Genomic DNA, 144,179 nt, shown 5'->3' on the forward strand with positions numbered 1-144,179 from the left:
CCCGCAAAACGCGCTTGCAGTTCGACGTAATTCTCGTTTGCGGTCAAGAACGAGCGCGGCCAATCAGAAACCATATTAGTTCATCACATACTACATATATATTACATGATCAAACACTACAAACACTAGTTCATACTACATACTACATCAGTACTAATACTAGAGGTGGTGGGGATCTCACGGCGGCGAGCTCGCGGCCATGGACGACGCCGTGGAGGAGCTCAATCCTCCTCGTCGGAGCTGCCAAGGTAGATGTACTTCTCCCTCTGCTCCTCGCGGATGCGCCGTCACTCGTCGTCCTTCTCCTTGGCGGCGAGGTTGGTTGCGACCGTCTGCTTGAACACAAGGTCTACGAGCTCCTCATGGTGGCGCCGGTGCTTCGCCTCCTCGCGCAAGCTCCGCTCGGCAATGGCGGCCGCGACCGCGTCAACATCGGCGACGAAGTCCTCCGGCCCGATGACTCCGCGGCTACCGAGCTCCTGGGGCTCCTGCTTGACGGGGACCTCCTCCGGCTCCTCCGACCACTCCCTTTTCACGGGGAGAAGCCCCGCGCCGAAAGAGGAGGAGCTCCACATGCGACCCCACATGGCGGCTGGAGGCGAAAGGGGCTCGCCGGCGGCGAGAAATGTGCGGAGGGGAGTGGGAAATTGCGGAGCTCGGCGGTGGCAGGGGGATAGGGTTTCGACCCACAAACGCGTCGCGAACCCGTAGATATACTGGTCGGGGCGGGCGGTTTGCGGGCCGCGGTAAATATTTTTACGGACCGGGCGAGTGTACATGCTCTGTTCTGGCCAGAAAATCGGACCGAGCCCGTATACTCGCCGGAATTTTACGGGTCGGGGCCTTTTGCGGGTCTGCTAGAGATGCTCTAAAGTACTCGACCCAAGTTTACATTGAAAAAATTGTTGAAAATCATCTCAGTCTTCTTACGTACAACACCACACTTCGCTCGGTGTTGTTGGGAGTCCGACGTGGCAGACGTCCGCTCATTTCGAACGTCTGGAAAAGTCCGGATAAATTTGGTGATGGTCACCAAAAGTGTGTCCGGTTCAGGCATTTGCGGATGGTGATCCCGTTGAAGTTGTCTTTAGTTTCCCTGTGGTGAAACCTACCCAAACCAACCCACTCGAATTTATTTCAACATCTTCGACGCTTTCAGTAGTATGCCGGGTCCGTCGACTACGAGCAATGACCGCGCCATGAATGGCTCATGTCCCAGCCACCTTGGTTGATACAGTTGTGAATCTCACCAGTAAAACTATAGCTACACTCAAGCAATGATTATTTTGTTAAGCCTCATGCCAAGGCCCCCTAGTTGCCTAGGGCCTACTGCCGCCATTGATTATGAGGTGTTTATATCAAAACTACATCAATCTTAAAATTTCTCGGCTCAGTCTTTCAAAAATGCTCACGTCATTAGAGCATCTCCAATTGATAATGTAAAATACGTTATCGTCAAAAAGTGGTTCGAGTAAAATTTACGTCACCAAAAAAGTGGGTTTTTACATCACCAAAACGTCCAACTAAAAAGTGGGTTTTTACATCACCAAAACATCCAACTAAACACCAAAACGTCCAACTGCAACAAATAGTTTAAAATAGGGCTGACACGAAAGCCGCTCCAATAGATGATGTAAAATATTTTGTGAAAATTTTGCCGAACACCTTGTGTGAGGTGGAACAAACCGGGCGGCTGCACGTCGGAGAGTAGATGGTAGTCGTGCCAGTAACAAGCGATTGGCGAAAGCATCTCCTATGCCTCCTTGGTGCTTGTCGGCTGGTGGCTGGCCCTAATTTCGGTGACGCACCACTGGCGATGCAACACCGACGATGCCGACCTTAGCAGTGGCCGGTCGGCTCGGTCATGGTGGCCGCGCGACTGCCTGCGGTGGCTCCGCCAGCCAGTAGCGATACTCCAACGACGACCACGAGCTGCGGGAGCCATCGCGGGCACCGGCATTCTGGCCAACAGCCAAATCGGCTGAAACACGGCGCGCCATCACTTGGTGCTCTGTTTTACATCATGAGCAAATCTCGAGTAAAACAATTTACATTTAAATCATCTATTGGAGCACCGTTTTTTTGTACCTCGGTGATGTAAAAATTAGTTGTTTTTACATTTGCATCATCTATTGGACATGCTCTTAGGAACCCAAAAAAGAGAGGAGATACTCTTAGGAAGGGTTGTGTTTTTTTTTTTGACAGGGTAAAGATTTCATTTCTCAGATAATAGCAATGTCAGTTACAATAAAAGACGAAATGAAACCAGGCGGGTCATCTTCCCAAACAGAAGAATTCTTCATCATATACTCTTGTTTAGCCAAAGCATTTGTTGTGATGTTTGCTTCTTGGTTGCATGAAGAAAATTTCACCTCTCCAAAGTCACAAGGGAGTTGAGCGCATTCAACAACCATTGCTTCTTGCGAACCATTGAATCTATATGGATCTTTGATTGCATCAATCACAAGTTCACAATCTGACTCAACCTCTACCCTCGAGCATCCCACATGAGCTGCCAAATTAATACCATTCCTGAGAGCAATTGTTTTAGCAGAAGCCGCATCGGAAACACGTGGAACGAACCATGTTGCATCTGCTACAAAACAATGTCATTCATCTCTGATGACTGTTCAAGTGGCTCCCGATCGATCTTTTATGTGGAATGAAACATCCACATTAACTTTCAGAAAGTCGTGCAACGACTTGCACCACTTTTTCGGTCCCTTCTTCCTTCTTTTCAGTCGCTCTCCGGAAATTTTTCGCAATTGCTCTGATGGATGTTATTGTTCTACCTGCTGGCAGTACTGATACACCCATTTGTTAGTTGTCAGCGTTGCCACCACAGGTACCAAGATGCCACAACCACAAGCTCAACTATTTATAGACCTCCAATACTCTTCCCTGAGTTCTCATCTATAATTTGGTTCAAGTTAACAAAACCGACCTGTCTCGGCATATGGCCTTCATGTTCGTCTCTGTAGATCCAACTCTTCCTAAAAATTTCTAACCCTCTTAGAGTTGAAAAGATAGTGTTGAATATCCTCGGTCCCCCTCAAGCATATTGGACATTGTGCTTGTGTTAAAACATGTCTTTTTGCTAGTACACCCTTACATGGAAGGATGTAATACTTTACAGAGGAAATTTTTAACCTTAGTTGACACCTTAAGTTTCCAGATGTCAACCCAAATGGGGTTTGGATTTGCTTGACCTTGGCCATCCTCCGCATGCATACATTGTCCAAACTTATTATCCCATTCCCTATGATAAGCAGATCGGACAGAGAATGTACCGGACTTAGCATAATGCCATGCAACAAAGTGTCATTCCCTAAAGATTCAAAGGGATTTGTAATATGCGATGCACATCAACAGGGTAGAATGTATCATCGATTAAATCTTCATCCCAGTTTCCAGTATGTGGGTCAATAAGGGCATGTTTGGTTACTTGCATCGTTTTTGCCACTTTGCATGTGTGTCTCAAATGGGCCTGGCTGAGGTAAAACAGGCCCAAAACTAGCATCCAAACATACTTTGGTTGCCCACATCTAGGCTTTCTGCATGAGGGAACCAATAATGACCCGCAATTTGGTTGCCTACATTGCACGGGGGCACAAAACTACACGATGTTTGGTTGAAAACTGCATAAAGTGTTATCACCACTTCTCACTAGTGGTGACCTTATCACACATGATATGAACATAGTTTTAGTCCTAGTTAAGAAACAAATCGTAATTCATCCTAGCTACTAACAAATATCAGTACAAATATAATAGTCAAATGGCTCAATAGAGGGTAAAGTTCATCGATGCCAAACTAGTTGGAAGTCCATCCTTCTTCTTCTTCTTATTCTTCTTCTTCAGATCCTTGTCTGGCCTATGTTTTCCCACATTGTCTATGCCTACTTCATCCTTTTTTTCTTCCAGGCTTCGTTGTCAAATGCCTCCACACCATGGCCGGAGCTGACAACATCATCAGGCGTCACCTCTTCCTCCTCCGGCACGAGTTCATCACAACCCCATTACAAGTTCTAGTTATGAGAATGCAACAAGCAAGAACAAGCTTAAACTGGGTGGGCGAAGTGTGGAATGGCTTCTGATCCAGGATCATAAACCTATTCTTCAGAGCTCTGAATGCCCCCTCAACCGTAACTCTAAGACTGGAGTGCCTGAGATTAAACAGTTCCTGTGGGGTCCTAAGCTAGTTCCTACCAGCAAACTCATTCAGATGGTACTTGATTTTCCTGAAGGGTGGAAGAGCAGCTGGTCGACATGCATAGCCAGCATCTCCTAGGTAGAACTTGCCATAAGTATATTAATGCCATTAGGTCGACTCATGCTATCACTTAGAGTGTTAGCATCATGTGTTGATCCTTTCCAGCCAGCCAACACATATGTGAACTTCATATCGAAGTCAACAACAACAAGAACATTCTTGCTTTATGTAGTGCTTTCTACCCTTGTATGTTGCAGATTGTGACCTTGGCACTCTGGCCGTGACATGTCTATTACGCCAATGTAATCCTGAAATGGCATTACAAGATGGTGTTATGCATAGCTATAGCAGAACAATACAAGCATACCATGACATGAGCTACATACTGTCAGTGCTCACCTTGAAGTATGGATACCATCTTGGACTAGAGCGAATCTTGTTAGGAGTCCAGCCGGTTGGTGACCTGATCATTTCTCCGCTGTGTTCCCCAATATCATACATCACTTGCCTGAAGTACCTAAAAATGGTCTCCATTGATCTCCTGAACGTGTTGTGCATAACCCTGAATTTCTGGTTATGACCAAAAACATGGAGGAACGTGGCTACTTGCTCTTCCACACTGGTGTGGATGCTATCTTGTAGCAGCCCCTGCTCATCAAGGTCCGCACAAGCCTGGCGAAAGGTGCCCTTTTCATTCGATGCATCCACATAGCCTCTATGTCATTGCAGTTGTAGATGTAGTTCAAATTCAATATCCTCTCCTGATCCCAGATTAACATTGGACTATAACATATGACAGGCTTATCACCACGACGACTAGCTCTCTTGTGAGCCATGCCTGAATCACATCTATCAGTGTTGCTGCCTAAACTGCCAGCTTCGTTTGTTCATCCATAACCTAGGCGACATCGAGGCTGCGGTGAGCAATGGAGAAATCGATCCTACACCCTTCCTAATAGCCTAGCAACCGACCTAACATAGGGGGGGAGGGGGTTCTATGTTGCTTACCGGCTTTGGAGACGACGGCAAGGAAGGATGGGCCCTGACTGAGTCGAGGAGGACCAGACAGTGCCCAAGAGGAAGGGGAGAAGCAGCTCCTCCTGCTAGAGAGTGCTACTGTCGCGTCCGCCGCGCACCGCTTTGCGCAGATTTGAGTTGCCGCCGCCCGCCGGTGCTAAGAATAGAGGAAGTGCTTGTCCTAGAGCTAGTCCGAGTAAATGGGGCTGTGAGGTTAGATTGCTCGCCATCCCGCCTCAACCGATTTCCATCTCCCGCCATCTCCACTCAATTTCCCCTTGCACCGTCGCAAGTGTGCTGCCTTCCTTTTGCACCGCACTCAGCCTGGCTCGCTGAAAACTGCCGATTCGAGGGTTTCCAGTGAACCAGGCTCCGTGCTACTTAAGGTTCGTGCGATGCGAGTTAGGCCTCCCTGTTTGCAACCAAACACATTTTTACTGGCCCAACTCGGCTTGGTTAGAGGTAATGCAGGCAACCAAACACGTCCTAAGGTCTTCTACTTTGGATAACAAATTTTACCCTCTCGGAGTGATCATCTTCCTGTTGTTACTTGTTGGAAATCATGAATCTCTCCATATATTGAAAGGGATGTGTTTGTTCACAAGGTAAAAAAGTGCATAGTGAGTTTTAGAAGGAAAAAGAAAAATCCGCAGCCTCCTGAACTACCCGCTCGGCTCGGGTGCCGGCTGAGCCGTGTTGTAATCGAGCCGGTCCCCTTTCCCTTACCCACCCGCATCAACTCGCCCCCCCTGATTCCAACCGGAAAAATCCAAGCGATCGATCTTCAGCTCCCGCGAACCTCCCTCGCCGTCAAGGTATGCGCACGCCACCGATTCCCTATTCCCCCAAGCTATCTATCCGTTCTTCTTGCGGGGTTCGTCTACGGTCGTCGATTCAGTCAACGCTGTGGATAGATAGATGAGCTCGTAGAAACAGCATGTCGATTTCCGTCCGTGTAGATCGCTCTATTCATGTTTTATGATCCGTTTATGTGCTGGTAGATCCAATGCTTTTTTTTTCTTTCTAGTTGTTGAGGACGAGTGGATGTATGCGCTCTCGATCAGTTTTATTCCTGTAGATTTCGGTCCACTGATATTGCTGTCCCGTGATAGTTCATCTAGAGCTTTTGATTGGGTTTGAACTGATTAATGTTGGACCTGCCCTTGTAGATTCTTGTTTATGCCTGCAATCCGATTATTTATCGTCCGACGCCGAATTATTGATTTAGTTATGCCAAACTCTGTTTCTACCTTTTTTCGCAAAAAAGAAAAACTCTGTTTCTACCTTTCTGCTCATCTGGATCTTCGTATTAGCAGTACTGGTTTGCGGGACCGCCGATCATCCTCCTCGCTCTCCCTGTATTAGATCTCCTTCCCCGCCCATGGCCGCCGTCTCGTGACCATTCCTGATGTTTAACCCAATTATCCGAACTGCAGGTTGATCGGAGGAAGGGGGAGAGAACATGGACGTGGAACAGGAGTCGCGGTGGGCGGCGGCGCAGGGGATCAGCATCGGCGAGGACCTCGTCCCAGCCGCACTGCGGCACCTGGAGTTCCTCGCCGCGGTTGACCGCCGCCGGTGGCTCTATGAGGGCCCGCTGCTCCACAGGGCCATACACAGGTATTGTCATCTTATTGGCTTTTCAACAACACAACTTACACAAGAGACCTTTGAGTCTGAAAATTAGTATATTTTCTGAGGTGTTCCATTATTTTTCTGTCGGGGTGTTATTAATTTTTTTTGGAGCAAATGTCGGGGTGTTATTGATGAACAGCCTCTACTCTCTAGGATGTGTTGGGAATAAAATTTATCAGTAATCGTTGCCATACTTCGATATACTCTTGGTGAATTTCAGGATAACTCTTGTGCAATCACTATTTGGAACTGACAAAACACCTCCTTGAGGAAAATTAGGCAAAACCACTAGTTTAGTTTACCTTGATATAGTTTGGTGGAAGAGTTGAACTGAGCAGGTTTGGCTTTTCAGTTTTAAGGAATGGCATTGCCAGTATTTTTTCTTAAACCATCATCTGATCTGTGCTTTCAGTTACAATTTGTTGATACAGTTCTGGGCTTCTGGCCTTATATGGAATTTTTGACATGAAACTCTGGCTGCTTATTTACGTTCAAAGTCCCTATCATGCTGAAATCACTGATACTATGTACAAAAATCACTGATACTAAAATAATTTATGTTCTGTGTCGTATAGAGTTTGAAATATTGACTTTGTTGCTGTGCTAGGTACAAAGCTTGCTGGCTTCCCCTTCTTGCCAAGCACACTGAGGCCATTGTTGCAGATGAGCCTTTGGTTGTCCCGCTTGATTGTGAATGGATATGGCACTGCCATCGGCTTAACCCGGTATGCATATTAACTCACAGATGCTTGTTTGTCGTTCAAAATTTGTGAGTCACACATTAGAGAACTAGCATTTGGCTAGTTGCACCTCTTGGCATAAAAGAAAATACTAGTGAACATGGTTGGAAATGTCTAAATCAAAATCATCTTGTTTTGTTTCTGGTTTTGCTGTGCTGACAACAATATCTTTCAGACTCAATACATAAAGGACTGCAAGAGATTATATGGCAGAATACTGGGCACTAAGAATGTCAAGTCCTCCATTCAAGCAAAGTCCAAGGATCAGGCTGAGAAAGTTTGGACTGAGTTGTATTCTGGGGAGCCTTTTGAGTTGGAGTACACAAGTCCTTCTGATGATTTTGTTTACGTGGGTGATGGAACTGCAGGAGGCATTTCCTATGATTTGATCTCAGCTATTAGGAGACAGTCTTCTTTCGTCTACCAGGTAGTTACATTACTAACCTTTGCTCTGATCTACGTATAAGACAAGTCAATGTGGTATATTACCCATGATTGAGCGACTGATATCTAAAACTTAGCTATTCTAAATTTCACAAGCAGATTGATACCTGATTTTATTTGCCCAGCAAATGTTGGTGATAGTTCAAAAGTTGTGTCACTGTTGATCCATACATGTGGAAGAAAGCAATAGAAAAGCAGTGCTACTGCCTTTTTGTAAAAGGAAAAATATGCAAGAACAATAAATAAAAAATGTGTACAGAAAGTCAGTGAGCTCCTTTGTTTCTGGCAGGTTGGAACACCAAACATGCATGATCATCGTTTTCTTGAAGAAGCTCTAGCTCGATACAAAGGTTTTTTGTATTTGATCAAGCTGAATCAGGAGAAAGGAATGAACCTCTTTCGTGTGCCAACCTACGACGTGGATCTAATGTGGCACACCCACCAACTGAATTCTGTTACCTACTACAGTGACATGCTGAATCTTCTTGGGAGAGTTCTGGAGCATGATGACACAGATGATGACCGAGCTGAAGGAAAGAAGCTCGACACTGGATTTTCAGGGACCACTGAGCAGTTCGAGAATAACTTTGGTCTGAGATACTGGAAGGTTGGCGCTATGTACCGTGGAAGCCTGCCATCTCCTGTGACATCCGTTCCTCAGATATTTAATAGTGAGGATGATAGTGTTTTTGGTGTCGATAAAGCAGAGAAGCATCTTACTATTCTTGAAACAACAGTTGTGGAGGTATGATGCTCTTTGTACATCTTATTGTTGTCCATGAATGAAGAAATAGTTACACAAGTACAATAATTTCGGTTTTAAAGATGTTTCTTATCTAATAAATAACCCAAAACATGGTACGTTGTACTATTAATATTATTATTGATTTGGAAGCACGCCTGATATTTGATATTGAGCACTTCTAATGCCAACAGACACTTACTGAATTTATGAACTCAAAATATTTTCATTCTTTGCAGTTATATTTACAGATTGTGGACATCAAGAATTTACCATCTGCAATTCCAGAGAAAAGTGTGTACGTGTGGTTCACCAAGACTCAACCAGATGTATTTATCAGTGATGGCGGCAGGTTAGATATTTCAACGAAAACAGGGAAGAGTATCGGAGCTGGTTTCCAATGTGAACCAACTGGTGAACTCATTCTTACAGCAATGGTTGATCAGGCCTATTTTGGGGCCTCGTCATCGAAGAAATCAGAACCATTGGGGAAGGTTTCGATCTCTCTTCAAGAGCTTACACAGCCTGATTCCAAGCTTTCCTTTGAGAGGTGGTTTGAACTGAAAAGTCGTGGTGCATATGCTGGTTCCCCTCCTGTCAGTCTTCGTGTTGCTGCATCTTGTACTGTCCCAAGGCAGGCTCCACAGGTTCTTAGCATGGTCAATGTGAAGCCTTTCTCTCTGAAGGCCTGTCTATTGCCACATTCCATCAAGGATCAAAATATGAGCTCCTGGACTCGCTTCGTGTATGACTGTGGTACTGAACTCATTCGTCTTCAGATAAGGTATTTTTTTTACTGTGGTATCAATCATACATATCAGTGAAGAACTGTACATTGAGTCTAGAAACGCATTTGTATGCTGATTTGTAAGTCCTGCATGATACTTACTGGCAGTTTTCTCTAGAAACAAATTAAATGTTACTATATGATACATTGATTGCTAATAGCATATGGTGTAATTGCATCTTCATTTCAAACTACAAAATGATATTTTCTGCAGGAATTGATATTCAACTTACATAGAAGTATCTGTACATTACCTTCAAAACAGATCCAAATTTATTCCAGTGGACACTGGAAAGTTTTATTTGCCTATGTTTAAGAAATAAATATCAATTTCTTCTGGTCTAATGAGAATTTCCTCCTCTTTACTTCAGGGAACACAAGGCCAAGAGTGGCATGGCTCTCATTCGAGAATTGGTTGGACTAACGAAGTCATCAAAGCAACCATTTCAGCTTGCAGAATTCACGAAAAACAAATGGTCTTTTAACAACTCCAACTTATCCATCACTCATGATCTGAAACCAAGCAAGGATGGTTGCATACACGAGCTCAAATATGGCAACAAACTGGTAAGGACAACCACAGTCTACAGTTCAATTCATACATGCAGTCTTTTCGCTCAAAAGATAGTGATTGCATCAAGTTATATGTAAATAAAAAACGTTTATATGCATTAAACATACTCACAGTTCTGGTACTTCTTTGAACAAAGCAGATCAAACTATACAGGGGAAGGAGACTAGCATATGAACTCAAATGCTGCAGTCAGCATGCTGAAGATACTACAGCAGTTACTGCTGTGAAGTTCTCAGCTGAACACCCCTATGGCAAAGCAGTCGCACTACTTGACACTGAATCAGAATTTATCACGGTACAATGCTCAGTCTGATTTCATATCTTATATTATGGGACAGGGGGAGCAGTAAAAATAAATTTCCTTGCATCTCAGATATACTCATTGTGTTCTTACTTTAATTTAGGTGGATGAGGATTGGTTTCTGCTTCCCTGGGTTGCAATATCATTCTTGTTCCTGAATTCCATTGGCAAAGATGGTGTGAAGCTCATCGAAGGTGCCATGGTACATAAGGGTGAAACCATTGAGCCTGATACTACAGTGGCTTCTGAAATGGTGAAAGGTGGAGCAGCAGGCGCCACTGCTGGTCTGGCGCAATGTGGCCCTTGTGGCACGGCTGGTGGCGGTGACATGGTCATGGCAAGTGACAAGGCTGGCCATGCTAGCTGTGCCGGCTCAGTCACTTCAAGCGGCAAGGTGGCTGATTCTAAGTGCGGTGGTTGTGGATCAGACTGTGGTGGTGGAAGCGGTGTCTCTGTGGTCACCATGAGCTACAAGAAAGGTCATGCGAGCTGTGGGGTCGTTGCAGACGGCGAAAATGGCCATATTGAGTCTGCTGGGTGTGGATCGGGATGCGGCAGTTCCTGCGGTGGCAGCATGGTTATTGAAATCTCCCAGGAGGGGAACACCAAGTCAGGTGGCTGCGGTTCAGGTTGTGGTGGTGGAGGCTGTGGCGGCATGGTCATGGAAAGCTCCAAGACTGGCTTCTCCAAGTCAGGTGGCTGCGGTTCAGGTTGTGGTGGTGGAGGCTGTGGCGGCATGGTCATGGAAAGCTCCAAGACTGGCTTCGCCAAGTCAAGCGGTTGCAGTTCAGGCTGTGGTGGTGGTTGTGGTTCGGGATGTGGCGGTGGTTGCGGCAGCATGGTCATTTCACAGTAGTTATTGCCTTCCAGTTCCATGTCCTTTGATTCACTCATAGAGCTGTGGCCTGTGCTTGTAAATAGTATTGAGGTTGGTTGTTGGTTAGTTCAGTTGGTGGCGTGTAAAGGTCTGGGTTGTTCCAGTTCGGTAACTGAGCAGTGCCTAATTCTCGAAAAAAAAAATTAACACGTATGTACATGGTTTCTCTGCGGTTATTATTTGTTAATATATATATAAGTACAGATTTTATGACTTTGTTGATCTGTTTATGTAGACATGTTGCTGACTTGTCTTTCTTTGTTTGCAATTTCCAACTATGCCTATGTGTCGCAAGATTTAGATGATCACTGTCGGTCTCTGTGGCTTTGTTGTTCTGATCATATATATGCCTCGGTGACTTACCCTGCTTTGTTTGCAATTAGTAACTGTGCAGATGCAGATCTTTGTGAAGACACTCACCGGCGAGACCATCACCCTTGAGGTTGAGTCTTCTGACATGATTGACAATGTCAAGGCGGCAAAGATACATGCCAAGGAGGTCATCCCACAAACAGCTGGAGGATGGGCAGACGCTTGGTGATTACAATATCCAGGAGTCCATCCTCCACTTGGTGCTTAGGCTAAGGGGTGGCATTCAAATCTTTGTGAAGACACTCACGGACAAGACCATCACCCTCGAGGATGCACGATTGGTAATGTCAAGATGAAGATCCAGGACAAGGACTCAAGGAGGGCATCCCCCCAGACGGCCAGACCAGCAGCTTGAGGATGGGCGCACTCTTGCATCCAGAAGGAGTCCACCCCCCACCTGGTTCCCCGTCTCCGTGGTGGTGTGTAGATCTTCGTCAAGACCTTGACTGGAAAGACCATTATCCTGGAGGTTGAGTCTTCTGATACCATCGACAGTGTGAAGGCCAAGATCCAGGATAATGAGGGCATCCCGCCGGACAAGCGGTGCCCGATCTTCGCAGGTAAGCATCTTGATTGAGAATGGATGCACCCTTGCCGATTACAACATCCAGAAGAGTCCACCCTGCACCTGGTGCTCCGCCTCCGTGGTGGCCAGTGAGTCCTTTGGAAGCTCGGTTCACAAGTCTGCCGCTCCTGGTTTGCAGCTTGAGGATGGCTGCACCCTTGCTGCTTACAATATCCTGTAGTCCACCTTGCACTTTGTGCCGCACCTTAGTGGTGCGATGCAAAATTTTGTCAAGACACTGACTGGGAAGACTTGTCACCCTGGAGGTTGAATTGTGAAGGACAAGATCCGAGACAAGGAGGATGGTCTCACTCTTGCGGGTTACAACATTCAGAAGGAGTCTACTCTCCATCTGGTCCTCCGCCTGCGTGGTGGCCAGTGAGTTCTATGTGTTAGATCCTCTGGATCGGAGTAGGCTAGAGATTTCGGTAGTCCTACCTTCGCCTTGGCCCGAGGAGCTCCCGCCATTGGCCATGGTGGGATGGTGACGACGGCGATGACAGAGAGATGGCGAGGTGGTGGCTGCTTCCCGTGAGCACCGCACTAACCCTAGATCAGTAGGGAATATCGGTGGGGTTTGTGGCGGCGGTGAACTTCGTGTCCCGTGCCCCAGCCCCCCACCTCTGTTAATATAGCGCGGGTCACAAGGGCCCACCAACCATATGAGGGTTGGGTGCCCTCGATCAGGGCGTGAGTCAGGGGTCCGTTCGACCCGTTGGGTTCGAACGGGAGGAGATCGACCTAACATTCTCCCCCTTGATCTCAACTTTTCTTTTAACCTTATACTTTCTAGTTTATTTGTTTCATCACATATTGGTACATAGAGCATGTTTCATCGTCACAACTTAATCGCCGATAGAATCATACAACTACGACATACGTTTTGTTTAGAAACAAATTCTGTTCCTTTTGGGCCTCTTATGATCCAGGAATCATAAGGCATTCCTTTAAACCCATGCCGGCTAAGTGTTCCTTGAACACATTGGGTGGTAAGCCTTTCGTAAGCGGATCCGCAAGCATATCCTTTGTCCTTATATGCTCGAGACTTATAGTGTGATCTTGGATTTTATCTTTCACAACATAATACCTTATCTCTATTGTTTTGGCAGCATAACTCGACTTGTTGTTGTGAGCATAGAATACTGCGGGTTGGTTGTCACAGTACATCTTTACTGGTTTGTGAATACAATCTACCACTTTCAAGTCGGGTATAAATTTCTTTAGCCATATCGCCTGCCCCGTGGCCTCGAAGCATGCTATGAATTCTGCATACATCATGGATGATGCAACTAGCGACTGTTTGGAGCTTTTCCACGAAATAACTCCCCCAGCGAGAGTGAATACGTATCCTGACGTGGATTTTCTATCATCTCTGTCCCCCGCAAAATCTGCGTCCGAATACCCTTTTATCTCTAGGGAATCACATCTCGTGTATGTTAGCATGTAGTCCTTCGTGCCTTGCGCATAATGCAATGCTTTCTTTACCATCTTCCAGTGCTCTATGCCTGGATTCTCTTGATATCTACCGAGTACCCCGGTGATAAAAGCTAAGTCAGGGCGAGTGCACACTTGTGCATACTGTAAGCTTCCAACAGCCGAAGCATATGGGACTGCTTTCATTTGATCGATCTCGTACTGGTTCTTGGAACATTGGAATTTCCCAAAACTATCGCCCTTGACTATAGGAGCAGGTGTGGCTTTACTCGCATGCATATTATACTTTTGAAGAACCTTTTCTAAATATGCTTTCTGCGATAGTCCTAAGACTCCATTGTTCCTACCTCGGTGAAATGCCCAAAACATATGATGCTTCACCAAGATCTGTGTTATGTCAAAATTTGAGGATAAGAACTTCTTCGTTTCTTGTAGTAGACTAACATCACTGCTAGCAAGCAGGATATCATCCACATACAAGATTAGGAAAATATATTTCCCATTTTTAAACCTTGCATAAATGCAGTTATCTTCTTTAAATCCAAAACTTTTAATCGTTTGATTAAACTTTAGATACCACTGTCGAGAGGCTTGCTTTAATCCACAAACAGATTTATTTAGGCGGCATCCCATATTTTCTTTGCCTTCCATGATAAAACCCTTGGGTTGTTTCATGTAGACCTTTTCTTTTAAATCACCATTCACAAATGCCGTCTTAACATCCATTTGATGTAACTCTAAATCAAAATGTGCAACTAATGCCATTATGATTCTGAAAGAGTCTGATACGTCCATTTTGCATCATGCTTTGATATTGATATTTATTGCATTATGGGCTGTTATTACACATTATGTCACAATACTTATGCCTTTTCTCTCTTATTTTACAAGGTTTACATGAAGAGGGAGAATGCCGGCAGCTGGAATTCTGGGCTGGAAAAGGAGAAAATATTAGAGACCTATTCTGCACAACTCCAAAAGTCCTGAAACTCCACGGAAGTTATTTTTGGAAATTATAAAAAATACTGAGCGAAGAAAATACCAGAGGGGGCCCACACCCTGGACACGAGGGTGGGGGGCGCGCCCTACCCCCCTGGGCGCGCCCCCTGCCTCGTGGGCCCCTTGGCAGGCCTCCGGTGCCCATCTTCTGCTATATGAAATCTTTTACCCTGGAAAAAATCATAAGCAAGCTTGCGGGACGAAACTCCGCCGCCACGAGGCGGAACCTTGGCGGAACCAATCTAGGGCTCCGGCGGAGCTGTTCTGCCGGGGAAACATCCCTCCGGGAGGGGGAAATCATCGCCATCGTCATCACCAACGATCCTCTCGTCGGGAGGGGGTCAATCTCCATCAACATCTTCACCAGCACCATCTCCTCTCAAACCCTAGTTCATCTCTTGTATCCAATCTTTGTCCCAAAGCCTCATATTGGTACCTGTGGATTGCTAGTAGTGTTGATTACTCCTTGTAGTTGATGCTAGTTGGTTTATTCGGTGGAAGATTATATGTTCAGATCCTTAATGCATATTAATACCCCTCTGATTATGAACATGAATATGATTTGTGAGTAGTTATGTTGTTCCTGAGGACATGGGAGAAGTCTTGCTATTAGTAGTCATGTGAATTTGGTATTCGTTCGATATTTTGATGAGATGTATGTTGTCTCTCCTCTAGTGGTGTCATGTGAATGTCGACAACATGACACTTCACCATTGTTTGGGCCTAGAGGAAGGAATTGGGAAGTAATAAGTAGATGATGGGTTGCTAGAGTGACAGAAGCTTAAACCCCAGTTTATGCGTTGCTTCGTAAGGGGCTGATTTGGATCCATATGTTTCATGCTATGGTTAGGTTTACCTTAATACTTCTTTTGTAGTTGCGGATGCTTGCAATATGAGTTAATCATAAGTGGGATGCTTGTCCAATTAAGGGCAGCACCCAAGCACCGGCCCACCCACATATCAAATTATCAAATCACCGAACGCGAATCATATGAGCGTGATGAAACTAGCTTGACGATAATTCCCATGTGTCCTCGGGAGCGTTTTCCTTCATATAAGAAATTGTCTAGGCTTGTCCTTTGCTACAAAAAGGATTGGGCCATCTTGCTGCACCTTATTTACTTTTGTTACTTGTTGCTCGTTACCAATTACCTTATCACAAAACTATCTGTTACCGATAATTTCAGTGCTTGCAGAGAATACCTTACTGAAAACCGCTTGTCATTTCCTTCTGCTCCTCGTTGGGTTCGACACTCTTACTTATCGAAAGGACTATGATAGATCCCCGACACTTGTGGGTCATCAAGACTCTTTTTTGGCGCCGTTGCCGGGGAGTGAGGCGCCTTTGGTAAGTGGAACTTGGTAAGGAAAAATTTATATAGTGTGCTGAAATTTACTGTCATTTGTTACTATGGAAAGTAATCCTTTGAGGGGCTTGTTTGGGGTATCTTCACCCCTCCAGTAGAGCAAAGAGTTTCTCCTCAACCTACTGAACCTATTGAAAATGTTTACTTTGAAATTCCTTCGGGTATGATAGAGAAACTGCTAGCTAATCCCTTTACAGGAGATGGAACATTGCATACCGATTTGCACCTAATCTATGTGGATGAAGTTTGTGGATTATCTAAGCTTGCAGGTATGCCCGATGATGTTATCAAGAAGAAGGTCTTCCCTTTATCTTTGAAGGGAGAGGCATTGACATGGTATAGGCTATGTGATGATATGGGATCATGGAACTACAAACGATTGAAATTGGAATTTCATCAGAAGTTTTATCCTATGCATCTTGCTCACCGTGATCGCAATTATATATATAATTTTTGGCCTCGCGAAGGAGAAAGCATCGCTCAAGCTTGGGGGAGGCTTAAGTCAATGTTATATTCATGCCCCAATCACGAGCTCTCAAGAGAAATAATTATTCAAAAAATTTATGCTCGGCTTTCTGACAACAATCGCTCCATGCTCGATACTTCTTACACTGGTTCTTTTATGATGAAGAATATTGAATTCAGATGGGATTTATTGGAAAGAATTAAACGCAACTCTGAAGATTGGGATCTCGAAGAAGGTAAGGAGTCAGGTATAACACCTAAGTTTGATTGCGTTAAATCTTTTATGGATACCGATGTTTTCCGTAAGTTTAGCACTAAATATGGACTTGACTCTGAGATAGTAGCTTCTTTCTGTGAATCATTTGCTACTCATGTTGATCTCCCTAAGGAGAAGTGGTTTAAATATCATCCTCCCATAGAAGTAAAAGTAGTTGAACCTATTAAAGTTGAAGAAAAGACTATCACTTATAATGATCCTATTGTTCCTACTACTTATGTTGAAAAACCACCTTTCCCTGTTAGAATAAAGGATCATGCTAAAGCTTCAACTGTTGTCAACAAAAGTAATATTAGGACACCTAAACCCCCTGAGCAAATTAAAGTTGAACCTAATATTTCTATGGTTAAAGATCTCTTGGCTGATAATATTGATGGGCATGTTATCTACTTCTGTGATGAAGCTGCTAGAATTGCTAGACCCGATACTAAAAATAAACATAGACCTGTTGTAGGCATGCCTGTTATTTCTATTAAAATAGGAGATCATTGTTATCATGGCTTATGTGATATGGGTGCTAGTGCTAGTGCAATACCTCATTCCTTATACGAAGAAATTATGCATCATATTGCGCCCGCTGAGATAGAAGATATTGATGTTACAATTAAGCTTGCCAATAGAGATACTATATCACCGATTGGGATTGTTAGAGATGTTGAAGTCTTGTGTGGGAAGGTTAAATATCCTGCTGATTTTCTTGTTCTTGGTTCCCCACAAGATAGCTTTTGTCCCATTATATTCGGTAGACCCTTCTTGAACACTGTTAATGCTAGGATAGATTGTGAAAATGATATTGTTACTATTGGTTTGGGTGATATGTCTCATGAGTTGAACTTCGCTAAATTTCGTAGACAACCCCGTGACGAGGAATTGCCTAGTAAAGATGAAATTATTGGTCTTGCTTCTATTGCCGTGCCTCCTAATGATCCTTTAGAACAATATTTGCTTGACCATGAAAATGATATGTTTATGAATGAAAGGAGGGAAATAGATGAAGTATTCTTTAAACAGGGACCTATTCTGAAACACAACTTGCCTGTTGAAACCCTAGGGGATCCTCCTCCACCCAAGGGTGATCCCGTGTTTGAGCTTAAACCATTACCTGATACTCTTAAATATGCTTATCTTGATGAAAAGAAGATATATCATGTTATTAGTGCTAACCTTTCAGAGAAGGAGGAAGAGAAATTATTGAAAACTCTGAAGAAGCACCGTGCTGCTATTGGATATACTCTTGATGATCTTAAGGGCATTAGTCCCACTCTATGTCAACACAAAATAATTTTGGAGAAAGACGCCAAACCAGTTATTGATCACCAACGACGGCTAAATCCTAAGATGAAAGAAGTGGTAAGAAAGGAAATATTAAAGCTCCTCGAGGCAGGTATAATTTATCCCGTTGCAGATAGTCAGTGGGTAAGCCATGTCCATTGTGTCCCTAAGAAGGGAGGTATTACCGTCGTTCCTAATGATAAAGATGAATTGATCCCACAAAGAATTGTTACAGGTTATAGAATGGTAATTGATTTCCGTAAGTTAAATAAAGGTACTAAAAAGGATAATTACCCTTTACCTTTTATTGATCAAATACTAGAAAGATTATCCAAACATACACATTTTTGCTTTCTAGATGGCTATTCTGGTTTCTCTCAAATACCTGTGTCAGCTGAGAATCAAGAAAAGACCACTTTTACTTGCCCTTTCGGCACTTTTGCTTATAGACGCATGCCTTTTGGTTTATGTAATGCACCTGCTACCTTTCAAAGATGCATGATGGCTATATTCTCTGACTTTTGTGAAAAGATTTGTGAAGTTTTCAGGGATGATTTCTCCGTTTATGGATCCTCTTTTGATGATTGCTTGAGCAACCTTGATCGAGTTTTGCAGAGATATGAAGAAACTAATCTTGTCTTGAATTGGGAGAAGTGCCACTTTATGGTTAATGAATGCATTTCCTTGGGGCATAAAATTTCTAAAAGAGGTATTGAAGTTGATAAAGCTAAAGTTGACGCTATTGAAAAGATGCCGTGTCCCAAGGACATCAAAGGTATAAGAAGTTTCCTTGGTCATGCCGGTTTTTATAGGCGGTTCATTATGGACTTCTCAAAAATTTCTCGGCCTCTGACTAATCTATTGCAAAAAGATATACCTTTAGTCTTTGATGATGATTGTGTGGAAGCATTTGAAATACTTAAGAAAGCTTTGATTTCTGCACCTATCGTTCAGCCACCTGATTGGCATTTACCCTTTGAAATTATGTGTGATGCTAGTGATTATGTTGTAGGTGCTGTTCTAGGACAAAGAGTTGATAAGAAATTAAATGTTATCCAGTATGCTAGTAAAACTATGGACAATGCCCAGAGAAATTATGCTACTACTGAAAAAGAATTTTTAGCAGTTATATTCGCTTGTGATAAGTTCAAACCTTACATAGTTGATTCTAAAGTAACTGTTCACACTGATCATGCTGCTATTAAATATCTTATGGAAAAGAAAGATGCTAAACCTAGACTTATTAGATGGGTTCTCCTACTACAAGAATTTGATTTGCATATTGTTGATAGAAAGGGAGCTGAGAACCCCGTTGCAGACAACTTGTCTAGGTTAGAGAATGTTCTTGATGACCCACTACCTATTGATGATAGCTTCCCTGATGAACAATTAGCTGTCATAAATGCTTCTCGTACTGCTCCATGGTATGCTGATTATGCTAATTACATTGTTGCTAAATTCATACCACCTAGCTTCACATACCAGCAAAAGAAAAAGTTTTTCTATGATTTAAGACATTACTTCTGGGATGACCCACACCTTTATAAAGAAGGAGTAGATGGTGTTATTAGACGTTGTGTACCTGTGCATGAACAGGAACAGATCCTACGCAAGTGTCACTCCGAGGCTTATGGAGGACACCACGCTGGAGATAGAACTGCACATAAGGTATTGCAATCCGGTTTCTATTGGCCTACTCTCTTCAAAGATGCCCGTAAGTTTGTCTTATCTTGTGATGAATGTCAAAGAATTGGTAATATTAGCAGACGTCAAGAAATGCCTATGAATTATTCACTTGTTATTGAACCATTTGATGTTTGGGGCTTTGATTATATGGGACCGTTTCCTTCCTCTAATGGGTATACACATATTTTAGTTGTTGTTGATTACGTCACTAAGTGGGTAGAAGCTATTCCAACTAGTAGTGCTGATCATAACACTTCTGTTAAAATGCTTAAAGAAGTTATTTTTCCGAGGTTTGGAGTCCCTAGATATTTAATGACTGATGGTGGTTCACATTTTATTCATGGTGCTTTTCGTAAAATGCTTGCTAAGTACGACGTTAATCATAGAATTGCATCCCCCTATCACCCACAGTCTAGTGGTCAAGTAGAATTGAGTAACAGAGAGCTTAAATTAATTTTGCAAAAGACTGTTAATAGATCTAGAAAGAATTGGTCCAAGAAACTTGATGATGCGTTATGGGCCTATAGAACTGCATACAAAAATCCTATGGGTATGTCTCCATATAAAATGGTTTATGGAAAAGCATGTCACTTATCTCTCGAACTTGAACATAAGGCATATTGGGCCATTAAAGAACTCGATTATGATTTCAAACTTGCCATTGAGAAGAGGTTATTGATATTAGCTCACTTGATGAATGGAGAACCCAGGCTTATGAAAATGCCAAGCTGTTTAAAGAAAAAGTTAAAAGATGGCATGACAAAAGGATACAAAAGCGTGAGTTTAATGTAGGTGATTATGTTTTGCTATACAACTCTCGTTTAAGATTTTTTGCAGGAAAACTTCTCTCTAAATGGGAAGGCCCTTATGTTATCGAGGAGGTCTATCGTTCCGGTGCCATAAAAATCAACAACTTCGAAGGCACGAATCCGAAGGTGGTGAACAGTCAAAGAATCAAGCATTATATCTCAGGTAATCCCATAAATGTTGAAACTACTATTATTGAAACCGTAACCCCAGAGGAATACATAAGGGACACTTTCCAGAACGTTTCAGACTCCGAAAAGGAATAGGTATGTGGTACGGTAAGTAAACCGACTCCAAAACAGTTCTAAGGGTAAATTTTCTCCGTTTTGGAATATTTAAGAAAATAGGAAAATAAGAAGCAGTCCGGGAAGGACACGAGACATCCACGAGGGTGGGAGGCGCGCCCCACCCCCCTGGGCGTGCCCCTCTGCCTCGTGGGCACCCCGTGCACTCTCCGGACTCCGTTTTCTTGCACGATACTTCTTTTGGCCGGTAAAAATTCATTATATAATCTCCCGAAGGTTTTGACCACCGTATCACGCAAATATCCTCGGTTTCCGTTTCGAGCTGTTTTCTGTCAGAGTCGTGAAGGCCAGGCATCATGTCGTCCCCCTCCTCCAACGATCAGGGCAACGATGCTTGGCTAATGAAGATAGAGCTGAAGAGAGAAGAACCCGGGGAGATCAACAAGGATGATGGGATCAAGAAGGCCATGGGGGATCGAGCTCCGGCAACAGAAGAAGAAGACATCCTTCCGCCTCTCTTTACCCCGACTGAGATTGAAGCTTTCAAGATGATTGAGTTAGCTCGTATACAAAACAAGTATCTCGCAAGTGAAATTTTTTTGTTGAAGGAGCATATCGCCACACTCAAGGGCATCATTCGCAAGTTGGAGGATCTCTTACGCTCGATGTGCGACTACCCATCATCACCACCATCTTCTCCACCTCCGAGGAAGGAGACATAATCACATGGGTATGGGCACTCCCCTTGGCAACTGCCAAGCTTGGGGGAGGTGCCCCGGTATCGTATCACCATCCTATCTTTACCGCTTTTCTTAGTTCGATCCTTTTGGTAATATCTTGATCTAGTAGAATAAAGTTTTAGTATGATCTAGTTTTGAGTTTTGCTTTATGATCCTTCTATGTAATTGAGTCCGTGAGCTATATATAATAAAGATTAGTGTTGAGTCAAGGGCTTGATTATCTTGCTATGATCTTGAGTGAATGAAAGAAAGAGAAGGAAATAAAAAGAAATGAAGAGATCATATTTATCTTATGGAGAGTAATGACTTCACATATAAAGAGTATGATGATTAAAAGTTGTTGAGAGTTGACAAACATAGTTTTGGTCATCGTTGCAATTAATAGGAAGTAATAAAGAAAGAGAGGTTTCACATATAAATATACTATCTTGGACATCTTTTATGATTGTGAGCACTCATTAAAATATGACATGCTAAAGAGTTGATGTTGGACAAGGAAGACAACGTAATGGGTTATGTTTTCTTATATCCGAAATAAAGTATATTGTCATGGATCATCCAACATGTTGAGCTTGCCATTCCCCCTCATGCTAGCCAATTCCTTGCACTAAGTAGAGATACTACTTGTGCTTCCAAATACCCTTAAACCCAGTTTTGCCATGAGAGTCCACCATATCTACCTATGGATTGAGTAAGATCCTTCAAGTAAGTTGTCATTGTTGCATGCAATAAAAATTTCTCTCTAAATATGTATGATTTATTAGTGTGGAGAAAATAAGCTTTATACGATCTTGTGATGTGGAAGAAATAAAAGCGACGGACTGCATAATAAAGGTCCATATCACAAGTGGCAATATAAAGTGACATTTTTTCGCATTAAGATTTTGTGCATCCAACCTAAAAGCACATGACAACCTCTGCTTCCCTCTGCGAAGGGCCTATCTTTTACTTTTATCTTCTACCTTATGCAAGAGTCATGGTGATCTTCACCTTTCCTTTTTACATTTTATCCTTTGGCAAGCACATTGTGTTGGAAAGATCCTGATATATATATATATATATATATATATATATATATATATATATATATATATATATATATATATCCAATTGGGTGTGAGTTAGTATGAGCTATTATTGTTGACATTACCCTTGAGGTAAAAGGTTGGGAGGCAACACTATAAGCCCCTATCTTTCTCTGTGTCCGATTAAAACTCCATAACCATAAGTATTGCGTGAGTGTTAGCAATTGTGAAAGATTAAATGATAGTTGAGTATGTGGACTTGCTGAAAAAGCTCTTACATAGACTCTTTCCGATGTTATGATAAATTGCAATTGCTTCAATGACTGAGATTATAGTTTGTTGGTTTTCAATAAAGTTTCTGATTCATACTTGACATTGTGAATAGATTGTTACTTTATCATAAGAATTCATATGACAATATTCATATATGTTGCTGTTATAAGAATGATCATGATGCCCTCATGTCCGTATTTTATTTTATCGACACCTCTATCTCTAAACATGTGGACATATTTTTCGATTTCGGCTTTCGCTTGAGGACAAGCGAGGTCTAAGCTTGGGGGAGTTGATACGTCCATTTTGCATCATGCTTTGATATTGATATTTATTGCATTATGGGATGTTATTACACATTATGTCACAATACTTATGCCTTTTCTCTCTTATTTTACAAGGTTTACAAGAAGAGGGAGAATACCGGCAGCTGGAATTCTGGGCTGGAAAAGGAGCAAATATTAGAGACCTATTCTGCACAACTCCAAAAGTCCTGAAACTCCACGGAAGTTATTTTTGAAAATTATAAAAAATACTGAGCGAAGAAAATACCAGAGGGGGCCTACACCCTGGCCACGAGGGTGGGGGGTGCGCCCTACACCCCTGGGCGCGCCCCCTGCCTCGTGGGCCCCCTGGCAGGCCTCCGGTGCCCATCTTCTGCTATATGAAGTCTTTTACCCTGGAAAAAATCATAAGCAAGTTTGCGGGACGAAACTCCGCGGCCACGAGGCGGAACCTTGGCGGAACCAATCTAGGGCTCCGGCGGAGCTGTTCTGCCGAGGAAACATCCCTCCGGGAGGGGGAAATCATCGCCATCTTCATCACCAACGATCCTCTCATCGGGAGGGGGTCAATCTCCATCAACATCTTCACCAGCACCATCTCCTCTCAAACCCTAGTTCATCTCTTGTATCCAATCTTTGTCCCAAAGCCTCAGATTGGTACCTGTGGGTTGCTAGTAGTGTTGATTACTCCTTGTAGTTGATGCTAGTTGGTTTATTCGGTGGAAGATTATATGTTCAGATCCTTAATGCATATTAATACCCCTCTGATTATGAACATGAATATGATTTGTGAGTAGTTACGTTGTTCCTGAGGACATGGGAGAAGTCTTGCTATTAGTAGTCATGTGAATTTGGTATTCATTCGATATTTTGATGAGATGTATGTTGTCTCTCCTCTAGTGGTGTCATGTGAACGTCGACTACGTGACACTTCACCATTGTTTGGGCCTAGAGGGAGGCATTGGGAAGTAATAAGTAGATGATGGGTTGCTAGAGTGACAGAAGCTTAAACCCCAGTTTATGCGTTGCTTCGTAAGGGGCTGATTTGGATCCATATGTTTCATGCTATGGTTAGGTTTACCTTAATACTTCTTTTGTAGTTGCGGATGCTTGCAATAGGAGTTAATCATAAGTGGGATGCTTGTCCAAGTAAGGGCAGCACCCAAGCACCGGTCCACCCACATATCAAATTATCAAATTACCGAACGCGAATCATATGAGCTTGATGAAAACTAGCTTGACGATAATTCCCATGTGTCCCCGGGAGCGTTTTCCTTCATATAAGAAATTTTCTAGGCTTGTCCTTTGCTACAAAAAGGATTGGGCCATCTTGCTGCACCTTATTTACTTTTGTTACTTGTTGCTCGTTACCAATTACCTTATCACAAAACAATCTGTTACCGATAATTTCAGTGCTTGCAGAGAATACCTTACTGAAAACCGCTTGTCATTTCCTTCTGCTCCTCGTTGGGTTCGACGCTCTTACTTATCGAAAGGACTACGATAGATCCCCTACACTTGTGGGTCATCAAAGTCCTTACATGAGACTGGGGAAAAAGTCTCATTGTAGTCTATCCCTTCTCTTTGTGCAAATCCTTTTGCGACAAGTCAGGCTTTATACTTTTCTACATTCCCATTAGGGTCATACTTAGTTTTGTAGACCCATTTATAGCCCACTGTTTTGGCTCCTTTAGGTATTTCCTCTAAGTCCCAAACATCTTTGGAACTCATCGATTTCATTTCATCTTCCATTGCCTCTAGTCATTTTGATGAGTTAGGGCTTCTAATGGCTTCTTCATATGTGGTGGGATCACCTTCCATATGAACCATTTCTGTGTTATAAACTTTATAATCAGTAGAAATAACTGATCTTCTTATTCAAGGGCCTCAGTTTCTGGCGCATTCTGTGCCTCAACTTCTGGCACTTCTTCTAAAATTTGCTGCTGCACCTCCCTTTCATGGTCAACAATAGGTTTAGTCGGCTCCTGATGGACAGGTTCCGGGTCTACCCCCATAGTTGTCATGGATGGAGTTGCAACTGGTAGTGAGAAAAATGGCTCCTGAATCATCGGATTAGGTGCATGCACCCTCTTCTCCTCAAGATCAATTTTCCGAGCTACCATGCTCCCCCTCATCATTTCGTCCTCTAAGAAGACTGCATGTCCTATTTCTACAAACTTTGTATATCTATCTGGATAGTAGAAACGAAAACCCTTTGATCTGCCTGGATAGCCAATGAAGTGGCAACTCGCTGTTTTGGGATCTAACTTTGCAATGTTTGGATTAAACATTTTGGCCTCAGCAGGGCACCCCCATACCCTGAAGTGTTGTAGGGAGGGCACTCTTCCTGTCCATAGCTCGTACGGTGTTTTGGGCACCGACTTGCTTGGTACTCTATTGAGAACGTGAATGGCAGTTTTAAGCGCCTCCATCCATAATCCCAATGGCAAGGTGGAGTAACTCATCATGCTGCGCACCATATCTATAAGTGTACGGTTGCGCCTTTCAGCTACTCCATTTTGCTGAGGCTCGCCCGACATTGAATACTGGGCTACTATGCCAGTCTCCTGCAAGAACTTTGCAAAAGGTCCAGGGACTTGGCCATATGGAGTGTGCCGACCGTAGTACACTCCCCCACAGCCGGATCTTACTATATTTATTCTTTTATCATGCTGATTTTCAATTTCAGCTTTGAATATCTTAAATTTATCCAACGCTTCATATCTTTCTTTGATTGGATAAATATAACCACAGCGAGAGTAATCATGAATGTTATGAACGAGTCATATCCATCCACACTTTTCACCGGAAATGGTCCACAAATGTCACTGTGAATGATTTCTAGTGTTGTTGTGCTACTGTTTGCACCCTTTTGATTTGTTTTACATACTTTCCTTTAATACAATCTATGCATTGTTCTAAGTCTGAGGACTCTAACGGAGGAAGAATTTCACTTTTGACTAATCTTTCTATTCTCCCCTTGGAAATATGGCCCAAGCGACAGTGCCATAATTTCGATGAGTCGTGAGTTCTCTTTCTTTTATTTTGTTCTTTATTTGACGCGGAAACATGCTCATTCACATTACACACAGAATAAACTTTTTCAAGCAGTGATAATAAGTAAAGCTCATTGTGAAGTAAAGCATCACCCACACAAGCATTATTAAACCATATGGCACACTTGCCATGTCCAAAATAACATTCATAATGATCTTTATCTAAACATGAAACACTAATCAAGTTTCTGTGACATGAAGGAACATATAAAACATCTCTAAGCAGATGTTTGAATCCATCAGCTAACTCCAAGGAGATGTCACCGACAGATTCAATTTCTGCTTGAACTCCATTTGCAACTTCAATGCATCTTTCGCTTCATTGCGTAGTCCGCGTCGAATGGAATCCCTGTAATGAATTTGCAACATGAACGGTTGCACCTGAGTCAATCCACCAAGTAGATTTCGAAAACTGTGTATACAAGGATTCATTTACAAAGGAAACAATGTTGTTACCTCTCTTTGCCATTATGGACTTCATCCAAACAGGGCAGTCTTTCTTGTAGTGCCCGGTCTTCTTACAGTGGAGACATGTATCCTTGTCTACTGGAAGAGACTTCTGCTGATGCTGATAGGGAGCTTTTCCATGTGGCTTTGAAGGGGAACCTTTGCTATTTTGATTGTAATTCTTTCTCTTATGATCCTTCACATAGTTGAGAGAACCACCATGTGAGGCTTTAAGTCTTTCCTCTTCTTGGACACACATGGCTATAGTCTTTTCTATGCCCCATTTTTCAGGTGACATATTGTAGTTGACAACAAAGGTGTCGAACTCTTTTGGCAGTGAAGCCATGACCAGGTGGACCAGGAGCGCATGATTGAGCTCCAAATCCTCATCCATGGGCTTAAGCTTAGCTGACATGTTGCTCATCCTGAGGATGTGCTCTCTTATTCCATGACCACTGCCTATGTAGTTTTCTGTCACCAGTTGCTTTAACAACTGGGTGGCATATATCTTTGAAGAACCAGTGAACTGGCTCTTTATCTTTGTAAGAAACTCCCCTGCGGAAGTGCACTCTGCAATTGAGCCATAATGGCGTTCTCAATTGTATTCTTTATAAATGCCATGCACTTTTTGTTTGCATTCACCCATTTTCGGTTTTCGATGGAATATAACATCTCGACTGGAGCACGGTCCTTTTTCTTTTTCTCCCATGCAACATCATTGTCTTTTGCATCTCTGACTGCCTCTGGAGGTTGGACAGGTTGTGGGGTATCCACAAGCCAGTCCACCTCATCACAGACAAAGGCTAGATCAACTTTCTTTCTCCATTCGGTGTAGTTATCACCTCGGAGTGTGGGAACATCTTTTAGGCAACTCATTAGGTGGTAACCTCCTGAAATCACAATTGAAGTGAAATCACTGTAACAATCATATGCATTAATCTAACGTTGGTCAAATTAAACATACAATTGTCTATGCAATTAATCTATATTACCATTGGGCCAAAAAATAGAAATAAATGCACCTTTGATAGCAACAATAAAACATGATCATGTTATTAACAACGTTGGTCATAAAAATAACAGAATCACATTTATTTTACTAATCACTTTAATATGCTCTTTAAATATAATTCTTTTTAAAATTTTATTTTCTTTGTAAAATAGCACTATAATTTATTTTGCAGCGGAAAAACATGAATAGAAAATTCATGAGCTTTTTATTCTTTACAGAAACTTTTCTTTGACCAAATAAGAATTCATGAACTTTATTATTTTCTTTATAAAACTCATGAACTTTTCTTTTTCTGGTTACTTTTATATTTTCTAAAACAAAATTTTCGTTGGAAAAAAATGGCATAGAAAAACTATTTGAAATCTGCCCAAAATCTGGACAAAATCTGCCATGCGCGCATCTATGGGCCGAAACCGGCCCAGCCGCGCTTCCACCCGGCCTCCTAAGCACTGCGCAGCGCCAGGCCTCCCGAGTGGGTCGAATGGCCGGCGTCAGCCCAACGCCAGCGCGCGTGAACTGCGCCCGCGGCGGCGCCCGGCTCCACTTTCGGCCCAAAAGCCCAGCGCGGCTTAGGGTTTGGACCGCAACCGTCGGATGGCATCGGACGGCCACCCGCGCTCCTCGCCGGATCAAAACCAGCGAGGTCAATCCAGCCGAAACCCTAGCCCGTTTCGATTTCTCCTCTGCCCCTTTGCGTGTTCGCACGCAGCGGCGTAACAACGGGTCCGACCGCGCCAGCCACCGGTGATGGCGTCGAGCGGACACGGCACCGTGTCTGGCCGCTGGCTCTTTCTCCTTCCACATTCCTTTCTTCCTCCTTTTCTCCTTTTTCTCCCTCCACCACCATGTAAAGCTTCGAGCAGTGGAGATTCAGAGAAGAACGGCGCCCCTCTGCCCCCCCCGCCGGCGTGTGCGTGCACCCGTAGATGGGCGCACCGCCGTCAAGCGGTTCAGCGACGACGCCCTGTTTCGGCGACCGCGTGGTCTCTTTGCCCCCAAAAGGGGTGGTGTTCTTCTTCTCGATGCCTCGGCTTGCCGATGCACATCGAGATCGAGAGGAACGGCGCGGCCGGTGCGGCGGCGCTCTTTTCTATGAGATTTCTTTGCCCTCTTTTCTCTGTTAGGGTTAGGGTTCTTGGGGGAAATCTTTTTTCTTTCTCTGTTTGTCTGTTCTACCGAAGATCTTAGCCTAGCATGGCTCTGATACCATTGTTAGATCCTCTGGATTGGAGTAGGCTAGAGATTCCGGTAGTCCTACCTTCGCCTTGGCCTGAGGAGCTCCCGTCGTTGGCCATGGTGGGATGGTGACGACGGTGATGACAGAGAGATCGCGAGGTGGTGGCTGCTTCCCGTGAGCACCGCACTAACCCTAGATCGGTAGGGAATATCGGTGGGGTTTGTGGCGGCGGTGAACTTCGTGTCCCGTGTCCCAACCCCCACCTCTGTTAATATAGCGCGGGTCACAGAGGTCCACCAACTATATGAGGGTTGGGCGCCCCCGATCAGGGCGGGAGTCAGGGGCCGTTCGGCCCGTTGGGTTCGAACGGAAGGAGATCAACCTAACACTGTGGGCTCTGTACAAGTTTGATTCGCAAAGCATGTCATGTGCCGTTTGTGAGAACATCTGGTGCTGCCGTTTAGCAGCTTGGTCTCTTATCAATAACTTCTTATAACCTCGATCTTCTTGTCCCGTGATTACGGTTGCTCTGTGCTCGTCCTGTGAGATCCTTTCTGCTCATCATAGATGGTAACATGTTACCATTATAGTCAAATTAGATGTTAACGAGCCTCCTGTTTGTTTGCCGATCCAGTCTTGTGTTTTTTTAGCGACTGTCATGTGGGTTCTGCTGTTATAAGTTTAGTCCCAAACATCTCCTATCAGCGTGATTGTTTTTGTTCTTACTTGTTTACGGAGTTGTAGTTTGGTCAGAATGGACGATCGGTACAGTGAAGAGGCGTGGTTGCGGCTGTAACAAACACGGAATCATTATTACCACATGACACATTAGTAAGCAATCCAAACTATTCGGAAAAAAAAATTACACGGAAACAATATTCAAGACTTACAAAAATAAAAAACTGAAAAATCAACAGAAGTTACTGAAACTTCACAAACTCTTAGCTAAACTTTTGAACAGTCAGCAGTATCCATCGAGTGTCGTCGTCCTGAAATAGCAACAGAAGAGATGCACAACTAATTAAGCCAAGTTGCTGACATCAAGCAGCAATTATTGATCAGTTAATAGTTTTGCAGAAACCGGTATTTAAAACGCAGAGTCGGGTTTGTTTATTTCAGTCACAGACACACTACTTGATGGTTGTTTAGTTGGAAGAACCATGTGTTGTACTATATCGGCATTGCAAGTTGGTGGAGAAGGCTTCATCATATACTAATGGAGTGTGCTTTCCGATTGCAACTTCGACTGAGTGCACCTCATCGCCATCCACGAAAAGCTACGTGGGAAGAAGGCTTACGGGCTGAAGTGGCAACGTGTAATTGGGCTTAGTGGGGACGCGGGGCCCACCCTGAGAATAGGGGGGGGGGGGGGGGATGATTAGCCGGTTGGAAGGAAGATTTCGTAGGTTTAGGTAAAGGGAGTACCTAGAACTCATCTAGATGAGACGTAATTTGGTCTCATTCATCTGGAAATTAAGAATGGATACAACCCATGTCAGCACACACGCATCTTATAGCATCACATCCAGTGGCTATAAAAGGTAAATGAGACCAAATTAAATCTCATCTAGATGAGTTTTAGGTAAAACGCTACGTAGGTATAGCATTTTCGGGACGTCAGGCATGGGCATTCCCTTTGATGGTTAGTTTGATGGCTATTTGACTGGAAGAACCATCTGTTGAATACATTTAGATAACCCCTCACCATGTTATCTTTGTGGCCAGGAGGAGGATAACTCTTCTGATCCAGTGCGTCTACTCGCGCCAAGTATGGCACAACATTCTTTCCAGCACGAGGACTACCCCTGCCCTAGCACCGATGGTAAGCGATACCTTGGAGTCATGATGGGGCAGTACCAGAAATCGGCTTGATAAGGAGACACGTAAAGCTTTCGATAGCTTGGTGATGCTAGTGTGTTGGCATCTATGGAAACAAAGGAATGAACGGGTTTTCCGCTCGGTGGCCACACCCATCTCAGTGGCTGATCTTGTGAACAGGATTCTTGATGAACTTCGCACTTGGGCGAGAGCGGGAGGGCGTGGAGTCGACACCATTTTATAAGGAGTTAACGTAGTGTGTGGTGTTGGAGTTCTAACGTGGCCTCGGTCGGCTTATGACCTTTGGCTATGCATCACAAACTCTTGTACATTGTTTTCTCTCTTCTATAATGCTAAGGTACGCAATTTGCATACTCTTGAAAAAAAATACATTTCAAACGCATACTTGGGTTTGTTTAATCCAGTCGCCTAGCTACTACTGGGCGGTTTGTTTTATCATGCCACCGGATGAGCCATCCGTGATAGGCGCAGAAGGCTGTATATATATGCGTGAGTATGCGTGTGCGTTCCGATTGCATTTATGAACCACCTGCTGTTCAAGAGGAAATTGCCGCAAGGTACACATACAAGAGTCAAGAGGCATCGCTAGGCCAGCCGGCGATGCCTTACGAAGCTCGGCATGTGCTTGGTATCGGCGGCGGCGTTGATCACATGCAGCGGCTCTTTCTAGACGCCGGCCGCGTCTCCGTGCTGGCCGGCTGGCTCGTCGTCACCTACTCCTTCGGCAACCCGGCCGCGGACGCCACACATGTCTTCCTCGGCTTCACTCTGCTGCTCCTGGGCGTCTTTCTGCTAGCGTTCTCGCCCGCGGCCTACCAGTTTCCCTGGGTTCCCCGGGTCGGCGCCTTCGTGGCAAAAGCCGTTCTGAACCACCTCTTCGATCGCGCCGGTGAAGTAGCTTGATAGCTATTTCTCCGGCGTGGTTGCCACTCGTCAGTGGCGATCTGCAATAAGAGGGTACCTACTAGGAGTACTGCCCCATCCTTTGCGTGTGTGATTGTCATATGAATGTAACTCTGTTCCCCCCTGGTTTCGCACTTTAGCATCCACGAGCGTCATTCGAGTAATATGTTGTGCTGTAGTCTTTACCGTTGTTCAGTGTACTTGCTTGGGGAAGTGCTGCACTTTGTACGTTGTGATCGAGAGATATTGTTGATGCTGTTTTTGAAATTTCACTCCGGCTAGATGCACTCGCTTTTTACGCAACAGATTACCAGATCGTCTCTCTGTCCCTCCTCTGTTCCATGGTCATGATCTGTCTTATTGTTACTAAGTCTCTGTACTTTCTGCTAATTTGTATTGCGGAAGTACCGCATCTTTATGTTAGGCTTACATTGGACGTGCTGCAGTAAATCGACTTGTTATACAAATCTGCTTAATTTAGACTTGGAAATAGATCATCGTCTTTCAATCCATGTCTCATACACACCTGTAGACATGGTTGCTCTGCTGATGTTATTTGTTATGAACATTCAACTGCAGATTTTCTATTTGTCGTAAGATTTAGACCATCTCACTCCACGGTTCATGACTCTGTTGATCTCTTCATATAGACGTATACCATGCTGACTTATTGCTTTGTTGTTTCTAACTATAAAAAAACTGCTGAATTTTATCTGGAATTAGACCATAAGAGTTAGGCTCTTGCCTTCCAGTTCCTTATCATTGGTCTTATATATGCTTTCTGTTCATGGTTGCTCTGAGGTTGTTATTTATTAGATTTGCTATCTATCAGAAATTTAGATGACCGTAATCTGTTTCATTGCTTTATTTGTACTGTTTGTATAATTTCTCACTATGCATATTGATTACAAGATTAGATTACCAAGTCTTTGTCTCACGACTTTGTTATCTGTGGAATATACGCCTAACTAGCTTACTCATCTTGTTTTATTTGCAATTATGAATTACGCAGATGCAGATCTTCGTGAAGACCTTCACCGGAAAGACCATCACCCTCAAGGTTGAGTCTTCTGACACAATTGACAATGTGAAGGCCAAAATCCAGGATAAGGAGGGCATTCCACCGGACCAGCAGCGCCTGATCTTTGCAGGCGAACAGCTTGAGGATGGACGCACCCTTGCTGATTACAATATCCAGAAGGAATCCACCTTGCACCTGGTGCTTCGCCTACTTGGTGGCATTCAGATTTTCATCAAGACCCTTACTGGCAAGACCATCACCCTAGAGGTTGAATCATCGGACACCATTGACAATGTGAAGGCGAAGATTCAGGACAAGGAGGGTATCCCCCCGGACCATCAACGCCTGATCTTCGCTGGTAAGCAGCTTGAGGATGGTCGCACTCTGGCTGATTACAACATTCAGAAGGAGTCTACTCTCCACCTGGTGCTCCGCCTTCGTGGTGGCCAGTGAGTCCTTCGGGCTTTGGAAGTTTGATTTGCAAGTCTGTTGCGTCTGGGGGCCTCTTACCCTGTTACGATTTACAAAGTCCTTGTGTTTGTTTTCGCTCAAACTCTAGTCCTGCTGCCTTATAGCAGTTTGATCTCTATTATGAATAAGTAACCCTCAATGTCTTATCCTTGGTAACCCGAAGTTCTTATCCTGTGATTGTGGTTGCTTTCTGCTGGTCATGTGATCCTTTCTACGCATCGTAGATGCTCTTTTGGATTAGTTTGAATTGCTTACCACATATGTCACGTGGTACGCATCGTAGATGCTCTGATTGTAACAATTGGTGGTTCTCGTCTGTACATGGTTATCTGATTCATGTAGCTTGTACTTAACTTCCCGTCTTCACATAGTAATCGAAACGTAGAACGTTGATTCATATATACTGCAACTAATATTCAGAACCTGCTGAGTTGGCAACCTTGGCATCAGTCGGTGTTCTGTTTTCACAACACTAAAGAAATCTACGAAAAGAAATATGTTACATAAAATTGATTGAAATAAAAAAACTTGCCACAAATTAAAAAAGAAAACATCTGTGTTTTTGCAATTTTGTGGCTAAACCCTTTGAACAGTCGTCTTCCACGGAGTGCAGCCCAGCCATCAAGCAGCAATTATTTACCAGTTCCAGTCAGCCGGTGCGGTGTTGGTTGTTTAACATGGCACCGGTGTTGGTTGTTTAACATGGCTACTTTTGACTGGAAGGATCATCTGTTATACTGTACTAACATTTTTTAAATATTTTTCAAACAGAGGCAAAAGATTTGCCTCGTCCATTAATTAAGCAGAAGAGAGTTGCCCAGTTAACTAACGAAAAACCGGGCGAAAACCGTCGCAAACCGCTGAGCGGCACTCACACAATACCCCACACCCACCTCACAAAGAGGGCCTCATCAAGACCGCACACCGGCGTCACCATCATCGCTTCTCCGCAACAGGCGTCATCGCCCTCCCTACTCCGAGCAAGCTACTCCGACTTCACCAAAAATGAACGTCGACCCAACCCAACATTGCAAGTAAGCGCAAAAGGCATTAGATGCCCCTCAAGAAACAATAATTCAAATAAGAAGCGATGCAGAGATACTGTTCCATGTAGCATTTGGAGAATGCATGACACTTTTGCTAAGCTCACTGTTAAGCAGTTGGTCTTCATCGATCCTCGTTGTGATACTAATTTAATTGTCATTCCAGGTTGCCGTACTAATCAGCCGATCTAGCAAGCCACCAAAACTGAGGGGACTGACACAAGTAAAGTCAGCAGGTTCAGTGGGCCAGAATCTATCTCAAGAAAAGAAAATGGGATTTCTTTTTATTCAGATGAATGTGATCTTCGTTGACACAAAGTACCATGTCCTCATATTGTATATAGCCTCTCATCCCGGTTCTCAACTGATCCTTGTTTCCTTTGTGAACTGAGGTGTTTCCTCCTCTAGAAACTTGTCGTTATCCTGCCACATTTGAGTGTTTCCTCCTCCAGAAACAGTTGGCCTTCAGAGGCCTGCATCATCATCATGCAGCATATTAAGAAATGATGGCACTCCCGTCAATGATGATAAAAGAAAGTTGTGGCTACACGTTCCCCTGATCCTCAGCCCCAACAGCCGTACTATATATGCAGTGTGCCTATTAAGAAAGTAATGGCTACACGTTCTCCTGAACCGCATTCTCGACCGCGCTGTTGAACTAGTTCGGTTTTAGAAACGGTGATCCGTGATCAACAATATGTCACTAAGGTTAGAAGGATATGTTGATCCTATCATCTGTACGTGAGAATGTAATGTTCCGTTTTCACTCTGTCACCTCCCGCCCCGCTGTAGTATGTTTTTTCAGATCAAAAGGCCATCAGGCACCGTTCTATTTTCATTGAAAATGAAACAGAAGGTAACCATCGTTACACTTACAAGCCTGTGAAAGCATCTACAGCCATATAGGACAAATATCACTCCTTGTATGTCCACGGACGCGTCCGGGTATGCCACCCTTTATTTTTGTCCGCATCTCTTCATCAGTTTGGACTTTTGAAACAACTGGCTGAAGCATGAATTCAATACGGTATCTGAGCCAAAAGGTCTTGAGTTCAAGACCTTGCCAACGCAGTATTAAAATAAAAGATCCCGCGGCCTACACCGATCCCACGTCTAAAAACTAAGTGAGTAAGTGGCGGTTTGTCTCCACCTCTACATCTGAGCGGATGGAGCCGAGGATAGCTTGCTGCTCCGGCGCCTCCTCCACTTGGGCGGCTTCGAAGCCAGCAGTCGGAGGCGCCGGATCCGATAGCGGGCGACTCGATGCCAACAGTCGGAGGCGCCGGATCCGCCTCGCCGTCGTCCTCTTCATCCTCCTCTTCTCCTTGTCCTGTTGCTGCTGAGACTGGCTCTGGTTGGGGGTGCCGCCGTCCGGCTTAAATAGGCAACTGTGGAGTCTCGGGTGGTGAAGGAAATATGCCCTAGAGGCAATAATAAAGTTGTTATTTATATTTCCTTATATGATGATAAATGTTTATTATTCATGCTAGAATTGTATTAACCGGAAACTTAGTACATGTGTGAATACATAGACAAATAGAGTGTCCCTAGTATGCCTCTACTTGACTAGCTTGTTAATCAAATATGGTTAAGTTTCCTAGCCATGGACATGTGTTGTCATTTGATGAACGCGATCACATCATTAGAGAATGATGTGATGGACAAGACCCATCCGTTAGCTTAGCACTATGATCGTTTAGTTTATTGCTACTGCTTTCTTCATGACTTATACATGTTCCTATTACTATGAGATTATGCAACTCCCGAATACCGGAGGAACACCTAGTGTGCTATCAAACGTCACAACGTAACCGGATGATTATAAAGATGCTCTACAGGTGTCTCCGATGGTGTTTGTTGAGTTGGCATAGATCGAGATTAGGATTTGTCACTCCGTGCATCGGAGAGGTATCTGTGGGCCCTCTCGGTAATGCACATCACTATAAGCCTTGCAAGCAATGTGGCTAATGAGTTAGTTACGGGATGATGCATTACAGAACGAGTAAAGAGACTTGGCGATAACGAGATTGAACTAGGTATGAGGATACCGAGGATTGAATCTCGGGCAAGTAACATACCGATGACAAAGGGAACAACGTATGTTGTTATGCGGTTTGACCGATAAAGATCTTCGTAGAATATGTAGGAGCCAATATGAGCATCCAGGTTCCGCTATTGGTTATTGACCGGAGATGTGTCTCGGTCATGTCTACATAGTTCTCGAACCCGTAGGGTTCGCACGCTTAACGTTCGATGACGATTTGTATTATGAGTTATGTGATTTGATGACCGAAGTTTGTTCGGAGTCCCGGATGAGATCACGGACATGACGAGGAGTCTCGAAATGGTCGAGAAATAAATATTCATATATTAGAAGGTTGCATTCGGACATCGGAATGGTTCTGAGTGATTCGGGCATTTTTCTGGAGTACCGGGAGGTTACCGGAACCCCCCGGGGGAAGATTGGGCCTTCATGGGCCATAGGGAAGAGGGGAGGCAGCCCACAAGGGGCAGCCGTGCCCCCTCCCTATAGGGAGTCCGAATTGGACTAGGGAGGGGGGCGCGCCCCTTTCCTTCTCCTCTTCCTCTCCCTTCCCTCTTTCCCCCTCTCCGGAAAAGGAAAGGGAGTCCAACTAGGATTGGGAGTCCTAGTTGGACTCCCCTCTATGGCGCGCCCCCTAGGCCGGCCGCCTCCTCCTCCCCTCCTTTATATACGGGGGAGGGGGGCACCCCAAAGGCACAACAAGCCTTCTCTTAGCCGTGTGCGGTGCCCCCTCCACAGTTACATACCTCGGTCATATCATCGTAGTGCTTAGGCGAAGCCCTGCGCCGGTAACTTCATCATCACCGTCACCATGCTGTCGTGCTGACGGAACTCTCCCTCGGCCTCAACTGGATCAAGAGCTCGAGGGACGTCATCGAGCTGAACGTGTGCTGAATGCGGAGGTGCTGTACGTTCGGTGCTTGGATCGGTTGGATCGCGAAGACACTCGACTACATCAACCGTGTTACTAAACGCTTCCGCTTTCGGTCTACGAGGGTACATGGACACACTCTCCCCTCTTGTTGCTATGCATCTCCTAGATAGATCTTGCGTGATCGAAGGAATTTTTTTGAAATATTGCGTTCCCCAACAGTGGTATCAGAGCCAGGTCTATGCATAGATGTTATATGCACGAGTAGAACACAATGAGTTGTGGGCGATAATAGTCATACTGCTTACCAGCAACGTCTTACTTTGATTCATCGGTATTGTTGGATGAAGCGGCTCAGACCGACATTACATGACCGCATTCATGAGACTGGTTCTACCGACGTGCTTCGCACACAGGTGGCTAGTGGGTGTCTATTTCTCCAACTTTAGTTGAATCGAGTTTGACTATGCCCGGTCCTTGTTGTAGGTTAAAACAGCACACTTGACGAAAAATCGTTGTGGTTTTGATGCGTAGGTAAGAACGGTTCTTGCTAGAAGCCCATAGCGGCCACGTAAAACTTGCAACAACAAAGTAGAGGACGTCTAACTTGTTTTTGCAGGGCTTGCTGTGATGTGATATGGTCAAGACGTGATGATATATAAATTGTTGTATGAGATGGTCATGTTTTGTAAAAGTTATCGGCAACTGGCAGGAGCCTTATGGTTGTCGCTTTATTGTATGAAATGCAATCGCCATGTAATTGCTTTACTTTATCACCAAGCGGTAGCGATAGTCGTAGAAGCAATAGTTGGCGAGACGACAACGATGCTTCGATGGAGATAAAGGTGTCAAGCCGGTGATGATGGTGATCATGACGGTGCTTTGGAGTTGGAGATCAAAGGCACAAGATGATGATGGCCATATCATATCACTTATTTTGATTGCATGTGATGTTTATCCTTTATGCATCTTATTTTGCTTAGTATGGCGGTAGCATTATAAGATGATCTCTCACTAAATTTCAAGGTATAAGTGTTCTCCCTGTGTATGCACTGTTGCTACAGTTCGTCGTGCCGAGACACCACGTGATGATCGGGTGTGATAAGCTCTACGTTCACATACAACGGGTGCAAGCCAGTTTTGCACACGCAGAATACTCGGGTTAAACATGACGAGCCTAGCATATGCAGATATGGCCTCGGAACACTAAGACCGAAAGGTCGAGCGTGAATCATATAGTAGATATGATCAATATAGTGATGTTCACCATTGAAAGCTACTCCATCTCACGTGATGATCGGACATGGTTTAGTTGATATGGATCACGTGATCATTTAGATGACTAGAGGGATGTCTATCTAAGTGGGAATTCTTAAGTTATATGATTAATTGAACTTTAATTTATCATGAACTTAGTACCTGATAGTATTTTGCATGTCTATGTTGTTGTAGATCAATGGCCCGTGCTACCGTTCCTTTGATTTTAATGCGTTCCTAGAAAAAGCTAAGTTGAAAGAAGATGGTAGCAACTACACGGACTGGGTCCGTAACGTGAGGATTATCCCCATTGCTGCACAGAAGAATTACGTCCTGGAAGCACCGCTAGGTGCAAGACCCACTGCAGGAGCAACACCGGACGTTATGAACGTCTGGCAACGCAAAGCTGATGACTACTCGATAGTTCAGTGTGCCATGCTTTACGGCTTAGAATCGGGACTTCAGCGACGTTTAAACGTCATGGAGCATATGAGATGTTCCAGGAGTTGAAGTTAATATTTCAAGCAAATGCCCGGATTAAGAGATATGAAGTCTCGAATAAGTTCTATAGCTGCAAAATGGAGGAGAATAGTTCTGTCAGTGAACATATACTCAGAATGTCTAGGTACCACAACCACTTGACTCAACTGGGAGTTAATCTTCCTGATGATAGTGTCATTGACAGAGTTCTTCAATCACTGCCACCAAGCTACAAAAGCTTCATGATGAACTATAATATGCAAGGGATGGATAAGAAAATTTCCGAGCTCTTAGCAATGCTAAAGGCTACGGATGTAGAAATCAAGAAGGAGCATCAAGTGTTGATGGTTAACAAGACCACTAGTTTCAAGAAAAAGGGCAAAGGGAAGAAGGGAAACTTCGAGAAGAACGACAAGCAAGTTGCTGCTCAAGTGAAGAAACCAAAGTCTGGACCAAAGCCTGAGACTGAGTGCTTCTACTGCAAAGGGACTGGTCACTGGAAGCGGAACTGCCCCAAGTATTTGGCGGATAAGAAGGATGGCAAAGTGAAAGGTATATTTGTTGGAAATATGCCCTAGAGGCAATAATAAAATGGTTATTATTGTATTTCCTTGTTCATGATAATTTTCTATTGTTCATGCTATAATTGTATTAACTGGAAACCGTAATACATGTGTGAATACATAGACCACAACATGTCCCTAGTAAGCCTCTAGTTGACTAGCTCGTTGATCAATAGATGGTTATGGTTTCCTGACCATGGACATTGGATGTCATTGATAACGGGATCACATCATTAGGAGAATGATGTGATGGACAAGACCCAATCCAAAGCATAGCACAAGATCGTGTAGTTCGTTTGCTCAGAGCTTTTCTAATGTCAAGTATCATTTCCTTAGACCATGAGATTGTGCAACTCTCGGATACCGTAGGAATGCTTTGGGTGTACAAAACGTCACAACGTAACTGGGTGGCTATAAAGGTACACTACAGGTATCTCCGAAAGTGTCTGTTGGGTTGGTACGAATCGAGACCGGGATTTGTCACTCCGTATGACGGAGAGGTATCTCTGGGCCCACTCGGTAATGCATCATCATAATGAGCTCAATGTGACTAAGTAGTTAGTCACGGGATCATGCATTACGGAACGAGTAAAGAGACTTGCCGGTAACGAGATTGAACGAGGTATTGGGATACCGACGACCGAATCTCGGGCAAGTAACATACCGATAGACAAAGGGAATTGTATACGGGATTGATTGAATCCCCGACATCGTGGTTCATCCGATGAGATCATCGTGGAACATGTGGGAGCCAATATGGGTATCCAGATCCCGCTATTGGTTATTGGCCAGAGAGGTGTGTCGTTCATGTCTGCATGGTTCCCGAACCCGTAGGGTCTACACACTTAAGGTTCGGTGACGCTAGAGTTGTTATGGGAAATAGTATATGGTTACCGAAGGTTGTTCGGAGTCCCGGATGAGATCCCGGACGTGACGAGGAACTCCGGAGTGGTCAGGAGGTGAAGATCGATATATTGGACGAAGGGTATTGGAGTCTGGAATTGTTCTGGGAGTACCGGGTGACGACCAGCGTGACCGAAAGGTGTTTCGGAGGCCCCGACAAGCGTTGGGGGGCCTTATGGGCCAAGGGGAGGGGCACACCAGCCCACTAAGGGGCTGTGCGCCCCTCCCAACCCCTCTCACGTAACATGGAGAGGTGGGGGCGCCTCCCCTAGGGCAGCCACCCCTCCCGGCTTGGGGGGCAAGTTTCCCAGGGGTGGGGGCGCGCAAACCCATCTAGGGTTTCCCCTGTGGCCGCCGCCCCTCCCTAAGGAAACCCTAGGGCGCCTCCCCTCTCCCCTTGCCCCTATATATAGTGGAGGGGTGGGAGGGCAGTTGCACCTCTTCCCTGGCGCAGCCCTCCCTCATCATACACCTCCTCCTCCTCCTCCGTAGTGCTTAGCGAAGCTCTGCCGGAGAACCACGAGCTCCATTGCCACCACGCCGTCGTGCTGCTGGAGTTATCCCTCAACTTCTCCTCTCCCCTTGCTGGATCAAGAAGGAGGAGACGTCCCCGGGCTGTACGTGTGTTGAACGCGGAGGCGCCGTCCATTCGGTGCTAGATCGGATCTTCCGCGATTTGAATCGCTGCGAGTACGACTCCATCAACCGCGTTCTTGTAACGCTTCCGCTTAGCGATCTTCAAGGGTATGAAGATGCACTCCCTCTCTCTCATTGCTAGCATCTCCTAGATTGATCTTGGTGACACGTAGGAAAATTTTGAATTATTGCTACGTTCCCCAACAATATTTGATATACATGTTATTGATGTGTACCTTACTAATGCTCATAGTAGCTCCTGGGTATTTGATACTGGTTCTGTTGCTCAGATTTGCAACTTGAAACAGGGGCTACGGATTAAGCAAAGATTGGCTAAGAACGAGGTGACGATGCGCGTGGAAAATGGTTCCAAAGTCGATGTGATCGCCGTCGGCACGCTACCTTTACATCTACCGCCGGGATTAGTTTTAGACCTGAATAATTGTTATTTGGTCCCAACATTAAGCATGAACATTATATCTGGATCTTGTTTGATGCGAGACGGTTATTCATTTAAATCACAGAATAATGGTTGTTCTATGTATATGAGTAATATCTTTTATGGTCATGCACCCTTGATGAGTGGTCTATTTTTTTTGAATCTCGATAGTAGTAACACACATATTCATAGCATTGAAGCCAAAAGATATAAGTTTAATAATGATAGTGCAACTTATTTGTGGCACTGTCATTTAGGTCATATTGGTGTAAAGCGCATGAAGAAATTCCATGCTGATGGGCTTTTGGAATCACTTGATGCTTGCGAACCATGCTTCATGGGCAAGATGACTAAGACTCCGTTCTCCGGAACAATGGATCGAGCAACAGACTTGTTGGAAATAATACATACTGATGTATGCGGTCCGATGAGTGTTGAGGCTCGCGGCGGGTATCGTTATTTTCTGACCTTCACAGATGATTTGAGAAGATATGGGTATATCTACTTGATGAAACATAAGTCTGAAACATTTGAAAAGTTTAAAGAATTTTAGAGTGAAGTGGAAAATCATCGTAACAAGAAAATAAAGCTTCTACGATCTAATCGTTGTGGTGAATATTTGAGTTACGAATTTGGTCTTCATTTGAAACAATGTGGAATAGTTTCACAACTCACGCCACCCGGAACACCATAGCGTAATGGTGTGTCCAAACATCGTAACCGCACTTTATTAGATATGGTGCGATCTATGATGTCTCTTACTGATTTACCGCTATCATTTTGGGGTTATGCTTTAGAGACGGCTGCATTCACATTAAATAGGGCACCATCTAAATCCGTTGAGACGACACCATATGAACTGTGGTTTGGTAAGAAACCCAAGTTGTCGTTTCTTAAAGTTTGGAGCTGCGATGCTTATGTGAAAAAGCTTCAACCTGATAAGCTCGAACCCAAATAGGAGAAATGTGTCCTCATAGGATACCCAAAGGAGACAGTTGGGTACACCTTCTATCACAGATCCGAAGGCAAGATATTCTTTGCTAAGAATGGATCCTTTCTAAAGAAGGAGTTTCTCTCGAAAGAAGTGAGTGGGAGGAAAGTAGAACTTGATGATGTAATTGTACCTGCTCCCGAATTGGAAAATAGTTCATCACAGAAATCAGTTCGAGTGATTCCTACACCAATTAGTGAGGAAGCTAATGATGATGATCATGAAACTTCTGATCAAGTTACTACTGAACCTCGTAGGTCAACCAGAGTAAGATCCTCACCAAAGTGGTACGGTAATCCTGTTCTGCAGGTCATGTTACTTGACCATGACGGACCTACGAACTATGAGGAAGCGATGATGAGCCCAGATTTCGCGAAATGGCTCCAGGCCATGAAATCTGAGATGGGATCCATGTATGAGAACAAAGTCTGGACTTTGGTTGACTTGCCCGATGATCGGCAAGCCATAAAGAATAAATGGATCTTCAAGAAGAAGACTGACGCTGATGGTAATGTTACTGTCTACAAAGCTCGACTTGTTGCGAAAGGTTTTTGACAAGTTCATGGAGTTGACTACGATGAGACTTTCTCACCCGTAGCGATGCTTAAGTCTGTCCGAATCATGTTAGCAATTGCCGCATTTTATGATTATGAAATTTGGCAAATGGATGTCAAAACTGCATTCCTTAATGGATATGTTAAAGAAGAGTTGTATATGATGCAACCAGAAGGTTTTGTCGATCCAAAAGGTGCTAACAAAGTGTTCAAGCTCCAGCGATCCATTTATCGACTGGTGCAAGCCTCTCGCAGTTGGAATATACGCTTTGATAATGTGATCAAAGCATATGGTTTTATACAGACTTTTGGAGTAGCCTTTATTTACAATAAAGTGAGTGGGAGCTCTGTAGCATTTCTGATATTATATGTGGATGACATATTTGTTGGAAATATGCCCTAGAGGCAATAATAAATTGTTATTATTATATTTCCTTGTTCATGATAATCGTTTATTATCCATGCTAGAATTGTATTGATAGGAAACTCAGATACATGTGTGGATACATAGACAACACCATGTCCCTAGTAAGCCTCTAGTTGACTAGCTCGTTGATCAATAGATGGTTACGGTTTCCTGACCATGGACATTGGATGTCGTTGATAACGGGATCACATCATTAGGAGAATGATGTGATGGACAAGACCCAATCCTAAGCCTAGCACAAGATCGTGTAGTTCGTTTGCTCAGAGCTTTTCTAATGTCAAGTATCATTTCCTTAGACCATGAGATTGTGCAACTCCCGGATACCGTAGGAATGCTTTGGGTGTACCAAACTTCACAACGTAACTGGGTGGCTATAAAGGTGCACTAGAGGTATCTCCAAAAGTGTCTGTTGGGTTGGCACGAATCGAGACTGGGATTTGTCACTCCGTGTAAACGGAGAGGTATCTCTGGGCCACTCGGTAGGACATCATCATTATGTGCACAATGTGACCAAGGAGTTGATCACGGGATGATGTGTTACGGAACGAGTAAAGAGACTTGCCAGTAACGAGATTGAACAAGGTATCGGGATACCGACGATCGAATCTCGGGCAAGTAACATACCGATATGACAAAGGGAATTGTATACGGGATTGATTGAATCCCCGACATCGTGGTTCATCCGATGAGATCATCGTGGAACATGTGGGAGCCAACATGGGTATCCAGATCCCGCTGTTGGTTATTGACCGGAGAACGTCTCGGTCATGTCTGCATGGTTCCCGAACCCGTAGGCTCTACACACTTAAGGTTCGATGACGCTAGGGTTATAGGGAATAGATATACGTGGTTACCGAATGTTGTTCGGACTCCCGGATGAGATCCCGGACATCACGAGGAGCTCCGGAATGGTCCGGAGGTAAAGATTTATATATGGGAAGTCCTGTTTTGGTCACCGGAGAAGTTTCGGGTGCTATCGGTAACGTACCGGGACCACCGGGAGGGTCCCGAGGGTCCACCAGGTGGGGCCACCGGCCCCAGAGGGCTGCGTGGGCCAAGTGTGGGAAGGGACCAGCCCCTAGGCGGGCTGGTGCGCCTCCCACAAAGGGGCCCAAGGCGCAGGAAGGGGGGAAGGGGGAAACCTAGTCTCTGATGGGCCTAAGGCCCATCTAGTGGGGCGCCCCCCCCTCTCTCCCCCCCTTGGCCGCCCCCAAGACCCATCTAGGGCTGGCCGCACCCCTTGGGGGGGGGGGGGGGAACCCTAGATGGGGGCGCAGCCCCTCCCCCTCCCCTATATATACTTGAGGTTTTGGGGCTGCCATACACATGAGAACATCTCTCTCCTGGCGCAGCCCTCCCCCTCCTCCATGTCCTCCTCTCCCGCGGTGCTTGGCGAAGCCCTGCAGGATTGCCACACTCCTCCATCACCACCACACCGTCGTGCTGCTTCTGGACTGAGTCTTCCCCAACCTCTCCCTCTCTCCTTGCTAGATCAAGGCGTGGGAGACGTCACCGGGCTGCACGTGTGTTGAACGCGGAGGCGCCGTGGTTCGGCGCTTAGATCGGAATCAACAGTGATCTGAATCGCTACGAGTACAACTCCTTCATCCGCGTTCTTGCAACGCTTCCGCTTAGCGATCTACAATGGTATGTAGATGCACTCCCCTTCCCCTCGTTGCTAGATTACTCCATATATAGATCTTGGTGATGCGTAGAAATTTTTGAATTTCTGCTACGTTCCCCAACAGTGGTATCATGAGCTAGGTCTATGCGTAGTTTCTATGCACAAGTAGAACACAAAGTAGTTGTGGGCGTCGACTTTGTCAATTTACTTGCCGTTACTAGTCTTATCTTGATTCAGTGGCATCGTGGGATGAAGCGGCCCGGACCGACCTTACACGTACACTTACGTGAGACAGGTTCCACCGACTGACATGCACTAGTTGCATAAGGTGGCTAGCGGGTGTCTGTCTCTCCCACTTTAGTCGGATCGGATTCGATGAAAAGGGTCCTTATGAAGGGTAAATAGAAATTGGCATATCACGTTGTGGCTTTTGCGTAGGTAAGAAACGTTCTTGCTAGAAACCCATAGCAGCCACGTAAAACATGCAACAACAATTAGAGGACGTCTAACTTGTTTTTGCAGGGTATGCTATGTGATGTGATATGGCCAAAAGGATGTGATGAATGATATATGTGATGTATGAGATTGATCATGTTCTTGTAATAGGAATCACGACTTGCATGTCGATGAGTATGACAACCGGCAGGAGCCATAGGAGTTGTCTTAATTTATTGTATGACCTGAGTGTCAATGAAAACGCCATGTAATTACTTTACTTTATTGCTAACCGTTAGCCATAGTAGTAGAAGTAATAGTTGGCAAGACAACTTCATGAAGACACAATGATGGAGATCATGATGATGGAGATCATGGTGTCATGCCGGTGACGAAGGTGATCATGCCGCGCCTCGAAGATGGAGATCAAAAGGCGCAAGATGATATTGGCCATATCACGTCACTTTATGATTTGCATGTGATGTTTATCATGTTTACATCTTATTTGCTTATAACGACAGTAGCATAAATAAGATGATCCCTCACTAAAATTTCAAGAGACGTGTTCCCCCTAACTGTGCACCGTTGCGAAGGTTCGTTGTTTCGAAGCACCACGTGATGATCGGGTGTGATAGATTCTAACGTTCGAATACAACGGGTGTTGACGAGCCTAGCATGTACAGACATGGCCTCGGAACACATGCGAAACACTTAGGTTGACTTGACGAGCCTAGCATGTACAGACATGGCCTCGGAACACAAGAGATCGAAAGGTCGAACATGAGTCGTATAGTAGATACGATCAACATGGAGATGTTCACCGATGATGACTAGTCCGTCTCACGTGATGATCGGACACGGCCTAGTTTGACTCGGATCATGTATCACTTAGATGACTAGAGGGATGTCTATCTGAGTGGGAGTTCATTAAATAATCAGATGAACTTAATTATCATGAACATAGTCAAAAGGTCTTTGCAAATTATGTCATAGCTTACGCTTTAGTTCTACTGTTTAAGATATGTTCCTAGAGAAAATTTAGTTGAAAGTTGATAGTAGCAATTATGCGGACTGGGTCCGTAAACTGAGGATTGTCCTCATTGCTGCACAGAAGGCTTATGTCCTTAATGCACCGCTCGGTGTGCTGAACCTCAGCGTCGTCTGTAGATGTTGCGAAACATCTGACATACACGTTTTGATGACTACGTGATAGTTCAGTGCGTAATGCTAACGGTTTAGAATTGTGGCACCAAAAATGTTTTTGAAACGTCGCAGAACATATGAGATGTTCCGAAGACTAAAATTGGGATTTCAGACTAGTGCCCACGTCAAGAGGTATGAGACCCCTGACAAGTTTCTTAAGCCTGCAAACTAAGGGAGAAAAGCTCAATCGTTGAGCATGTGCTCAGATTGTCTGAGTGCTACAATCACTTGAATCGAGTGGGAGTTAATCTTCCAGATGAGATAGTGATGGTTCTCCATAGTCACTGCCACCAAGCTAGTAGAGCTTCGTGATGAACTATAACATATCAGGGATAGTTATGATGATCCTTGAGCTATTCGCGATGTTTGACACCGCGAAAGTAGAAATCAAGAAGGAGCATCAATGGTTGATGGTTAGTAAAACCACTAGTTTCTAGAAGGGCAAGGGCAAAAGGGATACTTCATGAAACATCAAGTCATTTGCTGCTCTAGTGAAGAATCCCAAGGTTGAACCCAAACCCGAGACTAAGTGCTTCTGTAATGAGGGGAACGGTCACTGAAGCAGTCTACCATAGATACTTGGTAGATGAGAAGGCAGGCAAGGTCGACAGAAGTATATTGGATATACATTATATGAATGTGTACTTTACTAGTACTCCTAGCAGCACCAGGGTATTAGATACCGGTTCGGTTGCTAAGTGTTAGTAACTCGAAATAAAAGCTGCGGAATAAACGGAGACTAGCTAAAGGTGAGATGACGATATGTGTTGGAAGTGTTTCCAAGGTTGATGAGATCAAGCATCGCATGCTCCCTCTACCATCGAGATTGGTGTTAAACCTAAATAATTGTTACTTGGTGTTGAGCATAAACATGATTGGATTATGTTTATCGCAATACGGTTATTCATTTAAGGAGAATAATGGTTACTCTGTTTATTTGAATAATACCTTCAATGGTCTTGCACCTAAAATGAATCTCGATCGCAGTGATACACATGTTCGTGCCAAAAGATATAAAATAGTGATGATAGTACCACATACTTGTGGCACTGCCATTTGAGTCATATTGGTATAGAACGCATGAAGAATGTCCATGTAGATGGATCTTTGGACTCACTCGTTTTTGAAAAGATTGAGACATGCGAACCATGTCTATTGGTATATATGCATGAAGAAACTCCATGCAGATGGATCGTTTGGACTCACTTGATTTTTAATCACTTGAGACATGCAAATCATACCACATGGGCAAGATGACGGAAAGTCCTCGTTTTCAGTAAGATGGAACAAGAGAGCAACTTGTTGGAAGTAATACATTTGATGTGTGCAGTCCAATGAGTGCTGAGGCATGCAGTGGATATCGATATGTTCTTACTTCACAGATGATTTGAGTAGATGCTGAGAATGTTTACTTGATGAAACACAAGTCTGAATTATTGAAAGGTTCAAGTAATTTCAGAGTGAAGTTGAAGATCGTCGTGACAAGAGGATAAAATGTCTATGATATGATCATAGAGATATCTGAGTTACGAGTTTGGCACACAATTAAGACATTGTGGAAAGTGTTTCACAATTAATACCGCTTGGAACACCACAGTGTGATGGTGTGTCCGAACATCATAACTGCACCCTATTGGATATGGTGCATACCATGATGTCTCTTATCGAATTATCACTATCGTTTATGGGTTAGGAATTAGAGACAACCGCATTCACTTTAAATAGGGCACCACGCAATTCCGTTGAGACGACACCGTTTAGAGAAACCTAAGTTGTCGTTTCTTAAAAGTTTGGGGCTGCGATGCTTATGTGAAAAAGGTTTCAGCCTGATAAGCTCGAACCCAAAGCGGATAAATGCATCTTCATAGAATACCCAAAACAGTTGGGTATACCTCCTATTTCAGATCTGGAAGCAAAAGTAATTGCTTCTAGAAACGAGTCCTTTCTCGAGGAAAAGTTTCTCTCGAAAGAATTGAGTGGGAGGATGGTGGAGACTTGATAAGGTTATTGAACCGTCACTTCAACTAGTGTGTAGCAGGGCACAGGAAGTTGTTCCTGTGGCACCTACACCAATTGAAGTGGAAGCTCATGATAGTGATCGTGAAACTTCGGATCAAGTCACTACCAAACCTCGTAGGACGACGAGGATGCGTACTACATCAGAGTGGTACGGTAATCCTGTCTTAGACATCATGTTGTTAGACAATACTGAACCTACGAGCTATGGAGAAGCGATGGTGGGCCCATATTCCGACAAATGGTTAGAAGCCATGAAATCCGAGATAGGATCCATGTATCAGAACAAAGCATGGACTTTGGTGAACTTGCCCGATGATCGGCAAGCCATTGAGATAAATGGATCTTTAAGAAGAAGACGGACGTGGACGGTAATGTTACCGTCTATGAAGCTCGACTTGTGGCAAAGAGTATTTTCACAAGTTCAAGGAGTTGACTACGATGAGATTTTCTCATCCGTAGCGATGCTTAAGTCCGTCGGAATCATGTTAGCATTAGCTGCATTTATGAAATCTGGCAGATGGATGCCAAAACAAGTTTCCTTACCCGTTTTCGTAAGGAAAGGTTGTATGTGATACAATCAGAAAGGTTTTGTCGATCCTAAGGATGCTAAAAGGTATGCTAGCTCCAGCGATCCTTCCATGGACTAGAGCAAGCATCTCGGAGTCAGAATATACGCTTTGATGGAGTGATCAAAGTTTTTGGGTTTATACAAAGTTTGTTAGAAACTTGTATTTACAATAAAGTGAGTGGGAGCACTACAACATTTCTGATAAGTATATGTGAATGACATATTGTGATCCGAAATGATGTAAAATTTCTGGAAAGCATAAAGGGTTGTTTGAAAGGAGTTTTTCAAGGGAAGACCTGGATAAAGCTGCTTACATATTGGGCATCAAGATCTATAGAGATAGATCAAGACGCCTGATGATACTTTCAAAGAACGCACACCTTGACATGATTTTGAAAGAGTTCAAAATAGATCAGCAAAGAAGGAGTTCTTGGCTGTGTTACAAGGTGTGAGTATTGAGTAAGACTCAAGACCTGACCACAGCAGAAGAGAGAGAAAGGACGAAGGTCGTCCCCTATGCTTTAGACGTAGGCTCTACAGTATGCTATGCTGTGTACCGCACATAAAGTGTGCCTTGCCATGAGTTGGTCAAGGGGTACAATAGTGATCCGGGAATGGATCACATGACAGCGGTCGAACTTATCCTTAGTATCTAGTGGACTAAGGAATTTTCTCGATTATGGAGGTGAAATGGAGTTCGTCGTAAAGGGTTACGTCGATGCGAACTTTGACACTAATCCGGATGACTCTGAGTAGTAAACCGGATTCGTATAGTAGAGCAGTTATTTGAAATGGCTCCAAGTAGCGCGTGGTAGCTTCCACAAGATGACATAGATATTCGTAAAGCACACACGGATCTGAAAGGTTCAGACCCGTTGACTAATAACCTATCTCACAAGCATAACATGATCAAACCAGAATTCATTGAGTGTTAATCACATAGTGATGTGAACTAGATTGTTGACTCTAGTAAACTCTTTGGATGTTGGTCACATGGTGATGTGACCTGTGAGTGTTAATCACATGGTGATGTGAACTAGATTATTGACTCCAGTGCAAGTGGGAGACTGTTGGAAATATGCCCCAGAGGCAATAATAAATTGGTTATTATTATATTTCCTTGTTCATGATAATCGTTTATTATCCATGCTAGAATTGTATTGATAGGAAACTCAGATACATGTGTGGATACATAGACAACACCATGTCCCTAGTAAGCCTCTAGTTGACTAGCTCGTTGATCAATAGATGGTTACGGTTTCCTGACCATGGACATTGGATGTCGTTGATAATGGGATCACATCATTAGGAGAATGATGTGATGGACAAGACCCAATCCTAAGCCTAGCACAAGATCGTGTAGTTCGTTTGCTCAGAGCTTTTGTAATGTCAAGTATCATTTCCTTAGACCATGAGATTGCGCAACTCCCGGATACCGTAGGAATGCTTTGGGTGTACCAAACGTCACAACGTAACTGGGTGGCTACAAAGGTGCACTACAGGTATCTCCGAAAGTGTCTGTTGGGTTGGCACGAATCGAGACTGGGATTTGTCACTCCGTGTAAACGGAGAGGTATCTCTGGGCCCACTCGGTAGGACATCATCATTATGTGCACAATGTGACCAAGGAGTTGATCACGGGATGATGTGTTACGGAACGAGTAAAGAGACTTGCCGGTAACGAGATTGAACAAGGTATCGGGATACCGACGATCGAATCTCGGGCAAGTAACATACCGATATGACAAAGGGAATTGTATACGGGATTGATTGAATCCCCGACATCGTGGTTCATCTGATGAGATCATCGTGGAACATGTGGGAGCCAACATGGGTATCCAGATCCCGCTGTTGGTTATTGACCGGAGAACGTCTCGGTCATGTCTGCATGGTTCCCGAGCCCGTAGGGTCTACACACTTAAGGTTCGATGACGCTAGGGTTATAGGGAATAGATATACGTGGTTACCGAATGTTGTTCGGAGTCCTGGATGAGATCCTGGACGTCACGAGGAGTTCCGGAATGGTCCGGAGGTAAAGATTTATATATGGGAAGTCCTGTTTTGGTCACCGGAAAAGTTTCGGGTGCTATCGGTAACGTACCGGGACCACCGGGAGGGTCCCGGGGGTCCACCAGGTGGGGCCACCGGCCCCAGAGGGCTGCGTGGGCCAAGTGTGGGAAGGGCCCAGCCCCTAGGTGGGCTGGTGCGCCTCCCACAAAGGGGCCCAAGGCGCAGGAAGGGGGGAAGGGGGAAACCATAGTCTCAGATGGGCCTAAGGCCCATCTAGTGGGGCACCCCCCCTCTCTCCCCCCCTTGGCCGCCCCCCAAGACCCATCTAGGGCTGGCTGCACCCCTTGGTGGGGGGGGGGGGGAACCCTAGATGGGGGCGCAGCCCCTCCCCCTCCCCTATATATACTTGAGGTTTTGGGGCTGCCATACACATGAGAACATCTCTCTCCTGGCGCAGCCCTCCCCCTCCTCCATGTCCTCCTCCTCTCCCGCGGTGCTTGGCGAAGCCCTGCAGGATTGCCACGCTCCTCCATCACCACCACGCCGTCGTGCTGCTGCTGGACGGAGTCTTCCCCAACCTCTCCCTCTCTCCTTGCTGGATCAAGGCGGGGGAGACGTCACCGGGCTGCACGTGTGTTGAACGCGGAGGCGCCGTGGTTTGGCGCTTAGATCGGAATCAACCGCGATCTGAATCGCTACGAGTACGACTCCTTCATCCGTGTTCTTGCAACGCTTCCGCTTAGCGATCTACAATGGTATGTAGATGCACTCCCCTTCCCCTCGTTGCTAGATTACTCCATATATAGATCTTGGTGATGCGTAGAAATTTTTGAATTTCTGCTACGTTCCCCAACAATATTGTTGATCGGAAATGATACGGAATTTCTGGATAGCATAAAAGGATACTTGAATAAGAATTTTCCAATGAAACACCTCGGTGAAGCTGCTTATATATTGGGCATCAAGATCTATAGAGATAGATCAAGACGCTTAATTGGACTTTCACAAAGCTCATACCTTGATAAAGTTTTGAAGAAGTTCAAAATGGATCAAGCAAAGAAAGGGTTCTTGCCTGTGTTACACGGTGTGAAGTTGAGTGAGACTCAATGCCCGACCACTACAAAAGATAGAGAGAAAATGAAAGTCATTCCCTATGCTCCAGCCATAGGTTCGATCATGTATGCAATGCTGTGTACCAGACCTGATGTGTGCCTTGCTATTAGTTTAGCAGGGAGGTACCAAAGTAATCCAGGAGTGGATCACTGGATAGCGGTCAAAAACATCCTGAAATACCTGAAAAGGACTAAGGATATGTTTCTCGTTTATGGAGGTGACAAAGAGCTCGTCGTAAATGGTTACGTCGATGCAAGCTTTGACACTGATCCGGATGACTCTAAGTCACAAACTGGATACGTATTTATATTGAATGGTGGAGCTGTCAGTTGGTGCAGTTCCAAGCAAAGCGTCGTGGCGAGATCTACGTGTGAAGTGGAATACATAGCTGCTTCGGAAGCAGCAAATGAAGGAGTCTGGATGAAGGAGTTCATATCCGATCTAGGTGTCATACCTAGTGCATCGGGTCCAATGAAAATATTTTGTGATGATACTGGAGCAATAGCCTTGTCGAAGGAATCCTGATTTCACAAGAGAACTAAACACATCAAGAGATGCTTCAATTCCATCCGTGATAAAGTCAAGGAGGGAGACATAGAGATTTGCAAAATACATATGGATCTGAATGTTGCAGACCCGTTGACTAAGCCTCTCTCACGAGCAAAACATGATCAGAACTAAAACTCCATGGGTGTTAGAATCATTACTATGTAATCTAGATTATTGACTCTAGTGCAAGTGGGAGACTGAAGGAAATATGCCCTAGAGGCAATAATAAAGTTGTTATTTATATTTCCTTATATCATGATAAATGTTTATTATTCATGCTATAATTGTATTAACAGAAACTTAGTACATGTGTGAATACATAGACAAACAGAGTGTCCCTAGTATGCCTCTACTTGACTAGCTCGTTAATCAAAGATGGTTAAGTTTCCTAGCCATGGACATGTGTTGTCATTTGATGAACGGGATCACACCATTAGAGAATGATGAGAAGGACAAGACCCATCCGTTATCTTAGCACTATGATCGTTTAGTTTATTGCTATTGCTTTCTTCATGACTAATACATGTTACTATGACTAAGAGATTATGCAACTACCGAATACCGGAGGAACACCTAGTGTGCTATCAAACGTCACAACGTAACTGGGTGATTATAAAGATGCTCTACAGGTGTCTCCGATGGTGTTTGTTGAGTTGGCATACATCGAGATTAGGATTTGTCACTCCGTTATCGGAGAGGTATCTGTGGGCCCTCTCGGTAATGCACATCACTATAAGCCTTGCAAGCAATGTGGCTAATGAGTTAGTTACGGGAAGATGCATTATGGAACGAGTAAAGAGACTTGCCGGTAACGAGATTGAACTAGGTATGAAGATACCGACGATCGAATCTCGGGCAAGTAACATACCGATGACGAAGGGAACAACGTATGTTGTTATGCGGTTTGACCGATAAAGATCTTCGTAGAATATGTAGGAGCCAATATGAGCATCCAGGTTCCGCTATTGGTTATTGACCGGAGATGTGTCTCGGTCATGTCTACATAGTTCTCGAACCCGTAGGGTCCGCACGCTTAACGTTCGATGACGATTTGTATTATGAGTTATGTGATTTGATGACCGAAGTTTGTTCTGAGTCCCGGATGAAATGACGGACATGACGAGGAGTCTCAAAATGGCCGAGAAATAAAGATTCATATATTGGAAAGTTGCATTCGGAAATCGGAATGGTTCCGAGTGATTCGGGTATTTTTCCAGAATACCGGGAGGTTACCGGAACCCCCCGGGGGAAGATTGGGCCTTCATGGGCCATAGGGAAGAGGGGAGGCAGCCCACAATGGGCAGCCGCGCCCCCTCCCTATAGGGAGTCTGAATTGGACTAGGGAGGGGGCGCCCCCCCCTTTCCTTCTCCTCTTCCTCTCCCTTCCTTCTTTCCCCCTCTCCGGAATAGGAAAGGGAATCCAACTAGGATTGGGAGTCCTAGTTGGAATCCCCTCTATGGCGCGCCCCCTAGGCCGGCTGCCTCCTCCTCCCCTACTTTATATACAGAGGAGGGGGCACCCCAAAGGCATGATAACCAACAAGTATAGGGGATCGCAACAGTTTTCGAGGGTAGAGTATTCAACCCAGATTTATTGATTCGACACAAGGGGAGCCAAAGAATATTCTCAAGTATTAGCAGTTGAGTTGTCAATTCAACCACACCTGGATAACTTAGTATCTGCAACAAAGTATTTAGTAGCAAAGTAATATGGAAGTAACGGTAACGGTGGCAAAAGTAATATTTTTGGGTTTTGTAGTGATTGTAACAGTAGCAAAGGAAAAGTAAATAAGCGAAGAACAATATGTGAAAAGCTCGTAGGCATTGGATCGGTGATGGAGAACTATGCCGGATGCGGTTCATCATGTAACAATCATAACATAGGGTGACACAGAACTAGCTCCAATTCATCAATGTAATGTAGGCATGTATTCCGAATATAGTCATACGTGCTTATGGAAAAGAACTTGCATGACATCTTTTGTCCTACCCACCCATGGCAGCGGGGTCCTAATGGAAACTAAGGGATATTAACGCCTCCTTTTAATAGAGTACCGGACCAAAGCATTAACACATAGTGAATACATGAACTCCTCAAACTATGGTCATCACCGGGAGTGGTCCCGATTATTGTCACTTCGGGGTTGCCGGATCATAACACATAGTAGGTGACTATAGACTTGCAAGATAGGATCAAGAACTCACATATATTCATGAAAACATAATAGGTTCAGATCTGAAATCATGGCACTCGGGCCCTAGTGACAAGCATTAAGCATAGCAAAGTCATAGCAACATCAAGCTCAGAACATAATGGATACTAGGGATCAAACCCTAACAAAACTAACTCGATTACATGATAGATCTCATCCAACCCATCACCGTCTAGCAAGCCTACGATGGAATTACTCACGCACGGCGGTGAGCATCATGAAATTGGTGATGGAGGATGGTTGATGATGACGACGGCGACAGATTCCCCTCTCCGGAGCCCCGAATGGACTCCAGATCAGCCCTCCCGAGAGGTTTTAGGGCTTGGCGGAGGCTCCGTATCGTGAAACGCGATGAATCCTTCTCTCTGATTTTTTTCTCCCCGAACACGAATATATGGAGTTGGAGTTGAGGTCGGTGGAGCATCAGGGGGCCCACGAGGCAGGCGGCGCGCCCAGGGGGGCAGGCGCTCCCCTACCCTCGTGGACAGGGTGTGGGCCCCTTGACGTGGATTCTTCTTCCAGTATTTTTAATATTTTCCAAAAATATGTTCCGTGGAGTTTCAGGTCATTCCGAGAACTTTTGTTTCTGCACATAAATAACACCATAGAAAGTTTGCTGAAAACAGCGTCAGTCCGGGTTAGTTCCATTCAAATCATGCAAGTTAGAGTCCAAAACAAGGGCAAAAGTGTTTGGAAAAGTAGATATGACGGAGACGTATCAACTCCCCCAAGCTGAAACCTTTGCTTGTCCTCAAGCAATTCAGTTGATAAACTGAAAGTGATAAAGAAAAACTTTTACAAACTCTGTTTGCTCTTGTTGTTGTAAATATGTAAAGCCAGCATTCAAGTTTTCAGCAAAGATTATGATTAACCACATTCACAATAACTCTTAGGTCTCATGTTTACTCATGTCAATGGCCTAATCAACTAGCGAGCGATAATAATAAATCTCGGATGACAACACTTTCTCAAAACAATCATGATATAATATAACATGATGGTATCTCGCTAGCCCTTTCTGAGACCGCAAAACATAAATGTAGAGCACCTTTAAAGATCAAGGACTGACTAAACATTGTAATTCATGGTAAAAGAGATCCAGTCATAGTCATACCCAATATAAATTAATAGTAATGGATGCAAATGACAGCAGTGCTCTCCAGCTGGTGCTTATGATAAGAGGGTGATGACTCAACATGAAAGTAAATAGATAGCCCCTTCGCAGAGGGAAGCAAGGATTTGTAGAGGTGCCAGAGCTCGGTTTTAAAGCAGAGATAAATAACATTTTGAGCGGCATACTTTCATTGTCAACATAACAACCAAGAGATGGCGATATCTTCCATGCTACACACATTATAGGCAGTTCCCAAACAGAATGGTAAAGTTTATACTCCACCTCCACCAACAAGCATGAATCCATGGCTTGCTCGAAACAACGAGTGCCTCCAACTAACAACAGTCCCAGGGGGAGTTTTGTTTGCAATTATTTTGATTTGACTTGCATAAAGCATGGGACTGGGCATCCCGTTGACCAGCCATTTTCTCGTGTGTGAGGAGCGGAGTCCACTCCTCTTGAGAATAACCCGCCTAGCATGGAAGATACAGACAACCCTAGTTGATACATGAGCTATTCGAGCATACAAAACAGAATTTCATTTGAAGGTTTGGCTTTGGCACATACAAATTTACTTGGAACGGCAGGTAAATACCGCATATAGGAAGATATAGTGGACTCATATGGAATAACTCTGGGGTTTAAGGGATTGGATGCACAAGCAGCATTCCCGCTTAGTACAAGTGAAGGCTAGCAAAAGACTGGGAAGCGACCAACTAGAGAGCGACAACAGTCATGAACATGCATTAAAATTAATGAACATTGAGTACAAGCATGAGTAGGATATAATCCACCATGAACATAAATATCGTGAAGGCTATGTTGATTTTGTTTCAACTACATGTGTGAACATATGCCAAGTCGAGTCACTTAAATCATTCAAAGGAGGATACCACCCCGCTATACCACATCACAACCGTTTTAATAGCATGTTGGCACGCAAGGTAAACCATTATAACTCATAGCTAATCAAGCATGGCATAAGCAACTATGATCTCTAATTGTCATTGCAAACATGTTTATTCATAATAGGCTGAATCAGGAACGATGAACTAATCATATTTACAAAAACAAGAGAGGTCGAGTTCATACCAGCTTCTCTCATCTCAGTCAGTCCATCATATATCGTCATAATTGCCTTTCACTTGCACGACCGAACGATGTGAAAATAATAAGAGTGCACGTGCATTGGACTAAGCTGGAATCTGCGAGCATTCAATAAGCAGGAGAAGACAAGGCAATATGGCTCTTGGTTAAATCAACAATAATGCATATAAGAGCCACTTCAACAATTTAATCATGGTCTTCTCCTATTGACCCCCAAAGAAAAGAAAAGAAATAAAACTATTTACACGGGAAAGCTCCCAACAAGAAAAAGAAGAACGGGAAATATTTTTGAGTTTTCTTTTTTAATTATTACTACTACAGCATGAAAGTAAACTAGCTAAAAGCTACACTAATTTTTTTGGTTTTCTTAAGGTTTATTAAACACACAAGAAGAAAGCAAGAAAAAGAAAATAAACTAGCATGGATATTATAGTGAAAGAGTATTAGCACTGACATCTAGCAATGAGTGTGTGAACATAAATGTAATGTCGGTGGGAAATACGTACTCCCCCAAACTTAGGCTTTTGGCCTAAGTCGGTTTATTGCCAGGGATGGCCTGGTGGATATCCATAGTTGTAGCCGGGGTCGTACTGAGAAGAAGACCCTGATTGCCACTGGTTGGCCATCATCTCTAGATCCCCATAATAGTTAGACTGTCGTGGAGGATCAAATTGTGGTTGCGGCTCTGGCTCTGTAGCTGATGTAGGATTTCGGTAGGCGTGAATGGCCGCCAGCGGAACGAGATATGGGCCTGTAGATAAATCAAACAAGGAAGGAGCAGGCAAGGTAATAGTTTCAGGGTGATGTTTATCAAAGAACAATTTATATTTAAGCGCCCCTTCCCTATTCTTAACAGTAAAATCATGCGCTACCACACTCTTATAATCTAAATAAGCAGCGGGCAGCAATTTTTCTTATTTTTCGTAGTGCCTAATAGGTATGTTATAATGTGCAGCAAGGCGTGAAGTGTAAATACCTCCAAAGATGGGGCCCTTTGTACGGTTCAAACTTAACCGTTTAGCAATAATACCGCCCATACAAACAGTGTTATCGCAGAATAAACCATGGAACAGAATGATAATATCAGGAACACTAAGGTTTCCACAGTTTCCGCGACCAATTAAGCAACGACTAGCAATATGGCAAAGTAGCGTAAAACAGGGAAATGTATGCTAGTGATTCTTGCATCGGAAACCTTCCTAGTTTCCCCTACAGTGATAGTGTCAATAAACCCGTCCACATCTTTACGATGAGGTTCCTCTAAACTACCTTCGAAAGGTATTTTGCAAATCTTGCAAAATTCATCTAGTGGCATCTTCTTAGCCACATCATATAAATGGAACTCTACTGAAGGAGGTGTTTCCTTAGGATAATAGTAGAAGTTTTGCACAAAAGTATTGGTGAGTAAGAGATACTGTTCGCGTTGGTCGCGGAGGAAGTCGGTGAGGCCTGCATTCTCAGCCAATTCATAAAAATCATCATAAATCCCGGCTTCTCTCAAGAAATCATCGGAAGGCCATTCACACGGCCGAACCTCCGCGATGCGAGGCAGATTATATTTGGGCCTCTGTGCTTCTTCATTTTGCTTTCCCTTCGAGCTTCGGCTCGATGAGCCCCTAAAAAATCTCTTCATTATTCTCTGAAAAATTCTGAAATTTTTAGTAACTTCAAATAAAAGTAAACCAAGCTTAACAAAATTGATAGCAACTACTCCTACAAGTGCCTAGAGCCTATATCAAGCATTAGAACTACTTGGAACCATATAAATTTGACATGCAAGCTCAAGAACATGGTCACCTAGGCAGCACAAATTTGCAATGAATAAAGCACTAGAACAAAAAACTAATTGGACCAATGGAGGAGTCACATACCAAGGAACAATCCCCTCAAGCAGTTTTGTGAGAGGTGCTTTGAGCAAGGAGATCGAAAATCGCAGCAAAATGAGCTAGAACTCGTGCTTGAGCTGGATGGTTATTTTTTTGGGAGGAGGAAGAAGTGTGTGGGTGCAGGAATAAGTGGAGGGGAGCCACCATGGGCCCACGAGGCAGGGGGCGCGCCCAGGGGGGGTGGGCGCGCCCTGGACCCTCGTGGCCAGGTGCTTGCTCCCCCTGCTGTGTTCTCAGTGCCAGATATTCTCAAATATTCCAGAAAAATCATAATTCCATTTTTAGGGCATTTGGAGAACTTTTATTTTCGGGGTATTTTTATATTGCACGGATAAATCAGAAAATAGACAGAAAAAATACTATTTTTACTTTATTTCAACTAAATAACAGAAAGTAGAGAGAGGGTACAGAAAGTTGTGCCTTCTAGTTTCATCCATCTCATGCTCATCAAAAGGAATCCACTAACAAGGTTGATCAGGTCTTGTTAACAAACTCATTCCGAATCGGATGAAACCGGAGAAATTTAGAATAACACTATGTTACCTCAACGGGGATATGCACATCCCCAATAATAAGAATATCATATTTCTTCTTGACAGTAGGAAGAGGAAATTCAAAACCTCCAAAAATAATCGATGTAATTTTTCCAATAGAATTAATACTATGAACTTGAGGTTGTTTCCTCGGAAAGTGTACCGTATGCTCATTACCATTAACATGAAAAGTGACATTGCCTTTGTTGCAATCAATAACAGCCCCTGCAGTATTCAAAAAATGTCTTCCAAGAATAATAGACATACTATCGTCCTCGGGAATATCAAGAATAACAAAGTCCGTTAAAATAGTAACATTTGCAACCACAACAGGCACATCCTCACAAAAACCGACAGGTATAGCAGTTGATTTATCAGCCATTTGCAAAGATATTTCAGTAGGTGTCAACTTATACAAGTCAAGTCTACGATATAAAGAGAGAGGCATAACACTAACACCGGCTCCAAGATCACATAAAGCAGTTTTAACATAGTTTCTTTTAATGGAGCATGGTATAGTGGGTACTCCTGGACCTCCTAGTTTCTTAGGTATTGCACCCTTAAAAGTATAATTAGCAAGCATGGTGGAAATCTCAGCTTCCGATATCTTTCTTTTATTAGTAATAATTTCTTTCATATACTTAGCATAAGGATTGATTTTGAGCATATCAGTTAATCGCATACGCAAGAAGATAGGTCTAATCATTTCAGCAAAGCGCTCAAAATCCTCATCATCCTTTTTCTTGGATGGTTTGAGAGGAAAAGGCATGGGTTTCTGAACCCATGGTTCTCTTTCCTTACCATGTTTCCTAGCAACAAAATCTCTCTTATCATAACGTTGATTCTTTGATTGTGGGTTATCAAGATCAACATCAGGTTCAATTTCTACATCATTATCATTACTAGGTTGAGCATCATCATGAGCATCATCATTAACATTATCACTAGGTTCATGTTCATTACCAGATTGTGTTTCAGCATCAAAAATAGAAATATCATTGGGATTCTCAGGTGGTTCAGCAATAGGTTCACTAGAAGCATGCAAAGTCCTATCATTTTTCTTTTTCTTCTTTTTAGAAGGACTAGGTGCATCTAAATTATTTCTCTGAGAATCTTGCTCAATTCTCTTAGGGTGTTTCAGGATACAAAGGTTCCTGAGTCATTTTACCAGTTCTAGTAGCCACTCTAACAGCATAGTCATTATTCTTATTATTCAATTCATTGAGCAAATCATTTTGAGCTTTAAGTACTTGTTCTACTTGAGTGGTAACCATAGAAGCATGTTTACTAATGAGTTTAAGTTCACCTTTAACTCTAGACATATAATTACCCAAGTGTTCAAGCGTATCGGAATTATATTTCAATTGTCTACCAAAATAAGCATTGAAGTTTTCTTGTTTGACAATAAAATTATCAAACTCTTCTAAGCATTGTCTAGCAGACTTATAGTGAGGAATATCACCTTCATCAAATCTATAGAGAGAATTTACCTTTACTACCTGTGTCGGGTTATCAAGACCATGAGTTTCTTCAATAGGTAATAGATTAAAATCATATGTTTCTTCAACATGCGGTAAATTAAGACCATGTATTTATTCAATAGGAGGTAAATTCTTAACATCTTCGGCTTTAATACCTTTTTCTTTCATAGATTTCTTTGCCTCTTGCATGTCTTCAGGACTGAGAAATAGAACACCCCTCTTCTTCGGAGTTGGTTTAGGAATAGGCTCATGAGTTGGCTTAGGAAGTGTCCAATTATTTTCATTTGTCAACATATTATTCAATAGAATCTTAGCTTCATCCGGTGTTCTTTCCCTGAAAACAGAACCAGCACAACTATCCAGGTAATCTCTGGAAGCATCGGTTAGTCCATTATAAAAGATATCAAGTATTTCATTTTTCTTAAGAGGATGATCAGGCAAAGCATTAAGTAATTGGAGAAGCCTCCCCCAAGCTTGCGGGAGACTCTCTTCTTCAAGTTGCACGAAATTATATATTTCCCTTAAAGCAGCTTGTTTCTTATGAGCAGGGAAATATTTAGCAGAGAAGTAATAAATCATATCCTGGGGACTACGCACACAACCAGGATCAAGAGAATTAAACCATATCTTAGCATCACCCTTTAATGAGAACATAATTTTTTTAAGGATATAGAAGTAGCGAGTTCTCTCATCATTAGTGAACAAGGTGGCTATATCATTTAATTTAGTAAGATGTGCCACAACAGTTTCAGATTGATAGCCATAAAAAGGATCAGATTCAACCAAAGTAATTATATCAGGATCAACAGAGAATTCATAATCCTTATCAATAACATAGATAGGTGAAGTAGCAAAAGCAGGGTCATGTTTCATTCTAGCATTAAGAGATTGCTGCTTCCATTTAGCTAATAACTTCTTAAGATCACTTCTATCATTGCAAGCTAAAATAGCTCTAGCAGATTCTTCATCCAAAACATAACCCTCAGGCACAACAGGCAATTCATATTTATTAGGGGGAGAGTCTTCATCATCACTATCTTCAATATTATCAGTTTCAATAATTTCATTCTCTCTAGCCCTAGCAAGTTGTTCATCAAGAAATTCACCAAGTGGCACAGTAGTATCAAGCATAGACGTAGTTTCATCATAAGTATCATGCATAGCAGAAGTGGCATCATCAATAACATGCGACATATCAGAACGAATAGCAGAAGCAGGTTTAGGTGTCGCAAGCTTACTCAAAACAGAAGGTGAATCAAGTGCAGAGCTAGATGGCAGTTCCTTACCTCCCCTCGTAGTTGAGGGATAAATTGTTGTTTTTGCGTCTTTCAAGTTCTTCATAGTGACCAGCAGATATAAATCCCAAGTGACTCAAAGAATAGAGCTATGCTCCCCGGCAACGGCGCAAGAAAATAGTCTTGATAACCCACAAGTATAGGGGACCGCAACAGTTTTCGAGAGTAGAGTATTCAACCCAAATTTATTGATTCGACACAAGGGGAGCCAAAGAATATTCTCAAGTATTAGCAGTTGAGTTGTCAATTCAACCACACCTGGATAACTTAGTATCTGCAACAAAGTATTTAGTAGCAAAGTAATATGGAAGTAACGGTAACGGTAGCAAAAGTAATATTTTTGGGTTTTGTAGTGATTGTAACAGTAGCAACGGAAAAGTAAATAAGCGAAGAACAATATGTGAAAAGCTCGTAGGCATTGGATCGGTGATGGAGAATTATGCCGGATGCAGTTAATCATGTAACAATCATAACATAGGGTGACACAGAACTAGCTCCAATTCATCAATGTAATGTAGGCATGTATTCCGAATATAGTCATACATGCTTATGGAAAAGAACTTGCATGACATCTTTTGTCCTACCCTCCCGTGGCAGCGGGGTCCTAATGGAAACTAAGGGATATTAATGTTGGGAATCGTAGCATAATTTAAAATTTTCCTACGCTCACCAAGATGCATCTATGGAGTCTACTAGCAACGATGGGAAAGGAGTGGATCTACATACCCTTGTAGATCGCGAGCGGAAGCGTTCCAATGAACGTGGATGACGGAGTCGTACTCGCCGTGATCCAAATCACCGATGACCGAGTGCCGAACGGACGGCACCTCCGCGTTCAACACACGTACGGTGCAGCGACGTCTCCTCCTTCTTGATCCAGCAAGGGGGAAGGAGAGGTTGATGGAGATCCAACAGCACGACGGCGTGGTGGTGGATGTAGCGGGTCTCCGGCAGGGCTTCGCCGAGCTTCTGCGAGAGAGAGAGAGAGGTGTTGCAGGGGAGGAGGGAGGCGCCCAAGGCTTAGATGTTGCTGCCCTCCCTTCCCCCCACTATATATAGGGCCAAGGGAGAGGGGGGGGGCGCAGCCTTGCCCCTTCCTTCAAGGAAGGGTGCGGCCAGGGGGGAGTCCTTCCCCCCCAAGGCACCTCGGAGGTGCCTTCCCCCTTTAGGACTCTCCCTTCTTTCTTATCTCTTGCGCATGGGCCTCTTGGGGCTGGTGCCCTTGGCCCATATAGGCCAAGGCGCACCCCTTACAGCCCATGTGGCCCCCCGGGGCTGGTGGACCCCCTTGGTGGACCCCCGGACCCCTTTCGGCACTCCCGGTACAATACCGATAAAGCGCGAAACTTTTCCGGCGACCAAAATAAGACTTCCCATATATAAATCTTTACCTCCGGACCATTCCGGAACCTCTCGTGACGTCCGGGATCTCATCCGGGACTCCGAACAACTTTCGGGTTTCCGCATACATATATCTCTACAACCCTAGCGTCACCGGACCTTAAGTGTGTAGACCCTACGGGTTCGGGAGACATGCAGACATGACCGAGACGCCTCTCCGGTCAATAACCAACAGCGGGATCTGGATACCCATGTTGGCTCCCACATGTTCCACGATGATATCATCGGATGAACCACGGTGTCGAGGATTCAATCAATCCGTATGCAATTCCCTTTGTCAATCGGTATGTTACTTGCCCGAGATTCGATCGTCGGTATCCCAATACCTTGTTCAATCTCGTTACCGGCAAGTCTCTTTACTCGTACCGCAATGCATGATCCCGTGACTAACGCCTTAGTCATATTGAGCTCATTATGATGATGCATTACCGAGTGGGCCCAGAGATACCTCTCCGTCACACGGAGTGACAAATCCCAGTCTCGATCCGTGCCAACCCAACAGACACTTTCGGAGATACCCGTAATGCACCTTTATAGTCACCCAGTTACGTTGTGACGTTTGGCACACCCAAAGCACTCCTACGGTATCCGGGAGTTGCACGATCTCATGGTCCAAGGAAAAGATACTTGACATTGGAAAAGCTCTAGCAAACGAAACTACACGATCTTTTATGCTATGCTTAGGATTGGGTCTTGTCCATCACATCATTCTCCTAATGATGTGATCCCGTTATCAATGACATCCAATGTCCATAGTCAGGAAACCATGACTATCTGTTGATCAACGAGCTAGTCAACTAGAGGCTTACTAGGGACAGGTTGTGGTCTATGTATTCACACATGTATCACGATTTCCGGACAATACAATTATAGCATGAATAATAGACAATTACCATGAACAAAGAAATATAATAATAACCATTTATTATTGCCTCTAGGGCATATTTCCAACAGTCTCCCACTTGCACTAGAGTCAATAATCTAGTTACATTGTGATGAATCGAACACCCATTGCGTCCTGGTGTTGATCATGTTTTGCCCTAGGGAGAGGTTTAGTCAACGGATCTGCTACATTCAGGTCCGTGTGCACTTTACAAATATCTATGTCTCCATTTTGAACACTTTCACGAATGGAGTTGAAGCGACGCTTGATATGTCTGGTCTTCCTGTGAAACCTGGGCTCCTTCGCAAGGGCAATAGCTCCAGTGTTGTCACAAAAGAGAGTCATTGGGCCCGACGCATTGGGAATCACCCCTAGGTCGGTAATGAACTCCTTCATCCAGACTGCTTCCTGTGCTGCCTCCGAGGCTGCCATGTACTCCGCTTCACATGTAGATCCCGCCACGACGCTTTGCTTGCAACTGCACCAGCTTACTGCTCCTCTATTCAATATATACACGTATCCGGTCTGTGACTTCGAGTCATCCAGATCTGTGTCGAAGCTAGCGTCGACGTAACCCTTTACGACGAGCTCTTCGTCACCTCCATAAACGAGAAACATATCCTTAGTCCTCTTCAGGTACTTCAGGATATTCTTGACCGCTGTCCAGTGTTCCTTGCCGGGATTACTTTGGTACCTTCCTACCAAACTTACGGCAAGGTTTACATCAGGTCTGGTACACAGCATGGCATACATAATAGACCCTATGGCCGAGGCATAGGGGATGACACTCATCTCTTCTATATCTTCTGCCGTGGTCGGGCATTGAGCCGTGCTCAATTGCACACCTTGCAATACAGGCAAGAACCCCTTCTTGGACTGATCCATACTGAACTTCTTCAATATCTTGTCAAGGTATGTACTCTGTGAAAGACCAATGAGGCGTCTTGATCTATCTCTATAGATCTTGATGCCTAATATATAAGCAGCTTCTCCAAGGTCCTTCATTGAAAAACACTTATTCAAATAGGCCTTTATACTTTCCAAGAATTCTATATCATTTCCCATCAATAGTATGTCATCCACATATAATATGAGAAATGCTACAGAGCTCCCACTCACTTTCTTGTAAACACAGGCTTCTCCATAAGTCTGTGTAAACCCAAACGCTTTGATCATCTCATCAAAGCGAATGTTCCAACTCCGAGATGCTTGCACCAGCCCATAGATTGAGCGTTGGAGCTTGCATACTTTGTTAGCATTCTTAGGATCGACAAAACCTTCCGGCTGCATCATATACAACTCTTCCTTAAGGAAGCCGTTAAGGAATGCCGTTTTGACGTCCATCTGCCATATCTCATAATCATAGTATGCGGCAATTGCTAACATGATTCGGACGGACTTCAGCTTCGCTACGGGTGAGAAAGTCTCATCGTAGTCAACCCCTTGAACTTGTCGATAACCCTTAGCGACAAGTCGAGCTTTGTAGATGGTCACATTACCATCCGCGTCCGTCTTCTTCTTAAAGATCCATTTGTTTTCTATGGCTCGCCGCTCATCGGGCAAGTCAGTCAAAGTCCATACTTTGTTTTCATACATGGATTCTATCTCGGATTTCATGGCTTCTAGCCATTTGTCGGAATCCGGGCCCGCCATCGCTTCTTCATAGTTCGAAGGTTCACCGTTGTCTAACAACATGATTTCCAGGACAGGGTTGCCGTACCACTCTGGTGCGGAACGTGTCCTTGTGGACCTACGAAGTTCAGTGGCAACTTGATCCGAAGCTTCATGATCATCATCATTAACTTCCTCCCCCGTCGGTGTAGGCACCACAGGAACATTTTCCCGCGCTGCGCTACTTTCCGACTCGGAAGGGGTGACTATCACCTCATCAAGTTCCACTTTCCTCCCACTCAATTCTTTCGAGAGAAACTCCTTCTCTAGAAAGGACCCGTTCTTGGCAACGAAGATCTTGCCTTCGGATCTGAGGTAGAAGGTGTACCCAATAGTTTCCTTAGGGTATCCTATGAAGACGCATTTTTCCGATTTGGGTTCGAGCTTTTCAGGTTGAAGTTTCTTGACATAAGCATCGCATCCCCAAACTTTTAGAAACGACAGCTTAGGTTTCTTCCCAAACCATAATTCATACGGTGTCGTCTCAACGGATTTAGACGGTGCCCTATTTAAAGTGAATGCGGCAGTCTCTAAAGCATAACCCCAAAATGAGAGCGGTAAATCGGTAAGAGACATCATAGATCGCACCATATCCAATAGAGTGCGATTACGACGTTCGGACACACCATTTCTCTGAGGTGTTCCAGGCGGCGTGAGTTGTGAAACTATTCCACATTTCCTTAAGTGTGTACCAAATTCGTGACTTAAATATTCTCCACCACGATCTGATCGTAAGAATTTTATTTTCCTGTCACGTTGATTCTCAACTTCACTCTGAAATTCCTTGAACTTTTCAAAGGTTTCAGACTTGTGTTTCATTAGGTAGACATACCCATATCTACTTAAATCATCAGTGAGAGTGAGAACATAACGATATCCTCCGCGAGCCTCAACACTCATTGGACCACACACATCGGTATGTATGATTTCCAATAAGTTGGTTGCTCGCTCCATTGTTCCGGAGAACGGAGTCTTGGTCATCTTACCCATGAGGCATGGTTCGCACGTGTCAAATGATTCGTAATCAAGAGACTCCAAAAGTCCATCTGCATGGAGCTTCTTCATGCGCTTGACACCAATGTGACCAAGGCGGCAGTGCCACAAGTATGTGGGACTATCGTTATCAACTTTACATCTTTTGGTATTCACACTATGAACATGTGTAACATCACGTTCGAGATTTATCAAAAATAAACCATTGACCAGCGGGGCATGACCATAAAACATATCTCTCAAATAAATAGAACAACCATTATTCTCAGATTTAAATGAGTAGCCATCTCGAATTAAACGAGATCCAGATACAATGTTCATGCTCAAAGCTGGCACTAAATAACAATTATTGAGGTTTAAAACTAATCCCGTGGGTAGATGCAGAGGTAGCGTGCCGACGGCGATCACATCGACCTTGGAACCATTCCCGACGCGCATCGTCACCTCGTCCTTTGCCAGTCTCCGTTTATTCCGTAGTTCCTGTTTTGAGTTACAAATATGAGCAACCGCACCGGTATCAAATACCCAGGAGCTACTACGAGTACTGGTAAGGTACACATCAATTACTTGTATATCACATATACCTTGGGTGTTGCCGGCCTTCTTCTTGTCCGCTAAATATTTGGGGCAGTTCCGCTTCCAGTGACCACTTCCCTTGCAGTAAAAGCACTCAGTCTCGGGCTTGGGTCCATTCTTTGACTTCTTCCCGGTAACTGGCTTACCGGGCGCGGCAACTCCCTTGCCGTCCTTCTTGAAGTTCTTCTTACCCTTGCCCTTCTTGAACTTAGTGGTTTTATTCACCATCAACACTTGATGTTCTTTTCTGATCTCTACCTCAGCTGATTTCAGCATTGAATATACCTCGGGAATGGTCTTTTCCATCCCCTGCATATTGTAGTTCATCACAAAGCTCTTGTAGCTTGGTGGAAGCGACTGGAGGATTCTGTCAATGACCGCGTCATCCGGGAGATTAACTCCCAGCTGAGACAAGCGGTTGTGCAACCCAGACATTCTGAGTATGTGCTCACTAACAGAACTGTTCTCCTCCATTTTACAGCTGAAGAACTTGTCGGAGACATCATATCTCTCGACCCGGGCATGAGCTTGAAAAACCAGTTTCAGCTCCTCGAACATCTCATATGCTCCATGTTTCTCAAAACGCTTTTGGAGACCCGGTTCTAAGCTGTAAAGCATGCCGCACTGAACGAGGGAGTAATCATCAGCACGCTGCTGCCAAGCGTTCATAATGTCTTGGTTCTCAGGGATTGGTGCTTCACCTAGCGGTGCTTCTAAGACATAATCTTTCTTGGCTGCTATGAGGATGATCCTCAGGTTCCGGACCCAGTCCGTATAGTTGCTGCCATCATCTTTCAGCTTGGTTTTCTCTAGGAACGCGTTGAAATTGAGGACAACGTGGGCCATTTGATCTACAATACATAGTGTAAAGATTTTAGACTAAGTTCATGATAATTAAGTTCATATAATCAAATTATTTAATGAACTCCCACTCAGATAGACATCCCTCTCGTCATCTAAGTGAAACATGATCCGAGTTCAACTAGGCCGTGTCCGATCATCACGTGAGACGGACTAGTCAAGATCGGTGAACATCTCCATGTTGATCGTATCTTCTATACGACTCATGCTCGACCTTTCGGTCCTCCGTGTTCCGAGGCCATGTCTGTACATGCTAGGCTCGTCAAGTCAACCTAAGTGTATTGCGTGTGTTCCGAGGCCATGTCTGTACATGCTAGGCTCGTCAACACCCGTTGTATTCGAACGTTAGGATCTATCACACCCGATCATCACGTGGTGCTTCGAAACAACGAACCTTCGCAACGGTGCACAGTTAGGGTGAACACTTTCTTGAAATTATTATAAGGGATCATCTTACTTACTACCGTCGTTCTAAGCAAATAAGATGCAAAAACATGATAAACATCACATGCAATCATATAGTGACATGATATGGCCAATATCATCATGCTCCTTTGATCTCCATCTTCGGGGCACCATGATCATCTTCTTCACCGGCATGACACCATGATCTCCATCATTGTGTCTTCATGAAGTCGTCACGCCAATGATTACTTCTACTTGTATGGCTAACGCGTTTAGCAACAAAGTAAAGTAAATTACATGGCGTTATTCAATGACACGCAGGTCATGCAAAATAATAAAGACAACTCCTATGGCTCCTGCCGGTTGTCATACTCATCGACATGCAAGTCGTGATTCCTATTACAAGAATATGATCAATCTCATACATCACATATATCATTCATCACATCTTCTGGCCATATCATATCACATATATCACTTGCTGCAAAAACAAGTTAGACGTCCTCTAATTGTTGTTGCAAGTTTTACGTGGTTTGTAGGTTTCTAACAAGAACGTTTTCTTACCTACGTATGACCACAACGTGATTTGCCAATTTCTATTTACCCTTCATAAGGACCCTTTTCATCGAATCCGTTCCGACTAAAGTAGGAGAGACAGACACCCGCTAGCCACCTTATGCAACTAGTGCATGTCAATCGGTGGAACCTGTCTCACGTAAGCGTACGTGTAAGGTCGGTCCGGGCCGCTTCATCCTACAATGCCGCCGAAACAAGAAACGACTAGTAGCGGCAAGAAGAATTGGCAACATCAACGCCCACAACTTCTTTGTGTTCTACTCGTGCATAGTAACTACGCATAGGCCTGGCTCATGATGCCACTGTTGGGAATCGTAGCATAATTTAAAATTTTCCTACGCTCACCAAGATGCATCTATGGAGTCTACTAGCAACGAGGGGAAAGGAGTGGATCTACATACCCTTGTAGATCGCGAGCGGAAGCGTTCCAATGAACGTGGATGACGGAGTCGTACTCGCCGTGATCCAAATCACCGATGACCGAGTGCCGAACGGACGGCACCTCCGCGTTCAACACACGTACGGTGCAGCGACGTCTCCTCCTTCTTGATCCAGCAAGGGGGAAGGAGAGGTTGATGGAGATCCAACAGCACGACGGCGTGGTGGTGGATGTAGCGGGTCTCCGGCAGGGCTTCGCCGAGCTTCTGCGAGAGAGAGAGAGGTGTTGCAGGGGAGGAGGGAGGCGCCCAAGGCTTAGATGTTGCTGCCCTCCCTTCCCCCCACTATATATAGGGCCAAGGGAGAGGGGGGGGCGCAGCCTTGCCCCTTCCTTCAAGGAAGGGTGCGGCCAGGGGGGAGTCCTTCCCCCCCAAGGCACCTCGGAGGTGCCTTCCCCCTTTAGGACTCTCCCTTCTTTCTTATCTCTTGCGCATGGGCCTCTTGGGGCTGGTGCCCTTGGCCCATATAGGCCAAGGCGCACCCCTTACAGCCCATGTGGCCCCCCGGGGCTGGTGGACCCCCTTGGTGGACCCCCGGACCCCTTTCGGCACTCCCGGTACAATACCGATAAAGCGCGAAACTTTTCCGGCGACCAAAATAAGACTTCCCATATATAAATCTTTACCTCCGGACCATTCCGGAACCTCTCGTGACGTCCGGGATCTCATCCGGGACTCCGAACAACTTTCGGGTTTCCGCATACATATATCTCTACAACCCTAGCGTCACCGGACCTTAAGTGTGTAGACCCTACGGGTTCGGGAGACATGCAGACATGACCGAGACGCCTCTCCGGTCAATAACCAACAGCGGGATCTGGATACCCATGTTGGCTCCCACATGTTCCACGATGATATCATCGGATGAACCACGGTGTCGAGGATTCAATCAATCCGTATGCAATTCCCTTTGTCAATCGGTATGTTACTTGCCCGAGATTCGATCGTCGGTATCCCAATACCTTGTTCAATCTCGTTACCGGCAAGTCTCTTTACTCGTACCGCAATGCATGATCCCGTGACTAACGCCTTAGTCATATTGAGCTCATTATGATGATGCATTACCGAGTGGGCCCAGAGATACCTCTCCGTCACACGGAGTGACAAATCCCAGTCTCGATCCGTGCCAACCCAACAGACACTTTCGGAGATACCCGTAATGCACCTTTATAGTCACCCAGTTACGTTGTGACGTTTGGCACACCCAAAGCACTCCTACGGTATCCGGGAGTTGCACGATCTCATGGTCCAAGGAAAAGATACTTGACATTGGAAAAGCTCTAGCAAACGAAACTACACGATCTTTTATGCTATGCTTAGGATTGGGTCTTGTCCATCACATCATTCTCCTAATGATGTGATCCCGTTATCAATGACATCCAATGTCCATAGTCAGGAAACCATGACTATCTGTTGATCAACGAGCTAGTCAACTAGAGGCTTACTAGGGACAGGTTGTGGTCTATGTATTCACACATGTATCACGATTTCCGGACAATACAATTATAGCATGAATAATAGACAATTACCATGAACAAAGAAATATAATAATAACCATTTATTATTGCCTCTAGGGCATATTTCCAACAATTAACGCCTCCTTTTAATAGAGTACCGGACCAAAGCATTAACACATAGTGAATACATGAACTCCTCAAACTATGGTCATCACCGGGAGTGGTCCCGATTATTGTCACTTCGGGGTTGCCGGATCATAACACATAGTAGGTGACTATAGACTTGCAAGATAGGATCAAGAACTCACATATATTCATGAAAACATAATAGGTTCAGATCTGAAATCATGGCACTCGGGCCCTAGTGACAAGCATTAAGCATAGCAAAGTCATAGCAACATCAATCTCAGAACATAATGGATACTAGGGATCAAACCCTAACAAAACTAACTCGATTACATGATAGATCTCATCCAACCCATCACCGTCCAGCAAGCCTGCGATGGAATTACTCACGCACGGCGGTGAGCATCATGAAATTGGTGATGGAGGATGGTTGATGATGACGACAGCGACTGATTCCCCTCTCCGGAGCCCCGAACGGACTCCAGATCAGCCCTCCCGAGAGGTTTTAGGGCTTGGCCGCGGCTCCGTATCGTGAAACGCGATGAATCCTTCTCTCTGATTTTTTTCTCCCCGAACACGAATATATGGAGTTGGAGTTGAGGTCGGTGGAGCGTTAGGGGGCCCACGAGGCAGGGGGCACGCCCAGGGGGGCAGGCGCACCCCCCACCCTCGTGGACAGGGTGTGGGCCCCCTGACGTGGATTCTTCTTCTAGTATTTTTAATATTTTCCAAAAATATGTTCCGTGGAGTTTCAGGTCATTCCGAGAACTTTTGTTTCTGCACATAAATAACACCATAGAAAGTCTGCTGAAAACAGCGTCAGTCCGGGTTAGTTCCATTCAAATCATGCAAGTTATAGTCCAAAACAAGGGCAAAAGTGTTTGGAAAAGTAGATACGACGGAGACGTATCAAGGCACAACAAGCCTTCTCTTAGCCGTGTGCGGTGCCCCCCTCCACAGTTACACACCTCGGTCATATCGTCGTAGTGCTTAGGCGAAGCCCTGCGCCGAATCCCTGCGCCGGTAACTTCATCATCACCTTCGCCACGCCATCATGCTGACGGAACTCTCCCTCGGCCTCAACTAGATCAAGAGCTCGAGGGACGTCATCGAGCTGAACGTGTGCTGAACGCAGAGGTGCCGTATGTTCGGTGCTTGGATCGGTTGGATCACGAAGACGTTCGACTACATCAACCGCGTTACTAAACGCTTCCGCTTTCGGTCTACGAGGGTACATGGACACACTCTCCCCTCTCGCTGCTATGCATCTCCTAGATAGATCTTGCGTGATCGTATGAATTTTTTTGAAATACTGCGTTCCCCAACAGGTGGTGCGCCGGAGCGGCAGCCTCGCCTGACCACTTTGTTTAGACGTGTGTCCGCGTGGGTCCTTCCTGTCAATGTTGTTCATCAGAGCATCTGGATGCCACACAGAGCCATCGATGACGAACTCGAGAATGCTGCTGGAAGGAGTCGATGAAGGTACCATCTGCACCATGACGACAATAGACGCTTGCCTCATGGTGGGCGCCAATTGTCGTGAATATAATGCTAACAATACCACGAGGGTGTGTATATATGTAGAGGCAATCATATTTATCGATCAATTCGGATGGGAGTACACAAAAGGAATTATATAGGTTTGGGCCCTCGGCGGTGGAGGTAATACCCTACTCCTGTGTGGTGTTCTTACTCTTGATGTAGGTAATCCCTACTCTTGTGTGGTGTTCTTACTTTTAGCATAGGTTACAATATAAGAGAGTTCAACCCTCAGCACGGCGCCTTCCTCCCGGCTCATACAGCGTGCGCTAGGGGGGGGGGGGGTAACGGACTAGTATAAATGTTATTGATGGTTGTATGCACGACCTAATGTACATGGCTATTACTTTTATTTGAGGTAACCAGGGACTTTATTCAAAGTTCAATACAAAAGAAATACAAATGATATCAGGTAATGTCCCTACCATGTACATGGCTATTACTACGTAGTAACTGTCGTATTTAAATAGATATTTCCACCATTGAGTAACGGTAGCAAGAAATGCATCGTGGGGGTCACGGTATCCTAGGATGCAACCGACTGTGGGATAACCAATTGCCCCTGCCTGTAAGAACCGACTATAGATATAGATCTTTAAAGGGCTATAAAATCCAACTGTGGTCATTTGGCGATGACGGTCTCCCTTGGGCTGCCATGGGCTCGGTGGGTCGCCCTCTGGGCCATATCTTTGATGGGCTTGGGACCTTGGTTTGGCGATATATGAACTTGGGCCCGTAGGTATAACCCTGTCAAGCATCAAAACATTGACGCATGCACAAAAATATAGAAAACACTTCAACAACCAAAAAAAGACTTAAGAAGGAAAAATCCTAGAAACATTGTGACGAGCAAAAAAATAAATGATTTGTTTCATGCTGGTTGCTTTTTTATGTCAAAAGAAAAAGGTGTTTCTTTTTTAATTTTTAGTAAAAAAGCATAAGAAAATCAACCAAAAATGGAGTAGGCAACACAAAGGAAGAGATAAATCGAAACATTTTTTTCCATGTGAGCATTTTTTATTACTAGTAAAACAAAACATACAAAAATGTTAAACAAAAATAAAAACAGATGTTATTAGCAAAAGAAAACAGATTTCTTTGTAAAGAAGAGAGAATCTTAAAATGTTGTGTACCGAAACAAAAGCAAAAATAAAAATAAATTTATTCTACAGAAGAATGAATTAAACGCATTAGTATTAGCTAAAAGAAGAAAGAAAATAAAGAAATAATATACAAGCAGATTTAATCACGCAAATGAAGCACACAACACAAAAACTAACCCACACGCGCACGTGCACACATTACACACCTATGGCTAATTAAACCATTTTAGGCTAGACTAATTAATCGATCAAGCCTTGTTGTACATGGCAGATGACACTCACAAGAAAACAAAAACGTTTGTACATGGACTGTGGGCTGCTCCAGTTCAGCATTGGTTAGTCCTTATAAAGAAAAACCCAGTCCATTACATGGGCTTTGGCCTGTTTGTACGTGGAACGTTGGTTGTCAAGTTCAGTTTGCCTAAAAAAACCGCTCAAAAAAAAGTTTGCCTAAACGAAAAGGTTGTCAAGTTCAGTATATTATTATTTTTAGAAAACTTCCGATCTATTCATTTTCAATCATTGTAGATTGTAGTACAACGAACACTAGAAATAATAAAAAATACATCTAAATCCGTAAACCACCTAGCGACGACTACAAGCAATGAGGTGAGCCGAAGGCGTGCCGCTGTCATCGCCTTTCCCTCGTCAGAGCTGCGCAAAACATGTTGTAGTAGACAGTCAGAAATTCGTCGCGCTAAGGCCCCATAAAACAAACGCACAAGAACAACAACCGCCGCCGATGAAGAGTAGCGTAGATCAGAAAGATCCAACCTAAAAACACATGAACATAGACGAACAACCACCAGATCCGAGTAAATCCATCAAAGACACATATCCCCAGAGACACACCTCAACACGCCCACCGACGATGCTAGACGTTGGAACAGGGACTATGCAGGGAGACATTTATTCCATCTTCAGTGAGCCGCCACCGTTTCGCCTTCCTGAGCAGAACACAAACCCTAACAAAACTCGAGAAAATATCTAAAAACGGAGCCCTCCCACCAGCAAGGACCGCGATCCACTCCGCTCCCATGGCTCCAAGGCCACCGAAGACGAGGCGGACCAGCGGCGGCTATCAGCCAGATCATTATGTGTGGGCTGCTTCAGTCTAGAGAAAAAAACGACTGGCACGGAAAATGATTTCAGGTGATTGATTCCACAATGTAGTGCGTATTAATCTTTTAAAAGTCAAACTTTGCAAACATTGATCAAGTTTACAACCAATGATATTTAAAATTTCAAAAATATAAAATATGAAACTACATCTTATGTTGAATCTAATGTTTAACGTTCTAGATGACATGATAAAAGTTTGTGAGGTTTAACTTTTCAAAAAATATATATACACTATGTTATGGAGAGAGAGAGAGAGAGAGAGTATATGTTAAAGGGTCGCCACCGAGAACAAAAGTCAACTAGAGCTTCTGACTGTGCTGCACCGCGCCCGTGCCGCCCTGTAGCCATGCACGCAGCGGCGTGTCCGACGGACACCCCCAGCGCTCCCCGCCGCGTGCGACGCATTTTAGGACACCGGCCGCAAGGTGCAATTATATATACTCTCCATCGAGGCGTCGATCCATAGGCGACCCAGCGCGCGATGGCCTACGAAGCTCGGCATTTGCTCGGCGGCGGCGGCCTGGATGAGTTGCAGCGGCTCTTCCTCGACGCCGGCCGCGTCTCCCTGCTCGCCGGCTGGGTGGTTGTCACCTACTCGTTCGGCAACCCGGCCGCGGACGCCGGGCATGTCTTCCTCGGCTTCGCGCTCCTGCTCCTTGGCGTCCTCTTGCTGACGCTCTCGCCCGCAGCCTACCAGTTCCCCTGGGTTGCGCGGGTCGTCACCGTCGTGGCAAAAGCCGTCTTGAACCACCTCTTCGCGCCGGCAAACTAGCAAGCAACCTTTGGGACCTCGGAGATGCGTCAGTGTTAGTGGCGATCAATAGTACAATAAGGATATATAGCTACAGTCACTGTTAGTCTGTTACCCTCTTGGCCTTGGGTAATTCGTGTCCGTGAGCATCGATTTAATGTTTAGTTGATTGTGCTGTAAATTTAATAATCCTACCATTTCCATGTGCTTGTATAGGCAAGTGAATAAATTTCCCTCCGGTTCCCGTAGCCGTCTAGCCGATGCACTACCTTTTAAGGACCAAAGGAGAACAGGCTATCTGATGATTATTAGTGGATGATTCCCGCCGAAAACATATTAGGCTTCATTTGGTTGCAGGGGAGATATTTCCAGGTACTGGACGAGGCGCAGAAAGAACAGGGGATGGATGCGTTCGGCTGTGACGGTCCACCGAACTGGGTGTTTGCGTTATGGGCTGCTAACCATGTGTACTGGCAATGGGCATAAGTATAGTATATAATTTTTTTTGATGATTTGTTGGGCAGGCCACGGCATGGTTTTGCCCGTGAGTAGCTCCGCCAGTGGGTACATCCCGGATCTTGTTGCCGGTGAGCCCCCTTTGGACATGCATCCCTGCCATTACCGTCGCCTTCATGGCCACCACCAACAGCAGTTGCCGCCATCGGCAGTGTCGTGGTATTCTCACCCGGGGGGGGGGGGGGGGGGGGGGGGGGGGGTGGTGGTGAGGCGACAGATGTCACAAGGGCTTAGTGTGAGGGTAAGACTGCTGCTGATAGGAGCGGGTATGCGAGTAGCACACGCTAGTTTACCCAGGTTCGGAGCTCTCCGGAGAGATAACACCCCTACTCCTGCATGTCTGAGTATCTATAGTATATCTGGTACAGGATGCTTCTGGAGCTGTATCTGAGGTCAGTGCCCTAGGCATCTGGCATCTGGCCTCGTATATGCCTCGTATGTGGCATGCTAGTGGCCGGCCATGTTCATGGCCGTGGCATGTGGGTGCTCATGCGTGAGTGTGTGTGAGAGTGAGTCCATCCTCTGGATGGATGGATGGATGGATGGCTATATAGTGTGGAGCTAGCTTACTATCTAAGCTATGTGGTGGTATGGGAGCAAGGCATGGTGCATGTCATGCTTGTCCCCTGGGTCACTTCATAAATAGTGCCAGGGGACAAGTGACACTATACATGATGGCGTCGAGGTACAGCCGTCCCGTCCGCGGTATGGCCGCCACGTCGGGGTCTCGTCGATGTCGGGTCGGGCTGCAGTCGGCAGCCGGCTAGTTGGTGCAGTTGGCAGCCGGCAGCCGGCCAGACAGAGCAGTCGGACGGGGAGCCAGCAGGAGTAGCCGGGCAGTCGGACTGAGGGGCTTTGCTAGCCCCGATGTCTTGAAATATTGTCTTCCTGTCTTCGGGATACCCGTGGCCAATTACTCCGACAGTAGCCCCCAAGCCTCCGGGCAACTTGGCAAAGTTGGGCGGAGGTTTTTTGGCGGGTGTTCATTGAAATGATCATGCAAAAGACAAAGTTAGTCCACGTAGATATATCAAATGATTGCTTTTAGCGTTGCAAGTTTTATGCGGAGGGTGCCGACTCGGTTTCGTCCGAGCCCCCATCAATCTCTTTCGTGTTCCCTCCGCTTTTTGGCTTGTGCTCTCGCTCGCCGGACAGCCGCTCTGCGGTCTGTGGCTGAGAGTGGGCCGCGAAGCGGAGTGTACAGTACTCGGAGTCTGGGAGCAGATTCAACCGAGTTGATACTCATAAAGAAAACGGCCGGGTCGCCCGAACCGCTTTTCTTCCCGGACGTTTTTCGCGTGGATGGCCTCCAGCGTTCACTCTTGCTAGCCGGACAGCCGCTCTGCGGTCTGTGACTAAGAGTGGGCCTTTGGTACCGCGCACGCTACTAAGCCGTCTGCGGGAACAAACGTCTCAGGCCAAGCGGCCAGCCCCCGGGCCAACTCTGGCTGGCGCCAAGGCAAACAGTGATGCGACTGTAATAAAATTCGGAGATAGCCCCCGAGCATCGCTCGGGGTTATCTGTGCTCTCGCGGTGAAAAAATATGCGGGTGAGGAGCTCACATTGATTTTCGTGTAGCCGAGGCGGAGTTTGCCGAAGAGAGCCGGCGTACCCGCTGGGTGTAGCCTTCGAGCCCCCGGGCGCTCGAAGGAGGGTCCCGGCCGGTTAGGCTCGACCGGCCAGGCGGCGAGGCGTCTTGCAGCGCCCTTTTTCTTCTTCTGCCGGCTGCTGTCAGCCGGACAAAACTCTTCTCTTGTCTGCAATTTTCCGTGGGGGCGCGCCAGCGCACCCACTGGGTGTAGCCCCCGAGATTCGGGCCGACTGCTGAGCAGTCGGGCCGGATCTTCCGGCAACTACTTTGTCTTCTTCCTCGCGGGGGCGCGTCAGCGCACCCGCTGGGTGTAGCCCTCGAGATTTGGGCCGACTGCTGAGTAGTCGGGCCGGATCTCCCGGCGACTACTTTGTCTTCTTCCTCGCGGGGGCGCGTCAGCGCACCCGCCGGGTGTAGCCCCCGAGATTCGGGCCGACTGCTGAGCAGTCAGGCCGGATCTCCCGGCAACTACCTTGTCTTGTTCCTCGCGGGGGCGCGTCAGCGCACCCGCTGGGTGTAGCCCCCGAGATTCGGGCCGACTGCTGAGCAGTCGGGCCGGATCTCCCGGCAACTACTTTGTCTTCTTCCTCGCGGGGGCGCGTCAGCGCACCCGCTGGGTGTAGCCCCGAGATTCGGGCCGACTGCTGAGCAGTCGGGCCGGATCTCCCGGCAACTACTTTGTCTTCTCTTTCTTCGCGGGGGCGCGTCAGCGCACCCGCTGGGTGTGCCGTCGGAGCAGGAGGCAGACCAGCCGGCTTGGCACTGCCGACAGTGCGGGTCACGACTGACCGTCCGAGTGGCGAAGCAGGCGGACGAATCATCCGGACGGGTGTTTCTTTTCTTCTCTTTGTCCCAGCCGACTTCTTTCTCTCTCTCTTTTTTTTTGGCCATGGGCAGTCGGCCCTTTGACTTTCTCCCCAGCCGGATTGGTCACTCGGCCCTTTCTCTCTCTCTCTCTCTCTCTTTCTTTTCTTTTCTGTGCTTGAGCAGCCGGATGCAGGCACAGGCGGCCGACGCGCGGGTGCCGGGTGGATCCGGCCAGTCGGCGCGGGGCGGAGCCGGCCAGGCGAGCGGAGCAGAGGGCCAGCCGGCCGGGGCCGGACGGTGTGGCGAGCCGGCGGGCGGCCAGCGCGGACGCCGAGGCGGACACCGGCCGTGGAGGGGACCCGGCGGCGCGGACAGAGTCGGGGCGATGCGGGGGAGGGGGGGAGCCGGCGGGGGAGCGGCGAGCAAGCGAAGCCGGCCCGCGGGGGCGGCCGGGTGTGAAGGCGGACGCCGGCTGGGAGCGGCGAGCAAGCGGAGCCGGCCCGCGGGGGCGGCCGGGTGCGAAGGCGGATGCCGGCTGGGAGCGGCGACCCGGCCAACGGGCGCGCGGTAGCCGGCCGGCCGAGCGAGGAGGCGGCCAGACGCGGGCGACGTCGGGGGCGGGATCCGGCGGGCGGCGCAATAGCCGGCCCTGGCCGGCACAAGGCGGCGGAGGGATGCGCGTGCGCGGCGTGAGAGGACGAAGGCGGCAGCGACGTGGGAGGCCGGCGTCGTGGGAAATCGGCGACGGGGGCGCAGACGTGCCAGCAGGCGGGCGGGCGAAGCCGGCCGGAGGAGGAGCCAGCCGGGGAACCGGATGGCGGGACCAGGCGGAGGGGATGCAGGAGCCGGCCGGAGGAGGCGAGGCTGTAACCGGCGTGGGAGGCTTGGAGCCGACCCTGGCCGGGTGCGCAGAGGAGGCGGAGGTCGGCGGCTTGGGAACCCGGCGGAGGCGGAGCAGCCGCGGGCGTGCGAGGACGGCTGGGTGTGGAGGCGGACGCCGGCAGGGGGTGGCAACCCGGCCGGTGGGCGCGCGGGAGCCGCGCACACGGGAAGGCGACACCGCAGCGACGCAGGCGGCCGGGCCACGAGCGGAGATGCACGCGGGAGGCCAGAGCTGGCATGGTGCAGGGAGGCGGCTTGGAGCCCGCCGGCTGACGGCGAGGGGCTGCAAGCGCAGCAGGAGCTCCTCAGCAGGAGGAGCAGAGGGAGCCACTAGAGTTGCTGAGCAGCGGCGCTGCGGCGGGCGGCGTGGCGCCTGCGGGGGGAGCAGAACGCTGCACTGCGGTCGAGCCAGAGTATATGATGTATTCGAGTAGCATCTGACTAATGTATAGCCATTATCTGACTACTATCTGCGTAAGAGATGGCCATTGTCTGGCTTGTGTCTGGGGATTATCTGGCTAGTGTATGGCCAATGGTTTGACCATTGTCTCACTTGCATCTAGCTAGCTTCCGTAGATGGTGTATGGGTGTTTCGGCCGGAGCAAGGCGCAACACGGAGGGAAGCAGGCGCAAGCGGCGCGTGGATGGACACGGCCGACCGAAGCGAGGCCCCACGCGCGGCGCGCGCGCGGGCGGCCGCCGTCGCAACGGTGGTGGTGACGAAGGCGACGAGGCCGACGACGAGGACGCGCCATCCCGCGCGGCCGCTCCGGGGGCGGGTCGAAGTCGAGCCCCCGAGCGCTACCGGAGAGACGGTGCGACGCCGCGGCGGTGATGGCGAAGATGGTCCCGCCCGGACTGCGAAACCAGCAGCAGCGTGGTAGCATAGTAGTAGTACCACACCACGGTGGGCGCCAACTGTCGTGGTATTCTCACGGGGGGGTGTGAGGCGACAGATGCCACAAGGGTTTAGTGTGAGGGTAAGACTGCTGCTGATAGGCCCGGTAGCGGGTATGCGAGTAGCACGCGCTAGTTTACCCAGGTTCGGGGCTCTCCGGAGAGATAACACCCCTACTCCTGCATGTCTGAGTATCTATAGTATATCTGGTACAGGATGCTTCTGGAGCTGTATCTGAGGTCAGTGCCCTAGGCATCTGGCATCTGGCCTCGTATGCCTCGTATGTGGCATGCTAGTGGCCGGCCATGTTCATGGCCGTGGCATGTGGGTGCTCATGCGTGAGTGTGTGTGAGAGTGAGTCCATCCTCTGGATGGATGGATGGATGGCTATATATAGTGTGGAGCTAGCTTACTATCTAAGCTATGTGGTGGTATGGGAGCAAGGCATGGTGCATGTCATGCTTGTCCCCTGGGTCACTTCATAAATAGTGCCAGGGGACAAGTGACACTATACATGATGGCGTCGATGTACAGCCGTCTCGTCCGCGGTATGGCCGCCACGTCGGGGTCTCGTCGATGTCGGGTCGGGCTGCAGTCGGTAGCCGGCTAGTTGGTGTAGTCGGAAGCCGGCAGCCGGCCAGGCAGAGCAGTCGGACGGGGAGCCAGGAGGAGCAGCCGGGCAGTCGGACTGAAGGGCTTTGCTAGCCCCGATGTCTTGAAATATTGTCTTGCTGTCTTCGGGATACCCGTGGCCAATTACTCCGACAGGCAGCCTCCCTTGTGGCGTCACCTAGTTGGCAGGAGTTTAACTAGATCTGACTAATGGAGGGTCTAAGAGCATCTCTAGCCGTTGGCTCCCTAGGGGGCTCGAAAAGTCACCGTCTGGGGGTGACCCGGCACTAAAAATCGGTTTGAGGGCGATCGGGTTCCCAGCCGCCGCCCCCAGGATCGCCCCAGACGCAGTTTTTTAAACATTTTTGAAAAGAAAATCGGCTAAAATTTGGCAAACATGACAAAGATTCAGCAAACAAGACATAAACTTCGGCGTTCTACATTTTTTACATAGAAAACATAAAATTTACTTAAAGAAAACAAAGAGCCGCGACTACAGGCCGAAGAACTCGCTGAACATGGCGATGACGCCGTCGTCGCCGCCGTCCTTCTCCTTCTTCACGCTGCTGGACCCCGGCCCGGGGTTGCCCTGGTGGACAGGGTTGGCCAGTGGCGGCGCGTCGTCGTCGCTGTCTTCAAGCACGATGACGCCCCCTTCGTCGCGCCCACGGCGGCGCGTGGCGATCTCCGCCAGGGCACGGCGCTGGCGCTCCATCTCCAGCCGCGCCCAATCTTCCCGCGCCCAATTCATGGCCGCGTCGTCGTCGAGCCCCGGCTCCATTTTCACATCGGCGAGCCCTGGCTTCGTCTTCGGCTTGAGGAGGTGGGGAGGACCCGAGAAGGACGCACGTCCGCCCTCGTTGATGACGATGCCGGCGCTGCGGGTGTGCTGGCCAAGCGGCGTTTTCGCGGGCTCGGCTTTGACGCTGAAGTGCACCGGCGACCCGGAGGAGTGGGAGGAGGTTCGGGAGGAGGAGGAAGAGGAGCCGGTCCTCCTCGGCATCCATTGGCCGCCACTCCGACGGGGGACCGGGGCGGCCGGGTACGTCAGCGGCGGGTCGTTGCCGCCCTCGAGGTGCTCGAGGACGGCGTGGAGTGTGCGGCCGGGGGCGCCGCACCAAAGGCGGCGGCCGTCGCTGTTTTTGCTCTCCCGCACCACCGGCGCGTTGTTGATGGAGGCTAGCCGCTCCGTCTACCGGCGTTCGAAGTACGCCGCCCACGCCTCATGGTTGCCGGCGTCGTACTCCGGGAGGGCCCGCTGCTCCCCCAACAGAGACGCCCGCGGACGCTCGATCTCGGCGCGGAAGTAGTCGGGGCGCGTGATGTCGGGCAGCAGGGGACGTGGACACCGCCGGCACTGAGTCTTCACCGCCCCGGCGCGCGCATGTCCGGAGGCGCCGGGTAGTTGGCTTCGTGCAGGAGATGGGCTTCCCACTCGTGTAGAGAGCGGCGGCCGAAGCCATTGGCCGCCGCCCCATCGCCGGGGAACCTTTCGTCCATCGTCTGCGGCGTCTGTGAACGGGGAGTGAGAGGAAAGAGAGCTCGTCGGCGACGGCTGTGCACGGGGAGAGAGAGGGGGGCTGCGGGCGGGTGTGTCCACCGGCGAGGGAGGTGCTGCTTTATATAGCGTCCGGGGGTGGCGTCGTGTGTACACGTGGCGGGAGGGGGTGCGTCACCTCACCGCGCCGCTCGTGAGGAATCAATGGAAGGCTGACCGGTGGCAGCCTTGGCATTGATTCCCCGCGGGAAACCGAGGCGATGTGAGGAAGGCGAGGCGTGGGGGTCGCTGACTCGGCGGGCCCGCCGTTCTTTCGCACCAAAAACGATTGCCCCGGCGCCCCCGGACGGCCCCCAGCGCGCCGGGTTCGGCCTGGGTCCGCCGTCGCCAGTTTCGAGCCTAACCGGCGAAAAATGGGCTCCTGGGGGCGCGACTGGGCCGTTTTTTGGGCGCCGGCGTAGAAAAAGGAGCCTGGGGGCCTGTTGGGGGCGCGGCTGGAGATGCTCTAACCCTACGGCTGCAGCTGCCACCGGCGAGCACCATGGAGGTGGAGACGCGAGCATGAGGCGTGGGTGGAGACTACCGAGGAGGAGACAGGAGAAGAGAGGCGGCAAAGCGTTGGGGGCGTCGCGACTCATGAGCAAGCGAGACAGGGCATTATTTCCCGATGTCGGGTGGCGTGGATCATATCCCTAGGAAATTGGGGGGGGGCTGAGAAAAGCTCGTGGAATTGAACGTCCAAATGTCCAGGCACCTGGCCCGGAGCTGACTTTTCACACCGGCTTTCCACCCAGGGAATGGGCCGGGATCCCGAGAGCATCCCTGGCTGCCAAACGAGCCCCTAGGAGATTAGGATGCACTTACTTTTTGGTGCTGCAAAGCGGTTATGCCCTATTTAGGACACCCATTGGAGATTCTCTAATACCTACCATGTTGAAATCTTTGAAGTAACTGATATGTTGGAAGCGTCTAACCATCAGGCGCTGAAAAAACTGTTCGCATCAGTCATTTTGTTTCATGACCGTCCGATCCTCATCCAACCGCCCATAGTTCACCTTCTTCCTCTCAACCGTCTTATTCCTCCAGTCACGATCTGATCCATCAACTGCCAACCTACCCCTCCTTACCCGTCTGCCTCCACCCCCCGTGGCCGGCGGGCAGTACTACGCACCGTGTCGCCGCCCTGCCCTCTCCACATGCCCCTACCATGTCGACTTACATATCTTGCGTTGTAATTTCCCGCTATACAACTCAAATTAATTTAAATTGGAAACAGATCATAAGAGTTACGTTAGTGTCGTGTCTTTGATGTACCCATATATGCGTGCTTATGTTTATGTTTGCTCTAAGGTTGTTATTTGTCAAGATTTACAATTTGACAGAAATTTAGAAGATTGCAGTTTGTCTTCATTGCTTTGTTGATCTGTTCTTACACTTTTTAACTTGGTGATTTCTTATCATTTACAAGATTTGGATTATCTGAGTCTTGTTTCTTGAATTTGTTGATATGTTCATATATGTATCTAACTAGATTACTTATTTCCGGTTTTGTTTGAATTCTGAACTATGCAGATGCAGATCTTTGTGAAGACCCTCACTGGCAAGACCATCACACTTGAGGTCGAGTCATCTGACACGATTGACAATGTCAAGGCAAAGATACATGATAAGGAGGGAATCCCACCGTATTAGCAACGGCTCATCTTTGTTGGCAAGCAGCTCGAGGACGGGCGGGCGCTTCCTGATTACAATATCCAGAAGGAGTCGACACTCCATCTGGCGCTCAGCCTCAGGGGTGGTGTCGGTCGAAAACGACACCTATGGGATCACAAGAATCCCTACTACAGTTGGCGGGGCGCGGGTACGTGAGAAGAGCAGGTCTAACAGGAAGCACACGGATTGTTTACCCAGGTTCGGGCCGCGAGGATGCGTAATACCCTAGTCCTGCTTTGGTGGGTGTATTTGAGTGTTCTTGAGCTAGCTACGGGGTGCAACTTGCCCAAAAGAGCCGAATCCCCCTCCAGTATGCCATGGGCCTCCTTTTATAGTCGAAAGGGGCTGCCACAGTGGCACACAGGAGGTGGAAAGGTCTACAGTGCTGCGAGCTTATCGCCCGTATTACAGGACAAGACGCATTTAATGCATCATTTAGGTGTCCCTTAGCTTTATCGGGGACGGGAACGAGGCCCGTCCCGTCCGTCGCCGCCTCGCCTTGCTTCGACACGCGCCCAGGCCAGCGATGCATGCGGCACCATGTAGGCAGGCAGGCAGCTAAGGTGGCGCGGTGGTAGGGTCTTCACGAAGATCTGCATGCCACCACGTAGGAGCTTGCTGAGTTGGCTTGGGAGCCGCATGTTGCCACGCAGGTGCCTGCCCAGCTGGTTGGGCTGGCAGCTGCATGCGAACGGCGGTGGAGTCTTGGTCGACGCGGGCCTGGCTGTAGCCCCGCTGATGTCCTTGGCAAGGGCCTTGCCGGGGGCCCGGCAAGGGTCTTGCCGTGGCGTTGCAGCTGCCCCCGGCAAGGCGCTTGCCGGGGGTCTTGTTGATTTCCTCGGCTAGGATCCCGCCGAGGGTCACCGTCTTCTGGTCCTCATCTGATCTCATATGCTTATGATCTTGACAAAGATTTGCATGCCACCACGGAGGTGCCTCCCGAGCCTTGGTTCCAACGTAGTCGTTGGCGGCGTTTGGAACTCTTGGGCTCAAGGGTGGCTCACTCCACTGGTGTTGGGCGAGCTGCCCCGGCAAGGCTCTTGCCGGGGCTGCTGAGGCTGCCCCGGCAAGGGTCTTGCCGGGGGAATCTGCTCCGCCCCTCTGCTCTTTGCGTTCTTGGTCTTGGCGTTGCCTTGCGTTTCGGCTTCTCTCCGGCTTCCCTCTTCTGCCCCGCTTGGTGTGGCCGTGGCGCGTGGCTCTGACTGCCTGTGCACAAGTAAAGGAGTCAAAAGGAGAGCCCCTACTTTTGTACACTGACAGGTGGTATGCAGATATTCGTGAAAACCCTCACTGGCAAGACCATCACACTTGAGGTAGAGTCTTCGGATACAATTGACAATGTCAAGGCAAAGATACAGGACAAGGAGGGAATCCCACCGGATCAGCAATGGCTCATCTTTGCTGGCAAGCAGCTTGAAGATGGGCGGACGCTTTGCTGATTACAATATCCAGAAGGAGTCGACCCTCCATCTGGTGCTTAGGCTCCGGCATGGTATGCAGATATTTGTCAAAGACACTACTAGGGAAAAGCCTAGCAGTAGCGCAGGTTTTTGGCAACCAGTGGCGCGGGTGGTAGCGCTACTAGTACGGCGCTACAGCTAAAGGTTAGCAGTAGCGTGGGTTTACCCGCGCTACTGCTATATCCACTTAGTAGTAGCGCTTCCTGGAAAGGGCGCTACTGGTAATTACCAGTAGCGCTTCGCGTAGCCCGCGCTACTACCACTAGTAGAAAAAGGGCCTATTGTCCCGGTTGGTAAGGGCCTTTTGTCCCGGTTTTTGAACCAGGACTAAAGGGTCTTACATGAACCGGGACAGATGGGCCTCCACGTGGCCGGTGCGGCGAGCCCAGGCAGGAGGGCCTTTGGTCCCGGTTGGTGGCACTAACCGGGACTAATATGCATCCACGCGTCAGCATTTCAGTGGCTGGGGTTTTTGTTTTTTTGAAGGGGGGGGGGGGTTGGGGGTTTTGGGGGGTTATTTTAGGTGTTTCATATATTGTGTTAGCTAGCTAATTAATAGAGAGAAGTGTCCTCTCTTATCTCCGTGCTTGGTCGACGCTACGTACTATATACGTATGGAGAGGACTAGACACGCTAGCTAGTAAGCAAATGAAGGAAACAGAAGATCGTCATGAACATATGCATATGGAGAGAAGTGATATCGACCACCTCTCCTTCTCCGAGAGATTGGTCGAACAACAAGTTCTCGTATATCTATCCGACACTACCGGCTACATATATACAATAATTATCTCTTACAATATAATCTCCTAATTAAATTGTAAGAACACAGGGTCCACATAGTATTCTCCGTTTTCAGCGATCACGTGGTCAAGGAAGAATGCCGCCAATTCCTCTTGAATTGCTCGCATACGATCTGGTGCTAGGAGTTCATCCCGCATCCGAAAGATCTAATTTGAAGAAGGGGGTCAATACATATATATATATATGAATAAATGAAACTCGACACACAAATGATGGTAATAAAATAAAATTGTGAATATTATTGCTTACGCACTTCATATTGTTCGTCAGAGTAGCCCCGCTCACAGGTCGTGTAGCGGATGGACTCGCAAATGTAGTACCACAGTAATTATTCCCGGGTTCCTGCCACAACCACTTTACAAGAAATAGAGGTCAATCAAACTGATAGGCAAGCATGCTAAATTGTATTGATGAAACTAGCGCTTGAATCACTAGGAGATGCGCGGAACATGCTACTATAGTACTTACTTTCGGGTGGCTAAATTGCAGCTTCTTCGGCAGTCCCGGAGCTTTTTTGGTGAATTTTCTCCAAACCCTGTCAGACAAAGAAAACAATTACTTGATATCAGAAAATGAACAAAGTTGCTGATATGGTGGATAATGATCGATTTAACTTACTTCTCGAGCATTTGAGTCATGTCTGCATAGTCCTGGGGATCTTTTCGTTTCGAGTCTATGACGGTTACTACTCCCTGCTCAAGCTTAATCTCTAGGAGAATATAGTGGAAGCTGCGCACGCATGCATAAGTCATCAATTACATTACTATAACCTGGACTAATAAGGGAAACCGAATATGCACAAGACAGTAACACTCACTTGAAGTTGTAAGGAAAGAGTATTGTATCTTTGTTTTCATTTATTACCAACGATCGTAGCAAGTTGGCCTCGGTATTTTCGGCATGATATTTAACCTGAGTTGCATCTATGAGATTTGTGTTAATGAACCCAATATCATCGATTTGTCTTTTCTTCAATTCGGCGATCTTCAATCTGCATAATATAGTGAGGATAATTATAAATACATGCAATGAAAGAGCTGACCTATATAGAGAGACTTAATGACAGAAGTAGTACTACTTACAGACAGTAGCAAGTGATCGTTGATTTATCGAGGGCCTTTTGATTGAAAAACTGGAAGAACTCCTCAAATGGAACATTCAACAGTTCAATTCCAACGAGGTCATGCTCCGGTTTAACTCTCAGCGTCAAAGTATTCCCCCCCAGACTCTCTGCAGGTTTTCATGTACCAATCATGTAATCTTCGCATCATCGTTGTTAGAGATCTTTCATCTTTGACGAGAGGCTTCCCGTAATGGTATTTGTGTTCGTCCACCTCCAAGATTTCATAATGTACATCGTCAGGCAGGTAATCTCCATGATTGCTATAACCGGGCACCATCCTCGGATCTGCAGCGACGATGTCGCTAGACACCTTGAGCGGGGGGCACGATTGGTTCGCTTGTTCGCCGAGCTAGGCAATTTTTTCCCAGCTCGTCATTCTTTTAACCTTTGATCACTGACAGTACTTCCCGACTGCTCCGCTTCGGCAAATGTCTTTCCAATAATGCGCTCATAGTTGCCTTTCGGCGGAGACTTTGGTGGTTTTGTCAAGGCAGCCAGAGTGCGCTTCGCTTTCACCGGATCTACCTTCTCCTCCGGAGGTGGATGTTTGTTTGCTTTCACCCCTTCAAAGAAGTTCGTCACTTCGGCTCGTATGATCTTCGTGGTTTCCTCCTCGGTCCTCTCGTATGGTAACTTCTCTGGAGTCTTCAGAGAAGGACTGAACCTGTATTGCCTCCCGCCTCTGGCTATACTGCTAGACGCCGGCAGAGCAGACGGAGCGGCTGCGGCTGTCTTCTTTCCTTGCTTACGAGGCGGAGGAGAAGGACTACGACGCGCCGGAGCAGCCGGAGCGGCGGCGGGTCTCTTCCGCCCTTGCTGACGAGGCGGAGAAGGAGGAGGCTGGCTGCTCTGGCGCGCCGGCGCAGGCGAAGAAGGAGGCGGAGTGCCGCCACGCGCCGGAGAAGGAGGCTGAGTGCCCTGATTACTCGCCGGAGGAGGAGGCGGAGGAGGAGCCGGAGTGCCGCCACGCGCCAGAGAAGGAGGCTGAGTGCCCTGATCACTCGCCGGAGGAGGAGGCGGAGGAGGAGGCGGAGTGCCCTTACTCGCCGGAGGCGTCCAGTTCGGAAGGTTAATGAGCTCCTTCTGCCATAGGCATGGAGTCTTCAGAGCAGAACCCAGCTGAGTCTCCCCTTCACCGGTAGGGTGGTCAAGCTGGAGGTCCTCAAATCCCTCCGTTATTTCATCCACCATCACCCTAGCATATCCTTCTGGAATCGGCCGGCAGTGGTAGGTTGCGCCGGGTTCAGGAGGCAAAACAGAGCCAACAGCCGCCTTGACTTTGAAGTTCTGCCATTGCGCCATAAGGTGGCAATGTTGAGACTCCGTGATAGCATCCACGGGGTAGCTAGCAGGAGCCGTCAAGACATGCTCCGGCTGAAGCAGCTCGGTGGAAGCCACGCTGCTTCTCCGCTGAGATGGCGGGGTAGCTTCGGGGGTAGTTTCGGCATGTCGATTGCCCTCTCGTTCCTCTAGCGCTTGAACCCTTTCGTGCAGCTTCTGAATTTGGGTCTGCTCCACTTTTTTCCTCCTCTCCTGGCTTTTGTAACCGCCTGCGTCCGGAAAACCAGCCTTCCACGGAACGGAGCCTGGCGTGCCTCGTGTCCGTCCAAGGTGCTCAGGATTCCCGAGGGCCATTGTGAGCTCGTCGTTCTCTCTGTCTGGAACGAACGTCCCTTCCTGCGCTGCATCGATATACTGCTGAAGCCTCTTGACTGGTATTCTCAAAAGCTCGTCCGTCCAAACGCACCTCCCTGATACAGGGTCCAATTTTCCGCCAGCCCTGAAGAACCAAGTCCGGCAACGGTCTAGCCAGTTCATTGTCTGTGGTTCGATCCCTTTATCAAGCAGATCATTCTCAGCCTTGGCCCACTTAGGCCGGGCTTTGAGGTAGCCACCTGACCCCTTGCGATGGTGAAGCTTCTTCTTCGCAGCATTCTTCTTGTTCGTCGCTGACATCTTCTTACTCTTTTCCGATGTCTTGTGGGCCACAAATGCGGGCCCGTGATCTCTGATCTTCTCATACCGGCCGATGAATTCTGGTGTCTCTTCTTTGTCGACAAACATTTTCAGCTCATTCTTCCACCTCCTGAATAGGTCTGCCATCTTCTTAAGAGCATGAGACTTGATTAATTGCTCTTTAACTGGCTTCTCCGGATCCTCCTCTGGCGGTAGGGTGAAATTTGCCTTCAGCTCAGTCCAAAGATCATCTTTCTGCATATCATTGACATAAGACACCTCAGGGTCTTCCTTCTTAGGCTTATACCATTGGTGGATGCTGATCGGGATCTTGTCCCTAACTAGAACCCTGCACTGAGCAGCAAATGCATCCTTTGTCCGGATGGGTTCAATCGGTTGGCCGTCGCGCGCGATTGCTGTGATCTCAAACCTTTCATCCGAGCGCAACTTTCTCTTCGGGCCTCGTCTCTTTACCGAAGTTGTGCTCGATCCGGAGGGCTAGAAAAAAGAAGAAAGACGAGTGTTAATTAATATGTGTACATACCAAAACAATGAATGCATCAATTAGCTAGTCAGCACAGGCTTAACTAATATATTTACCTGGCCGGACTCTGTTCGGTCACCAGAGCCGTCACCACGGGCTCCTTCTTGCACCCGAATTGGGTCACCGGAGCCATCATAATCATGTCTTTCCTCCTCCACTCTTCGATCACCGTAGCCTGCTTCTTCACCCTGTTCTTCCAGACCATCATTGTCGTTAAGATACGACAAGATATCACCTCCGGCTAAGATTATGTCCCCCAACACCTCTTCTGCTTGCTCGTCTCGTCCGTGCTCCATTGTTTCTGCAAATATTACAACATGGCAATTATTACACAAACATGACAGCAGGTGGATATATTAGTGCAAACGTAGACCTAGCTTATTCCGGGTTTGGGGTGCCCTCAGCAACGCTTCAAGGGTAGGGGCGCGGCGGGAGGGGGTAGGAGACCGACATCATTTTTTTCTAGGGTTTGGGTGTCCTCGAGAGTTTTGGTCGAGCGAGAGGGCCGGGGGGTGCTCCCGTGGTATAAGTTATCACGGTCGAGAGGGAGTATAAATATCGACCGTCCATCATGTCGAAGTTATCTGGGAGGGAGTTATATATATCGACAACGATGACATACATACATGGGAAAATAATGGTATCGGGGAGGGGGTATATCGACAACGACATACCCGATAAAAAATAAGAAGACGAAGAAGAAATAAAAAGAGGAGAAGAAGAAAGGAATAGAGGAGAAATAAATAAGAAGAGGAAAAAAGAAGAAAAAGAAGAGGAGAAGAAGAAAGGACAGGCTAGAAATACGTTTTCTCTGCTGTGAAAGCGTATTTTCTGAGAATGCGTTTTCTGTTTTTCAGCTTAGGGGCCTGTTTGTAGTTATTTTTACAGATTGGTCCCTGAACTTCGTCGGGCTATAAATTTTCGCTCGCAACTCCGTTTGAGGTGAATCCAAAGCCCACGTCACCTTTTCACCATGTTTGGCCATTCTGAAAATGACCATTTTGCCCCTGCCCTTATTCAGCCCATCCGAGAGAGTACGTTTTCCGGCAATTCTTTCCGCGAGCTTCTCGCACTTCTTCCCGGTGATTTCTTCCACCCCAGGCAAGCCACACCCTCCATTTGCATGATTGCAATGCAGTGACATGTTTCTTTATTTAAACTTGTTTAAAATATTGTTCTAGCTACTTGTGATTTGTTCATGGCATTTCTCGGAGTATTGTTTTGATCTTGCTATTGCCATGATATTGCTTGGAGTTCTAGGACTTTTATTTTGATGATTATGTGGATGACATGTGCCTTTGGATTCTTAGTGGCTATTATGATTATTTCCATTATGGTATCTGTTATTATACTTTGGAATATTACTTTGGATATCATGCTGCCTTTGGATTATTAGTGCTCAGTATGATTATTTTCATGATGCTAGTTGATGTTCTGTTGCTTGGAGTATTATTTTGGGAGATGATGTTTACATGTGGATCTTAGCCGAATAGCTTTATTCTTGTTATTGGAGTAGTAGGATTATGGTTTTCGGATTCATCATGACAGTAGTGGTGTGCTACTCTTGGAGTATTTTCAGATGACGATATTATGCTTGGATTATTTGTTGGATATTGCTATGACTTGGATTCTAGGTTGATAGATGATATCGGAGTATCAGTCTTTCCAGTTATATTTTTGGGGATAAATTCCGTCATTAAGTTGGTCAGGTGCCACCGAACCGGGCTTTCTCCAGTGCAACCACATTTGCCTTTATGGGAAGGCCCTAATGCGGTCTATTGTCGTGCCTCTCGCCGGTGCCTCCAACTAGGGAAGGTTATGGCGTGCGGTACCTTGGCCCGGTAAGCAAACATAACCTTGTGTGCCCGTTGTTGTTGTTGTACCCGGGTTGTCCCTGTGTGGGACCATTTATTGTTTTGGCCACGACGGTGGCCGTTGTGTCTTTGGTAGACATAGGGCCACCCAAGACTAACCCAGTGGGGAGTGAGTCGGAGTGGCCGGGAGAGTGTCATGGCAGTAGATCGGTTCTGTCGGAACGTCGTTGGTCCACCCGAATGGGAGTGCGAGGCCATGGGTTCCGTGGTGTGGTACAGTGCGCTACCTCTGCAGAGTGTATACTAAATCTATCGATAGCCGCGTCCTCGGTCATGGGCATGGGTTCGTACTAGGTCACACCGTTCGATCAACACTCACATGACGGAATGACTTATAGGTGATTTATATGTTGATATGTTGAGCAGTACAGACTGGCAGGATGTTGATCATGATGTTGGAGACCAAGTGTTGGTCATGGTAGTGATCGCCTGAAAGATCACAGTTTGGTTTTGATCACGAGGTGATCGAGATGGTATATTGCTTCGCCGGTTAGCCAAGAGAGATATGGTTATGGAGATCTGAGATGGTGATTTATCAGCATTGTAGTAGTTTCATATCATGCTTAGCAGTTGCTGTTGTATCATGGTAGATGTTAATTTAATTAACCTGCTTAATGCTATGTTGTTGTTTTGCCTTGATGCTTCTGGTTGTTATGAGCTTGCAAGTACATTCAATGTACTGACCTGGCGTGTCATGCCAGATTGCAGGTGATGCCATGATTGCTTGATTGCTTGTCGAGGTTGCCGTGCGTGCGAGCTAGATCGTGTCCCAGCCAGAGTCCCTGCGGAGTGGAGTTCACCACCTTCGTCGTTGTTCCGCTGCTAGAAGTATTCCGCTGCTACGAGTTGTTCTGCTGCTAGCATAGAGCAAGTGTAGTATCGCAGGCGTAGTGTCGTCGTGCTGATGTGCTTCTTTGTAACATCAGACCCTTGTATTATTATTCTTGTAATAAGAGCTGATTTGTTCTATGTCAAGCAGTGTCGTATTCCAGAGACTTCTCCTCGATCTCTGGGCTGGAATACGGGGCGTTCCGGTTTCTCTGAGCCGGGGTGCTACATCGGGATTCTTCGTCCTCTCTCATATATGGTGGACACACTCCCTCACCGATTTTTCGACCGTCGGTGATGGTCGTTATTCCTCCTTCCCCTAGTGCATAGCAACGGTCTAGCACAAGGAGAAGAAGGAAAAACGACCCCCACGACAACAGTCGGGATTCTTCTTCTCTCATATAAGGTGCAGACTTTCTCCCTCACTCATTTGTTGACTGTCATGTACGGAGCCTCGACAGACTTAAAGTCAACTCGAAATGTCGTTTAATTATCTTTCTAGAAAATTCAGGCCACTTGATATTTCCTACATATTCTAGCACAAGTCATGCCAAAATTAATGAAAAAATCTGGCATGACCTTTGCTAAAAAAGGACATATCGAGCGTCTAAAATTTGCCGGAACAGAAATTAATCAACACTCCGGCAAAACATAGGCCACTCGGAGGTGTAACCAGCAAACATGGCCGGCCACTTGGGCAAGCACATATCCTATTTGAGCAACACAAGATATACATGTTTATATCTACATCATATGAGCATTCAAACTTGATGGTCATTGCATTTCAGTGGTTGAAAATATGAACAAAAACATTTCAAAATATCTTATAGGACTCATATTGACATGGAGATTTAGCTGGTCTCACCTCGAGGTCGGAGGGGGTCGGTGACAGGGACGACGACGGGGTTGATGGAGGGGCTCCTTGATTTCTGCAAAAACAAAAACCCTATATGCTATCAACTAATCAAATGCATATGCCTTGCATAGTGGGGTCCAATTTGAGCATTCAATCAGCAAAACCAAAGCATAAAATAAATAAGTATTCAAATTAGCATGCATTCAATAAGCAAAAGTAAATCATCTCTTGCATTCGTACATAGTCGAATATTATCACTAATATATCTCGAATAGTATCATACATATAACATCACAAATACAGCTAAAACCCTAGCGAACGACGGGTATCGGCGTGGGCGGTGGACACCCAAATAGAAGGAACCATCACAGGATCATAGCTCCAGTGAGATCCCTGAAGAACCTGCCAGGTATTGGAGAACCTGCCCTCCAATGCAACCATGTAGCGACGGACGTGCTCGTCCTCCTCGCTGACACGGTGACGTACCACCTCCGCGGGGTCCTCAAGCCTCCGCACCGTCACTGGCCCACGCGACCGCCACCAAAGAAGGTTCGGGTCAAGGACGGGCTGGCTCCTCACCAAGCTGCGTCCCCCGGAAGGTAGCACCTCCCAGTACCAGCCCGACGGAGCCCAGTCCTGGACATGGCCCCTCTGATCAAGTAGGTGTCCTCCGCCGAGTCGACGATGAGGATGCGTGATAGGCGTCGTCAACGTCGATGCAGGAATAATTGCTTTAACTAAAAACAACAACAAATGTGACATGTTCAAAATATGACATGTCCACTTCAAAACGTATCAACCTAGAATACTGTTAAATACACCTAAAAATAAACTAGTTATATTAATTTTCTTACTAAAAATAAACTAGTTCTATAGTAAAATTTTAATTAGACTAGTTCTATTAATTCAACTAGTTCAACTAAGCACTTACCATAAATGAAAATAAACTAGTTCTTACTAAAAATAAACTAGTTCAACTAGTTCTATTAATTTTCTTACTAATTCTATTAAACACTTACTAAAAAACAGTAAAAATAGAGATGGAGGGAGGAGGGGGTGGGAGGAGGGAGGAGGAGGGAGGAGAGAGGAGGAGGGGGAGGAGGCCGGTGAGATCGGAGGAGGGAGGAGGAGGGAGGGAGGAGGGGTGGGAGGAGGGAGGAGAGAGGAGGGGGAGGGGGCGGCCGGAGGAGGAGGAGGGAGGGGGCGGTGGGAGGAGGGCTGCCGGCGGAGGAGGGAGGAGGGGGCGGCCGGAGGAGGAGGGAGGAGGGGGCGGCCGGAGGAGGAGGTAGGAGGGCGCGGTGGGAGGAGGAGGGAGGGGAGGAGGGATGGAGGGAGTACCTCGGTGGAGGAGCAGCACGGCGGCGGCGGCGGACGACGGGGCGTGCGGGGGAGAGTGAGAGGGTCGGCCGCGTGGGAAGGATAAGGTAGGGTTAGTAGTAGCGCGGGTTCGATAAAAGCGCTACTGCTACGGAGCATAGCAGTAGCGATGGGTATAGATACACGCTACTGCTAAGTGGGGCTAGCCATTTTCGCCCAGTTCAAACTTAGCAGCAACGTGTTTTGCTAGTACGCGCTACTGCTAAAATGATAGCAGCAGCGCGGTTTATTTACACGCGCTACAAATATGTAGCAGTAGCGCATGATTTTGTCCAGCACTACTGCTAAGATGCTGTGTATAAGGTTTTCCCTAGTAATGAGACCTTGACTAACAAGACCATTACCCTGGAGGTTGAGTCTTCTGACACAATCTACAATGTCAAAGCCAAGATCCAGGATAAGGAGGGCATCCCACTGGACCAGCAGCGCTTGATCTTTGCAGGAAAGCAGCTTGAGGATGGACGCACCCTTGCTGATTATAATATCGAGAAGGAATCCACGTTGCATCTGGTGCTCCGCCTTTGTGGTAGCATGCAGATCTTTATCAAGACCCTTACTGGCAACACCATCACCCTTGAGGACAAGGAGGGCATCCCCCGGACCAGCAGTGCCTGATCTTCGCAGGTAAGCAGCTTGAGGATGGACACACCCTTGCCGATTATAACATCCAGAAGGAGTCCACCCTGCACCTGGTGCTCCGCCTCCGTGGTGGCCAGTGAGTCTTTCAGAAGCTCGGTTCACAGGTCTGCCACGCCTGGTCGCCTCTTCCTGTGTCACCCCTTCAGTTATGTCCAATTCGTTATGTGTTTCCGCTCAAACTATGTAGTCATGTGCCATCGAGGACATCCGGTGCTGCGTTTTAGCAGCATCGCTCTGCTATGATGAATAAGTGAACCTGAAAAAACTGGACTTCCTATGTTGCTTCGTGCTGGTTTATAATCCGTTCTGCTTAACATAGAATGTTCTGCCTTGTGCTGGTTTTTTCGTAACATGTTGTGCTGGTTGCCCCTCTGCCTTTGGACTTGCTATTTCGAAATTTGTATTAGTTCCAGGCTATACAGTGCAGCATATCATGCCAAACGCGCCGCGGGTGGTTTCGCCTGAAACCACATGGCCCCGCAGACCACAGCCTTCGGCACAACGGCCCTGCATGACAGATCTCTTCCCTCAGCACGACCCGTCGGGTGCAGGGTCGGCGCTGCTGCTGCTGCCAACAACTGATGCTGCACGTTAGCGACCGACATGACAAGGCCGTGCTGCTAGGTTGAGCCACCATGGGGCGGAGAAGACGGCGACACCCTCTCCCTCTCAAACTCATCGTCCCTGAAAAAGAGAAATCTGCTTGTTGTAAGTTAGTTGGAGAATACAAATCTCAAAGTAAGGCTGGAGGGTTGAGGATAAGAGATTTCATGTAGCCTGACCTATAAGGGAACTTTCTGGCGCATCCTCACCTCCCGCACACAAGTTGCAGAGGCTCCGGGATCGACGAGCACCATGCGCTGCAACGGTGATTGTCGGGGGTGCTGGAACGGTGGCGGCCCGGGGAAGCCACGAGACGCGACATAGCCAAATGCTACGACCGCGTTTTTCTGTTGAAACCAGAGAGAGAGATCACTGACATCGTGAGACTGGCATCGTTTTTTGCTGGAGGCAGAGAAAGCCGGGGTCGCGAGTGTTGGCACATGGCGATGCACGGTGTTGCCATCGGCGACGATGGCACTGCCATGGCTACAACGGGAGCAATGACTGTGAGTGTGACAGCAAGGCGGCGAGGCAAGCGTGCGAGGGCGGACGACGAGCCAGCTGGTGCCTAGGAGGGAACGCGCATGCTGCACACGACGGCCGGAGCTGCATGGTAACGAAAGCCAGGTTTTTTTTTCCTGTGTGTACGATCACACACTTGAGGAGATCAAGCGCGGGAGCAAATTGGCTGAGGATAGTGATCGAACGGCCCATGTGAATCCAATCCTACGGTGCTGAGTTTGACCGATCTGACTTTGTGCCTGTCGCCCGGTGCCTTTTGTACAATTTTGATTTCAGAAATCCTGTTACCCTTACCATGAGGCAGGATAACTACCTGAGCAAAACGGGTGGCAACCGTCCCAAGATTGAACTAATACATAAGATTTTCGTAAAATCATTACATTAGAATAGCATCGCTCGTTTGATTTAATTTCCACTTCGTTTGTACTGTTGGCTGCTACGGAGTAGTATTCAAAAGTTTAGAACGTAGATTCACAACTCTAAACTAAAAAAGACATCTGCAGACTGATAATGCCGAGATTTGTAAGTGCTCAGAGAGAAACAAGACCCAACAAAATTACTAATGTCTCATATGGAAACGATATACTGTATAGACTATATCTAGATGACGATGATGATCTACTGCGACTCGGTGGACGGCGGCGTGCTGCTGCTGGAGTCACCCTTGGATCCGCTGAAGAAGGGCTCGCTGAGCACGGAGCTGACCTTGTTCTTCATGCTCGCCCAGTGCTCCTTCGCCGGCGCCTCGAGCTGCCGGTACTGGTCTTTCGCCAGCTCCACCGTCCTCTTGAAGTACGACGACGCTGGCGCCTCCTTCTCCGGCACCGCCGCTGCCGCTCCCTTGTTCTCCATCAGGTCCCGAAAACTGAGATCGGTTGATCGAAAACTTGCGTGCGTGAAGAAGATGTCTCTGCCTGTGTTGCTATGGTTTGCCAGGGGGTCGCGGGGTCGTGCATACTTATATGGGGTTCGGTCATGAGGCGCCGGCTGTCTTGAGAAGGAAGCCGGGGCCGTCGCAGCCTTGGAGTAGGAGAAAAGAAAGAAACAGACCGAACCGGGGAAGAGAAAGAGAGCGTCCCGTTAACCTCTGGATGAATAATAACTGGATAAAAAGAATTAATACAAATTGGCCACATGATGACACGAGGAACTACTACTTGGGGTGTCCCAAAGCCTATGCTCTACAACATGTTTACCCTACTTCGGTGATGTAAAAAAAGGGAACTACTACTTACTTCGGATCGTGGAATTATGGAAGAAAAGAAGTAAAAACAAATTCTTGGGTCCGGATTAGAAGTAAACACCGACTCCTTTCTTGGATTTCCAAAGTGCAAACGAGCGGGAACGGAAACTGTTCGTTCTCTCTGCTTCCGTCGTCCCGTTTCTTCATTGAGCCGCGAGCTTTCCTCTCAAGAAAGCACCCTCTACACCGACCTCTTCTCCTGCTCCTGCTCCGTCTCTACACCGACCTCTGCGACATCTTCACTCAAGCCTTCTGTCGATGCTGTTGGGGAGGGGGTTTCTACACCAACTTCATCCCCTTCATCGACAGTTAGCACGTGCGGCATGCTTCAGTGGAGATGACTCCGTCTCGTCATAGTAACCGGCATACGGTTGCTGAGAATGGGCGGATGGATACGGATGAAGATTCCTTGGCCAAGGCAATGCGCCGTAAAGCGGTGCATAACCTCAACAACACAGGTATAATCTCATCATCCAAGTAACCATATGCCGGCTACTACAATTGCTTCAAACCTAAATAATGTTGGTGTTAGTCTAGTAGTAATGAAAAGGAAATTTCTGTTTCAATTAATGCTTTGAGACATATGAAGTATGACCGATTAAAGGTTACTTCACTGATTTCTAACAAACCCATTCCCTCTCATTTAGATGAGGACACTAGTAGAAAACAGGGCTTTCGTTTGGGCCTGGCCAGCCCATTAGTCCCGGTTCCGCACGAATCGGGACCCATGGGGTGCATTAGTCCCTGTTCGTGAGCCCAGGGGGCCGGCCGGGCCACGTGGGCCACTGGTCCCGGTTCGTCTGGACCTTTTGGTCCCGGTTCAAGGCACGAACCGGGACCAATGCGCCTCGCCCCTGGCCCATGAGCATTAGTCCCGGTTTGTGCCACAAACCGGGACTAAAGGGTTGGTCCTCGTTGCGGCCAGAGTTTAGTCCCACCTCGCCAACCGAAGGATGCTCACATCGGTTTATAAGCCCGTCCCTCTCTGCCTTGTTGAGCTCCTCTCAAAATGAAAATAGATGCCCTTATACAGGTAATTTGACCTAAATTCAGAGTGAGTTTCTCTGAAATTCATAGAAATTTATTATGAATTTAGGTTGAATTTTCTCTATAAGCGCATCTATGCTCATTTTTTTATGTTGGGGTTGGCGATCTTTACAGACTTTTTGTGTGGTGCATTTTGAACACACAAAAAGTCAGAAGTTCAAATAAGTTTTAAAAAATGAAATCCCTTTGTAACAGACGAGTTTCCGTATGAAATCCTGATACTTTGAAAGAGATTGTCCGTTTTGTACACGAAGTGCATCCAGTTTTTGCCGTAACCCTCTCAACTTTCTTGCACATGCTATGTGGATGAAATGATGATACCATGCCAACTTTTAACCTTTTCAGAGTTCATTTAAAATGTTTTCAATTTTAGGGTCTTATAGCTCAAAATAATTAGTAAATGCATGAAAACTAACAAATAAAGTCAGAAAGGATTGAAAAATGATGATGTGGCTTTGAATGGTGCATTTTGAACACACAAAAAGTCAGGAGTTTAAATAAGTTTTAAAAAATGAAATCTCTTTGTAACAGACGAGTTTCCGTATGAAATCCTGATACTTTGAAAGAGATTGTCCGTTTTGTACACGAAGTGCATCCAGTTTTTGCCGTAACCCTCTCAACTTTCTTGCACATGCTATGTGGATGAAATGATGATACCATGCCAACTTTCAACCTTTTCAGAGTTCATTTGAAATGCTTTTCAATTTTAGGGTCTTATAGCTCAAAATAATTAGTAAATGCATGAAAAATAACAAATGAAGTCAGAAAGGATTGAAAAATGATGATGTGGCTTTGAATGGTGCATTTTGAACACACAAAAAGTCAGGAGTTCAAATAAGTTTTAAAAAATGAAATCCCTTTGTAACAGACGAGTTTCCGTATGAAATCCTGATACTTTGAAAGAGATTGTCCGTTTTGTACACGAAGTGCATCCAGTTTTTGCCGTAACCCTCTCAACTTTCTTGCACATGCTATGTGGATGAAATGATGATACCATGCCAACTTTCAACCTTTTCAGAGTTCATTTGAAATGCTTTTCAATTTTAGGGTCTTATAGCTCAAAATAATTAGTAAATGCATGAAAAATAACAAATGAAGTCAGAAAGGATTGAAAAATGATGATGTGGCTTTGAATGGTGCATTTTGAACACACAAAAAGTCAGGAGTTCAAATAAGTTTTAAAAAATGAAATCCCTTTGTAACAGACGAGTTTCCGTATGAAATCCTGATACTTTGAAAGAGATTGTCCGTTTTGTACACGAAGTGCATCCAGTTTTTGCCGTAACCCTCTCAACTTTCTTGCACATGCTATGTGGATGAAATGATGATACCATGCCAACTTTCAACCTTTTCAGAGTTCATTTGAAATGCTTTTCAATTTTAGGGTCTTATAGCTCAAAATAATTAGTAAATGCATGAAAAATAACAAATGAAGTCAGAAAGGATTGAAAAATGATGATGTGGCTTTGAATGGTGCATTTTGAACACACAAAAAGTCAGGAGTTCAAATAAGTTTTAAAAAATGAAATCCCTTTGTAACAGACGAGTTTCCGTATGAAATCCTGATACTTTGAAAGAGATTGTCCGTTTTGTACACGAAGTGCATCCAGTTTTTGCCGTAACCCTCTCAACTTTCTTGCACATGCTATGTGGATGAAATGATGATACCATGCCAACTTTCAACCTTTTCAGAGTTCATTTGAAATGCTTTTCAATTTTAGGGTCTTATAGCTCAAAATAATTAGTAAATGCATGAAAAATAACAAATGAAGTCAGAAAGGATTGAAAAATGATGATGTGGCTTTGAATGGTGCATTTTGAACACACAAAAAGTCAGGAGTTCAAATAAGTTTTAAAAAATGAAATCCCTTTGTAACAGACGAGTTTCCGTATGAAATCCTGATACTTTGAAAGAGATTGTCCGTTTTGTACACGAAGTGCATCCAGTTTTTGCCGTAACCCTCTCAACTTTCTTGCACATGCTATGTGGATGAAATGATGATACCATGCCAACTTTCAACCTTTTCAGAGTTCATTTGAAATGCTTTTCAATTTTAGGGTCTTATAGCTCAAAATAATTAGTAAATGCATGAAAAATAACAAATGAAGTCAGAAAGGATTGAAAAATGATGATGTGGCTTTGAATGGTGCATTTTGAACACACAAAAAGTCAGGAGTTCAAATAAGTTTTAAAAAAATGAAATCCCTTTGTAACAGACGAGTTTCCGTATGAAATCCTAATACTTTGAAAGAGATTGTCCGTTTTGTACACGAAGTGCATCCAGTTTTTGCCGTAACCCTCTCAACTTTCTTGAACATGCTATGTGGATGAAATGATGATACCATGCAAACTTTCAACCTTTTCAGAGTTCATTTGAAATGCTTTTATAAACTCTAATAGCAAAAGGAATCAACTAAAAAGCTTTTATAAACCTCTAGTATTTTCGTAAAGAATTAAAATTTAAACTATTCAAATTTGAAAACTAATGGAGTAACAGAAAGTTTATAATTATTCTGAGCTAAAAGCAAAAAGAATAAAAAATAAAGCAAAAATCAAAAGAAAATAAATAATTCAAAAAACAAAAAAATACTAAAAAAATAAAAAAAATGCTGCCTAATGGGCCACACTGCCTGCATACGACTAGAAACCCATCTGCACATGGGTCAGGATGCAGGCCCGCAGGCCCAATAGGCCCAACATGGCAGTGACAAGGGTAGGCATGTAATGCCTGCATATTAAAGAGGAGCTCAGCACCTGAGCTGCAACGCAGCTTATAAACAGGTGCTGAGCTCTCTCAGCTAGCGAGGTGGGACTAAACTTTCCACCGCACCGCGCCAGCACATTAGTCCCGGTTGGTGGCTCCAACCAGAACCAATGCTCCCCTTTGGTCCTGGTTGGTGGCACCAACCGGAACCAATGCCCACCATTTAGTCCTGGTTGGTGCCACCAACCGGGACCAAAGCCCTCTGCTTCCCGCCCTTTGGGCTGGTGAAAAGAGGCCTTTGGTCCCGGTTGGTGCCACCAACCGGGACTAAAGGTGGCATTGGTCCCGGTTTGTGTGTCGTACCGGGACCAAAGCCTTTGCTATATAAGCCAGCACTTAGGAAATTTTCAGATTTCCATCGCCAGTTTCCCCCCGCCCGACGACGCCGCGAGCTCGATCTACACCGCCAGGCTGCCTCGCCGCCGTCGCCGTCGCCCGTGCCCCCGAGCCCACGCCGTCGCCCGTCGCCGTCGTCCTCCACCCCCCACCGCCGTCATCGTCGCCCTCCACCGCGCGCCCCCGAGCCGTGTCACCCGTACGTCACCGTCGCCGTCGCCCTCCGCCCCCGGCCCGGCGCGGTCGCCGTCGCCCTCTGCCACCCACGCCGTCGCCCTCCGTCGCCCGATGTGAGCCGCCGCCACACCACGGCTCTGTTTATTTTTTTCATATAATTTGTCTTATTTTTTTGTTCATTGCATTTTTTCATATATATATATAATGTATATATATATGTATGTGGTAGCTATATGATGAATGGATGTGGCTATGTATGTATGAATATAATGTTCATAGAATTTTTTGTTTATATACTTTTTTTCATATATGTATTAATTTTTTATTGAGGTTAATTATTAGTAGATATCGATTTTAGGTTAGTGCTTAGTAGTTGAGCTAGTTGATTTAATAAAACTATTTTATTAAATTTTACTATATATAGAAGTAGTTTATTTTTAGTAAGAACTACTTCATTTTATATATTTATAGTAAGTGCTTAGTAGTTGAACTAGTTGATTAATTAATAAAACTATTTTATTAAATTTTACTATATATAGAAATAGTTTATTTTTAGTAAGAACTACTTTATTTTATTTATTTATAGTAAGTGCTTAGTAGTTGAACTAGTTGATTAATTAATAAAACTACTTTATTTTATTTATAGTAAGTGCTTAATTAGTAGTTGAACTAGTTGATTTAACAAAACTAGTTTATTTTACTATAGAAGTAGTTTATTTTTAGCAAGGAAATTAATAGAACTAGTTTGTTTTTTTAGTTAAAGCAATTATTCCCGCATCGACGTCGACGATGCCTATCCCGCATCCTCGTCGTCGACTCGGCGGAGGAGGCCGGCTTGATCAGAGGGGCCATGTCCGGGACTGGGCTCCGCCGGGCTGGTTTTGGGAGGTGCTACCTTCCGGTGGGCGTAGGTTGGTGAGGAGCCAGCCCGTCGTTGACCCGATCCTTGTTTGGTGGCGGTCGCGTGGGCCAGTGACGGTGCGAGGCTTCCGGACACCGCGGAGGTGGTACGTCACCGTGTCAGCGAGGAGGACCAGCACGTCCGTCGCTACATGGTTGCGTTGGAGGGCAGGTTCGACAATACCTGGCAGGTTCTTCAGGGATCTCACTGGAGCTATGATCCTGTGATGGTTCCGTCCCTTTGGGTGTCCACCGCCCGCGCCGATACCCGTCGGGCGCTACTGTTCTAGCTGTACTAGCGATGCTATATGTATGATAGTATTCGAGGTGTATTAGTGATAATATTCGACGATGTACGGACGCATGGAGATGATGTAGTTTTGCTTATAATTGAATGCATCCTAATTTGAATACTACTTTATTTTGTGATTTGATTTTGCTTATTGAATGCTCAAAGTGGAAAACTACTCCTACTTTGAATGCTAAAATTGGAGAGCACTATGATTAGTTGATAGCTTATAGGGTTTTTGTTTTCGCAGAAATCTAGGAGCCCCCGGCCCCTCCATCATCCCCGCCGTCGTCCCCGTCACCGCCCCCTCCGACATCGAGGTGAGACCAGCCAAATCCTCTTTTAGAAAGATAATTAAACGATATTTCGGGTTGACTGTAAGTCTGTCGAGTCTCCACCATATATGAGAGGACGAAGAATCCCGACTGTTGTCGTGGGGGTAGCTTCTCCTTCGTTCCCGTGTGCTAGACAATTTGGTGTAATGCACTCGAGAACGAAAGGAGGAGCTACCATCACCGACGGTCGCAAATGTCAGAGAGGAATCAGTGAGGGAGAGTTCCACCATATATATATGAGAGGACGAAGAATCCCGACTGTTGTCGTGGGGGTCGCTTCTCCTTTGTTCCCGTGTGCTAGACATTTTGGTGTAATGCACTCGGGGACAAATGGAGGAGCGACCATCACCAACGGTCGAATGTATACACCACGTGAGCTGAGAGTTTTCAAGAAAAGACTCGACAAACCGATAGTCAACCCGTGATGAATAATAATGATCTAACTTAGGTTTTTAGTACATATATTTAATTGTAGACATTTAATATTTGAATTATGAACATAGGAAATGTTGTACTCGGACGACGAAAGTCTCCCGGGGGAGTGCGACTGGTGCCACGACGACCGAGGTCAGTGCGACAGGCCTCACCTGGACGAAGATCGGCGCTTCAGTATTAAGCTGGAGGAGACCTTCGATGTTGAAACGGTACGCAACGACGACAAGTGTTATTTTTTCGTAATTAAGCACGACTTCAACTATTTCAACGTGTACTTTTCATCTTTTACAATTCGGCTAGCTTATCCCATGCCATGCAAGACGCTACGTTTTGGAGAGGATGGGTTTTGAAGACCATGAAAGTATGGAAACAAAGAAAATTCACCTAAGGACCCATCATGATATAGATTTTGAAGTAAATCTGTATAATTCTGAGAGCGTAACCCATTTTGGTTGCAAAAATTGGGAAGCATTTTGCAAGATGTATGGTTTTGATGAGGGTATGCTTGTCACCATGGATCTTGGTGATCCTGACATCGAGCAAGACAATATGGACATTTGGGTCCTTGTTGATACGCCTCCAATTCTACCGCTATGTGAGTTTCTCAAACATAGTTATTAGCTAATTTATATTGTTCATTTCAAAATAGTTGACAACTTATTTTCATTGACAGCTTATTTTGATTGTTCAAACAATGTGCGGAACATGGTAGACAGAACCTACTACACCGATGGCTCTGAGTTAACTTATAAGGAGAAAACTCATCTGGTCGGATTTTGTACTGATCTTGAGAATTACAATATCTATTGTAAAACTCCTCCACATTATGGTCAATACGTGCCACTAGTGCACGTGTTGAACTACGGTAACTACTATGGAGATACCCTGGTAAGATTTCTTACTATTACGACATCCGTGCATCTTTTGCATACTTCTAAAACTAGTACATCATTGCTAACTATGAAGTTATTACTATGTTTTTCAACAGATAATCCCAGAGGATTGTGTGCCTCATTTGATGTATCAGAATGGTAGGCTTGATGTTTTGAACATACAACCAGGTCATCCTACGAATCTCAACTGTCCATACCGGATTTCTAAAAGAAGTGGAGACATGCAAATCAAAGAATGGAAAAAATGTATGGACAGTCGCAAGGAGGTTCTTGGAAGCAAAAGGAAGCGAAGCGCAATTATTGGAGACAGGATGATCTCCATTCTCCATAATGGAGAGTCAGGGTCTATATTATTTTATGCTATTTTACCTTAAAAAGGGTATTTCGGTCCTACATAATAATGATGATCATGTGCTAAGCACAATTAAGTAGGGTTGGTTCGATGACTATGAGGATGATGATCGTATGACTTGTTATTAATAACGAGTAGAAGTTGTATGATGATGATTAGTAGGACTTGTTATTATATATGATGATGCATGATGCGCGCATGAAGAGTTATTATATATCAGCGGGTGAAATGAACATGGATTGGATTAAAGTGAAGGCAACATGCATGTGGTGCATGTCGAAAGTAGTACAATCCAAACTTGATCAAGTTAGAATTAGTATTACTTTCGACATGCACCACATGTTGCCTTCACTTCAATCTAAGCCATGTTTAGGCATAGCAGTACGTAGCGTTGGTAAACCAAGCACGGAGATATAAGAGAGGACACTTCTCTCTAATAGCTACCTAATAACAACCTAAATTAACCCCCAAAACCCCTAAATCAGCCCCTTTAAAAAAAACAAAAACCTCAGCTCCAGCCAGATGCTGACGCGTGGATGCCTATTGGTCCCGGTTGGTGTCACCAACCGGGACCAAAGGCCCCCCGTCCTGGGCTGGCCGCAGCGGCCACGTGGAGGACCTTCTGTCCCGGTTCGTGTAAGAACCAGAACTAAAGGCCAAGGGCATTAGTAACGACATTTTAGTCCCGGTTCACAAACCGGGACAGAAGGCCCTCACGAACCGGGACAATAGGCCCTTTTTCTACTAGTGGGAGGAGCTGCATGCCACAGCAGATGGTCAGCTCCTAACTCTTGTAGTGGGAGAGGTTTCAGACGTGGGCTTGGATGAATCTGGGCTTAGTTCATTGCATGAACTTACAACATTTGGACGTAGATGGTCAGCTCCTAACTCATGTAGTGGGAGAGGTTTCGAACGTGGGTTTGAATGAATCTGAGCTTAGTTCATTGCATGAAATTACATCATTCAGACGTAAATCTAAAGCCTCACGTTTGAAAAAGGGCCAGAAGTCATCTAAGAGGACCAAAACATCTAAATCTCCCAACAATAATGAATGGCATGTTCTATAATAGCATAGGTGACTTGGCTAAACATTTATTCATTGTGGATTATAATAGTGAACGTGATCTAGATTTTTGGCTATATCAGAAACGGGTAGATGTGATTTCTTGGTAAGTCTTCTTAACTGTATTACAGGCGGCATAAACTTCACTTGGATTTTACGTCCGCCTAGGGGTCGTTCTGGGGCATATTACTCAATACTGGGACGATGGATGCGTTGGCTAGTTCGGATGGGAATATCATATTAAAATCCATATCCGCAGCAAAGCCGGCAAATTCACATGGACTCTCGTTGCGGTGTATGGTGCAGCCCAGGATGAATTCAAGGCCGACTTTCTTCGTGAGCTGGTTAACCTGGCGAAAGATAATCTACCCTATTTTGATAGGTGGGTGATTTTAATCTGCTAAGATTTTCAAACGAGAAAATTCATGGTAGGTTTAATAATCATTGACCTTTCCTCATGGTAGGTGAGGATGATGATCTACTGTGACTCGACGGACGGCGGCGTGCTACTACTGGATTCACCCTTGAATCCGCTGAAGACGTGGTGCTACCGTCAGCGACAGGCAATGCCACGGGGGCAACGATGGCGAGCGTGGTAGGGAGGCGGCGAGCGTCGACGAGGCAAGCTGATATGGATCGAACGGTACGTGTGAATCCAGTCCTACGGTGCTGAGTAGGACCGATCTGACTTAACACATGTAATGTATAATTTCGAATTTTGATTTAGTTACAACTTGAATCTGTTATGGTATTCAAAAGTGTAGAACGTATCTACCTTTCCTTTCAAAAAGGAAAGTGTAGAACGTGGATTCACACAACTCTGAAACTTCTGTGAAACCTCTGAATTTTTTTTATGATATCTGCAGACTGATAATGCTGAAATTTGTCCAAGTGCTAGAGAGAAACAAGACGCAACTAAATTACTAATAGGCTATCTAGATGACGATGATGATCTACTGCGAGTGGACGGACGGCGGCGTGCTGCTGCTGGAGTCGCCCTTGGACCCGCCGAAGATGGGCTCGGCGAGCATGGAGCTGACCTTCTTCTTGATGCACGCCCATTGTTCCTTCGCCTGCACCTCGGTGAACTGCCGGTACTGGCCCTTGGCCAGCTCCACCAACCTCGCGCCCTCGTCCACCGTGTTCTTGAAGTACGACGACGCTGGCGCCTCCTTCTCCGGCACCGCCGCCGCCGCTCCCTTGTTCTCCTCCATCAGGTCCCGAAAACCGAGATCGGTTGACCGAAAACTCTTGTACGTGAAGTCAGAAGTTGTTGCTGCCTGTGTTGCTATGGTGGCCAGGGGGTCGCGGGGCCGGGCCTACTTATATGGGGTCGGTCATGAGGCACCGGCTGTCTTGAGAAGGAAGCCGGGGCCGTCGCAGCCTTGGAGTAGGAGAAAAGAAAGAAACAGAGACCGAACCGAGGAAGAGAAAGAGAGCGTCCCGTTAACCTCTGGATGATAATAATTGGATAAAAATACATGATGGCACAAGGAACCCTTCGGATCAAGGTAGAAAAGAAGTAAAAACAAATTCTTGGGTCCGGATTATAAGTAAAAACGGACTCTTTTCTTTTCTGATGATGATTTCCCTTTCCCAAGTGCACACGGAACGGGAACTGTTCGTTCTCTCTGCGTCCCTCGTCCCTTTTCTTCCTTGTCCCCAGCTCCAGGGTTTGAGGCTCTGTTGGTTACTGAAGGTTTTTGTCGATGCCAATTAGTTCTGGTCTTCAGAGTTGAATAATTAGCTGTTGAATTCTTTATTCGCGAACACGCAAAAGGCTTGCATGTCGGTGTATTAAGGTAGGGAAGAAAAGAAATAATACAGTGTAGCTACAAACAGCGGCATACGATGGCCACGACGCTCATGCCCTGGCTCGCATGACTAGCGTACGATACAATACAGCGCCCAGGGCAACATTAAGTTAGCTATCGTCAGAAACGACTCAACCCTGATGCCCCAGAGAGCATCCACAACTCTGCCTCGGCGGCGGCCAGCCTACAGAGCTCGCTAGCTACTACGGCAGAGCGCTCGAAGACACGACTGTTTCTCTCCTTCCAAAGCTTCCAGACAGTGAGCAGCACGATGGAATTGAAACCTTTCCTAGCATGCGGCGAGACCAGCACGCGGGATGACGGCCACCAGTCAATTAGGGTGGACTCCGGGCTCGGGGCGAAGTTGGCGAGGCCGCATCGGCACAGTATTGTCGCTAACTAGTAGTTCATGTTGTCAAGATGATTCATAGTCCTTCATCAGTCTGGAAGCTTGCTATTCATTAAATGAAAGAACAAAAACCTACATTAGCCACTCCTGTCCCATGGCTGAAAAATTCATGCACAGGAAGAATGAATTCTCCGGAGACATCAATTGTTGATGTGCTGATATTTGACTCTGCATAGCGTTCTTTAGCATTAGTGTTTGAGTTAACCACCTTATCATACAACACAGTATCGAATCATCGCTGTATCATCAGTGCTCAGATTTTGGACATTGGTAATTTACAAAGAGTTAACTCTATTTTTACCCTCTAGTTTCACGTTTGTGACAGCTTTGATCCCATTTAGCAAAAAAAATCTCAAAATTTACTACATTTAGCGAAACTTGTGTCACAAATTATTCCTTTTATTTTATTTTCCCAATTTCTCTGCTGATTGTACATGCCACATCGGTGGTTGATTTATTTATCTGTTTTTTCGGTTGTTTTCTTTCACACAAGTGAACCGAGCTGCCTTCACACTCATATGCTCGGACCAAAGTAATGAGGAAGATTGTCTCCCGGCCGTTTTCACCTAGCCCGACGGTGGTCTGCGCGACGAAGGTCGGGGCGACTGTCGGATTCCCTGCATCCCACGAACCACTGGCGACGGGAACCCGACCATTAGTGCCACTCCATCAGATTTTGTGCCCGGCCAGTTGGATGCCCTTCATGCGGCATCATCTCCTGCCTTGCGTGTGAGCCGGCCTGGAGGAGCCATCTGAGCAATCACGACAGTCCAATCAAAAAGGATGTGTATGAGTAACCTGCGCCATCATTTCTCACCGGGAGACACTCCCTTTGATCGTCCATCATCTCCCGCCTGCCGCCTCCCCATCTACCTCCTTAATGGCGCATGCGGCGACCTATAAAAGGATGCCACTGATACTTTTTCAACGTATCTATAATTTTTGATTGTTTCATGCTATTATATTATCTGTTTTGGATGTTTTATATGCATTAATATGCTATTTTATATTATTTTATGACTAACCTAGAGCCCAGTGCCAGTTCCTGGTTTTTCCCTGTTTTTAAGTTTCGCAGAAAAGGAATACCAAACGGAGTCCAAACGAAATAAAACCTTCGCGGAGACACGAGGCGGCCGCGCCCTCCGTCCTTGTGGCCCCTCGTGCTTCTCCCGACCTAATTCTTTCGCCTATATATTCCCATATATCCCCAAACCACCAGAGACATCCACGAAAACACTTTTCCACCGCCGCAACCTTCCGTACCAGTGAGATCCCATCTGAAGGAAATATGCCCTAGAGGCAATAATAAAGTATTATATATTTCCTTATATCATGATAAATGTTTATTATTCATGCTAGAATTGTATTAACCGGAAACATAATACATGTGTGAATACATAGACAAACAGAGTGTCACTAGTATGCCTCTACTTGACTAGCTTGTTAATCAAAGATGGTTATGTTTCCTAGCCATAGACATGAGTTGTCATTTGATTAACGGGATCACCTCATTAGGAGAATGACGTGATTGACTTGACCCATTCCGTTAGCTTAGCACTCGATCGTTTAGTATGTTGCTATTGCTTTCTTCATGACTTATACATGTTCCTATGACTATTAGATTATGCAACTCCCGTTTACCGGAGGAACACTTTGTGTGCTACCAAACGTCACAACGTAAATGGGTGATTATAAAGGTGCTCTACAGGTGTCTCCAAAGGTACTTGTTGGGTTGGCGTATTTCGAGATTAGGATTTGTCACTCCGATTGTCGGAGAGGTATCTCTGGGCCCACTCGGTAATGCACATCACTATAAGCCTTGCAAGCATTGTGACTAAATGAGTTAGTTGCGGGATGATGTGTTACGGAACGAGTAAAGAGACTTGCCGGTAACGAGATTGAACTAGGTATCGAGATACCGACGATCAAATCTCGGGCAAGTAACATACCGGTGACAAAGTGAACAGCGTATGTTGTTATGCGGTCTGACCGATAAAGATCTTCGTAGAATATGTGGGAGCCAATATGGGCATCCAGGTCCCGCTATTGGTTATTGACCGGAGACGTGTCTCGGTCATGTCTACATAGTTCTCGAACCCGTAGGGTCCGCACGCTTAAAGTTACGATGACAGTTTTATTATGAGTTTATGTATGTTGATGTACCGAAGGAGTTCGGAGTCCCGGATGAGATCGGGGACATGACGAGGAGTCTCGAAATGGTCGAGACGTAAAAATCGATATATTGGACGACTATATTCGGACTTCGGAAAGGTTCCGAGTGATTCGGGTATTTTTCGGAGTACCGGAGAGTTACGGGAATACGTATTGGGCCTTATTGGGCCATACGGGAAAGAAGGAAAAGGGCCTCAAGGGTGGCCGCACCCCTCCCCTTGGTCTGGTCCGAATTGGACTAGGGAAGGGGGGCGCCCCCTTCCTTCCTTCTCTTTTTCCCTTCCTCTTTTCCTATTCCATATGGGAGGTGGAATCCTACTAGGACTAGGGAGTCCTAGTAGGACTCCACACTTGGTGCGCCCCCTCCTAGGGCCGGCCTCCTCCTCCCTTGCTCCTTTATATACGGGGGTAGGGGGCACCCCAGAGACACAACAATTGATCCTTGAGATCTCTTAGCCGTGTGCGGTGCCCCCCTCCATCATATTACACCTCGATAATACCGTTACGGAGCTTAGGCGAAGCCCTGCGTCGGTGGAACATCATCATCGTCACCACGCCGTCGTGCTGACGAAACTCTCCCTCAACACTCGGCTGGATCGGAGTTCGAGGGACGTCATCGAGCTGAACGTGTGTAGAACTCGGAGGTGCCGTACGTTCGGTACTTGATCGGTCGGATCGTGAAGACGTACGACTACATCAACCGTGTTGTGATAACGCTTCCGCTGTCGGTCTACGAGGGTACGTGGACAACACTCTCCCCTCTCGTTGCTATGCATCACCATGATCTTGCGTGTGCGTAGGAAATTTTTTGAAATTACTACGTTCCCCAACAGTGGCATCCGAGCCTGGTTTTATGCGTTGATGCTATGCACGAGTAGAACACAAGTGAGTTGTGGGCGATATAAGTCATACTGCTTACCAGCATGTCATACTTTGGTTCAGCGGTATTGTGAGATGAAGCGGCCCGGACCGACATTACGCGTACGCTTACGCGAGACTGGTTTCACCGTTGCGAGCACTCGTTGCTTAAAGGTGACTGGCGGGTGTCTGTCTCTCTCACTTTAGTTGAACCGAGTGTGGCTACGCCCGGTCCTTGCGAAGGTTAAAACAGCACCAACTTGACAAACTATCGTTGTGGTTTTGATGCGTAGGTAAGAACGGTTCTTGCTAAGCCCGTAGCAGCCACGTAAAACTTGCAACAACAAAGTAGAGGACGTCTAACTTGTTTTTGCAGGGCATGTTGTGATGTGATATGGTCAAGACATGATGTGATATAATTTGTTGTATGAGATGATCATGTTTTGTAACCGAGTTATCGGCAACTGGCAGGAGCCATATGGTTGTCGTTTTATTGTATGCAATGCAATCGCCATGTAATGCTTTACTTTATCACTAAGCGGTAGCGATAGTCGTAGAAGCATAAGATTGACGAGACGACAACGATGCTACGATGGAGATCAAGGTGTCGCGCCGGTGACGATGGTGATCATGACGGTGCTTCGGAGATGGAGATCACAAGCACGGTGCTTCGGAGATGGAGATCACAAGCACAAGATGATGATGGCCATATCATATCACTTATATTGATTGCATGTGATGTTAATCCTTTATGCATCTTATCTTGCTTTGTTTGACGGTAGCATTATAAGATGATCCTTCACTAAATTATCAAAGTATAAGTGTTCTCCCTAAAGTATGCACCGTTGTGAAAGTTCTTCGTGCTGAGACACCACGTGATGATCGGGTGTGATAGGCTCTACGTTCAAATACAACGGGTGCAAAACAGTTGCACACGCGGAATACTCAGGTTAAACTTGAGGAGCCTAGCATATAACAGATATGGCCTCGGAACACGGAGACCGAAAGGTCGAGCGTGAATCATATAGTAGATATGATCAACATAGTGATGTTCACCATTGAAACTACTCCATCTCACGTGATGATCGGACATGGTTTAGTTGATATGGATCACGTGATCACTTAGAGGATTAGAGGGATGTCTATCTAAGTGGGAGTTCTTAAGTAATATGATTAATTGAACTTAAATTTATCATGAACTTAGTCCTGATAGTATTTTGCAAATTATGTTGTAGATCAATAGCTCGCGTTGTTGCTTCCCTGTTTATTTTTGATATGTACCTAGAGAAAAATTATGTTGAAAGATGTTAGTAGCAAAGATGCGGATTGGATCCGTAATCTGAATTGCTGCACAGAAAAATTATGTCCTTGATGCACCGCTAGGTGACAGACCTATTGCAGGAGCAGATGCAGACGTTATGAACGTTTGGCTAGCTCAATATGTTGACTACTTGATAGTTTAGTGCACCATGCTTAACAGCTTAGAATCGGGATTTCAAAGACGTTTTGAACGTCATGGAACATATAAGATGTTCCAGGAGTTGAAGTTAATATTTCAAGCAAATACCCGAGTTGAGAGATATGAAGTCTCCAACAAGTTCTATAGCTAAAAGATGGAGGAGAATCGCTCAACTAGTTAGCATGTGCTCAGATTGTCTGGGTACTACAATCGCTTGAATCAAGTGGGAGTTAATCTTCCAGATAAAATAGTGATTGACAGAATTCTTTAGTCACCATCACCAAGTTAGTAGAACTTCGTGATGAACTATAGTATGCAAGGGATGACGAAAGTAATTCCCGAGCTCTTCGTGATGCTGAAATCGACGAAGGTAGAAATCAAGAAAAACATCAAGTGTTGATAGTTGACGAGACCACTAGTTTCAAGAAAAGGGCAAAGGGAAGAAGGGGAACTTCAAGAAGAATGGCAAGCAAGTTGCTGCTCAATTGAAGAAGCCTAAGTCTGGTCCTAAGCCTGAGACTAAGTGCTTCTACTGCAAAGGGACTGTTCACTGGAAGCGGAACTACCCCAAGTATTTGGTGGATAAGAAAGATGGCAAAGTGAACAAAGGTATATTGGATATACATGTTATTGATGTGTACTTACTAGTGTTTATAGCAACCCGTCAGTATTTGATACTGGTTCAGTTGCTAAAGAGTAGTAACTCGAAACGGGAGTTGTAGAATAAACAGAGACTAGAAAAAGGCGAGGTGACGATATGTGTTGGAAGTAGTTCCAAGATTGATATGATCATCATCGCACACTCCCTGTACTTTCGGGATTAGTGTTGAAACTAAATAAGTGTTATTTGGTGTTTGCGTTGAGCATGAATATGATTTGATCATGTTTATTGCAATACGGTTATTCATTTAAGTTAGAGAACAATTGTTGTTCTATTTACATGAATAAAAAACCTTCTATGGTCATACACACCAACGAAAATGGTTTGTTGGATCTCGATCATAGTGATACACATATTCATAATATTGAAGCCAAAAGATGCAGAGTTGATAATGATAGTGCAACTTATTTGTGGCACTGCCGTTTAGGTCATATTGGTGTAAAGCTCATGAAGAAACTCCATACTGATGGGATTTTGGAATCACTTGATTATGAATCACTTGATGCTTGCGAACCGTGCCTCATGGGCAAGATGACTGAAACGCCGTTCTCTGGAACTATGGAGAGAGCAATAGATTTGTTGGAAATCATACATACAGATGTATGTGGTCCGATGAATGTTGAGGCTCGTGGCGGATATCGTTATTTTCTCACCTTCACAGATGATTTAAGCAGATATGGGTATATCTACTTAATGAAACATAAGTCCGAAACATTTGAAAAGTTCAAAGAATTTCAGAGTGAAGTTGAAAATCATCGTAACAAGAAAATAAAGTTTCTACGATCAGATCGTGGAGGAGAATATTTGAGTTACGAGTTTGGTCTACATTTGAAACAATGCGGAATAGTTTCGCAACTCACGCCACCCGGAACACCACAGCGTAATGGTGTGTCCGAACGTCGTAATCGCACTTTACTAGATATGGTGCGATCTATGATGTCTCTTACTGATTTACCGCTATCGTTTTGGGGTTATGCATTAGAGACAGCTGCATTCACATAAAAAAAGGGACACCATCAAAATCTGTTGAGACGACGCCTTATGAACTGTGGTTTGGTAAGAAACCAAAGTTGTCGTTTCTTAAAGTTTGGGGTTGCGATGCTTATGTGAAAAGGTTTCATCCTGATAAGCTCAAACCCAAATCAGAGAAATGTGTCTTCATAGGATACCCAAAGGAGACAGTTGGGTACACCTTCTATCACAGATCCGAAGGCAAGACATTCGTTGCTAAGAATGGATCCTTTCTAGAGAAGGAGTTTCTCTCGAAAGATGTGAGTGGGAGGAAAGTAGAACTTGATGAGGTAACTGTACCTGCTCCCTTATTGGAAGTAGTTCATCACAGAAATCTGTTCCTGTGACTCCTACACCAATTAGTGAGGAAGTTAATGATGATGATCATGTAACTTCAGATCAAGTTACTACCAAACCTCGTAGGTAAACCAGAGTAAGATCCGCACCAGAGTGGTACGGTAATCCTGTTCTGGATGTTATGTTACTAGACCATGACGAACCTACGAACTATGAAGAAGCGATGGTGAGCCCAGATTCCGCAAAATGGCTTGAAGCCATGAAATCTGAGATGAGATCCATGTATGAGAACAAAGTATGGACTTTGATTGACTTGCCCAATGATCGGCAAGCCATAGAAAAAAATGGATCTTCAAGAGGAAGACGGACGCTGATAGTAGTGTTACTATCTACAAAGCTAGACTTGTCGGAAAAAGGTTTTTGACAAAGTTCAAGGTGTTGACTACGATGAGATTTTCTCACTCGCAGCGATGCTTAAGTCTGTCCGAATCATGTTAGCAATTGCCGCATTTTATGAAATCTGGCAAATGGATAAACAAAACTGCATTTCTTAATGGATTTATTAAAGAAGAGTTGTATATGATGCAACCAGAAGGTTTTGTCAATCTTAAAGGTGCTAACAAAATATGCAAGCTCCAGCGATCCATCTATGGACTGGTGCAAGTATCTCGGAGTTGGAATATACGCTTTGATAAGTTGATCAAAGGATATAGTTTTATACAGACTTGCGGTGAAGTCTGTATTTACAAGAAAGTGAGTGGGAGCACTACAACATTTCTGATAAGTATATGTGAATGACATATTGTTGATCGGAAATAATGTAGAATTATTCTGCAAAGCATAAAGGAGTGTTTGAAAGGAGTTTTTCAAAGAAAGACCTCGGTGAAGCTACTTACATATTGAGCATCAAGATCTATAGAGATAGATCAAAGACGCTTGATAAGTTTTTTCAATGAGTACATACCTTAACAAGATTTTGAAGTGGTTCAAAATGAAACAGTCAAAGAAAGAGTTTCTTGCCTGTGTTACAAGGTGTGAAATTGAGTAAGACTCAAAACCCAACCACGACAGAAGATAGAAAAAGAATGAAAGTCATTCCCTATGCCTCGGCCATAGGTTCTATAAAGTATGCCATGCTGTGTACCAGATCTATTGTATACCCTACACTGATTTTGGCAAGGGAGTACAATAGTGATCTAGGAGTAGATCACTAGACAGCGGTCAAAATTATCCTTACTGGAATAAGGATATGTTTCTCGATTATGGAAGTATCAAAAGGCTTGTCGTAAAGGGTTACGTCGATGCAAGTTTTTACACTAATCTAGATGACTCTAAGTCTCGGTCTAGATACATATTGAAAGTGGGAGCAATTAGCTAGAGTAGCTTCATGCAGAGCATTGTAGACATAGAAATTTGCTAAATACTTACGGATCTGAATGTGACAGACCCGTTGACTAAAATTATCTCACAATCAAAACATGATCACACCTTAGTACTCTTTGGGTGATAATCACATAGCGATGTTAACTAGATTATTGACTCTAGTAAACCCTTTGAGTGTTGGTCACATAGAGATGTGAACTATGGGTGTTAATCACATGGTGATGTGAATTATTGATGTTAAATCACATGGCGATGTGAACTAGATTATTGACTCTAGTGCAAGTGGGAGACTGAAGGAAATATGCCCTAGAGGCAATAATAAAGTATTATATATTTCCTTATATCATGATAAATGTTTATTATTCATGCTAGAATTGTATTAACCGGAAACATAATACATGTGTGAATACATAGACAAACAGAGTGTCACTAGTATGCCTCTACTTGACTAGCTCGTTAATCAAAGATGGTTATGTTTCCTAGCCATAGACATGAGTTGTCATTTGATTAACGGGATCACCTCATTAGGAGAATGACGTGATTGACTTGACCCATTCCGTTAGCTTAGCACTCGATCGTTTAGTATGTTGCTATTGCTTTCTTCATGACTTATACATGTTCCTATGACTATGAGATTATGCAACTCCCGTTTACCGGAGGAACACTTTGTGTGCTACCAAACGTCACAACGTAAATGGGTGATTATAAAGGTGCTCTAGAGGTGTCTCCAAAGGTACTTGTTGGGTTGGCGTATTTCGAGATTAGGATTTGTCACTCCGATTGTCGGAGAGGTATCTCTGGGCCCACTCGGTAATGCACATCACTATAAGCCTTGCAAGCATTGTGACTAAATGAGTTAGTTGCGGGATGATGTGTTACGGAACGAGTAAAGAGACTTGCCGGTAACGAGATTGAACTAGGTATCGAGATACCGACGATCAAATCTCGGGCAAGTAACATACCGATGACAAAGTGAACAGCGTATGTTGTTATGCGGTCTGACCGATAAAGATCTTCGTAGAATATGTGGGAGCCAATATGGGCATCCAGGTCCCGCTATTGGTTATTGACCAGAGACGTGTCTCGGTCATGTCTACATAGTTCTCGAACCCGTAGGGTCCGCACGCTTAAAGTTACGATGACAGTTTTATTATGAGTTTATGTATGTTGATGTACCGAAGGAGTTCGGAGTCCCGGATGAGATCGGGGACATGACGAGGAGTCTCGAAATGGTCGAGACGTAAAAATCGATATATTGGACGACTATATTCGGACTTCAGAAAGGTTCCGAGTGATTCGGGTATTTTTAGGAGTACCGGAGAGTTACGGGAATACGTATTGGGCCTTATTGGGCCATACGGGAAAGAAGGAAAAGGGCCTCAAGGGTGGCCGCACCCCTCCCCTTGGTCTGGTCCGAATTGGACTAGGGAAGGGGGGCGCCCCCTTCCTTCCTTCTCTTTTTCCCTTCCTCTTTTCCTATTCCATATGGGAGGTGGAATCCTACTAGGACTAGGGAGTCCTAGTAGGACTCAACACTTGGTGCGCCCCCTCCTAGGGCCGGCCTCCTCCTCCCTTGCTCCTTTATATACGGGGGTAGGGGGGCACCCCAGAGACACAACAATTGATCCTTGAGATCTCTTAGCCGTGTGCGGTGCCCCCCTCCACCATATTACACCTCGATAATACCGTTACGGAGCTTAGGCGAAGCCCTGCGTCGGTGGAACATCATCATCGTCACCACGCCGTCGTGCTGACGAAACTCTCCCTCAACACTCGGCTGGATCGGAGTTCGAGGGACGTCATCGAGCTGAACGTGTGTAGAACTCGGAGGTGCCGTACGTTCGGTACTTGATCGGTCGGATCGTGAAGACGTACGACTACATCAACCGCGTTGTGATAACGCTTCCGCTGTCGGTCTACGAGGGTACGTGGACAACACTCTCCCCTCTCGTTGCTATGCATCACCATGATCTTGCGTGTGCGTAGGAAATTTTTTGAAATTACTACGTTCCCCAACACCATCTAGGGACCTTTTTCGGCATTCTACCGAAGGGGGATTCGATCACGGAGGGCTTCTACATCAACCCTATTGCCCTTCCGATGAAGCGTGAGTAGTTTACCACAGACCTACGGGTCCATAGCTAGTAGCTAGATGTCTTCTTCTCTCTCTTTGATTCTCAATACCATGTTCTCCTCGATGTTCTTGGAGATCAATTCGATGTAATACTTTTTTGCATTGTGTTTGCCGAGATCCGATGAATTATGGATTTATGGTCAGCTTATCTATGAATATTATTTGAATCTTCTCTGAATTCTTTTATGCATGATTTGATATCTTTGTAATTCTCTTCGAACTATCGGTTTGGTTTGGCCAACTAGATTGGTTTTTCTTGCAATGGGAGAAGTGCTTAGGTTTGGGTTCAATCTTGCGGTGTCCTTTCCCAGTGACAGTAGGGGCAGCGAGGCACGTATTGTATTGTTGCCATCGAGGATAAAAAGATGGGGTTTTCATCATATTGCTTGATTTAATTCCTCTATATCATGTCATCTTATTTAATTCGTTACTCCGTTCTTTATGAACTTAATACTCTAGATGCATGATGGATAGCGGTCGATGTGTGGAGTAATAGTAGTAGATGCAGAATCGTTCGGTCAACTTGACACGGACGTGATGCCTATATTCATGACCATTGCCTTAGATATCGTCATAACTTTGCGCTTTTCTATCAATTGCTCGGCAGTAATTTGTTCACCCACCGTATTATTTGTTATCATGAGAGAAGCGCCTAGTGAAACCTATGGCCCCGGGGTCTATTTTCCATCATATAAGTTTCTGATCTACATTATTTGTTTCCGATCAACTCTTTCTGCAATATTTTACTTTCCGATTTATAAACAAAAAATATCAAAAAATATTTACTTTATCGTTTATCTATCTCTATCATATCTCACTTTTGCAAGTAACCGTGAAGGGATTTACAACCCCTTTATCGCGTCGGGTGCAAGTTGTTTGATTGTTTGTGCAGGTATTCGGTGATTTGTTCGTTGTCTCCTACATGATTGATATCTTGGTTCTCAGGGAAATACTTATCTCTACTTTGCTGCATCACCCTTTCCTCTTCAAGAAAAAAACCAACGCAAGCTCAAGAAAAAGTAGCCACCCTCCCCTCTCTCGCTTCAATCCTCTCTTCGACGCCTTTGAAAGTGCAATTTTCTTCCTTAGTGGGTTTTGCTGATGATGGCAATATGAATTGAAGACCAATCTTGTGTCCTCAATATATACAACGTAGATTAGTCCAAATGGTTGAAGCATAGATATATGTGGACCCCTAATTGTGTAAGAGAGAAAAGTGGTATACTCCAAAATCGTAACATTTTGAATTCATTTGAGTATCGAAAAACCGCACTATTAAGAGGGATGCTTAATGAAACTATGGTATCCACCATATTTCCATCATTCAATTAGCCAAAATATACACGTCAAAATATGCATTTTGGGGGACGACTTCCCGGTTGTCTACCACAACAAGACAGGGTTTGTCCAGCTCCGTTGTGGGAGGGGCGATGACGGCGGCGCGTCTTTGACTCGACTCAGTGTTTGTAGTCGTTGTTATGTGGTCAGGGCAGTCTCCAGGAATTCGCAGGCCCGGGACGAAATACAATGGAACCCTACATTTTTAAAAATTGTATAACCAAAGAACTATCCCAAAAGATACCTCATAACTGTCCAGGAAATACCTCATGTGAAATCTTACAAAATTTTGCTCAATTTCACCAATATATGTAGAATTGAAACTCAATGCTTAACGACCGAACCAAATAGATAAAATATAGCAAATAAATGGATATAAAAGAGTACCAAATTAATAGTTGCCTTCATCAATCCCTCCCACATGTGTCTAACACCCCTGCTTCTGACATCGATCACAGAATATCTTCATCTTCTTTTCTACAAGATGAAATAAAAATGATATAAAATTGCATCAATTTGAGAGTTCGATCGATACTTACATAGGGTTATTTTTTCAATTCAATATCAGATCAATGATCAAGTGCATGAATTTAGAAATCTACGCATACAAGTCAGTTTACAAATCAACATATACAAGATGTCATATCAAATGCATCTTCTATTTTTTCCTGCATGTCTTAAACTATCTGTCCAAGAAATTACCCAATAGTGCTCAAGTCGGCTACCAACATCGAAGGCGCTGCAAGTCCTGGGCATAGCAGAGTCAAGGGTCGACGCCCGGTGGCAGCAATGTGATTGTTGGGGCGGCCGGGCGGAGAGTGGGGAGCACTGCTGCTGCTGGGAGTCGGAGTCGGAGTCATAGCCGCCATCGGAGTCGGAGTCGTTGTCGTCAGGCTTCGGGCGGCGGTAGTGCGTGGTGTCACGGCAGTGCTTCACTGCCGCTGCCTGGCACTCACGGATGATCTTCTCCGCTTGGTCCTGTGCCGCGTGCAGTGCGTCCGCGGCTACCAGCCTACCACAGATGTGGGCAGGAGGGAGACGGGCGACGCAAGTTCCCGGATGCAACTGCGGCAGTGGTCTCGGGAGAGACTACTCCGGACCATGCTTGTCAATCTTCTCGTCGAGCTGGCGGAGATGGCGCTTGCTCGTCTCTGTCGTGGTCTTCGACCGGTCGAAGGCCCAGGCCGTTCCGTGCTCAGGGTCTGTGAGGATTTGTAGCGGCGGGACGTCGGAGTCCGCAGACCCGTCTAACGAGCGGTGTTGCGCCTCTCCTGGCGCCGCCACTCCCTGTCTGCGTACTCTTGTGCCGTCATGGCTCTCCGAGAGAATGAGTTGCCGCTGCTACTACCTCCGGGGCCGCCGCGAAGGTAGTGCAATATGCGAACGAGCGCTTTCACGGCGATCGCGTGGGGCAGGCTGCCACCGGAGCCTCCTACAGCGCTGAGTCCCAAGATTTGCCCATCGCCGGTGAAGAGGGGAGTGGCGGAGGTGCGTGGAGATGTGGAATGGATAGTGTATTGTGGACGGCGTCAGCGCCGTGCTTAAATAGCCATGACCAGATCAAGCAAACAGACGCTAGGCCCGCTTCAATGCGGCATAGCGGTCGGAGATGGTTTCTCGGGATGACGCGTCTGCATTGAAGCGGCGTTGCCTGAGAGGTCGCGTGGATTAGCGCTGCCCTCCAGTCAGGTCACATCGCACGACATCAATGTCGGTTGTTGCGGCTCTAGACCGGCATGAATGCGGCGCCGGAAGCGGTGCATCTGTTGGAGAGAAAGCACGGAGGAGGCGGGAGAGGGTTTTGGGTGGGTCAGGGTTGTCGGACGCGCGTGTGGCAGCGGTTCAGATGCCCGCAAAGTCTCCTTGGTTCGCTTCCGGTTTGTGGAAAAAGGACGTCCGAACCGGTCCGTGGACAGATACGGGGACTGCGATGGATGGCAAAACACGTCCGTACGGTGCGGTCCACACGGATACGGACGATTTAGGGTCCATATTAGAGATGCTCTAATACCCGCAGTGCCATATGGTGGGCTTTTGTTGTCCTCTCTAAATATACAAAATGATCTTACTGCGACAACAGACATAAATGTATTTTAGTGTCTGCGATCCAGTGTCCACGGTAGTCAAGCCTCTCGTTTGCCACACATGTAATTTACGAGTTTTTTAAGTTCACTTGTAATTTACCTTCAATAGTACAATTTGTAGCGAGAATTTTTTTTTTGTTCCAGTGATGTCTTTTTTGTTTTGTTCACAACGATCTTCTTTTGGGCGCTGCTGTCAAACAATATGTTCGAAGCTCATTCCATTCACAGTTCTATTGTATTTCTTCTGTTTCTTTTTCCTCAGCAAATAATAACCATGAGTACAACCGGTAAAGATATGGCAACACCAGTTGTGTATTGAAAGGAAATTGCTCTAAAACAAGTGGTGATATATAGTACCACCAGATCATACAATAACATTACACGATGGCAACAAAACAGAATAGTACTAATTAGGACAACTGCCGACAGCTTGAAAACGATATGTAGCTGGTACAAGTAAAACTTAATTTGGGACAATAGTATTAGCTATTGCCACTGATTATTTCTCCTCACTGCAACACTCATACTTCCATGACAACAATTCAAGGCACACACTTGAGTATGTTAGCCAGGAAGGAAGGAGTGTAGCAAGCACCGCTCTGGCAGCCGGTACCACAATAATCCTTGCCAAGCCCACAAGACCCATACTGGCTGCAACAATAGTTGTTGGTGCATCGTGCACCATTAGCCTTATTGCCACACGGCTTGTCCGTGCTGCAGGCGCCATTTTGGCAGCGAGCACCGCAGAACTCCGGTCCTAAGCCACAATAACCATATTGGCTGCAGCAAAGGTTATTGGGGCATTGCTTACCATTGGCCAGGTGGCCACACTTGAGGTCAGCCCAGCAAGGACCGCTCTGGCAGCCGCGGCTGCCACTGCAGTATTCACTGCCATAGCCACAACGACCGCCCGAGCTACAACAATGGTTGTTAGGGCACAATGCACCACCGGCCTGCGCACCGCAGATCTTGTTGTCGTAGCAGGCGCCGCTCTGGCAGCCGGCGGCAGCGCTGCAGTAGTCGACGCCCAGGCCGCAGTACCCATCCTTGCTGCAACAGAGGTTGTTGGGGCACTCCATGCCGTCGGCCTGCTTGCCGCAGCGCTTCTCACAGTACTGCAGCTGGGCGTGGGTGGTCACCATCGCAAAGGCAAGTGCAAGTGCGCACAAAAAGAGGCCCTTCATCGCTAGGGTTCTTCCTGGATATGTGCTTTAGTGGATGTGCTTAGCAGGTGGTGACGAAAATGCGAAATGCAAGGCTCCATTATATAGGAAGTCCAAGTCGTTCGGTGATACCTCGCCATGTGCCTGGGAAGATCTATGCATGTGTTACCAACGGAAAATATGATCTGATAATTAATGCGCGCATGTGAAGTGATCTGCTTAAAAAGATCATATATGATACGATCTGTTTTCGGGAGCTGGGATGAGATCTTATCTTTCCCAGCAAACGATGCTTTGACCTCATAAGCTCTAAAATTGAGAACTTATAAAGTACATTTATATTATCTGCATGGTTTTATCAGCATCTGATACTCACTGTGTCGATGAGGCAGGTTACTGCAGCAATGAACGCAGAAACCGGTCACCAAATCTCTCCACATGCTCGTTTCATTCTCCACATAAATTAAAGATTGATTCATGCAATTCATGAAGGTTGTGTCTTGTGTGCAGTCCAATTATCTCAAGAAAGTACTTCACTTTGCCTGCTTGTGAATCCCAATGTCTATTCGAACTGTAAAAACTTTAAAGGCTTTGAGAATTTCTAATTGCGCTTAACTATATAGTTTCTTAAAAGAGGGTAACCTCCGACCTCTACATCGAGCTCCGGCCTCTACATCGAGCTATGCACACCGTTATATATCGTTTATTATTTAAAATCCAGCAACCGTACAACATCGACCCGGGAAAAACCCGAGGCCGCATGCCTCGCAACAGTATCTCCACCAGACAACCATTAACAGTATGATAAAAGATAAAAACAAAACGGAAAATATACACAACGCTAAGCCTTTAAGAAGAAATCGTCGTACATACACCGATGATGATGAGTCCAACCCAAAGTCAATCTCGGGATTTTCATCCCCAAAGTCAAGCTTCAATCCACCATTTTCAGCAAAGGCACAACGCAAGCACGAGATGACATAGTCTTATTGGAGATCTAGTGCACTAGAGTGTGCATGCTCATTGTTGAAGCCACCTCTACCATCAACACTTGTCCATCTACTAACACCTTGCTAGGCAGATACCACACAAAGAGATGCCAAAAGACAAAGACGTCCCACACCGTCTTGCCTCCGGTCAGTGTCGCACCACCCTCAATCTAGCAGCAACACGCAAAACATGACGCCTTCACCAGAGCCATCATGCATCACATGCCGAGAGCAGGCATGACTTGACGTCTCCACATGAGACATCATGCATAGCACCCGCTGGCGACAAGCATGTCTGGATGCCTCCGAAATATATGCATGTGTCACCCGCCGAGCCGTACCAGACCCAATCACTTGGTGGAGGGTGCGTCCCATACCCCGCCAGCCTCAGCGAGGCTAGCACCACCTCGAGACCTAGCCTTCGCATCGTCTAAGAATATGGAGGCCGCCACCACCGAAGATCCAGGGTCGCAGCCCCAAGAACCAAACTCATGTGCCATCAATGCATGACGTCGCAGCGAGCAGATCTCGCACTAGAGCCAACGACATCCATCCCATCCACCAGGCCGTCATGTGACTACCAGGCCAACGGAGCCAGCAAGGCCGTCGGCCAGCAGATCCACGTTGGTGGCTCTATCGCACGTCTCCCGTACCACGCGTGCCGTAGATCCGTGCTGGGGTGACACCCAAGCACCACGTACACGCGCGCCCCAGATATACCAGCCTCCACAACGTCGCGCCCTCATACGCGCCCAGCCGCGCCTCGTCGCGATGCCCGTCCACCTCTCCTCGGCCGAGCGCCCCGTAGCAGCCAAGTCGCGTCAGAGGGGAAACGAGGTGCCCTTCCGTCGTCAATGCCACATAGGCTTTACCCGGCGTTGATAACCCATAAGTAGGGGATCAATTGTAACCTCTTTCGATAAGTAAGAGTGTCGAACCCAATGAGAAGCTAAAGGTAGAACAAATATTCCCTCAAGTTTTATCGACCACCGATACAATTCTACGCACGCTTAACGTTCACTTTACCTAGAACAAGTATGAAATTAAAAATACTTTGTAGGTGTAAAAAGATAAGTTTGCAAGATAATAAAGAACACAAAAATAAAAGATAGGGGCTGTTTAGATAAAGAAACAAGTAAGTTAGTTTTAGTAGAGAGCTTTTTGTCACAAGAAAGTTATTTGTCCTTAGGCAATCGATAACTAGACCGGTAATCATTATTGCTATTTTATACGAAGGAGAGGCATAAGCTAACATACTTTCTCTACTTGGATCATATACACTTATGATTGGAACTCTAGCAAGCATCTGCAACTACTAAAGATCATTAAGGTAAAACGCAACCATAGCATTAAAGTATCAAGTCCTCTTTACTCCCATACGCAAACAACCTACTTACTCGGGTATGTGCTTCTGTCACTCACGCCACCCACCATAAGAGAATCATGAACGTATTGCAACACCCTACAGCGGGGATCCCTCACGCTTGCGCGACACGGAGAGCACCATATGATAGCACCAATAATAAAACATACAACTCAAACCAATCACGATCATCAATCAGCCCATAGGACAAAATAGATCTACTCACATATTATAGGATAGCCATACATCATTAGGAAATAATATATAGCGTTGAGCACCATGTTTAAGTAGAGATTACAGCGGGGAGGAGAGGTGTTACACCGCTTCATAGAGGGGGAGAGAGTTAGTGATGACGGCGACGAAGTTGTTGGTGTAGATCGCTGATACGTCTCCAACGTATCTATAAGTTTTGATTGTTCCATGCTGTTATATTATCATTCTTGGATGTTTTGCAATTATTTTCTAGTTATTTTATATCATTTTTTGGTACTAACCTATTGACATAGTGCCCAGTTCCAGTTGCTGTTTTCTGCATGTTTTTTACATCGCGGGAAATCAATACCAAACGGAGTCCAAACACAACAAAACTTTTTGTGAATTTTTTCTGGACCAGAAGACACAAGATGAGCCAAAGAAGTACTAGAGGGGTGCCCCGAGGCACGCCTAGGTGGGTTATGCCCACCTCGGTAGCCTCCCGCACCGGCTCTTTGCTATATAAATACCCCAATATTCCAAAAACCCTAGGGGAGTCGACGAAAATCAATTCCAACTGCCGCAAGTTCCAGAAACACCAGATCCAATCTAGACACCATCACGGAGGGGTTCATCATGTCCATTGGTGCCTCTCTAATGATGCGTGAGTAGTTCTTTGTAGACCTACGGGTCCGTAGTTAGTACCTAGATGGCTTCCTCTCACTCTTTTCATTCTCAATACAATGGTCTCTTGGAGATCCATATGATGTAACTCTTTTTGCGGTGTGTTTGTTGGGATCCGATGAACTTAGTTTATGATCAGATCTATCTTTTTATCCATGAAAGTTATTTGAGTCTTGTTTGATCTCTTATATGCATGATTTCTTATAGCCTCGTATTTCTTCTCTGATATTTGGGTTTTGTTTGACCAACTTGATCTATTTATCTTGTAATGGGAAGAGGTGCTTTGTAATGTGTTTGATCTTACGGTGCTTATCCCAGTGACAGAAAGGGAAACGACACATATGTATCGTTGCTATCAAGGATAACAAGATGGGGTCTATTTCTACATAAATAGATCTTGTCTACATCATGTCATCGTTCTTATTGCATTATCCGTTTCTCCATGAACTTAATACACTAGATGCATGCTGGATAGCGGTCGATGTGTGGAGTAATAGTAGTAGATGCAGGCAGGAGTCGGTCTACTAATATTGCACGTGATGCCTATATAATGATCATTGTCTGGATATCGTCATGATTATTTGAAATTCTATCAATTGCCCGACAGTAATTTGTTCACCCACCGTTTGCTATTTTTCTCGAGAGAAGCCACTAGTGAAATCTACGGCCCCGGGGTCTCTTATTTATTATATTTGCCTTTGTGATCTATTTTATTTGCTTTTATTTTCATATCTATTAAACCAAAAATACCTTGCTGCACTTTATTTTATTTGCGATCCATTTATTCAATCTATTACAACTTTACCCGTCCTTTGCCAATTTCTGGAGCTGTTACCCGGAAGGGATTGACAACCCCTTTAACACGTCGGGTTGCGAGTATTTGTTATTTATGTGCAGGTGATGTTTACGTAGTGTTGCTTGGTTCTCCTACTGGTTCGATAACCTTGGTCTCATCACTGAGGGAAATACCTAGTGTTGATGTGCTGCATCACCCATTCCTCTTTGGGGAAATACCAACGTAGTTCTAGCAGACATCAAAAGGAATTTCTGGCGCCGTTGCCGGGGAGACATCATCAACATCTACCAAATTCCTAATCACAAATCTTATCTCCTCGCAATTTACATTATTTTCCATTTTCCTCTCCCCCACTTCACAAAAATTTGCCATTTTATTCGTCCTTTTTTTCGTTCGCTGTTTTCTCGTCAGATCTATCATTTGCTTGCAATCATGAGTGATTTCGGTATGGCACCAACAAATGATGGCCTAACTCCTAAGATTGGACGTACGGGCAGTCTAGATGCTAAAACTTTTATCTTGGGGCAAGGGAATGTTATGGGAAAAGAACGTATCTAAGAATTTTTCAATGGTGTTGGAAACTTAAGTCTTGATGATGCTCCTATACTTAGAAGGACTAGATCTTATGCGGAAGATATTTCAGCACTAGTTCTAAAACTTGAAAGTAAATTTTTCCGTACTCATCCTACTTTGCAAAGATTGTTTTTTGAGCTTCCCGTTATAAAGAATCCTAAAGCTAAAAAGTTGGCCACTCTCGTTCTTATGAATGAATTTGACTATATAATACAGGAAGCTAGGGAAATCTTTGATTTTTATGGTATGAATCGTGAAAAGCCCGTGATAGATGAAATTCTTTACAATAGTGATTATGTGTTAAGACATTTGCTTGGGGATAATCAAATCTTTGATGAGAATCTTAAAAAGTAAGTCCCCATTTTAGATGTAATCCAACAAGTTTTCAATAATGGTAATCAACATTACTCTTGGATTGTTGCCGGAAATCAAAGGGGTTATGATGATGGGCAACTTAATAGTGCTAAAGTTCCTATGGATAATATGTTTTATGTTGTCTTTACAAAACCTCTTGACAAAAACACCTCTAAGGAAATTAAGGAGAAGGACAACAAAACGTAGATCCTTGCCTTATGCCTAGCTAGGGGCGTAAAACGATAGCGCTTGTTGGGAGGCAACCCAATGAATAAAATTTATTTTTGCCTTTTGTTTTCTATTCTTGAGTGTTTGCACAATTATGCTACTGTTATGATTGTGTTTTTTGTGTTTTAATTAGTGTTTGTGCCAAGCAAAGCCTTTAGGATTATGTTGGGTGATAGTAGATTTGATCTTGCTGAAAAACAGAAACTTCGCACGCCAGTCACAGAATTGTTAAAAATCACAGAAACGTGATAAATTACCCATTCTTTTTGCAGAGGATTAATATACAAATTTTCACGTGGTCCTAATTTTTCAGAATTTTTGGAGTTGTAGAAGTATTCAAAATATCCAGATTGCTACAGACTGTTCTGTTTTTGATAGATTCTGTTTTCTTTGCGTTGTGTGCTTGTTTTGATGATTCTATGGGTTTCTTTAAAGAGTTTTTGCCATAGAAAAGTTGGAATGCAGTAGATATAATGCAAGAACAAAATATGAATTGGTTTGCTACAGTACTTATAGTAGTGATTTGTTTTCTTATACTAACGGATCTCATGAAGGTTTTGTTGAGTTTTGTGTGATTAAATTTTTCAAATTTTGGGTGATATTACGATGGATGAAGGAATAAGGAGTAAGAAGAGCCTAAGCTTGGGGATGCCCATGGCATCCCAAGCTATTATCCAAAGAGAAGCAAGCAACTAAGCTTGGGGATGCCCGAGTGGCATCCCCTCTTTCTTCTAACGACCATCGGTATTTTACTCGGAACTATATTTTTATTCGTCACATACTATGAGTTTTGCTTGGAGCGTCTTGTATGATATGAGTCTTTGCTTTTTTTGCTTTGTGTTTGAAGTCTTGAATCCTTGTTGTACACACTTATTTGAGAGATCCAAAATTATGCCAAGACTTGTTAGAATTGCTCTCTATGCTTCACTTAAATCTTTATGAGATATGGAATTGCTCTAGTGCTTCACTTATATATTTTTTAGCACGGTGTGCTTTAGTATTTTTGAAGAAATGCTCTCATGCCTCACTTAGATTTATTTGAGAGTTAGTACAAATTTTAAGAAATTCTCTCTTGCTTCACTTAAATTATTTTGAGAGAAAGAAATATTATGCTCATGATCTTCACTTATATTTGTTTGAGCTTATCAAAAGCAACACATGAAAATTAGTCCCAAAGTGATAGATATCCAAGAAGGATATAATAAAAACTTTCATGAAGATCATTGGACAAAATAACTTGATTCCTTGTAATAGTTTTGACATATGATGATGTGTGATACGTCTTCGTCGTATCTATAATTTTTGATTGTTCCATGCCAATATTATACAACTTTCATATACTTTTGGCAACTTTTTATATTATTTTTGGGACTAACATATTGATCCAGTGCCCAGTGCCAGTTCCTGTTTGTTGCATGTTTTATGTTTCGCAGAAACCCCATATCAAACGGAATCCAAACGGAATAAAAACGGACGGAGAATATTTTTGGAATATTTGGAAAATTCCGGAAGAAGAATCAACGCAAGACGGTGCCCGAGGGGGGCACGAGGCAGGGGGCACGCCTGCCCCCCTCGTGGGCCCCCCGTAAGGCGGTTGCTGCTCTTCTTTGGCCGCAAGAAAGCTAATTTTTGGAGAAAAATCTGGGCGGAGGTTTCAATCCAATCGGAGTTACGGATCTCCGGTTATAAAAGAAACGGTCAAAGGGCAGAATCCAAAACGCAGAAACAGAGAGAGACAGATCCAATCTCGGAGGGGCTCTCGCCCCTCCGCCGCCGTGGAGGCCATGGACCAGAGGGGAAACCCTTCTCCCATCTAGGGGGAAGGTCAAGGAAGAAGGAGGAGGGGGGCTCTCTCCCCTCTCTCCCGGTGGCGCCGGAACGCCGCCGGGGCCATCATCATCACCGCGATCTACACCAACACCTCCATCATCTTCACCAACATCTTCATCACCTTCCCCCCTCTATCTACAGAGGTCCACTCTCCCGCAACCCGCTGTACCCTCTACTTGAACATGGTGCTTTATGCTTCATATTATTATCCAATGATGTGTTGCCATCCTATGATGTCTGAGTAGATTTTCGCTGTCCTATCAGTGATTGATGAATTGCTATGATTGGTTTAATTTGCTTGTGGTTATGTTGCTGTACTTTGGTGCCCATCATATGAGCGTGCGCGTGTATCACACCATAGGGTTAGTTGTATGTTGATAGGACTATGTATTGGAGGGCAAGAGTGACAGAAGCTTCAACCTAGCATAGAAATTGATGCATACGGGATTGAAGGGGGACCAATATATTTTAATGCTATGGTTGGGTTTTACCTTAATGAACGTTAGTAGTTGCGGATGCTTGCTAATAGTTCCAATCATAAGTGCATAGAATTCCAAGTCAGGGATGACATGCTAGCAGTGGCCTCTCCCACATAAAACTTGCTATCGGTCTAGTAAAGTAGTCAATTGCTTAGGGACAATTTTGCAACTCCTACCACCACTTTTCCACACTCGCTATATTTACTTTATTGTGTCTTTATCTAAACAGCCCCTACTTTTTATTTACGTGCTCTTTTATTTTCTTGCAAACCTATCCAAAAACACCTACAAAGTACTTCTAGTTTCATACTTGTTCTAGGTAAAGCAAACGTTAAGCGTGCGAAGAGTTGTATCGGTGGTCGATAGAACTTGAGGGAATATTTGTTCTACCTTTTAGCTCCTCATTGGGTTCGACACTCTTACTTGTCGAAAGAGGCTACAATTGATCCCCTATACTTGTGGGTTATCAATGTGATATGTGAGTCATGTTGGTGAGTAATTATGCTTTAGTAAGAATATTGGTGTTAAGGTTTGTGATTCCCTATGCAAGCACGAAAGTCAATATTTATGCAATGAAATTATATCCTACTTGTGGTGCATTATTTGGTGTTAATTATGCTTAATGCTCGCTTATGAGATTTCTCATTTCTTGGTTGGTCTCTTCTCAATCTTTTGCTAGCCTTCATTTTGCACTAAGTATGATCACTACTTGTGCATCCAAAACCCTTTAAACCAGTTTTGCCATATGAGTCCACTATATCTACCTATATGTGGTATTCCTTTGTCGTTCTAAGCAAATTTGTATGTGCCATCTCTAAGTTTCAAAATAAATTTCTCTTTTGTGTGCTCGTACCGCTCGCGAGGCGGTGAGGGGTGGCAAATATTTTCCATGCTAGATGTGTTATTCTGACGATGAGTGTTTATTCACTTGTCATTGCACGAGAGTAAGGCAAAGGTATTAGGGATGCCCTGTCCCAAAATGAGAAATGTATTTACTTTATGTTGTCAAATAATAAATTCCTTGGAAAGTGTTGGTATGGAAGGCACCCGTGGATACGGCTAGCCATGGAAAGTGACAGTATGGTGGAAAAAGGAATAAACTTTATTTTCTGTTTGGGAACCGTCTATGATATATCTAGCATGGAAAGTGTTGGGAACTCTAAGTCGTTTTCGTTGGTGGGAAAATTATGCCTCTCAAAATGTTTTTATCTCTCAATTTTCGCTTTGAGCTCTGGCACCTCTACAAATCCCTACTTCCCTCCGTGAAGGGCCTTTCTTTTACTATATGCAATTTTTATTTTTAATTTGAGTCTCCATCTTCTCTTATAAAGCACCAACTCAGGGGCACTGTGATTGTACTTGAGCATTAGGTGTAGCTAATATGCGAGTGTGTTTTATGAATCGATCAATGATTGAGCATGATGGGCTAGGGATAACTTATTTTAGTGTTGATATTTTGAAAGACATGGTTGCTTGTTGATATGCTTGAGTATTTAAGTTATCATGTCAAAACTAGACTATTGCTTTGAACCATATAGAAGTCCAAATGTCTATGCTACAAAGAAAAGAATATGTGATGAATATGTTAGGCAGCATTCCACATCAAAAAAATTGTTTTTATCATTTACCTGCTCGGGGATGCTGATACGTCTCCAACGTATCTATAATTTTTTATTGTTCCATGCTGTTATATTATCATTCTTGGATGTTTTACAATCATTTTATAGTCATTTTATATCATTTTTTGGTACTAACCTATTGACATAGTGCCCAGTGCCAGTTGCTGTTTTCGGCATGTTTTTTACATCGCAGGAAATCAATACCAAATGGAGTCCAAACGCAGCGAAACTTTTTGTTGATTTTTTCTGGACCAGAAGACACAAGATGGGCTGAAGAAGTACCAGAGGGGTGCCCCGAGGGGGGCACAACCCACAAGGGCACGCCTGGGGGCCCAGGCGCGCCCAGGTGGGTTATGCCCACCTCGGTGGCCTCTCGCACCGCCTCTTTGCTCTATAAATACCCCAATATTCCAGAAACCATTGGGGAGTCGACGAAAATCAATTCCAGCCGCCGCAAGTTCCAGAAACACCAGATCCAATCTAGACACCATCACGGAGGGGTTCATCATGTCCATTGGTGCCTCTCCGATGATGCGTGAGTAGTTCTTTGTAGACTACGGGTCCGTAGTTAGTAGCTAGATGGTTCCTCTCTCTTTTGATTCTGAATACAATGGTGCCTTGGAGATCCATAGATGTAACTCTTTTTGCGTTGTGTTTGTTGGGATCTGATGAACTTTGAGTTTATGATCAGATCTATCTTTGTATCCACGAAAGTTATTTGAGTCTTCTTTGATCTCTTATATGCATGATTGCTTATAGCCTCGTATTTCTTCTCCGATATTTGGGTTTTGTTTGGCCAACTTGATCTATTTATCTTGCAATGGGAAGAGGTGCTTTGTAATGGGCTCGATCTTACAGTGCTTGATCCCAGTGATAGAAAGGGAAACGACACGTGTGTATCGTTGCTATTAAGGATAACAAAATGGGGTCTACTTCTACATAAATAGATCTTGTCTACATCATGTCATCGTTCTTATTGCATTACTCCGTTTTCCATGAACTTAATACACTAGATGCATGCTGGATAGCGGTCGATGTGTGGAGTAATAGTAGTAGATGCAGGCAGGAGTCGGTCTACTAATCTTGGACGTGATGCCTATATAATGACCATTTCCTCGATATCGTCATGATTTTTTGAAGTTCTATCAATTGCCCAACAGTAATTTGTTCACCCACCGTGTGCTATTTTTCTCGAGAGAAGCCACTAGTGAAATCTACGGGCCCCGGGTCTCTTCTTCATTATATTTGCCTTTGCGATCTATTTTATTTGCTTTTATTTTCAGATCTATTAAACCAAAAATAAAAAAATAACTTGCTGCATTTTATTGTATTTGGGATCCATTTATCCAATCTATTACAACTTTACCCCATCCTTTTGCCAATTTCTCGCGCCGTTACCCAAAAGGGATTGACAACCCCTTTAACACGTCGGGTTGCGAGTGTTTGTTATTTGTGTGCAAGTGCTGTTTACGTAGTGGTGCTTGGTTCTCCTACTGGTTCGATAACCTTGGTCTCATCAATGAGGGAAATACCTACCGTTGCTGTGCTGCATCATCCCTTCCTCTTTGGGGAAATTCCGACGTAGTTCTAGCAGACATCAGTCGCCATCACGATGATGGCCCCGGCGGCGTTCCGGTGCCACTAGGAGAGAGGGGGAGAGAGCCCCCCTCCTTCTTCTTCTTCCTTGACCTTCCCCCTAGATGGCAGAAGGGTTTCCCCTTTGGTCCTTGGCCTCCATGGCGGCAGAGGGGCTGGAGCCCCTCCGAGATTGGATCTCTCTCTCTCTCTCTCTCTCTCTCTCTCTCTCTCTCTCTCTCCCTCTCTCTCTCTCTCTCTCTCTCTCTCTCTCTCCCTCTCTCTCTCTCTCTCTCTCTCTCTCTCTCTCTCTGTGTGTGTTTCCTTCTGTTTTGCATTTCCAGATTCTTGCCTTTCACCATTTCTTAAATTCCCGGAGATCCGTAACTCCGATTGGGCTGAAATTTTTACACGATTTTTATCCAGATATTAGCTTCCTTGCGTCCGAAAGACACCTCCAACCGACCTCTGGGGTGGCCACAAGGCCCTTGGACGCGCCCTGAGTAGGGGACGCGCCTCAAGGGCTTGTGGGCCCCTCGGGCATTGCCTTGCGTTGATTCCACTTCCTAAAATTCACATATATTCCAAAAAAAATCTCCGTAATTTTTTATCGCATTTGGATTTCGTTTGATATGGATTCTCTGCAGAACAAAAACATGCAAGAAACAGGAACTGACACTGGGCACTGGATCAATATGTTAGTCCCAAAAATAGTATAAAAAGTTTCCAAAAGTATATGAAAGTTGTAGAATATTGACATGAAACAATCAAAAATTAAAGATACGACAGAGACGTATCAGGCGTCGCATGCCAATGATGGCAAGGGGAGGGAGGGATGGAGAGGGTAGGTTCCCCCTGCGGCTAGGGTTTCGTCCGGCTCGCCCACGGGGAGGATGACTGATACGTCTCCAACGTATCTATAATTTTTTTTATTGTTCCATGTTGTTATATTATCATTCTTGGATCTTTTACAATCATTTTATAGCAACTTTATATCATTATTTGGGACTAACCTATTGACATAGTGCCTAGTGCCAGTTGCTATTTTTGCTTGTTTTTTACTTCGCAGAATATCCCTACCAAACGAAGCCCAAATGCCATGAATTTTTTTGGAGATTGTTTTGGACCAGAAGGAAAATTGGGAGCCAAGGAAGGGTTAGAGGGGATCCCCGTGGGGACCACAAGACACCAGGGCGCGCCCAGGAGCCCAGGCGCGCCCTAGTGGGCTATGGGCCCCATGGAGGTCTCCTGCACCGCCTCTTCGCCCTATAAATACCCAAATATTCCAGAAACCCTAGGGCAGCAGACGAAACACAATTCCAGCAGCCGCAAGTTCCAGAACCACGAGACCCAATCTACACCATCACGGAGGGGTTCATCATCCTCATTGGTGCCTCCCCGATGATGCATGAGTAGTTCACCATAGACCTACGGGTCCGTAGGCAGTAGCTATATGGCTTCCTCTCTCTTTTTGCTTCTCAATACAATGGTCTTGGAGATCTATTTGATGTAATGACTTTTTTGGGGTGTGTTTGTTGGGATTCGATGAAGTTTTAGTTTATGATCAGATCTATATCCATGAAAGTTATTTGAGTTTTCTTTGATCTCTTATATGCATGATTACTTATAGCCTTGTATTTCTTCTTTGAATCTTTGGTTTAGTTAGGCCAACTAGATCGATTTTTCTTGCCATGGGAAGAGGTGCTTTGTGATGGGTTCGATCTTGCGGTGTCCTCTCCCAGTGACAGAAGGGGCAGCGAGGCACGCATGTATCATTGCTATTAAGGATAAAAAGATGGGGTCTATTCCTACATGAATAGATCTTGTCTACATTATGTCATCGTTCTTATTGCATTACTCCGTTTCTCCATGAACTTAATACACTAGATGCATGCTGTATAGCGGTCGATGTGTGGAGTAATAGTAGTAGATGCAGAATCGTTTCGGTCAAGTAATCTTGGACGTGATGCCTATGTAATGATCATTGCTTGGATATCGTCATAATTATTTGATCTTCTACCAATTGCCCAATAGTAATTTGTTTATCCATCGTATGCTATTTTCTAGAGAGAAGCCACTATTTAAATCTATGGCCCCTGGGTCTATCTTTTATCATATTGCTTTCCGATCTATTTTTATTCGCTTTTGCTTTCTGATCTACCGAGGACGGATTGACAACCCCTCTTACGCGTTGGGTTGCAAGTTTTTGTTCTTTGTGTGCAGGTACCGCTTACATAGCTTGGTTTCGACTCCCTGGACTGATATCTTGGTTTCATAACTGAGGGAAATATTTACCGTAGTTGTGCTCCATCATCCCTTCCGCTTTGGGGAAATACCGACGCAGTTTCAAGCCACGTCAAAGGAATTCCTGGTGCCATTGCCGGGGAGGATCAAGTGAACATCTACCAGGTTCCTAATCACAAATCTCATCTCCTTGCAATTTACATTATTTGCCATTTGCCTCTCGTTTTCATATCCCCCACTTCACAAAAATTTGCCTTTTTATTCACCTTCTTTTTCGTTCGCCTTTTTCTCGTAAGATCTTTTTTTTGTTTGCAATCTTGTTTGCATAGTCACGATGTCTCAAGAAAATACCAAATTGTGTGATTTTTCCAATACCAATAATAATGATTTTATTAGCACTCTGATTGCTCTTCCCGCCACTAGTGCGGAGTCTTGTGATATTAATGCCGCTTTGTTGAATCTTGATATGAAAGAGCAATTTGCCGGTACTCCTAATGAGGATGGCGCGTCCCATCTAAACACATTCATAGAATTGTGCGATATGAAAAATAAAGATGTGGACAATGATATGGTGAATTGTGAATTGTTTCTTTTTTCTTTGCGGGACCATGCAAAAATTTGGTTTTCTTCTTTGCCTCGCAATAGTATCGATTCTTGGGATAAATGCAAGGATGCGTTTATTACTAAGTATTTTCTGCCCGCGAAAATTATTTCTCTTAGAACTCAAATCATGAATTTTAAGCAACTTCAGCATGAACATGTTGCACAATCTTCGGAAAGAATGAAATTGATGCTAAGAAATTGTCCACCTCATGGTTTAAATCTTTGAATGATTATTCAAAAAATTTATGCGGGATTGAATTTTGTTTCTAGAAATCTTTAAATTCCGCCGTGGGTGGTACTTTTACGGAAATTACTTTGGGTGAAGCTACTAAATTGCTAGATAATATCTTGGTAAATTATTCGCAATGGCATACCGAAAGAGCATCTACTAGTAAAAAAATTAATTCGGCTGAAGAAATTAGTACGTTGAGTGAAAAAGTTGATGCTCTTATGAAATTGGTTGCTAGTAAAAGTGCTCTTATTGATCTTAATGATGTGCCTTTGTCTACTTTGATTGAGCAAAATAGTGATCCCGTAGATGTGAATTTTGTCTCACGAAACAATTTTAATAACAATGCTTATAGAGGTAATTTTAATCCTAGGCCTTTTCCTAAAAATTCCTCTAATAATTATGGTAATTCCTATGTAATTCTTCTTACAATAATAATATGAACCCCTCTGATCTTGAGAATAATATTAGAGAATTTATCGATGCTCAAAAATTTTCAATACTACAATAGAAGAAAAGTTGAATAAGATTGATGATATGTCTAGAAGCATTGATAGAATTTCTCAGGATGTAGAAAATCTCAAGATGAAAACCTTTTCACCCAAGGTTGATGAATCAATTAAAGCTTTGTATGTTTCTATGGATGAAAGTAAGAAAAGAACCGCTATGCTTAGAGCTAAAAGAGAATTTTTAGAAAGAGCGTTTTCTAGTGACTGCTTTCATAAAGATGATGAAGATCTTAAAGTAATTGGTGTTTCTTCTATTGATTCCTTGTTTAGTAAAATTAAAATTGATGATAAAGGGACTGGAGAAGATTCAACTTTAGCTAGAGGGCATCCCAATAATTTGGAGGGTGAAAATCTTGATGAAAAAATTGATAAAAGTGGGTTTGGAGAGGTCAAAACTTTAACTAGCAATGTGCCCACCATTTGGATTACGAAGACTTCAATTATGATAATTGCTCTTTGATTGAGTGTATTTGTTTGTTGCAATTGATGATAAATTCACCCCATGCTTATGAACAAAATAAAGCTTTTACTACATATTGTTGATGCCATGATGAAAGCTTTAGAAGATAAGTTGGAATTAGAGATTTCAATTCCTAGAAAATTACATGATGAATGGGAACCTACCATTAAAGTCAAGATTAAAAATTATGAGTGTTTTTCTTTATGTGATTTGGGTGCTAGTGTTTCCACAATTCCGAAATCTCTATGTGATGTGCTTGGTCTTACCAATATTGAAGAATGTTATCTTAATTTGCACTTGGCGGATTCTACTATTAAAAAGCCTTTGGGAAGAATTAATGATGTTCTTATTCTTGCAAATGGGAATTATGTTCCCATATATTTTATTGTTCTTGATATTGATTGCAATCCGTCTTGTCCAATTATACTTGGTAGACCGTTTTTACGCACTATAGGTGCCGTGATTGATATGAAAGAAGGCAATATTAAATTAAAGTTTCCATTAAGAAAGGGTATGGAACACTTACCTAGAAAAAGAATTAGGCCACCATATGAATCAATCATTAGGGCATCCTATTGATCAAAAACTAAAGATGACAATACTTGAATCTATGCATTATGCCTAGCTAGGGGCGTAAAACGATAGCGCTTGTTGGGAGACAACTCAATAAATAAATTTTATTTTTGCCTTTTTCTTTTTGTTCTTGAGTGTTTACACAATTATGCTACTGTTATGATTGTGTTTTTTATGTTTTAATTAGTGTTTGTGCCAAGTAAAGCTTTTGGGATCATGTTGGGTGATAGTTGATTTGATCTTGTTGGAAAACAAAAACTTTTGTGTCCAGTAGCAGAAGTTTGTAAATTCACATAAGCGACGAAAAATTCTAATTTTTTTACACAAGATTAATATAGAAATTGCCTACATTTTCCTAATGTTTCAGAATTTTTGGAGTTATAGAAGTATGGTTAGAGTCCAGATTACTACGGACTGTTCTGTTTTTGATAGGTTCTGTTTTCGTTGCATTGTGTGCTTATTTTGATGAATCTATGGACTATATTGGGGGGGGGGTGTAAGCCATGGTAAAGTTGGAATACAGTAGATATAATGCAATAATAAAATATGAATGGGTCTGCAACAGTACTTAGAGTAGTGATTTGCTTTATTATACTAACGGATCTCACGAAGGTTTTTGTTAAGTTTTGTGTGATTGAAGTTTTCAAGTTTTGGGTGAGATCACTATGGATGAAGGAATAAGGAGTGAAAAGAGCCTAAGTTTGGGATGCCCATGGCAACCCAAGGCAATATTCAAGGAGAAACAAGCAACTAAGCTTGGGGATGCCCTCTTTCTTCTAACAACCATCGGTATTTTACTTAGAGCTATAATTTTATTCATCACATATCATGAGTTTTGCTTAGAGCATCTTGTATTATATGAGTCTTTGCTTATTTTGCTTTTTAATTTGTAACAATTATCCTTGCTGGACACACCTATTTGAGAGAGCCAAAATTATGCTATGATTTTTTAGAATTGCTCTATGTGCTTCACTTAAATTTTTTGAGCTATGGAATTGCTCTAGTGCTTCACTTATATCTTTTTGAGAATGGTGTGCTTTCATATTTTTGGAGAAATACTCTCATGATTCACTTACATTTCTTTGAGAGTTAGTAATTTTTTGAAGAAATTCTCTCGTGCTTCACTTAGATTATTTTGAGAGATGAAAATCTTTATGCTCATGTTCTTCACTTAAATTTATTTGACCTTGTCAAAAGCAATGGCAATATATGAAACTAGTCCCAAAGTGATAGATATTCAAGAGGGATATAATAAAAACTTTCATGAAGATCATTGGACAAAATAAACTTGATTCCTTGTAATAGTTTTGAGATATGATGATAGTAATATGTGAGTTATGTTGGTGAGTAATTATACTTTAGTAAGAATATTGGTGTTAAGGTTTGTGATTCCCTATGCAAGCATGAAAGCCAATAGTTATGCGATGAAATTACATCCTTCTTGTGGTGCATTATTCGGTGTTAGTTATGCTTAATGCTCGTTTATGAATTTTTTTGTTTCTTGGTTGGTTGCTTCTCAATCTTTTTGCTAGCCTCCACTTGTACTAAGTAGATATACTACTAGTGCATCCAAAATCCTTAAACCCAGTTCTGCCATATGAGTCCACCATACCTACCTATATTCGGTATTTCCGTGTCATTCTAAGCAAATTTGTATGTGCCAACTCTAATTTTCAAAATGAATTTCCTTTTTGTGTGCCCGTACCACTCATGAAGCGGCAGGGGGTGGCCAATATTTTTTCCATGCTAGATGTGTTATTCTCAAGATGAGTGTTTATTCACTTGTCATTGCACGAGAGTACGACGATGATACGTCTCCATCGTATCTACTTTTTCAAACACTTTTGCCCTTGTTTTGGACTCTAACTTGCATGATTTGAATGGAACTAACCCGGACTGACGCTGTTTTCAGCAGAATTGCCATGGTGTTATTTTTGTGCAGAAATAAAAGTTCTCGGAATGACCTGAAACTTCACAGAGAATATTTTTGGAATTAATAAAAAATACTGGCAAAAGAATCAACACCAGGGGGCCACACCCTGTCCACGAGGGTGGAGGGCGCGCCCCTGCCTCGTGGGCCCCCTGAGGCTCCACCGACCTCAACTCCAACTCTATATATTCACGTTCGGGGAGAAAAAACAGAGAGAAGGATTCATCGCATTTTACGATACGGAGCCGCCGCCAAGCCCTAATATCTCTCGGGAGGGCTGATCTGGAGTCCGTTCGAGGCTCTGGAGAGGGGAATCCATCGTCGTCGTCATCATCAACCTTCCTCCATCACCAATTTCATGATGCTCACCGCCGTGCGTGAGTAATTTCATCGTAGGCTTGCTGGACGGTGATGGGTTGGATGAGATTTATCATGTAATCGAGTTAGTTTTGTTAGGGTTTGATCCTTAGTATCCATTATGTTCTGAGATTGATGTTGCTATGACTTTGCTATGCTTAATGCTTGTCACTAGGGCCCGAGGGCCATGATTTCAGATCTGAACCTATTATGTTTTCATGAATATATGTGAGTTCTTGATCCTATCTTGCAAGTCAATAGTCACGTACTATGTGTTATGATCCGGTAACCCCGAAGTGACAATAATCGGGACCACTCCCGGTGATGACCGTAGTTTGAGGAGTTCATGTATTCACTAAGTGTTAATGCTTTGGTCCGGTACTCTATTAAAAGGAGGCCTTAATATCCCTTAGTTTTCAATAGGACCCCGCTGCCACGGGAGGGTAGGACAAAAGATGTCATGCAAGTTCTTTTCCATAAGCACGTATGACTATATTCGGAATACATGCCTACATTACATTGATGAACTGGAGCTAGTTCTGTGTCACCCTATGTTATAACTGTTGCATGAGGAATCGCACCCGACATAATTTTCCATCACTGATCCAATGCCTATGAGCTTTTCACATATTGATCTTTGCTTAGTTACTTTGTCGTTGCCACTGTTACAATTACTACAAAACTGCTACTGTTACTTTTTCCACCGTTACCGTTACTTCCGTACTACTATGCTACTAAATACTTTGCTGCAGATATTAAGTCTTCCAGGTGTGGTTGAATTGACAACTCTGCTGCTAATACTTGAGAATATTCTTTGGCTCCCCTTGTGTCGAATCAATAAATTTGGGTTGAATACTCTACCCTCGAAAACTATTGCGATCCGCTATACTTGTGAGTTATCAGGCGATAATAGGGATGCCCAGTCCCGAAAAAGAAATTTACTTTATGTTGTCAACTAATAAATTCCTTGGAAAGTGTTGGTATAGACGGTACCCGTGGATACGGCTAGCCGTGGAATGTGAAAGTATGGTGGAAAAGGAATAAACTTTATTTTTTGTTTCGGAACTGCCTATGATGTATCTAGCATGGAAAGTATTGGGAACTACTTGGTCGTTTTCTTTGACAGGAAAAGCATGCCTCTCAAAATGTTTTTATCTCTCAATTTTTTTCCTTGAGCTCTAGCACCTCTACGAATCCCTACTTCCCTCTACGAAGGGCCTGTCTATTTACTTTATGAAATTTTTATTTTATATTTTAGTCTTCATATTCTCTTATAACGCACCAAATAAGGGGCACTATGATCGTACTTGAGCATTGGATGTAGCTAATATTCGAGTGTGTTTCATGAATGGATCAATGATTGAGCACGATGGGCTAGGGAAAACTTTCTTTAGTGTTGATATTTTGAAAGACGTGGTTGCTTCTTGATATGCTTGAGTATTGAAATTATCATATCAAATATAGACTATTGCTTTGAATCATCTAAAATTCCAAATGTCCATGCTAAAAAAGAAAAAGAATATGTGATGAACATGTTAGGCAACATTCCACATCAAAAATTCTGTTTTTGTCATTTACCTACTCGAGGACGAGCAGGAATTAAGCTTGGGGATGTTGATACGTCTCCAATGTATCTATAATTTTTTATTGTTCCATGCTGTTATATTATCATTATTGGATGTTTTACAATCATTTTATAGCAACTTTATATCATTTTTTGGGACTAACCTATTGACATAGTGCCCAGTGACAGTTGCTATTTTTTTGATTGTTTTTTACTTCACAGAATATCATTACCAAACAGAGTCCAAACGCATTGAAACTTTTTGGAGAATTTTTCTAGGCCAGAAGACACGGGATGGGCCAAAGAAGTACCAGAGGGGTGCCCGGAGGGGGCACAACCCAGCTGGGCGCGAAGGAAGGATCAGAGGGGATCCCCGTGGGGACCACAAGACACAAGGGCGTGCCCAAGAGCCCAGGCGCGCCCTGGTGGGTTGTGGGCCCCACAGAGGTCTCCTGCACTGCCTCTTCGCCCTATAAATTCCCAAATATTCCAGAAACCCTAGGGGAGCAGACGAAAGACAATTCCAACCGCCGTAAATTCCAGAACCACGAGATCCAACCTACACCATCACGGAGGGGTTCACCATCCTCATTGGTGCCTCTCCGATGATGCGTGAGTAGTTCACCATAGACTTACGGGTCCGCAAGCAGTAGCTAGATGGCTTCCTCTCTCCTTTTTGCTTCTCAATACAATGGTCTCTTGGAGATCTATTTGATGTAATGGCTTTTTTGCGGTGTGTTTGTTGGGATCCGATGAAGATTGCGTTTATGATCAAATCTATATCCATGAAAATTATTTGAGTTTACTTTGATCTCTTATATGCATGATTACTTATAGCCTCGTATTTCTTCTTTGAATCTTTGGCTTAGTTAGGCCAACTAGATCGATTTTTCTTGCCATGGGAAGAGGTGCTTTGTGATGTGTTCGATCTTTTGGTGTCCTCTCCCGGTGACAGAAGGGGCAGCGAGGCACACATGTATC

The 144,179-nt window shown here is 45.2% G+C and overlaps 2 protein-coding genes and 1 pseudogene across 2 annotated transcripts; 2 read left to right on the forward strand and 1 right to left on the reverse strand.

Annotated features, from left to right (window-relative positions):
* The first annotated feature begins 5,884 nt into the window (after positions 1–5,884).
* LOC123164240 (glycine-rich domain-containing protein 1) lies at positions 5,885–11,545 on the forward strand. Its single transcript, XM_044581653.1, has 9 exons — positions 5,885–6,044; positions 6,666–6,849; positions 7,472–7,589; positions 7,780–8,031; positions 8,338–8,793; positions 9,030–9,574; positions 9,949–10,144; positions 10,291–10,446; positions 10,556–11,545. The coding sequence occupies exons 2-9, from the start codon at positions 6,692–6,694 to the stop codon at positions 11,306–11,308; spliced, it is 2,634 nt and encodes an 877-aa protein (XP_044437588.1). The 5' UTR covers positions 5,885–6,044; positions 6,666–6,691; the 3' UTR covers positions 11,309–11,545.
* Positions 11,546–32,586: 21,041 nt separating this feature from the next.
* On the forward strand, positions 32,587–96,384 carry LOC123171313 (polyubiquitin-like; annotated as a pseudogene).
* Positions 96,385–123,178: 26,794 nt separating this feature from the next.
* Positions 123,179–124,109, reverse strand: LOC123167690 (agglutinin isolectin 3-like). The gene has a single exon (XM_044585545.1). The coding sequence runs from the start codon at positions 124,066–124,068 to the stop codon at positions 123,427–123,429; it is 642 nt and encodes a 213-aa protein (XP_044441480.1). The 5' UTR covers positions 124,069–124,109; the 3' UTR covers positions 123,179–123,426.
* Between the last annotated feature and the right edge of the window lie 20,070 nt (positions 124,110–144,179).

Source organism: Triticum aestivum, chromosome 7D, assembly GCF_018294505.1.
Source record: "Triticum aestivum cultivar Chinese Spring chromosome 7D, IWGSC CS RefSeq v2.1, whole genome shotgun sequence".
NCBI classification, from domain to species: domain Eukaryota; kingdom Viridiplantae; phylum Streptophyta; class Magnoliopsida; order Poales; family Poaceae; genus Triticum; species Triticum aestivum.

Coding starts and splice junctions, on each gene's coding strand:
- LOC123167690 (XM_044585545.1), bottom strand. CDS start 124,068: ATGAAGGGCCTCTTTTTGTGCGCACTTGCACTTGCCTTTGCGATGGTG.
- LOC123164240 (XM_044581653.1), top strand. CDS start 6,692: ATGGACGTGGAACAGGAGTCGCGGTGGGCGGCGGCGCAGGGGATCAGC. Junction 6,850..7,471: donor CTCCACAGGGCCATACACAG/GTATTGTCATCT, acceptor TTGCTGTGCTAG/GTACAAAGCTTGCTGGCTTC. Junction 8,794..9,029: donor TTGAAACAACAGTTGTGGAG/GTATGATGCTCT, acceptor CATTCTTTGCAG/TTATATTTACAGATTGTGGA.